The sequence below is a fragment of the Ambystoma mexicanum genome, chromosome 8 (assembly GCF_040938575.1).
Source record: "Ambystoma mexicanum isolate Mex_15411 chromosome 8, UKY_AmexF1_1, whole genome shotgun sequence".
In the NCBI taxonomy this organism is placed as follows: Eukaryota; Metazoa; Chordata; class Amphibia; order Caudata; family Ambystomatidae; genus Ambystoma; species Ambystoma mexicanum.
In genome coordinates this window covers 1709315202-1709459380 of record NC_090929.1, presented here as the reverse complement: position 1 = coordinate 1709459380, position 144179 = coordinate 1709315202, and positions in this window count along the sequence as shown.

Genomic DNA, 144179 nt, shown 5'->3' with positions numbered 1-144179 from the left:
TTACAAAGCCAACTCACTGGGCATGTACTGTGAGCCCCCTGCCATGTTGCAAGGCCATCTCATTGTGTAAGTACTGTGACCCCCTGCCACGTTACAAGGCCAACTCATTGTGCAAGTACTGTGACCCCCCTGCCATGTCACAAGGCCAACTCACTGGGAAAGTACTGTGAGCCGACTGCCATGTTGCAAGGCCATCTCATTGTGGAAGTACGGTGATCCCCCTGTCATGTTACAAGGCCAACACACTGGGCAAGTACTGTGAGCCCCCTGCCATGATACAAGGCAACTCACTGGGCAAGTACTGTGAGCCCCCTGCCATGTTACAAGGCCATCTCATTGTGGAAGTACTGTGAACCCCTGCCATGTTACAAGTCCAACTCACTTGGCACGTACTGTGAGCCCCTGCCATGTTACAAGGCCATCTAATTGTGGAAGTACTGTGACCCCCCTGCCATGTTACAAGGTCAACTCATTGTGGAAGTACTGTGAGCCCCCCATCATGTTACAAGGCCACCTCATTGTGGAGGTACTGTGAGCCCCCATCATGTTACAAGGCCACCTCATTGTGGAGGTACTGTTAGCCCCTCCCCCATGTTACAATGCCATATCATTGTGGAAGTACTGTGAGCCCCCCGTCATGTTGCAAGGCCAACTCACTGGGCAAGTACTGTGAGCCCCCTGCCATTTTACAAGGCCATCTCATTGTGGAAGTACTGTGACCCCCTGCCATGTTAAAAGGCCAACTCATTGTGAAAGTTCTGTGACCCCCTGTCATGTTACAAGGCCAATTCACTGGGCATGTACTGTGAGCCCCCTGCCATGTTACAAGGCCATCTCATTGTGGAAGTACTGTGACCCCCCCTGCTATGTTACAAGGCCACCTCATTGTGCAAGTACTGTGACCCCCTGCCATGTTACAAGGCCAACTCACTGGGCAAGTACTGTGGGCCCCCTGCCATTTTACAAGGCCATCTCATTGTGGACGTACTGTGACCCCCTGCCATGTTACAAGGCCAATTCATTGTGCAAGTACTGTGACCCCCTGCCATGTTACAAGTCCAACTCACTGGGCAAGTACAGTGAGCCACCTGCCATGTTACAAGGCCATCTCATTTTGTAAGTACTGTGACCCCCCCTGCCATGTTACAAGGCCAACTCATTGTGCAAGTACTGTGACCTCCCTGACATGTTACAAGGCCACCTCACTGTGCAAGTACTGTGAGCCCCCTGCCATGTTACAAGGCCATCTCATTGTGGAAGTACTGTGACCCCCCTGCCATGTTACAAGGCCAACTCATTGTGCAAGTACTGTGACCCCCTGCCATGTTACAAGGCCAACTCACTGGGCAAGTACTGTGTGCCCCCTGCCATGCTACAAGGCCAACTCATTGTGCAAGTACTGTGACCCCCCTGCCATGTTACAAGGCCAACTCACTGGGCAAGTACTGTGAGCCCCCTGTCATGTTACAAGGCCATCTCATTGTGGAAGTACTGTGACCCCCCCTGTCATGTTACAAGGCCAGCTCATTGTGCAAGTACTGTGACCCCCATGCCATGTTACAAAGCCAACTCACTGGGCATGTACTGTGAGCCCCCTGCCATGTTGCAAGGCCATCTCATTGTGTAAGTACTGTGACCCCCTGCCACGTTACAAGGCCAACTCATTGTGCAAGTACTGTGACCCCCCTGCCATGTTACAAGGCCAACTCACTGGGAAAGTACTGTGAGCCGACTGCCATGTTGCAAGGCCATCTCATTGTGGAAGTATGGTGATCCCCCTGTCATGTTACAAGGCCAACACACTGGGCAAGTACTGTGAGCCCCCTGCCATGATACAAGGCAACTCACTGGGCAAGTACTGTGAGCCGCCTGCCATGTTACAAGGCCATCTCATTGTGGAAGTACTGTGAACCCCTGCCATGTTACAAGTCCAACTCACTTGGCACGTACTGTGAGCCCCTGCCATGTTACAAGGCCATCTAATTGTGGAAGTACTGTGACCCCCCTGCCATGTTACAAGGTCAACTCATTGTGGAAGTACTGTGAGCCCCCCATCATGTTACAAGGCCACCTCATTGTGGAGGTACTGTGAGCCCCATCATGTTACAAGGCCACCTCATTGTGGAGGTACTGTTAGCCCCTCCCCCATGTTACAATGCCATATCATTGTGGAAGTACTGTGAGCCCCCCGTCATGTTGCAAGGCCAACTCATTGTGCAAGTACTGTGAGCCCCCCGTCATGTTAGAAGGCCAACTCATTGTGGAAGTACTGTGAGCCCCCTGTCATGTTACAAGGCCAACTCATTGTGGAAGTACTATGAGCCCTCCATCATGTTACAAGGCCAACTCATTGTGGAAGTACTGTGAGCCCTCCGTCATGTTACAAGGCCAACTCATTGTGGAAATACTGTGAGCCCCGCCATGTTAAAAGGCCAACTCACTGTGGAAGTACTGTGAGCCCCCTGCCATGTTACAAGTCCAACTCACTGGGCAAGTACTGTGAGCCCCCTGCCATGTTACAAGGCCATCTCATTGTGGAAGTACGGTGACCCCCCTGCCATGTTACAAGGCCAACTCATTGTGCAAGTACTGTGACCCCCCTGCCATGTTACAAGGCCAACTCACCGGGCAAGTACTGTGAGCCCCCTGCCATGTTACAAGGCCATCTCATTTTGTAAGTACTGTGACCCCCCTGCCATGTTGCAAGGCCAACTCATTGTGCAAGTACTGTGACCTCCCTGCCATGTTACAAGGCCAACTCACTGGGCAAGTACTGTGAACCCCCTGCCATGTTACAAGGCCATCTCATTGTGGAAGTACTGTGACCCCCCTGCCATGTTACAAGGTCAACTCATTGTGCAAGTACTGTGACCCCCTGCCATGTTACAAGGCCAACTCACTCGGCACGTACTGTGGGCCCCCTGCCATGTTACAAGGCTATCTCATTGTGGAAGTACTGTGACCACCCTGCCATGTTACAAGGCCAACACATTGTGGAAGTACTGTGAGCACCCCATCCTGTTACAAGGCCACCTCATTGTGGAGGTACTGTGAGCCCCCCATCATGTTACAAGGCCACCTCATTGTGGAGGTACTGTGAGCCCCTCCGCCATGTTACAAGGCCATCTCATTGTGGAAGTACTGTGAGCCCCCCATCATGTTACAAGGCCAACTCATTGTGGAAGTATTGTGAGCCCCCGTCATGTTACAAGGCCAACTCATTGTGTAAGTACTGTGAGCCCCCGCCATGTTACAAGGCCAACTGACTGGGCAAATACTGTGAGACCCCTGCCATGTTACAAGGCCCTATCATTGTGGAAGTACGGTGAGCCCCCTGACATGTTACGTGGCCAACTCATTGTGCAAGTACTGTGACCCCGCTGCCATGTTACATGGCCAACTCATTGTGCAAGTACTGTGACCCCCCTTCCATGTTACAAGGCCAACTCATTGTGCAAGTACTGTGACCCCCTGCCATGTTACAAGGCCAAGTCACTCGGCACGTACTCTGAGCCACCTGCCATGTTACAAGGCCATCTCATTGTGGAAGTATGGTGAGCCCCCCATCATGTTACAAGGCCAACTCATTGTGGAAGTACTGTGAGCACCCCTCCATGTTACAAGGCCAACTCATTGTGGAAGTACTGTGAGCCCCCCGTCATGTTACAAGGCCAACTCATTGTGCAATTACTATGAGCCCCCGTCATGTTACAAGGCCAACATATTGTGGAAGTACTGTGAGACCTCCGTCATGTTACAAGGCCAACTCATTGTGGAAGTACTGTGGCCCCCGCCATGTTACAAGACCAACTCACTGTGGAAGTAATGTGAGCCCCCGCCATGTTACAAGACCAACTCACTGTGGAAGTACTGTGAGCCCCAAGTCATGTTACAAGGCCAACTCATTTTGAAGCACTGTGAGCCACCGTCATGTTACAAGACCAACTCATTGTGGAAGTACTGTGAGCCCCCGTCATGTTACAAGACCAACTCACTGTGGAAGTACTGTGAGCCCCCGTCATGTTACAAGGCATACTCATTGTGGAAGCACTGTGAGCCCCCTGTCATGTTACAAGGCCAACCCACTGGGCAAGTACTGTGAGCTCCCTGTCATGTTACAAGGTCAGCTCATTGGGGAAGTACTGTGAGCCCCCCGTCATGTTACAAGGCCAACTCATTGTGCAAGTACTTTTAGCCCCTGTCATGTTACAAGGCCAACTCATTGTACAAGTACTGTGACACCCTGCCATGTTACAAGGCCAACTCACTGGGCAAGTACTGTGAGCCCCCTGCCATGTTACAAGGCCATCTCATTGTGGAAGTTCTGTGACCCCCCTGCCATGTTACAAGGCCAACTCGTTGTGCAAGTACTGCGACCCCCCCCTGCCATGTTACAAGGCCAACTCACTGGGCAGGTACTGAGAGCCCGCTGCCATGTTTCAAGGCCATCTCATTGTGGAAGTACTGTGACCCCCTGCCATGTTACAATGCCAACTCATTGTGCAAGTACTGTGACCCCTCTGCCATGTTACAAGGTCAATTCACTGGGAAAGTACTGTGAGCCCCCTGCCATGTTACAAGGCCAAATCACTGAGCATGTACTGTGAGCCCCCTGCCATGTTACAAGGCCAACCCATTGTGCAAGTACTGTGACCCCGCTGCCATGTTACAAGGCCAACTCACTGGGCAAGTACTGTGAGCCCCCTGCCATGTTACAAGGCCAACTCATTGTGCAAGTACTGTGACCCCCCTGCCATGTTACAAGGCCAACTCACTGGGCAAGTACTTTTAATGTTAATGTTAATGTTAAAGGACATTTTTACTGTGCACTATCACCACCGAAGTGGTCCCCTGGCACTCTGGCGGCTCTGAAAAGGGGGAAGAGGGGGGTAGGTTAGTAGGAATAAGCTGGAAAAGTGCAAGAGAGCAGTGATGTGCTGTTGGCAGCCTTAGCCCGGTGGGTCCGTTGGCGGGGCTTGGGGTGTTTTATGGTCCGTAGTCGTCGTGTGCTGTTGTGCAGGTCTATGTGTGGTTTGTTTTGTTGTTGCATTGTTGTGAAGTTTGTGCGGATTGCAGCGTTTTAGGCTGTGGTTGTTTTGGTTATAGTTTGAGAGGTGTAAGCAGAGGGATAGAATTATTAGTTGGTTGGTTAGTTGGCATTGCTGTCCTTGCAATTGTGGGATTCCATCTAGGTGCGGTACATGCTAACAGTCACATTTCTAACTAGATGCGGCGCGAGCTAAAGTTCAGAATTTCATACTAATGGTGCCAATGCTAACAGTCACAATGCTACTGTGAGCCCCCTGCCATGCTACAAGGCCATCTCATTGTGGAAGTACTGTGACCCCCTCTGACATGTTACTAGGCCAACCCATTGTGCAAGTACTGTGACCCCCGTGCCATGTTACAAGGCCAACTCACTGGGCAAGTACTGTGAGCCCCCTGCCATTTTACAAGGCCATCTCAATGTGGAAGTACTGTGACCCCCTGCCATGTTACAAGGCCAACTCATTGTGTAAGTTCTGTGACCCCCTGCCATGTTACAAGGCCAACTCACTGGGCATGTACTGTGAGCCCCCTGCCATGTTACAAGGCCGTCTCATTGTGGAAGTACTGTGATCCCCCTGCCATGTTACAAGGCCAACTCACTGGGCAAGTACTGTGAGCCCCCTGCCATTTTACAAGGCCATCTCATTGTGGAAGTACTGTGACCCCCTGCCATGTTAAAAGGCCAACTCATTGTGAAAGTTCTGTGACCCCCTGTCATGTTACAAGGCCAACTCACTGGGCATGTACTGTGAGCCCCCTGTCATGTTACAAGGCCAACTCATTGTCAAAGTACTGTGACCCCCTGCCATGTTACAAGGCCAAGTCACTCGGCACGTACTGTGAGCCACCTGCCATGTTACAAGGCCATCTCATTGTGGAAGTATGGTGAGCCCCCCATCATGTTACAAGGCCAACTCATTGTGGAAGTACTGTGAGCACCCCTCCATGTTACAAGGCCAACTCATTGTGGAAGTACTGTGAGCCCCCCGTCATGTTACAAGGCCAACTCATTGTGCAATTACTATGAGCCCCCGTCATGTTACAAGGCCAACATATTGTGGAAGTACTGTGAGACCTCCGTCATGTTACAAGGCCAACTCATTGTGGAAGTACTGTGGCCCCGCCATGTTACAAGACCAACTCACTGTGGAAGTAATGTGAGCCCCCGCCATGTTACAAGACCAACTCACTGTGGAAGTACTGTGAGCCCCAAGTCATGTTACAAGGCCAACTCATTTTGAAGCACTGTGAGCCACCGTCATGTTACAAGACCAACTCATTGTGGAAGTACTGTGAGCCCCCGTCATGTTACAAGACCAACTCACTGTGGAAGTACTGTGAGCCCCCGTCATGTTACAAGGCCAACTCATTGTGGAAGTACTGTGAGCCCCCTGTCTTGTTACAAGGCCAACCCACTGGGCAAGTGCTGTGAGCTCCCTGTCATGTTACAAGGTCAGCTCATTGGGGAAGTACTGTGAGCCCCCCGTCATGTTACAAGGCCAACTCATTGTGCAAGTACTTTTAGCCGCTGTCATGTTACAAGGCCAACTCATTGTACAAGTACTGTGACACCCTGCCATGTTACAAGGCCAACTCACTGGGCAAGTACTGTGAGCCCCCTGCCATGTTACAAGGCCATCTCATTGTGGAAGTTCTGTGACCCCCCTGCCATGTTACAAGGCCAACTCGTTGTGCAAGTACTGCGACCCCCCCCTGCCATGTTACAAGGCCAACTCACTGGGCAGGTACTGCGAGCCCGCTGCCATGTTACAAGGCCATCTCATTGTGGAAGTACTGTGACCCCCTGCCATGTTACAATGCCAACTCATTGTGCAAGTACTGTGACCCCTCTGCCATGTTACAAGGTCAATTCACTGGGAAAGTACTGTGAGCCCCCTGCCATGTTACAAGGCCAAATCACTGAGCATGTACTGTGAGCCCCCTGCCATGTTACAAGGCCATCTCATTGTGGAAGTACTGTGAACCCCTGCCATGTTACAAGGCCAACCCATTGTGCAAGTACTGTGACCCCGCTGCCATGTTACAAGGCCAACTCATTGTGCAAGTACTGTGACCCCCCTGCCATGTTACAAGGCCAACTCACTGGGCAAGTACTGTTAATGTTAATGTTAATGTTAAAGGACATTTTTACTGTGCACTATCACCACCGAAGTGGTCCCCTGGCACTCTGGCGGCTCTGAAAAGGGGGAAGAGGGGGGTGGGTTAGTAGGAATAAGCTGGAAAAGTGCAAGAGAGCAGTGATGTGCTGTTGGCAGCCTTAGCCCGGTGGGTCCGTTGGCGGGGCTTGGGGTGTTTTATGGTCCGTAGTCGTCGTGTGCTGTTGTGCAGGTCTATGTGTGGTTTGTTTTGTTGTTGCATTGTTGTGAGGTTTGTGCGGATTGCAGCGTTTTAGGCTGTGGTTGTTTTGGTTATAGTTTGAGAGGTGTAAGCAGAGGGATAGAATTATTAGTTGGTTGGTTAGTTGGCATTGCTGTCCTTGCAATTGTGGGATTCCATCTAGGTGCGGTACATGCTAACAGTCACATTTCTAACTAGATGCGGCGCGAGCGAAAGTTCAGAATTTCATACTAATGGTGCAAATGCTAACAGTCACAATGCTACTGTGAGCCCCCTGCCATGCTACAAGGCCATCTGATTGTGGAAGTACTGTGACCCCCTCTGACATGTTACTAGGCCAACCCATTGTGCAAGTACTGTGACCCCCGTGCCATGTTACAAGGCCAACTCACTGGGCGTGTACTGTGAGCCCCCTGCCATGTTACAAGGCCATCTCATTGTGGAAGTACTGTGATCCCCCTGCCATGTTACAAGGCCAACTCACTGGGCAAGTACTGTGAGCCCCCTGCCATTTTACAAGGCCATCTCATTGTGGAAGTACTGTGACCCCCTGCCATGTTAAAAGGCCAACTCATTGTGAAAGTTCTGTGACCCCCTGTCATGTTACAAGGCCAACTCACTGGGCATGTACTGTGAGCCACCTGCCATGTTACAAGGCCATCTCATTGTGGAAGTACTGTGACCCCCCTGCTATGTTACAAGGCCAACTCATTGTGCAAGTACTGTGACCCCCTGCCATGTTACAAGGCCAACTCACTGGGCAAGTACTGTGGGCCCCCTGCCATTTTACAAGGCCATCTCATTGTGGACGTACTGTGACCCCCTGCCATGTTACAAGGCCAATTCATTGTGCAAGTACTGTGACCCCGTGTCATGTTACAAGTCCAACTCACTGGGCAAGTACAGTGAGCCCCCTGCCATGTTACAAGGCCATCTCATTTTGTAAGTACTGTGACCCCCCTGCCATGTTACAAGGCCAACTCATTGTGCAAGTACTGTGACCTCCCTGAGATGTTACAAGGCCACCTCACTGTGCAAGTACTGTGAGCCCCCTGCCATGTTACAAGGCCATCTCATTGTGGAAGTACTGTGACCCCCCCTGCCATGTTACAAGGCCAACTCATTGTGCAAGTACTGTGACCCCCTGCCATGTTACAAGGCCAACTCACTGGGCAAGTACTGTGTGCCCCCTGCCATGCTACAAGGCCAACTCATTGTGCAAGTACTGTGGCCCCCTGCCATGTTACAAGGCCAACTCACTGGGCAAGTACTGTGAGCCCCCTGTCATGTTACAAGGCCATCTCATTGTGGAAGTACTGTGACCCCCCCTGTCATGTTACAAGGCCAGCTCATTGTGCAAGTACTGTGACCCCCATGCCATGTTACAAAGCCAACTCACTGGGCATGTACTGTGAGCCCCCTGCCATGTTACAAGGCCATCTCATTGTGTAAGTACTGTGACCCCCTGCCACGTTACAAGGCCAACTCATTGTGCAAGTACTGTGACCCCCCTGCCGTGTTACAAGGCCAACTCACTGGGAAAGTACTGTGAGCCGACTGCCATGTTGCAAGGCCATCTCATTGTGGAATTACTGTGACCCCGCTGCCATGTTACAAGGTCAATTCATTGTGCAAGTACTGTGACCCCCCTGCCATGTTACAAGGCCAACTCACTGGGCAACTACTATGAGCCCCCTGCCATATCACAAGGCCATCTCATTGTGGAAGTACGGTGATCCCCCTGCCATGTTACAAGGCCATCTAATTGTGGAAGTACTGTGATCCCCCTGCCATGTTACAAGGCCAACTCATTGTGCAAGTACTTTGAGCCCCCTGCCATGTTACAAGGCCAACTCACTGGGCAAGTACTGTGAGCCCTCTGTCATTTTACAAGGCCATCTCATTGTGGAAGTACTGTGACCCCCCTGTCATGTTACAAGGCCAGCTCATTGTGCATGTACTGTGAGCCCCCTGCCATGTTACAAGGCCATCTCATTGTGTAAGTACTGTGACCCCCTGCCACGTTACAAGGCGAACTCATTGTGCAAGTACTGTGACCCCCCTGCCATGTTATAAGGCCAACTCAGTGGGAAAGTACTGTGAGCCCACTGCCATGTTGCAAGGCCATCTCATTGTGGAAGTACTGTGACCCCCCTGCCATGTTACAAGGTCAATTCATTGTGCAAGTACTGTGACCCCCCTGCCATGTTACAAGGCCAACTCACTGGGCAAGTACTATGAGCCCCCTGCCATATCACAAGGCCATCTCATTGTGGAAGTACTGTGACCCCCATGCCATGTTACAAGGCCAACTCACTGGGCATGTACTGTGAGCCCCCTGCCATGTTACAAGGCCATCTCATTGTGTAAGTACTGTGACCCCCTGCCACGTTACAAGGCCAACTCATTGTGCAAGTACTGTGACCCCCCTGCCATGTTACAAGGCCAACTCACTGGGAAAGTACTGTGAGCCCACTGCCATGTTGCAAGGCCATCTCATTGTGGAAGTACTGTGACCCCCCTGCCATGTTACAAGGTCAATTCATTGTGCAAGTACTGTGACCCCCCTGCCATGTTACAAGGCCAACTCACTGGGCAAGTACTATGAGCCCCCTGCCATATCACAAGGCCATCTCATTGTGGAAGTACGGTGATCCCCCTGTCATGTTACAAGGCCAACACACTGGGCAAGTACTGTGAGCCCCCTGCCATGATACAAGGCAACTCACTGGGCAAGTACTGTGAGCCCCCTGCCATGTTACAAGGCCATCTCATTGTGGAAGTACTGTGAACCCCTGCCATGTTACAAGGCCATCTAATTGTGGAAGTACTGTGACCCCCCTGCCATGTTACAAGGTCAACTCATTGTGGAGGTACTGTGAGCCCACCATAATGTTACAAGGCCACCTCATTGTGGAGGTACTGTGAGCCCCTCCGCCATGTTACAAGGCCATCTCATTGTGGAAGTACTGTGACCCCTTGCCATGTTACAAGGTCAACTCATTGTGGAGGTACTGTGAGCCCACCATCATGTTACAAGGCCACCTCATTGTGGAGGTACTGTGAGCCCCTCCGCCATGTTACAAGGCCATCTCATTGTGGAAGTACTGTGACCCCCTGCCATGTTACAAGGCCAACTCATTGTGCAATTTCTGTGACCCCCTGCCATGTTACAAGGCCAACTCATTGGGCATGTACTGTGAGCCCCCTGACATGTTACAAGGCCATCTCATTGTGGAAGTACTGTGATCCCCCCTGCTATGTTACAAGGCCAGCTCATTGTGCAAGTACTGTGACCCCCCTGCCATGTTACAAGGCCAACTCACTGGGCAAGTACTGTGGGCCCCCTGCCATTTTACAAGGACATCTCATTGTGGACGTACTGTGACCCCCTGCCATGTTACAAGGCCAATTCATTGTGCAAGTACTGTGACCCCCTGCCATGTTACAAGTCCAACTCACTGGGCAAGTACTAAGTACTGTGAGCCCCCTGCCATGTTACAAGTCCATCTCATTTTGTAAGTACTGTGACCCCCCTGCCATGTTACAAGGCCAACTCATTGTGCAAGTACTGTGACCTCCCTGCCATGTTACAAGGCCACCTCACTGGGCAAGTACTGTGAGCCCCCTGCCATGTTACAAGGCCATCTCATTGTGGAAGTACTGTGACCCCCCCTGCCATGTTACAAGGCCAACTCATTGTGCAAGTACTGTGACCCCCTGCCATGTTACAATGCCAACTCACTGGGCAAGTACTGTGAGCCCCCTGCCATGCTACAACGCCAACTCATTGTGCAAGTACTGTGACCCCCCTGCCATGTTACAAGGCCAACTCACTGGGCAAGTACTGTGAGCCCCCTGCCATGTTACAAGGGCATCTCATTGTGGAAGTACTGTGACCCCCCCCTGCCATGTTACAAGGCCAACTCATTGTGCAAGTACTGTGACCCCCTGCCATGTTACAAGGCCAGCTCACTGGGCATGTACTGTGAGCCCCCTGCCATGTTACAAGGCCATCTCATTGTGGAAATACTGTGACCCCCCCTGTCATGTTACAAGGCCAACTCATTGTGCAAGTACTGTGAACCCCCTGCCATGTTACAAGGCCAACTCACTGGGAAAGTACTGTGAGCCCCCTGCCATGTTACAAGGCCATCTCATTGTGGAAGTGCTGTGACACCCTGCCATGTTACAAGGCCAATTAATTGTGCAAGTACTGTGACCCCCCTGCCATATTACAAGGCCAACTCACTGGGCAAGAACTGTGAGCCCCCTGCCATGTTACAAGACCATCTGATTGTGGAAGTACAGTGACCCCCCTGTCATGTTACAAGGCCAACTCACTGGGCAAGTACTGTGAGCCCCCTGCCATGTTACAAGGCCATCTCATTGTGGAAGTACTGTGATCCCCCCTGCTATGTTACAAGGCCAACTCATTGTGCAAGTACTGTGACCCCCCTGCCATGTTACAAGGCCAACTCACTGGGCAAGTACTGTGGCCCCCCTGCCATTTTAAAAGGCCATCTCATTGTGGACGTACTGTGACCCCCTGACATGTTACAAGGCCAATTAATTGTTCAAGTACTGTGACCCCCTGCCATGTTACAAGTCCAACTCACTGGGCAAGTACAGTGAGCCCCCTGCCATGTTACAAGGCCATCTCATTTCGTAAGTACTGTGACCCCCATGCCATGTTACAAGGCCAACTGATTGTGCAAGTACTGTGACCTCCCTGACATGTTACAAGGCCACCTCACTGTGCAAGTACTGTGATCCCCCTGCCATGTTACAAGGCCAACTCACTGGGCAAGTACTGTGAGCCCCCTGCCATGTTACAAGGCCATCTAATTGTGGAAGTACTGTGATCCCCATGCCATGTTACAAGGCCAACTCATTGTGCAAGTACTGTGAGCCCCCTGCCATGTTACAAGGCCAACTCACTGGGCAAGTACTGTGAGCCCTCTGTCATTTTATAAGGCCATCTCATTGTGGAAGTACTGTGACCCCCCTGTCATGTTACAAGGCCAGCTCATTGTGCAAGTACTGTGACCCCCCTGCCATGTTACAAGGCCAACTCACTGGGAAAGTACTGTGAGCCCACTGCCATGTTGCAAGGCCATCTCATTGTGGAAGTACTGTGACCCCCCTGCCATGTTACAAGGTCAATTCATTGTGCAAGTACTGTGACCCCCCTGCCATGTTACAAGGCCAACTCACTGGGCAAGTACTATGAGCCCCCTGCCATATCACAAGGCCATCTCATTGTGGAAGTACGGTGATCCCCCTGTCATGTTACAAGGCCAACACACTGGGCAAGTACTGTGAGCCCACTGCCATGTTACAAGGCAACTCACTGGGCAAGTACTGTGAGCCCCCTGCCATGTTACAAGGCCATCTCATTGTGGAAGTACTGTGAACCCCTGCCATGTTACAAGTCCAACTCACTTGGCACGTACTGTGAGCCCCTGCCATGTTACAAGGCCATCTAATTGTGGAAGTACTGTGACCCCCCTGCCATGTTACAAGGTCAACTCATTGTGGAGGTACTGTGAGCCCACCATCATGTTACAAGGCCACCTCATTGTGGAGGTACTGTGAGCCCCTCCGCCATGTTACAAGGCCATCTCATTGTGGAAGTACTGTGACCCCCTGCCATGTTACAAGGCCAACTCATTGTGCAATTTCTGTGACCCTCTGCCATGTTACAAGGCCAACTCATTGTGGAAGTACTGTGATCCCCCTGCTATGTTACAAGGCCAACTCATTGTGCAAGTACTGTGACCCCCCTGCCATGTTACAAGGCCAACTCACTGGGCAAGTACTGTGGGCCCCCTGCCATTTTACAAGGACATCTCATTGTGGACGTACTGTGACCCCCTGCCATGTTACAAGGCCAATTCATTGTGCAAGTACTGTGACCCCCTGCCATGTTACAAGTCCAACTCACTGGGCAAGTACTAAGTACTGTGAGCCCCCTGCCATGTTACAAGTCCATCTCATTTTGTAAGTACTGTGACCCCCCTGCCATGTTACAAGGCCAACTCATTGTGCAAGTACTGTGACCTCCCTGCCATGTTACAAGGCCACCTCACTGGGCAAGTACTGTGAGCCCCCTGCCATGTTACAAGGCCATCTCATTGTGGAAGTACTGTGACCCCCCTGTCATGTTACAAGGCCAACTCATTGTGCAAGTACTGTGACCCCCTGCCATGTTACAATGCCAACTCACTGGGCAAGTACTGTGAGCCCCCTGCCATGCTACAAGGCCAACTCCTTGTGCAAGTACTGTGACCCCCCTGACATGTTACAAGGCCAACTCACTGGGCAAGTACTGTGAGCCCCCTGCCATGTTACAAGGCCATCTCATTGTGGAAGTACTGTGACCCCGCCTGCCATGTTACAAGGCCAACTCATTGTGCAAGTACTGTGGCCCCCTGACATGTTACAAGGCCAACTCACTGGGCAAGTACTGTGAGCCCCCTGCCATGTTACAAGGCCATCTCATTGTGGAAGTACTGTGACCCGCTGCCATGTTACAAGGCCAATCAATTGTGCAAGTACTGTGACCCCCCTGCCATGTTACAAGGCCAACTCACTGGGCAAGTACGGTGAGCCCCCTGCCATGTTACAAGGCCATCTCATTGTGGAAGTACGGTGACCCCCCTGTCATGTTACAAGGCCAACTCACTGGGCAAGTACTGTGAGCCCCCTGCCATGTTACAAGGCCATCTCATTTTGGAAGTACTGTGACCCCCCTGCCATGTTACAAGGCCAGCTCATTGTGCAAGTACTGTGACCCCCTGCCATGTTACAAGGCCAACTCACTCGGCACGTACTGTGAGCCCCTGCCATGTTACAAGGTCAACTCATTGTGGAAGTACTGTGAGCCCCCCATCATGTTACAAGGCCACCTCATTGTGGAGGTACTGTGAGCCCCCCATCATGTTACAAGGCCACCTCATTGTGGAGGTACTGTGAGCCCCTCCCCCATGTTACAAGGCCATCTCATTGCGGAAGTACTGTGAGCCCCCCGTCATGTTGCAAGGCCAACTCATTGTGCAAGTACTGTGAGCCCCCATCATGTTACAAGGCCAACTCATTGTGGAAGTACTGTGAGCCCCCCGTCATGTTACAAGGCCAACTCATTGTGGAAGTACTGTGAGCCCCGCCATGTTACAAGGCCAACTCATTGTGGAAGTACTGTGAGCCCTCCGTCATGTTACAAGGCCAACTCATTGTGGAAGTACTGTGAGCCCCCCGTCATGTTACAAGGCCAACTCACTGTGGAAGTACTGTGAGCCCCCTGCCATGTTACAAGGCCATCTCATTTTGTAAGTACTGTGACCCCCCTGCCATGTTGCAAGGCCAACTCATTGTGTAAGTACTGTGACCTCCCTGCCATGTTACAAGGCCAACTCACTGGGCAAGTACTGTGAGCCCCCTGCCATGTTACAAGGCCATATCATTGTGGAAGTACTGTGACCCCCCTGCCATGTTACAAGGTCAACTCATTGTGCAAGTACTGTGACCCCCTGCCATGTTACAAGGCCAACTCACTCAGCACGTACTGTGGGCCCCCTGCCATGTTACAAGGCTATCTCATTGTGGAAGTACTGTGACCACCCTGCCATGTTACAAGGCCAACTCATTGTGGAAGTACTGTGAGCCCGCATCATGTTACAAGGCCACCTCATTGTGGAGGTACTGTGAGCCCCCCATCATGTTACAAGGCCACCTCATTGTGGAGGTACTGTGAGCCCCTCTGCCATGTTACAAGGCCATCTCATTGTGGATGTACTGTGAGCCCCCCATCATGTTACAAGGCCAACTTATTGTGGAAGTATTGTGAGCCCCCCGTCATGTTACAAGGCCAACTCATTGTGTAAGTACTGTGAGCCCCCGCCATGTTTCCAGGCCAACTCACTGTGGAAGTAATGTGAACCCCCCGCCATGTTACAAGACCAACTCACTGTGGAAGTACTGTGAGCCCCCTGTCAAGTTACAAGGCCAACTCACTGGGCAAGAACTGGGAGCCCCCTGCCATGTTACAAGGCCCTCTCATTGTGGAAGTACGGTGAGCCCCGTCATGTTACAAGGCCAACCCACTGGGCAAGTACTGTGAGCCCCCTGTCATGTTACAAGGTCAGCTTATTGGGGAAGTACTGTGAGCCCCCCCGTCAATTTTACAAGGCCAACTCATTGTGCAAGTACTTTTAGCCCCTGTCATGTTACAAGGCCAACTCATTGTACAAGTACTGTGACCACCTGCCATGTTACAAGGCCAACTCACTGGGCAAGTACTGTGAGCCCCCTGCCATGTTACAAGGCCATCTCATTGTGGAAGTACTGTGACCCCCCTGCCATGTTACAAGGCCAACTCGTTGTGCAAGTACTGCGACCCCCCCCTGCCATGTTACAAGGCCAACTCACTGGGCAGGTACTGTGAGCCCGCTGCCATGTTACAAGGCCATCTCATTGTGGAAGTACTGTGATCCCCCCTGCTATGTTACAAGGCCAGCTCATTGTGCAAGTACTGTGACCCCCCTGCCATGTTACAAGGCCAACTCACTGGGCAAGTACTGTGGGCCCCCTGCCATTTTACAAGGACATCTCATTGTGGACGTACTGTGACCCCCTGCCATGTTACAAGGCCAATTCATTGTGCAAGTACTGTGACCCCCTGCCATGTTACAAGTCCAACTCACTGGGCAAGTACTAAGTACTGTGAGCCCCCTGCCATGTTACAAGTCCATCTCATTTTGTAAGTACTGTGACCCCCCTGCCATGTTACAAGGCCAACTCATTGTGCAAGTACTGTGACCTCCCTGCCATGTTACAAGGCCACCTCACTGGGCAAGTACTGTGAGCCCCCTGCCATGTTACAAGGCCATCTCATTGTGGAAGTACTGTGACCCCCCCTGCCATGTTACAAGGCCAACTCATTGTGCAAGTACTGTGACCCCCTGCCATGTTACAATGCCAACTCACTGGGCAAGTACTGTGAACCCCCTGCCATGCTACAACGCCAACTCATTGTGCAAGTACTGTGACCCCCCTGCCATGTTACAAGGCCAACTCACTGGGCAAGTACTGTGAGCCCCCTGCCATGTTACAAGGGCATCTCATTGTGGAAGTACTGTGACCCCCCCCTGCCATGTTACAAGGCCAACTCATTGTGCAAGTACTGTGACCCCCTGCCATGTTACAAGGCCAGCTCACTGGGCATGTACTGTGAGCCCCCTGCCATGTTACAAGGCCATCTCATTGTGGAAATACTGTGACCCCCCCTGTCATGTTACAAGGCCAACTCATTGTGCAAGTACTGTGAACCCCCTGCCATGTTACAAGGCCAACTCACTGGGAAAGTACTGTGAGCCCCCTGCCATGTTACAAGGCCATCTCATTGTGGAAGTGCTGTGACACCCTGCCATGTTACAAGGCCAATTAATTGTGCAAGTACTGTGACCCCCCTGCCATATTACAAGGCCAACTCACTGGGCAAGAACTGTGAGCCCCCTGCCATGTTACAAGACCATCTGATTGTGGAAGTACAGTGACCCCCCTGTCATGTTACAAGGCCAACTCACTGGGCAAGTACTGTGAGCCCCCTGCCATGTTACAAGGCCATCTCATTGTGGAAGTACTGTGATCCCCCCTGCTATGTTACAAGGCCAACTCATTGTGCAAGTACTGTGACCCCCCTGCCATGTTACAAGGCCAACTCACTGGGCAAGTACTGTGGCCCCCCTGCCATTTTAAAAGGCCATCTCATTGTGGACGTACTGTGACCCCCTGACATGTTACAAGGCCAATTAATTGTTCAAGTACTGTGACCCCCTGCCATGTTACAAGTCCAACTCACTGGGCAAGTACAGTGAGCCCCCTGCCATGTTACAAGGCCATCTCATTTCGTAAGTACTGTGACCCCCATGCCATGTTACAAGGCCAACTGATTGTGCAAGTACTGTGACCTCCCTGACATGTTACAAGGCCACCTCACTGTGCAAGTACTGTGATCCCCCTGCCATGTTACAAGGCCATCTCATTGTGGAAGTACTGTGACCCCCCCTGCCATGTTACAAGGCCAACTCATTGTGCAAGTACTGTGACCCCCTGGCATGTTACAAGGCCAACTCACTGGGCAAGTACTGTGTGCCCCCTGCCATGCTACAAGGCCAACTCATTGTGCAAGTACTGTGACCCCCCTGCCATGTTACAAGGCCAACTCACTGGGCAAGTACTGTGAGCCCCCTGCCATGTTACAAGGCCATCTAATTGTGGAAGTACTGTGATCCCCATGCCATGTTACAAGGCCAACTCATTGTGCAAGTACTGTGAGCCCCCTGCCATGTTACAAGGCCAACTCACTGGGCAAGTACTGTGAGCCCTCTGTCATTTTATAAGGTCATCTCATTGTGGAAGTACTGTGACCCCCCTGTCATGTTACAAGGCCAGCTCATTGTGCAAGTACTGTGACCCCCATGCCATGTTACAAGGCCAAATCACTGGGCATGTACTGTGAGCCCCCTACCATGTTACAAGGCCATCTCATTGTGTAAGTACTGTGACCCCCTGCCACGTTACAAGGCCAACTCATTGTGCAAGTACTGTGACCCCCCTGCCATGTTACAAGGCCAACTCACTGGGAAAGTACTGTGAGCCCACTGCCATGTTGCAAGGCCATCTCATTGTGGAAGTACTGTGACCCCCCTGCCATGTTACAAGGTCAATTCATTGTGCAAGTACTGTGACCCCCCTGCCATGTTACAAGGCCAACTCACTGGGCAAGTACTATGAGCCCCCTGCCATATCACAAGGCCATCTCATTGTGGAAGTACGGTGATCCCCCTGTCATGTTACAAGGCCAACACACTGGGCAAGTACTGTGAGCCCACTGCCATGTTACAAGGCAACTCACTGGGCAAGTACTGTGAGCCCCCTGCCATGTTACAAGGCCATCTCATTGTGGAAGTACTGTGAACCCCTGCCATGTTACAAGTCCAACTCACTTGGCACGTACTGTGAGCCCCTGCCATGTTACAAGGCCATCTAATTGTGGAAGTACTGTGACCCCCCTGCCATGTTACAAGGTCAACTCATTGTGGAGGTACTGTGAGCCCACCATCATGTTACAAGGCCACCTCATTGTGGAGGTACTGTGAGCCCCTCCGCCATGTTACAAGGCCATCTCATTGTGGAAGTACTGTGACCCCCTGCCATGTTACAAGGCCAACTCATTGTGCAATTTCTGTGACCCCCTGCCATGTTACAAGGCCAACTCATTGTGGAAGTACTGTGATCCCCCTGCTATGTTACAAGGCCAACTCATTGTGCAAGTACTGTGACCCCCCTGCCATGTTACAAGGCCAACTCACTGGGCAAGTACTGTGGGCCCCCTGCCATTTTACAAGGACATCTCATTGTGGACGTACTGTGACCCCCTGCCATGTTACAAGGCCAATTCATTGTGCAAGTACTGTGACCCCCTGCCATGTTACAAGTCCAACTCACTGGGCAAGTACTAAGTACTGTGAGCCCCCTGCCATGTTACAAGTCCATCTCATTTTGTAAGTACTGTGACCCCCCTGCCATGTTACAAGGCCAACTCATTGTGCAAGTACTGTGACCTCCCTGCCATGTTACAAGGCCACCTCACTGGGCAAGTACTGTGAGCCCCCTGCCATGTTACAAGGCCATCTCATTGTGGAAGTACTGTGACCCCCCTGCCATGTTACAAGGCCAACTCATTGTGCAAGTACTGTGACCCCCTGCCATGTTACAATGCCAACTCACTGGGCAAGTACTGTGAGCCCCCTGCCATGCTACAAGGCCAACTCCTTGTGCAAGTACTGTGACCCCCCTGACATGTTACAAGGCCAACTCACTGGGCAAGTACTGTGAGCCCCCTGCCATGTTACAAGGCCATCTCATTGTGGAAGTACTGTGACCCCGCCTGCCATGTTACAAGGCCAACTCATTGTGCAAGTACTGTGGCCCCCTGACATGTTACAAGGCCAACTTACTGGGCAAGTACTGTGAGCCCCCTGCCATGTTACAAGGCCATCTCATTGTGGAAGTACTGTGACCCGCTGCCATGTTACAAGGCCAATCAATTGTGCAAGTACTGTGACCCCCCTGCCATGTTACAAGGCCAACTCACTGGGCAAGTACGGTGAGCCCCCTGCCATGTTACAAGGCCATCTCATTGTGGAAGTACGGTGACCCCCCTGTCATGTTACAAGGCCAACTCACTGGGCAAGTACTGTGAGCCCCCTGCCATGTTACAAGGCCATCTCATTTTGGAAGTACTGTGACCCCCCTGCCATGTTACAAGGCCAGCTCATTGTGCAAGTACTGTGACCCCCTGCCATGTTACAAGGCCAACTCACTCGGCACGTACTGTGAGCCCCTGCCATGTTACAAGGTCAACTCATTGTGGAAGTACTGTGAGCCCCCCATCATGTTACAAGGCCACCTCATTGTGGAGGTACTGTGAGCCCCCCATCATGTTACAAGGCCACCTCATTGTGGAGGTACTGTGAGCCCCTCCCCCATGTTACAAGGCCATCTCATTGCGGAAGTACTGTGAGCCCCCCGTCATGTTGCAAGGCCAACTCATTGTGCAAGTACTGTGAGCCCCCATCATGTTACAAGGCCAACTCATTGTGGAAGTACTGTGAGCCCCCCGTCATGTTACAAGGCCAACTCATTGTGGAAGTACTGTCAGCCCTCCATCATGTTACAAGGCCAACTCATTGTGGAAGTACTGTGAGCCCTCCGTCATGTTACAAGGCCAACTCATTGTGGAAGTACTGTGAGCCCAGCCATGTTACAAGGCCAACTCACTGTGGAAGTAATGTGAGCCCCCCGCCATGGTACAAGACCAACTCATTGTGGAAGTACTGTGAGCCCCCCGTCATGTTACAAGGCCAACTCACTGGGCAAGTACTGTGAGCCCCCTGCCATGTTACAAGGCCATCTCATTTTGTAAGTACTGTGACCCCCCTGCCATGTTGCAAGGCCAACTCATTGTGTAAGTACTGTGACCTCCCTGCCATGTTACAAGGCCAACTCACTGGGCAAGTACTGTGAGCCCCCTGCCATGTTACAAGGCCATATCATTGTGGAAGTACTGTGACCCCCCTGCCATGTTACAAGGTCAACTCATTGTGCAAGTACTGTCACCCCCTGCCATGTTACAAGGCCAACTCACTCGGCACGTACTGTGGGCCCCCTGCCATGTTACAAGGCTATCTCATTGTGGAAGTACTGTGACCACCCTGCCATGTTACAAGGCCAACTCATTGTGGAAGTACTGTGAGCCCGCATCATGCTACAAGGCCACCTCATTGTGGAGGTACTGTGAGCCCCCCATCATGTTACAAGGCCACCTCATTGTGGAGGTACTGTGAGCCCCTCTGCCATGTTACAAGGCCATCTCATTGTGGATGTACTGTGAGCCCCCCATCATGTTACAAGGCCAACTTATTGTGGAAGTATTGTGAGCCCCCCGTCATGTTACAAGGCCAACTCATTGTGTAAGTACTGTGAGCCCCCGCCATGTTACCAGGCCAACTCACTGTGGAAGTAATGTGAACCCCCCGCCATGTTACAAGACCAACTCACTGTGGAAGTACTGTGAGCCCCCTGTCAAGTTACAAGGCCAACTCACTGGGCAAGAACTGGGAGCCCCCTGCCATGTTACAAGGCCCTCTCATTGTGGAAGTACGGTGAGCCCCCGTCATGTTACAAGGCCAACCCACTGGGCAAGTACTGTGAGCCCCCTGTCATGTTACAAGGTCAGCTCATTGGGGAAGTACTGTGAGCCCCCCCGTCAATTTTACAAGGCCAACTCATTGTGCAAGTACTTTTAGCCCCTGTCATGTTACAAGGCCAACTCATTGTACAAGTACTGTGACCACCTGCCATGTTACAAGGCCAACTCACTGGGCAAGTACTGTGAGCCCCCTGCCATGTTACAAGGCCATCTCATTGTGGAAGTACTATGACCCCCCTGCCATGTTACAAGGCCAACTCGTTGTGCAAATACTGCGACCCCCCCCTGCCATGTTACAAGGCCAACTCACTGGGCAGGTACTGTGAGCCCGCTGCCATGTTACAAGGCCATCTCATTGTGGAAGTACTGTGACCCCCTGCCATGTTACAATGCCAACTCATTGTGCAAGTACTGTGACCCCTCTGCCATTTTACAAGGTCAACTCTCTGGGAAAGTACTGTGAGCCCCCTGCCATGTTACAAGGCCAAATCACTGAGCATGTACTGTGAGCTCCCTGCCATGTTACAAGGCCATCTCATTGTGGAAGTACTGTGAACCTCTGCCATGTTACAAAGCCAACCCATTGTGCAAGTACTGTGACCCCCCTGCCATGTTACAAGGCCAACTCACTGGGCAAGTACTGTTAATGTTAATGTTAATGTTAAAGGACATTTTTACCGCGCACTATCACCACCGAAGTGGTCACCTGGCGCTCTGGCGCCTCTGAAAAAGGGGAGGAGGGGGGGTGGGTTAGTGGGAATAAGCTGGAAAAGTGCAAGAGAGCAGTGATGTGCTGTTGGCAGCCTTAGCCCGGTGGGTCCGTTGGCTGGGCTTGGGGTGTTTTATGGTCCGTAGTCGTCATGTGCTGTTGTGCAAGTCTATGTGTGGTTTGTTTTGTTTTTGCATTGTTGTGAAGTTTGTGCGGATTGCTGAGTTTTAGGCTTGTGGTTGTTTTGATTATAGTTTGAGAGGTGTAAGCAGAGGGATAGAATTATTAGTTGGTTGGTTAGTTGGTATTGCTGTCCTTGCAATTGTGGGATTCCATCTAGGTGCGGTATCTGCTAACAGTCACATTTCTATCTAGATGCGGCGCAAGCTAAAGTTCAGAATTTCATACTAATGTGGCAAATGCTAACAGTCACAATGCTACTGTGAGCCCCCTGCCATGCTACAAGGCCATCTCATTGTGGAAGTACTGTGACCCCCTCTGCCATGTTACAAGGCCAACCCATTGTGCAAGTACTGGGACCCCCCTGCCATGTTACAAGGCCAACTCACTGGGCAAGTACTGTGAGCCCCCTGTCATTTTACAAGGCCATCCCATTGTGGAAGTACTGTGACCCCCTGCCATGTTACAAGGCCAACTCATTGTGTAAATTCTGTGACCCCCTGCCATGTTACAAGGCCAACTCACTGGGCATATACTGTGAGCCCCCTGCCATGTTACAAGGCCATCTCATTGTGGAAGTATTGTGATCTCCCCTGCCATGTTACAAGGCCAACTCATTGTGCAAGTACTGTGACCCCCCTGCCATGTTACAAGGCCAACTCACTGGGCAAGTACTGTGAGCCCCCTGCCATGTTACAAGGCCATCTCATTGTGGAAGTATGGTGACCCCCCTGTCATGTTACAAGGCCAACTCATTGTGCAAGTACTGTGACCCCCTGCCAGGTTACAAGGCCAATTCATTGTGCAAGTACTGTGACCCCCTGCCATGTTACAAGTCCAACTCACTGGGAAAGTACTGTGAGCCCCCTGCCATGTTACCGGGCCATCTCATTTTGTCAGTACTGTGACCCCCCTGCCATATTACAAGGCCAACTCATTGTGCAAGTACTGTGACCTCCCTGCCATGTTACAAGGCCAACTCACTGGGCAAGTACTGTGAGCCCCCTGCTTTGTTACAAGGCCATCTCATTGTGGAAGTACTGTGACCCCCCCTGCCATGTTACAAGGCCAACTCATTGTGCAAGTACTGTGACCCCCTGCCATGTTACAAGGCCAACTCACTGGGCAAGTACTGTGAGCCCCCTGCCATGCTACAAGGCCAACTCATTGTGGAAGTACTGTGACCCCCCTGCCATGTTAAAAGGCCAACTCATTGTGGAAGTACTGTGAGCCCCCGTCATGTTACAAGGCCAACTCATTGTGGAAGTACTGTGACACCCCTGCAATGTTACAAGGCCAACTCATAGTGCAAGTACTGTGACCCCCTGCCATGTTACAAGGCCAACTCCCTGGGCACGTACTGTGAGCCCCCTACCATGATACAAGGCCATCTCATTGTGGAAGTACTGAGAGCCCCCTAACATGTTACAAGGCCACCTCATTGTGGAGGTACTGTGAGCCCCCCTCCATGTTACAAGGCCAACTCATTGTGGAAGTACTGTGAGCCCCCCGTCATGTTACAAGGCCAACTCATTGTGCAAGTACTGTGAGCCCCCGTCATGTTACAAGGACAATTCATTGTGGAAGTACTGTGAGCCCCCCGTCATGTTACAAGGCCATCTCATTGTGCAAGTACTGTGACCCCCCTGCCATGTTACAAGGCCACCTCACTGGGCAAATACTGTGAGCCCCCTGCCATTTGACAAGGCCATCTCATTGGGCACGTACTGTGACCTGCTGCCATGTTACAAGGCCAACTCATTGGGCAAGTACTGTGAGTCCCCTGCCATGTTACAAGGCCATCTCATTGTGGAAGTACTGTGACCCCCCCCCACCATGTTACAAGGCCAACTCATTGTGCAAGCACTGTGACCCCCTGCCATGTTACAAGGCCAACTCACTGGGCAAGTACTGTGAGCCCCCTGTCATGTTACAAGGCCAACTCATTGTGCAAGTAATGTGAACCCCTGCCATGTAACAAGGCCAACTCACTGGGCAAGTACTGTGAGCCCCCTTCCATGCTACAAGGCCATCTCATTGTGGAAGTACTGTGACCCCCCTGCCATGTTACAAGGCCAACTCATTGTGCAGGTACTATGACCCCCCTGCCATGTTACAAGGCCAACTCACTGGGCAAGTACTGTGAGCCCTCTGCCATTTTACAAGGTCATCTCATTGTGGAAGTACTGTGACCCCCCTGCCATGTTACAAGGCCAACTCATTGTGCAAGTACTGTGACCCCCCCCCCCCTGCCATGTTACAAGGCCAACTCACTGGGCATGTACTGTCAGCCCCCTGCCATGTTACAAGGCCATCTCATTGTGGAAGTACTGTGATTCCCCTGCCACGTTACAAGGCCAACTCATTGTGCAAGTACTTTGACCCCCATGCCATGTTACAAGGCCAACTCACTGGGAAAGTACTGTGAGCCCACTGCCATGTTCCAAGGCCATCTCATTGTGGAAGTACTGTGAACCCCCTGCCATGTTACAAGGTCAATTCATTGTGCAAGTACTGTGACCACCCTGCCATGTTACAAGGCCAACTCACTGGGCAAGTACTGTGAGCCCCCTGCCATATCACAAGGCTATCTCATTGTGGAAGTACGTTGACCCCCTGTCATGTTACAATGCCAACTCAATGGGCAAGTACTGTGAGCCCCCTGCCATGTTACAAGGCCAACTCACTGGGCAAGTACTGTGAGCCCCCTGCCATGTTACAAGGCCATCTCATTGTGGAAGTACTGTGACCCCCCTGCCATGTTACAAGGCCAACTCATTGTGCAAGTACTGTGACCCCCTGCCATGTTACAAGGCCAACTCACTTGGCACGTACTGTAAGCCCCTGCCATGTTACAAGGCCATCTAATTGTGGAAGTACTGTGACCCCCCTGCCATGTTTCAAGGTCAACTCATTGTGGAGGTACTGTGAGCCCCCATCATGTTACAAGGCCAACTCATTGTGCAAGTACTGTGACCCCCCTGCCATGTTACAAGGCCAACTCACTGGGCAAGTACTGTGAGCCCCCTGTCATGTTACAAGGCCAACTCATTGTGCAAGTACTGTGACCCCCTGCCAGGTTACAAGGCCAATTCATTGTGCAAGTACTGTGACCCCCTGCCATGTTACAAGTCCAACTCACTGGGCAAGTACTGTGAGCCCCCTGCCATGTTACCGGGCCATCTCATTTTGTCAGTACTGTGACCCCCCTGCCATATTACAAGGCCAACTCATTGTGCAAGTACTGTGACCTCCCTGCCATGTTACAAGGCCAACTCACTGGGCAAGTACTGTTAGCCCCCTGCTTTGTTACAAGGCCATCTCATTGTGGAAGTACTGTGACCCCCCCTGCCATGTTACAAGGCCAACTCATTGTGCAAGTACTGTGACCCCCTGCCATGTTACAAGGCCAACTCACTGGGCAAGTACTGTGAGCCCCCTGCCATGCTACAAGGCCAACTCATTGTGGAAGTACTGTGACCCCCCTGCCATGTTACAAGGCCAACTCATTGTGGAAGTACTGTGAGCCCCCGTCATGTTACAAGGCCAACTCATTGTGGAAGTACTGTGACACCCCTGCAATGTTACAAGGCCAACTCACTGGGCACGTACTGTGAGCCCCCTACCATGATACAAGGCCATCTCATTGTGGAAGTACTGAGAGCCCCCCATCATGTTACAAGGCCACCTCATTGTGGAGGTACTGTGAGCCCCCCTCCATGTTACAAGGCCAACTCATTGTGGAAGTACTGTGAGCCCCCCGTCATGTTACAAGGCCAACTCATTGTGCAAGTACTGTGAGCCCCCGTCATGTTACAAGGACAATTCATTGTGGAAGTACTGTGAGCCCCCCGTCATGTTACAAGGCCATCTCATTGTGCAAGTACTGTGACCCCCCTGCCATGTTACAAGGCCACCTCACTGGGCAAATACTGTGAGCCCCCTGCCATTTGACAAGGCCATCTCATTGGGCACGTACTGTGACCTGCTGCCATGTTACAAGGCCAACTCATTGGGCAAGTACTGTGAGCCCCCTGCCATGTTACAAGGCCATCTCATTGTGGAAGTACTGTGACCCCCCCCACCATGTTACAAGGCCAACTCATTGTGCAAGCACTGTGACCCCCTGCCATGTTACAAGGCCAACTCACTGGGCAAGTACTGTGAGCCCCCTGTCATGTTACAAGGCCAACTCATTGTGCAAGTAATGTGAACCCCTGCCATGTAACAAGGCCAACTCACTGGGCAAGTACTGTGAGCCCCCTTCCATGCTACAAGGCCATCTCATTGTGGAAGTACTGTGACCCCCCTGCCATGTTACAAGGCCAACTCATTGTGCAGGTACTATGACCCCCCTGCCATGTTACAAGGCCAACTCACTGGGCAAGTACTGTGAGCCCTCTGCCATTTTACAAGGTCATCTCATTGTGGAAGTACTGTGACCCCCCTGCCATGTTACAAGGCCAACTCATTGTGCAAGTACTGTGACCCCCCCCTGCCATGTTACAAGGCCAACTCACTGGGAAAGTACTGTGAGCCCACTGCCATGTTCCAAGGCCATCTCATTGTGGAAGTACTGTGAACCCCCTGCCATGTTACAAGGTCAATTCATTGTGCAAGTACTGTGACCACCCTGCCATGTTACAAGGCCAACTCACTGGGCAAGTACTGTGAGCCCCCTGCCATATCACAAGGCCATCTCATTGTGGAAGTACGTTGACCCCCCTGTCATGTTACAATGCCAACTCAATGGGCAAGTACTGTGAGCCCCCTGCCATGTTACAAGGCCAACTCACTGGGCAAATACTGTGAGCCCCCTGCCATGTTACAAGGCCATCTCATTGTGGAAGTACTGTGACCCCCCTGCCATGTTACAAGGCCAACTCATTGTGCAAGTACTGTGACCCCCTGCCATGTTACAAGGCCAACTCACTTGGCACGTACTGTAAGCCCCTGCCATGTTACAAGGCCATCTAATTGTGGAAGTACTGTGACCCCCCTGCCATGTTTCAAGGTCAACTCATTGTGGAGGTACTGTGAGCCCCCATCATGTTACAAGGCCACCTCATTGTGGAGGTACTGTGAGCCCCTCCGCCATGTTACAAGGCCATCTCATTTTGTAAGTACTGTAACCCCCCTGCCATGTTACAAGGCCATCTCATTGTGCAAGCACTGTGACCCCCTGCCATGTTACAAGGCCAACTCACTGGGCAAGTACTGTGAGCCCCCTGTCATGTTACAAGGCCAACTCATTGTGCAAGTAATGTGAACCCCTGCCATGTAACAAGGCCAACTCACTGGGCAAGTACTGTGAGCCCCCTTCCATGCTACAAGGCCATCTCATTGTGGAAGTACTGTGACCCCCCTGCCATGTTACAAGGCCAACTCATTGTGCAGGTACTATGACCCCCCTGCCATGTTACAAGGCCAACTCACTGGGCAAGTACTGTGAGCCCTCTGCCATTTTACAAGGTCATCTCATTGTGGAAGTACTGTGACCCCCCTGCCATGTTACAAGGCCAACTCATTGTGCAAGTACTGTGACCCCCCCCTGCCATGTTACAAGGCCAACTCACTGGGCATGTACTGTCAGCCCCCTGCCATGTTACAAGGCCATCTCATTGTGGAAGTACTGTGATTCCCCTGCCACGTTACAAGGCCAACTCATTGTGCAAGTACTTTGACCCCCGTGCCATGTTACAAGGCCAACTCACTGGGAAAGTACTGTGAGCCCACTGCCATGTTCCAAGGCCATCTCATTGTGGAAGTACTGTGAACCCCCTGCCATGTTACAAGGTCAATTCATTGTGCAAGTACTGTGACCACCCTGCCATGTTACAAGGCCAACTCACTGGGCAAGTACTGTGAGCCCCCTGCCATATCACAAGGCCATCTCATTGTGGAAGTACGTTGACCCCCCTGTCATGTTACAATGCCAACTCAATGGGCAAGTACTGTGAGCCCCCTGCCATGTTACAAGGCCAACTCACTGGGCAAGTACTGTGAGCCCCCTGCCATGTTACAAGGCCATCTCATTGTGGAAGTACTGTGACCCCCCTGCCATGTTACAAGGCCAACTCATTGTGCAAGTACTGTGACCCCCTGCCATGTTACAAGGCCAACTCACTTGGCACGTACTGTAAGCCCCTGCCATGTTACAAGGCCATCTAATTGTGGAAGTACTGTGACCCCCCTGCCATGTTTCAAGGTCAACTCATTGTGGAGGTACTGTGAGCCCCCATCATGTTACAAGGCCAACTCATTGTGCAAGTACTGTGACCCCCCTGCCATGTTACAAGGCCAACTCACTGGACAAGTACAGTGAGCCCCCTGTCATGTTACAAGGCCAACTCATTGTGCAAGTACTGTGACCCCCTGCCAGGTTACAAGGCCAATTCATTGTGCAAGTACTGTGACCCCCTGCCATGTTACAAGTCCAACTCACTGGGCAAGTACTGTGAGCCCCCTGCCATGTTACCGGGCCATCTCATTTTGTCAGTACTGTGACCCCCCTGCCATATTACAAGGCCAACTCATTGTGCAAGTACTGTGACCTCCCTGCCATGTTACAAGGCCAACTCACTGGGCAAGTACTGTGAGCCCCCTGCTTTGTTACAAGGCCATCTCATTGTGGAAGTACTGTGACCCCCCCTGCCATGTTACAAGGCCAACTCATTGTGCAAGTACTGTGACCCCCTGCCATGTTACAAGGCCAACTCACTGGGCAAGTACTGTGAGCCCCCTGCCATGCTACAAGGCCAACTCATTGTGGAAGTACTGTGACCCCCCTGCCATGTTACAAGGCCAACTCATTGTGGAAGTACTGTGAGCCCCCGTCATGTTACAAGGCCAACTCATTGTGGAAGTACTGTGACACCCCTGCAATGTTACAAGGCCAACTCATAGTGCAAGTACTGTGACCCCCTGCCATGTTACAAGGCCAACTCACTGGGCACGTACTGTGAGCCCCCTACCATGATACAAGGCCATCTCATTGTGGAAGTACTGAGAGCCCCCCATCATGTTACAAGGCCACCTCATTGTGGAGGTACTGTGAGCCCCCCTCCATGTTACAAGGCCAACTCATTGTGGAAGTACTGTGAGCCCCCCGTCATGTTACAAGGCCAACTCATTGTGCAAGTACTGTGAGCCCCCGTCATGTTACAAGGACAATTCATTGTGGAAGTACTGTGAGCCCCCCGTCATGTTACAAGGCCATCTCATTGTGCAAGTACTGTGACCCCCCTGCCATGTTACAAGGCCACCTCACTGGGCAAATACTGTGAGCCCCCTGCCATTTGACAAGGCCATCTCATTGGGCACGTACTGTGACCTGCTGCCATGTTACAAGGCCAACTCATTGGGCAAGTACTGTGAGCCCCCTGCCACGTTACAAGGCCATCTAATTGTGGAAGTACTGTGACCCCCCCACCATGTTACAAGGCCAACTCATTGTGCAAGCACTGTGACCCCCTGCCATGTTACAAGGCCAACTCACTGGGCAAGTACTGTGAGCCCCCTGTCATGTTACAAGGCTAACTCATTGTGCAAGTAATGTGAACCCCTGCCATGTAACAAGGCCAACTCACTGGGCAAGTACTGTGAGCCCCCTTCCATGCTACAAGGCCATCTCATTGTGGAAGTACTGTGACCCCCCTGCCATGTTACAAGGCCAACTCATTGTGCAGGTACTATGACCCCCCTGCCATGTTACAAGGCCAACTCACTGGGCAAGTACTGTGAGCCCTCTGCCATTTTACAAGGTCATCTCATTGTGGAAGTACTGTGACCCCCCTGCCACGTTACAAGGCCAACTCATTGTGCAAGTACTTTGACCCCCGTGCCATGTTACAAGGCCAACTCACTGGGAAAGTACTGTGAGCCCACTGCCATGTTCCAAGGCCATCTCATTGTGGAAGTACTGTGAACCCCCTGCCATGTTACAAGGTCAATTCATTGTGCAAGTACTGTGACCACCCTGCCATGTTACAAGGCCAACTCACTGGGCAAGTACTGTGAGCCCCCTGCCATATCACAAGGCCATCTCATTGTGGAAGTACGTTGACCCCCCTGTCATGTTACAATGCCAACTCAATGGGCAAGTACTGTGAGCCCCCTGCCATGTTACAAGGCCAACTCACTGGGCAAATACTGTGAGCCCCCTGCCATGTTACAAGGCCATCTCATTGTGGAAGTACTGTGACCCCCCTGCCATGTTACAAGGCCAACTCATTGTGCAAGTACTGTGACCCCCTGCCATGTTACAAGGCCAACTCACTTGGCACGTACTGTAATCCCCTGCCATGTTACAAGGCCATCTAATTGTGGAAGTACTGTGACCCCCCTGCCATGTTTCAAGGTCAACTCATTGTGGAGGTACTGTGAGCCCCCATCATGTTACAAGGCCACCTCATTGTGGAGGTACTGTGAGCCCCTCCGCCATGTTACAAGGCCATCTCATTTTGTAAGTACTGTGACCCCCCTGCCATGTTACAAGGCCAACTCATTGTGAAAGTACTGTGACCTCCCTGCCATGTTACAAGGCCACTTCACTGGGCACGTACTGTGAGCCCCCTGCCATGTAACAAAGCCATCTCATTGTGGAAGTACTGTGACCCCCCTGCCATGTTACAAGGCCAACTCATTGTGCAAGTACTGTGACCCCCTGCCATGTTACAAGGCCAACTCACTTGGAACGTACTGTAAGCCCCTGCCATGTTACAAGGCCATCTAATTGTGGAAGTACTGTGACCCCCCTGCCATGTTTCAAGGTCAACTCATTGTGGAGGTACTGTGAGCCCCCATCATGTTACAAGGCCACCTCATTGTGGAGGTACTGTGAGCCCCTCCGCCATGTTACAAGGCCATCTCATTTTGTAAGTACTGTGACCCCCCTGCCATGTTACAAGGCCAACTCATTGTGAAAGTACTGTGACCCCCCTAACATGTTACAATGCCAACTCACTGGGAAAGTACCGTGAGCCCCCTGCCATGTTACAAGGCCAACTCATTGTACAAGTACCTTGACCCCCCTGCCATGTTACAAGGCCAACTCACTGGGCAAGTACTGTGAGCCCCCTGCCATGCTACAAGGCCATCTCATTGTGGAAGCATGTGACCCCCCTGCCATGTTACAATGCCAACTCATTGTGCAAGTACTGCGACCCCCTGCCATGTTACAAGGCCAACTCACTGGGAAAGTACTGTGAGCCCCCTGCCATGTTACAAGGCCATCTCATTGTGGAAGTACTGTGACCCCCCCTGCCATCTTACAAGGCCAACTCATTGTGCAAGTACCGTGACCCCCTGCCATGTTACAAGGCCAGCTCACTGGGCATGTACTGTGAGCCCCCTGCCATGTTACAAGGCCATCTCATTGTGGAAGTACTGTGACCCCCCTGTCATGTTACAAGGCCAACTCATTGTGCAAGTACTGTGACCCCCCTGCCATGTTACAAGGCCAACTCACTGGGAAAGTACTGTGAGCCCCTTGCCATGTTACAAGGCCATCTCATTGTGGAAGTACTGTGACCCCCCTGCCATGTTACAAGGCCAATTAATTGTGCAAGTACTGTGACCCCCCCTGCCATGTTACAAGGCCAACTCACTGGGCAAGTACTGTGAGCCCCCTGCCATGTTACAAGGCCATCTCATTGTGCAAGTACCGTGACCCCCTGCCATGTTACAAGGCCAGCTCACTGGGCATGTACTGTGAGCCCCCTGCCATGTTACAAGGCCATCTCATTGTGGAAGTACTGTGACCCCCCTGTCATGTTACAAGGCCAACTCATTGTGCAAGTACTGTGACCCCCCTGCCATGTTACAAGGCCAACTCACTGGGAAAGTACTGTGAGCCCCCTGCCATGTTACAAGGCCATCTCATTGTGGAAGTACTGTGACCCCCTGCCATGTTACAAGGCCAATTAATTGTGCAAGTACTGTGACCCCCCCTGCCATGTTACAAGGCCAACTCACTGGGCAAGTACTGTGAGCCCCCTGCCATGTTACAAGGCCATCTCATTGTGGAAGTATGGTGAACCCCCTGTCATGTTACAAGGCCAACTCACTGGGCAAGTACTGTGAGCCCCCTGCCGTGTTACAAGGCCATCTCATTGTGCAAGTACTGTGACCCCCTGCCATGTTACAAGGCCAACTCACTCGGCACGTACTGTGAGCCCCTGCCATGTTACAAGGCCATCTCATTGGGGAAGTACTGTGACCCCCCTGCCATGTTACAAGGTCAACTCATTGTGGAAGTACTGTGAGCCCCCCATCATGTTACAAGGCCACCTCATTGTGAAGGTACTGTGAGCCCCCCATCATGTTACAAGGCCACCTCCTTGTGGAGGTCTGTGAGCCCCTCCTCCATGTTACAAGGCCATCTCATTGTGGAAGTACTTTGAGCCCCCCGTCATGTTACAAGGCCAACTCATTGTGGAAGTACTGTGAGCCCTCCATCATGTTACAAGGCCAACTCATTGTGGAAGTACGGTGAACCCCCTGTCATGTTACAAGGCCAACTCACTGGGCAAGTACTGTGAGTCCCCTGCCATGTTACAAGGCCATCTCATTGTGGAAGTACTGTGACCCCCCTGCCATGTTACAAGGCCAGCTCATTGTGCAAGTACTGTGACCCCCTGCCATGTTACAAGGCCAACTCACTCGGCACGTACTGTGAGCCCCTGCCATGTTACAAGGCCATCTCATTGGGAAGTACTGTGACCCCCCTGCCATGTTACAAGGTCAACTCATTGTGGAAGTACTGTGAGCCCCCCATCATGTTACAAGGCCACCTCATTGTGGAGGTACTGTGAGCCCCCCATCACGTTACAAGGCCACCTCATTGTGGAGGTACTGTGAGCCCCTCCGCCATGTTACAAGGCCATCTCATTGTGGAAGTACTGTGAGCCCCCCGTCATGTTGCAAGGCCCTCTCATTGTGCAAGTACTGTGAGCCCCCGTCATGTTACAAGGCCAACTCATTGTGGAAGTAATGTGAGCCCCCCGTCATGTTACAAGGCCAATTCATTGTGGAAGTACTGTGAGCCCTCCATCATGTTACAAGGCCAACTCATTGTGGAAGTACTGTGAGCCCTCCGTCATGTTACAAGGCCAACTCATTGTGGAAGTACTGTGAGCCCCGCCATGTTAAAAGGCCAACTCACTGTGGAAGTAATGTGAGCCCCCCGCCATGTTACAAGACCAACCCATTGTGGAAGTACTGTGACACCCCTGCCATGTTACAAGGCCAACTCATAGTGCAAGTACTGTGACCCCCTGCCATGTTACAAGGCCAACTCACTGGGCAAGTACTGTGAGCCCCCTGCCATGATACAAGGCCATCTCATTGTGGAAGTACTGAGAGCCCCCCATCATGTTACAAGGCCACCTCATTGTGGAGGTACTGTGAGCCCCCCATCATGTTACAAGGCCACCTCATTGTGGAGGTACTGTGAGCCCCCCTCCATGTTACAAGGCCAACTCATTGTGGAAGTACTGTGAGCCCCCCGTCATGTTACAAGGCCAACTCATTGTGCAAGTACTGTGAGCCCCGTCATGTTACAAGGACAATTCATTGTGGAAGTACTGTGAGCCCCCCGTCATGTTACAAGGCCAACTCATTGTGCAAGTACTGTGACCCCCCTGCCATGTTACAAGGCCACCTCACTGGGCAAATACTGTGAGCCCCCTGCCATTTGACAAGGCCATCTCATTGGGCACGTACTGTGACCTGCTGCCATGTTACAAGGCCAACTCATTGGGCAAGTACTGTGAGCCCCCTGCCATGTTACAAGGCCATCTCATTGTGGAAGTACTGTGACCCCCCCCCTGCCATGTTACAAGGCCAACTCATTGTGCAAGCACTGTGACCCCCTGCCATGTTACAAGGCCAACTCACTGGGCAAGTACTGTGAGCCCCCTGTCATGTTACAAGGCCAACTCATTGTGCAAGTAATGTGAACCCCTGCCATGTAACAAGGCCAACTCACTGGGCAAGTACTGTGAGCCCCCTTCCATGCTACAAGGCCATCTCATTGTGGAAGTACTGTGACCCCCCTGCCATGTTACAAGGCCAACTCATTGTGCAAGTACTATGACCCCCCTGCCATGTTACAAGGCCAACTCACTGGGCAAGTACTGTGAGCCCTCTGCCATGTTACAAGGCCATCTCATTGTGGAAGTACTGTGACCCCCCTGCCACGTTACAAGGCCAACTCATTGTGCAAGTACTTTGACCCCCCTGCCATGTTACAAGGCCAACTCACTGGGAAAGTACTGTGAGCCCACTGCCATGTTGCAAGGCCATCTCATTGTGGAAGTACTGTGAATCCCCTGCCATGTTACAAGGTCAATTCATTGTGCAAGTACTGTGACCACCCTGCCATGTTACAAGGCCAACTCACTGGGCAAGTACTGTGAGCCCCCTGCCATATCACAAGGCCATCTCATTGTGGAAGTACGTTGACCCCCCTGTCATGTTACAATGCCAACTCAATGGGCAAGTACTGTGAGCCCCCTGCCATGTTACAAGGCCAACTCACTGGGCAAGTACTGTGAGCCCCCTGCCATGTTACAAGGCCATCTCATTGTGGAAGTACTGTGACCCCCCTGCCATGTTACAAGGCCAACTCATTGTGCAAGTACTGTGACCCCCTGCCATGTTACAAGGCCAACTCACTTGGCACGTACTGTAAGCCCCTGCCATGTTACAAGGCCATCTAATTGTGGAAGTACTGTGACCCCCCTGCCATGTTTCAAGGTCAACTCATTGTGGAGGTACTGTGAGCCCCCATCATGTTACAAGGCCACCTCATTGTGGAGGTACTGTGAGCCCCTCCGCCATGTTACAAGGCCATCTCATTTTGTAAGTACTGTGACCCCCCTGCCATGTTACAAGGCCAACTCATTGTGAAAGTACTGTGACCTCCCTGCCATGTTACAAGGCCACTTCACTGGGCACGTACTGTGAGCCCCCTGCCATGTAACAAAGCCATCTCATTGTGGAAGTACTGTGACCCCCCTGTCATGTTACAAGGCCAACTCATTGTGCAAGTACTGTGACCCCCCTGCCATGTTACAAGGCCAACTCACTGGGCAAGTACTGTGAGCCCCCTGCCATGTTACAAGGCCAACTCATTGTACAAGTACCTTGACCCCCCTGCCATGTTACAAGGCCAACTCACTGGGCAAGTACTGTGAGCCCCCTGCCATGCTACAAGGCCATCTCATTGTGGAAGCACTGTGACCCCCCTGCCATGTTACAAGGCCAACTCATTGTGCAAGTACTGCGACCCCCCTGCCATGTTACAAGGCCAACTCACTGGGAAAGTACTGTGAGCCCCCTGCCATGTTACAAGGCCATCTCATTGTGGAAGTACTGTGACCCCCCCTGCCATGTTACAAGGCCAACTCATTGTGCAAGTCCCGTGACCCCCTGCCATGTTACAAGGCCAGCTCACTGGGCATGTACTGTGAGCCCCCTGCCATGTTACAAGGCCATCTCATTGTGGAAGTACTGTGACCCCCCTGTCATGTTACAAGGCCAACTCATTGTGCAAGTACTGTGACCCCCCTGCCATGTTACAAGGCCAACTCACTGGGAAAGTACTGTGAGCCCCCTGCCATGTTACAAGGCCATCTCATTGTGGAAGTACTGTGACCCCCTGCCATGTTACAAGGCCAATTAATTGTGCAAGTACTGTGACCCCCCCTGCCATGTTACAAGGCCAATTCACTGGGCAAGTACTGTGAGCCCCCTGCCATGTTACAAGGCCATCTCATTGTGGAAGTATGGTGAACCCCCTGTCATGTTACAAGGCCAACTCACTGGGCAAGTACTGTGAGCCCCCTGCCGTGTTACAAGGCCATCTCATTGTGCAAGTACTGTGACCCCCTGCCATGTTACAAGGCCAACTCACTCGGCACGTACTGTGAGCCCCTGCCATGTTACAAGGCCATCTCATTGGGGAAGTACTGTGACCCCCCTGCCATGTTACAAGGTCAACTCATTGTGGAAGTACTGTGAGCCCCCCATCATGTTACAAGGCCACCTCATTGTGGAGGTACTGTGAGCCCCCCATCATGTTACAAGGCCACCTCCTTGTGGAGGTACTGTGAGCCCCTCCCCCATGTTACAAGGCCATCTCATTGTGGAAGTACTTTGAGCCCCCCGTCATGTTACAAGGCCAACTCATGGTGGAAGTACTGTGAGCCCTCCATCATGTTACAAGGCCAACTCATTGTGGAAGTACGGTGACCCCCCTGTCATGTTACAAGGCCAACTCACTGGGCAAGTACTGTGAGTCCCCTGCCATGTTACAAGGCCATCTCATTGTGGAAGTACTGTGACCCCCCTGCCATGTTACAAGGCCAGCTCATTGTGCAAGTACTGTGACCCCCTGACTTGTTACAAGGCCAACTCACTCGGCACGTACTGTGAGCCCCTGCCATGTTACAAGGCCATCTCATTGGGAAGTACTGTGACCTCCCTGCCATGTTACAAGGTCAACTCATTGTGGAAGTACTGTGAGCCCCCCATAATGTTACAAGGCCACCTTATTGTGTAGGTACTGTGAGCACCCCCATCACGTTACAAGGCCACCTCATTGTGGAGGTACTGTGAGCCCCTCCGCCATGTTACAAGGCCATCTCATTGTGGAAGTACTGTGAGCCCCCCGTCATGTTGCAAGGCCCTCTCATTGTGCAAGTACTGTGAGCCCCCGTCATGTTACAAGGCCAACTCATTGTGGAAGTACTGTGAGCCCCCCGTCATGTTACAAGGCCAATTCATTGTGGAAGTACTGTGAGCCCTCCATCATGTTACAAGGCCAACTCATTGTGGAAGTACTGTGAGCCCTCCGTCATGTTACAAGGCCAACTCATTGTGGAAGTACTGTGAGCCCCGCCATGTTAAAAGGCCAACTCACTGTGGAAGTAATGTGAGCCCCCCGCCATGTTACAAGACCAACCCATTGTGGAAGTACTGTGAGCCCCGTCATGTTACAAGGCCAATTCATTGTGGAAGTACTGTGAGCCCCCTGCCATGTTACAAGGCCAACTCACTGGGCAAGTACTGTGAGCCCCCTGCCATGTTACAAGGCCATCTCATTGTGGAAGTACTGTGACCCCCCTGCCATGTTACAAGGCCAACTCATTGTGCAGGTACTATGACCCCCCTGCCATGTTACAAGGCCAACTCACTGGGCAAGTACTGTGAGCCCTCTGCCATTTTACAAGGTCATCTCATTGTGGAAGTACTGTGACCCCCCTGCCATGTTACAAGGCCAACTCATTGTGCAAGTACTGTGACCCCCCCCTGCCATGTTACAAGGCCAACTCACTGGGAAAGTACTGTGAGCCCACTGCCATGTTCCAAGGCCATCTCATTGTGGAAGTACTGTGAACCCCCTGCCATGTTACAAGGTCAATTCATTGTGCAAGTACTGTGACCACCCTGCCATGTTACAAGGCCAACTCACTGGGCAAGTACTGTGAGCCCCCTGCCATATCACAAGGCCATCTCATTGTGGAAGTACGTTGACCCCCCTGTCATGTTACAATGCCAACTCAATGGGCAAGTACTGTGAGCCCCCTGCCATGTTACAAGGCCAACTCACTGGGCAAATACTGTGAGCCCCCTGCCATGTTACAAGGCCATCTCATTGTGGAAGTACTGTGACCCCCCTGCCATGTTACAAGGCCAACTCATTGTGCAAGTACTGTGACCCCCTGCCATGTTACAAGGCCAACTCACTTGGCACGTACTGTAAGCCCCTGCCATGTTACAAGGCCATCTAATTGTGGAAGTACTGTGACCCCCCTGCCATGTTTCAAGGTCAACTCATTGTGGAGGTACTGTGAGCCCCCATCATGTTACAAGGCCACCTCATTGTGGAGGTACTGTGAGCCCCTCCGCCATGTTACAAGGCCATCTCATTTTGTAAGTACTGTGACCCCCCTGCCATGTTACAAGGCCATCTCATTGTGCAAGCACTGTGACCCCCTGCCATGTTACAAGGCCAACTCACTGGGCAAGTACTGTGAGCCCCCTGTCATGTTACAAGGCCAACTCATTGTGCAAGTAATGTGAACCCCTGCCATGTAACAAGGCCAACTCACTGGGCAAGTACTGTGAGCCCCCTTCCATGCTACAAGGCCATCTCATTGTGGAAGTACTGTGACCCCCCTGCCATGTTACAAGGCCAACTCATTGTGCAGGTACTATGACCCCCCTGCCATGTTACAAGGTCAATTCATTGTGCAAGTACTGTGACCACCCTGCCATGTTACAAGGCCAACTCACTGGGCAAGTACTGTGAGCCCCCTGCCATATCACAAGGCCATCTCATTGTGGAAGTACGTTGACCCCCCTGTCATGTTACAATGCCAACTCAATGGGCAAGTACTGTGAGCCCCCTGCCATGTTACAAGGCCAACTCACTGGGCAAATACTGTGAGCCCCCTGCCATGTTACAAGGCCATCTCATTGTGGAAGTACTGTGACCCCCCTGCCATGTTACAAGGCCAACTCATTGTGCAAGTACTGTGACCCCCTGCCATGTTACAAGGCCAACTCACTTGGCACGTACTGTAAGCCCCTGCCATGTTACAAGGCCATCTAATTGTGGAAGTACTGTGACCCCCCTGCCATGTTTCAAGGTCAACTCATTGTGGAGGTACTGTGAGCCCCCATCATGTTACAAGGCCACCTCATTGTGGAGGTACTGTGAGCCCCTCCGCCATGTTACAAGGCCATCTCATTTTGTAAGTACTGTAACCCCCCTGCCATGTTACAAGGCCATCTCATTGTGCAAGCACTGTGACCCCCTGCCATGTTACAAGGCCAACTCACTGGGCAAGTACTGTGAGCCCCCTGTCATGTTACAAGGCCAACTCATTGTGCAAGTAATGTGAACCCCTGCCATGTAACAAGGCCAACTCACTGGGCAAGTACTGTGAGCCCCCTTCCATGCTACAAGGCCATCTCATTGTGGAAGTACTGTGACCCCCCTGCCATGTTACAAGGCCAACTCATTGTGCAGGTACTATGACCCCCCTGCCATGTTACAAGGCCAACTCACTGGGCAAGTACTGTGAGCCCTCTGCCATTTTACAAGGTCATCTCATTGTGGAAGTACTGTGACCCCCCTGCCATGTTACAAGGCCAACTCATTGTGCAAGTACTGTGACCCCCCCCTGCCATGTTACAAGGCCAACTCACTGGGCATGTACTGTCAGCCCCCTGCCATGTTACAAGGCCATCTCATTGTGGAAGTACTGTGATTCCCCTGCCACGTTACAAGGCCAACTCATTGTGCAAGTACTTTGACCCCCGTGCCATGTTACAAGGCCAACTCACTGGGAAAGTACTGTGAGCCCACTGCCATGTTCCAAGGCCATCTCATTGTGGAAGTACTGTGAACCCCCTGCCATGTTACAAGGTCAATTCATTGTGCAAGTACTGTGACCACCCTGCCATGTTACAAGGCCAACTCACTGGGCAAGTACTGTGAGCCCCCTGCCATATCACAAGGCCATCTCATTGTGGAAGTACGTTGACCCCCCTGTCATGTTACAATGCCAACTCAATGGGCAAGTACTGTGAGCCCCCTGCCATGTTACAAGGCCAACTCACTGGGCAAGTACTGTGAGCCCCCTGCCATGTTACAAGGCCATCTCATTGTGGAAGTACTGTGACCCCCCTGCCATGTTACAAGGCCAACTCATTGTGCAAGTACTGTGACCCCCTGCCATGTTACAAGGCCAACTCACTTGGCACGTACTGTAAGCCCCTGCCATGTTACAAGGCCATCTAATTGTGGAAGTACTGTGACCCCCCTGCCATGTTTCAAGGTCAACTCATTGTGGAGGTACTGTGAGCCCCCATCATGTTACAAGGCCAACTCATTGTGCAAGTACTGTGACCCCCCTGCCATGTTACAAGGCCAACTCACTGGGCAAGTACTGTGAGCCCCCTGTCATGTTACAAGGCCAACTCATTGTGCAAGTACTGTGACCCCCTGCCAGGTTACAAGGCCAATTCATTGTGCAAGTACTGTGACCCCCTGCCATGTTACAAGTCCAACTCACTGGGCAAGTACTGTGAGCCCCCTGCCATGTTACCGGGCCATCTCATTTTGTCAGTACTGTGACCCCCCTGCCATATTACAAGGCCAACTCATTGTGCAAGTACTGTGACCTCCCTGCCATGTTACAAGGCCAACTCACTGGGCAAGTACTGTGAGCCCCCTGCTTTGTTACAAGGCCATCTCATTGTGGAAGTACTGTGACCCCCCCTGCCATGTTACAAGGCCAACTCATTGTGCAAGTACTGTGACCCCCTGCCATGTTACAAGGCCAACTCACTGGGCAAGTACTGTGAGCCCCCTGCCATGCTACAAGGCCAACTCATTGTGGAAGTACTGTGACCCCCCTGCCATGTTACAAGGCCAACTCATTGTGGAAGTACTGTGAGCCCCCGTCATGTTACAAGGCCAACTCATTGTGGAAGTACTGTGACACCCCTGCAATGTTACAAGGCCAACTCATAGTGCAAGTACTGTGACCCCCTGCCATGTTACAAGGCCAACTCACTGGGCACGTACTGTGAGCCCCCTACCATGATACAAGGCCATCTCATTGTGGAAGTACTGAGAGCCCCCCATCATGTTACAAGGCCACCTCATTGTGGAGGTACTGTGAGCCCCCCTCCATGTTACAAGGCCAACTCATTGTGGAAGTACTGTGAGCCCCCCGTCATGTTACAAGGCCAACTCATTGTGCAAGTACTGTGAGCCCCCGTCATGTTACAAGGACAATTCATTGTGGAAGTACTGTGAGCCCCCCGTCATGTTACAAGGCCATCTCATTGTGCAAGTACTGTGACCCCCCTGCCATGTTACAAGGCCACCTCACTGGGCAAATACTGTGAGCCCCCTGCCATTTGACAAGGCCATCTCATTGGGCACGTACTGTGACCTGCTGCCATGTTACAAGGCCAACTCATTGGGCAAGTACTGTGAGCCCCCTGCCATGTTACAAGGCCATCTAATTGTGGAAGTACTGTGACCCCCCCACCATGTTACAAGGCCAACTCATTGTGCAAGCACTGTGACCCCCTGCCATGTTACAAGGCCAACTCACTGGGCAAGTACTGTGAGCCCCCTGTCATGTTACAAGGCCAACTCATTGTGCAAGTAATGTGAACCCCTGCCATGTAACAAGGCCAACTCACTGGGCAAGTACTGTGAGCCCCCTTCCATGCTACAAGGCCATCTCATTGTGGAAGTACTGTGACCCCCCTGCCATGTTACAAGGCCAACTCATTGTGCAGGTACTATGACCCCCCTGCCATGTTACAAGGCCAACTCACTGGGCAAGTACTGTGAGCCCTCTGCCATTTTACAAGGTCATCTCATTGTGGAAGTACTGTGACCCCCCTGCCACGTTACAAGGCCAACTCATTGTGCAAGTACTTTGACCCCCGTGCCATGTTACAAGGCCAACTCACTGGGAAAGTACTGTGAGCCCACTGCCATGTTCCAAGGCCATCTCATTGTGGAAGTACTGTGAACCCCCTGCCATGTTACAAGGTCAATTCATTGTGCAAGTACTGTGACCACCCTGCCATGTTACAAGGCCAACTCACTGGGCAAGTACTGTGAGCCCCCTGCCATATCACAAGGCCATCTCATTGTGGAAGTACGTTGACCCCCCTGTCATGTTACAATGCCAACTCAATGGGCAAGTACTGTGAGCCCCCTGCCATGTTACAAGGCCAACTCACTGGGCAAATACTGTGAGCCCCCTGCCATGTTACAAGGCCATCTCATTGTGGAAGTACTGTGACCCCCCTGCCATGTTACAAGGCCAACTCATTGTGCAAGTACTGTGACCCCCTGCCATGTTACAAGGCCAACTCACTTGGCACGTACTGTAATCCCCTGCCATGTTACAAGGCCATCTAATTGTGGAAGTACTGTGACCCCCCTGCCATGTTTCAAGGTCAACTCATTGTGGAGGTACTGTGAGCCCCCATCATGTTACAAGGCCACCTCATTGTGGAGGTACTGTGAGCCCCTCCGCCATGTTACAAGGCCATCTCATTTTGTAAGTACTGTGACCCCCCTGCCATGTTACAAGGCCAACTCATTGTGAAAGTACTGTGACCTCCCTGCCATGTTACAAGGCCACTTCACTGGGCACGTACTGTGAGCCCCCTGCCATGTAACAAAGCCATCTCATTGTGGAAGTACTGTGACCCCCCTGCCATGTTACAAGGCCAACTCATTGTGCAAGTACTGTGACCCCCTGCCATGTTACAAGGCCAACTCACTTGGAACGTACTGTAAGCCCCTGCCATGTTACAAGGCCATCTAATTGTGGAAGTACTGTGACCCCCCTGCCATGTTTCAAGGTCAACTCATTGTGGAGGTACTGTGAGCCCCCATCATGTTACAAGGCCACCTCATTGTGGAGGTACTGTGAGCCCCTCCGCCATGTTACAAGGCCATCTCATTTTGTAAGTACTGTGACCCCCCTGCCATGTTACAAGGCCAACTCATTGTGAAAGTACTGTGACCTCCCTGCCATGTTACAAGGCCACTTCACTGGGCACGTACTGTGAGCCCCCTGCCATGTAACAAAGCCATCTCATTGTGGAAGTACTGTGACCCCCCTGCCATGTTACAAGGCCAACTCATTGTGCAAGTACTGTGACCCCCTGCCATGTTACAAGGCCAACTCACTTGGAACGTACTGTAAGCCCCTGCCATGTTACAAGGCCATCTAATTGTGGAAGTACTGTGACCCCCCTGCCATGTTTCAAGGTCAACTCATTGTGGAGGTACTGTGAGCCCCCATCATGTTACAAGGCCACCTCATTGTGGAGGTACTGTGAGCCCCTCCGCCATGTTACAAGGCCATCTCATTTTGTAAGTACTGTGACCCCCCTGCCATGTTACAAGGCCAACTCATTGTGAAAGTACTGTGACCCCCCTAACATGTTACAATGCCAACTCACTGGGAAAGTACTGTGAGCCCCCTGCCATGTTACAAGGCCAACTCATTGTACAAGTACCTTGACCCCCCTGCCATGTTACAAGGCCAACTCACTGGGCAAGTACTGTGAGCCCCCTGCCATGCTACAAGGCCATCTCATTGTGGAAGCATGTGACCCCCCTGCCATGTTACAAGGCCAACTCATTGTGCAAGTACTGCGACCCCCTGCCATGTTACAAGGCCAACTCACTGGGAAAGTACTGTGAGCCCCCTGCCATGTTACAAGGCCATCTCATTGTGGAAGTACTGTGACCCCCCCTGCCATCTTACAAGGCCAACTCATTGTGCAAGTACCGTGACCCCCTGCCATGTTACAAGGCCAGCTCACTGGGCATGTACTGTGAGCCCCCTGCCATGTTACAAGGCCATCTCATTGTGGAAGTACTGTGACCCCCCTGTCATGTTACAAGGCCAACTCATTGTGCAAGTACTGTGACCCCCCTGCCATGTTACAAGGCCAACTCACTGGGAAAGTACTGTGAGCCCCTTGCCATGTTACAAGGCCATCTCATTGTGGAAGTACTGTGACCCCCCTGCCATGTTACAAGGCCAATTAATTGTGCAAGTACTGTGACCCCCCCTGCCATGTTACAAGGCCAACTCACTGGGCAAGTACTGTGAGCCCCCTGCCATGTTACAAGGCCATCTCATTGTGCAAGTACCGTGACCCCCTGCCATGTTACAAGGCCAGCTCACTGGGCATGTACTGTGAGCCCCCTGCCATGTTACAAGGCCATCTCATTGTGGAAGTACTGTGACCCCCCTGTCATGTTACAAGGCCAACTCATTGTGCAAGTACTGTGACCCCCCTGCCATGTTACAAGGCCAACTCACTGGGAAAGTACTGTGAGCCCCCTGCCATGTTACAAGGCCATCTCATTGTGGAAGTACTGTGACCCCCTGCCATGTTACAAGGCCAATTAATTGTGCAAGTACTGTGACCCCCCCTGCCATGTTACAAGGCCAACTCACTGGGCAAGTACTGTGAGCCCCCTGCCATGTTACAAGGCCATCTCATTGTGGAAGTATGGTGAACCCCCTGTCATGTTACAAGGCCAACTCACTGGGCAAGTACTGTGAGCCCCCTGCCGTGTTACAAGGCCATCTCATTGTGCAAGTACTGTGACCCCCTGCCATGTTACAAGGCCAACTCACTCGGCACGTACTGTGAGCCCCTGCCATGTTACAAGGCCATCTCATTGGGGAAGTACTGTGACCCCCCTGCCATGTTACAAGGTCAACTCATTGTGGAAGTACTGTGAGCCCCCCATCATGTTACAAGGCCACCTCATTGTGAAGGTACTGTGAGCCCCCCATCATGTTACAAGGCCACCTCCTTGTGGAGGTCTGTGAGCCCCTCCTCCATGTTACAAGGCCATCTCATTGTGGAAGTACTTTGAGCCCCCCGTCATGTTACAAGGCCAACTCATTGTGGAAGTACTGTGAGCCCTCCATCATGTTACAAGGCCAACTCATTGTGGAAGTACGGTGAACCCCCTGTCATGTTACAAGGCCAACTCACTGGGCAAGTACTGTGAGTCCCCTGCCATGTTACAAGGCCATCTCATTGTGGAAGTACTGTGACCCCCCTGCCATGTTACAAGGCCAGCTCATTGTGCAAGTACTGTGACCCCCTGCCATGTTACAAGGCCAACTCACTCGGCACGTACTGTGAGCCCCTGCCATGTTACAAGGCCATCTCATTGGGAAGTACTGTGACCCCCCTGCCATGTTACAAGGTCAACTCATTGTGGAAGTACTGTGAGCCCCCCATCATGTTACAAGGCCACCTCATTGTGGAGGTACTGTGAGCCCCCCATCACGTTACAAGGCCACCTCATTGTGGAGGTACTGTGAGCCCCTCCGCCATGTTACAAGGCCATCTCATTGTGGAAGTACTGTGAGCCCCCCGTCATGTTGCAAGGCCCTCTCATTGTGCAAGTACTGTGAGCCCCCGTCATGTTACAAGGCCAACTCATTGTGGAAGTACTGTGAGCCCCCCGTCATGTTACAAGGCCAATTCATTGTGGAAGTACTGTGAGCCCTCCATCATGTTACAAGGCCAACTCATTGTGGAAGTACTGTGAGCCCTCCGTCATGTTACAAGGCCAACTCATTGTGGAAGTACTGTGAGCCCCGCCATGTTAAAAGGCCAACTCACTGTGGAAGTAATGTGAGCCCCCCGCCATGTTACAAGACCAACCCATTGTGGAAGTACTGTGACACCCCTGCCATGTTACAAGGCCAACTCATAGTGCAAGTACTGTGACCCCCTGCCATGTTACAAGGCCAACTCACTGGGCAAGTACTGTGAGCCCCCTGCCATGATACAAGGCCATCTCATTGTGGAAGTACTGAGAGCCCCCCATCATGTTACAAGGCCACCTCATTGTGGAGGTACTGTGAGCCCCCCATCATGTTACAAGGCCACCTCATTGTGGAGGTACTGTGAGCCCCCCTCCATGTTACAAGGCCAACTCATTGTGGAAGTACTGTGAGCCCCCCGTCATGTTACAAGGCCAACTCATTGTGCAAGTACTGTGAGCCCCGTCATGTTACAAGGACAATTCATTGTGGAAGTACTGTGAGCCCCCCGTCATGTTACAAGGCCAACTCATTGTGCAAGTACTGTGACCCCCCTGCCATGTTACAAGGCCACCTCACTGGGCAAATACTGTGAGCCCCCTGCCATTTGACAAGGCCATCTCATTGGGCACGTACTGTGACCTGCTGCCATGTTACAAGGCCAACTCATTGGGCAAGTACTGTGAGCCCCCTGCCATGTTACAAGGCCATCTCATTGTGGAAGTACTGTGACCCCCCCCTGCCATGTTACAAGGCCAACTCATTGTGCAAGCACTGTGACCCCCTGCCATGTTACAAGGCCAACTCACTGGGCAAGTACTGTGAGCCCCCTGTCATGTTACAAGGCCAACTCATTGTGCAAGTAATGTGAACCCCTGCCATGTAACAAGGCCAACTCACTGGGCAAGTACTGTGAGCCCCCTTCCATGCTACAAGGCCATCTCATTGTGGAAGTACTGTGACCCCCCTGCCATGTTACAAGGCCAACTCATTGTGCAAGTACTATGACCCCCCTGCCATGTTACAAGGCCAACTCACTGGGCAAGTACTGTGAGCCCTCTGCCATGTTACAAGGCCATCTCATTGTGGAAGTACTGTGACCCCCCTGCCACGTTACAAGGCCAACTCATTGTGCAAGTACTTTGACCCCCCTGCCATGTTACAAGGCCAACTCACTGGGAAAGTACTGTGAGCCCACTGCCATGTTGCAAGGCCATCTCATTGTGGAAGTACTGTGAATCCCCTGCCATGTTACAAGGTCAATTCATTGTGCAAGTACTGTGACCACCCTGCCATGTTACAAGGCCAACTCACTGGGCAAGTACTGTGAGCCCCCTGCCATATCACAAGGCCATCTCATTGTGGAAGTACGTTGACCCCCCTGTCATGTTACAATGCCAACTCAATGGGCAAGTACTGTGAGCCCCCTGCCATGTTACAAGGCCAACTCACTGGGCAAGTACTGTGAGCCCCCTGCCATGTTACAAGGCCATCTCATTGTGGAAGTACTGTGACCCCCCTGCCATGTTACAAGGCCAACTCATTGTGCAAGTACTGTGACCCCCTGCCATGTTACAAGGCCAACTCACTTGGCACGTACTGTAAGCCCCTGCCATGTTACAAGGCCATCTAATTGTGGAAGTACTGTGACCCCCCTGCCATGTTTCAAGGTCAACTCATTGTGGAGGTACTGTGAGCCCCCATCATGTTACAAGGCCACCTCATTGTGGAGGTACTGTGAGCCCCCCTCCATGTTACAAGGCCAACTCATTGTGGAAGTACTGTGAGCCCCCCGTCATGTTACAAGGCCAACTCATTGTGCAAGTACTGTGAGCCCCCGTCATGTTACAAGGACAATTCATTGTGGAAGTACTGTGAGCCCCCCGTCATGTTACAAGGCCAACTCATTGTGCAAGTACTGTGACCCCCCTGCCATGTTACAAGGCCACCTCACTGGGCAAATACTGTGAGCCCCCTGCCATTTGACAAGGCCATCTCATTGGGCACGTACTGTGACCTGCTGCCATGTTACAAGGCCAACTCATTGGGCAAGTACTGTGAGCCCCCTGCCATGTTACAAGGCCATCTCATTGTGGAAGTACTGTGACCCCCCCCTGCCATGTTACAAGGCCAACTCATTGTGCAAGCACTGTGACCCCCTGCCATGTTACAAGGCCAACTCACTGGGCAAGTACTGTGAGCCCCCTGTCATGTTACAAGGCCAACTCATTGTGCAAGTAATGTGAACCCCTGCCATGTAACAAGGCCAACTCACTGGGCAAGTACTGTGAGCCCCCTTCCATGCTACAAGGCCATCTCATTGTGGAAGTACTGTGACCCCCCTGCCATGTTACAAGGCCAACTCATTGTGCAAGTACTATGACCCCCCTGCCATGTTACAAGGCCAACTCACTGGGCAAGTACTGTGAGCCCTCTGCCATGTTACAAGGCCATCTCATTGTGGAAGTACTGTGACCCCCCTGCCACGTTACAAGGCCAACTCATTGTGCAAGTACTTTGACCCCCCTGCCATGTTACAAGGCCAACTCACTGGGAAAGTACTGTGAGCCCACTGCCATGTTGCAAGGCCATCTCATTGTGGAAGTACTGTGAATCCCCTGCCATGTTACAAGGTCAATTCATTGTGCAAGTACTGTGACCACCCTGCCATGTTACAAGGCCAACTCACTGGGCAAGTACTGTGAGCCCCCTGCCATATCACAAGGCCATCTCATTGTGGAAGTACGTTGACCCCCCTGTCATGTTACAATGCCAACTCAATGGGCAAGTACTGTGAGCCCCCTGCCATGTTACAAGGCCAACTCACTGGGCAAGTACTGTGAGCCCCCTGCCATGTTACAAGGCCATCTCATTGTGGAAGTACTGTGACCCCCCTGCCATGTTACAAGGCCAACTCATTGTGCAAGTACTGTGACCCCCTGCCATGTTACAAGGCCAACTCACTTGGCACGTACTGTAAGCCCCTGCCATGTTACAAGGCCATCTAATTGTGGAAGTACTGTGACCCCCCTGCCATGTTTCAAGGTCAACTCATTGTGGAGGTACTGTGAGCCCCCATCATGTTACAAGGCCACCTCATTGTGGAGGTACTGTGAGCCCCTCCGCCATGTTACAAGGCCATCTCATTTTGTAAGTACTGTGACCCCCCTGCCATGTTACAAGGCCAACTCATTGTGAAAGTACTGTGACCTCCCTGCCATGTTACAAGGCCACTTCACTGGGCACGTACTGTGAGCCCCCTGCCATGTAACAAAGCCATCTCATTGTGGAAGTACTGTGACCCCCCTGTCATGTTACAAGGCCAACTCATTGTGCAAGTACTGTGACCCCCCTGCCATGTTACAAGGCCAACTCACTGGGCAAGTACTGTGAGCCCCCTGCCATGTTACAAGGCCAACTCATTGTACAAGTACCTTGACCCCCCTGCCATGTTACAAGGCCAACTCACTGGGCAAGTACTGTGAGCCCCCTGCCATGCTACAAGGCCATCTCATTGTGGAAGCACTGTGACCCCCCTGCCATGTTACAAGGCCAACTCATTGTGCAAGTACTGCGACCCCCCTGCCATGTTACAAGGCCAACTCACTGGGAAAGTACTGTGAGCCCCCTGCCATGTTACAAGGCCATCTCATTGTGGAAGTACTGTGACCCCCCTGCCATGTTACAAGGCCAACTCATTGTGCAAGTCCCGTGACCCCCTGCCATGTTACAAGGCCAGCTCACTGGGCATGTACTGTGAGCCCCCTGCCATGTTACAAGGCCATCTCATTGTGGAAGTACTGTGACCCCCCTGTCATGTTACAAGGCCAACTCATTGTGCAAGTACTGTGACCCCCCTGCCATGTTACAAGGCCAACTCACTGGGAAAGTACTGTGAGCCCCCTGCCATGTTACAAGGCCATCTCATTGTGGAAGTACTGTGACCCCCTGCCATGTTACAAGGCCAATTAATTGTGCAAGTACTGTGACCCCCCCTGCCATGTTACAAGGCCAACTCACTGGGCAAGTACTGTGAGCCCCCTGCCATGTTACAAGGCCATCTCATTGTGGAAGTATGGTGAACCCCCTGTCATGTTACAAGGCCAACTCACTGGGCAAGTACTGTGAGCCCCCTGCCGTGTTACAAGGCCATCTCATTGTGCAAGTACTGTGACCCCCTGCCATGTTACAAGGCCAACTCACTCGGCACGTACTGTGAGCCCCCTGCCATGTTACAAGGCCATCTCATTGTGGAAGTACTGTGACCCCCCCCTGCCATGTTACAAGGCCAACTCATTGTGCAAGCACTGTGACCCCCTGCCATGTTACAAGGCCAACTCACTGGGCAAGTACTGTGAGCCCCCTGTCATGTTACAAGGCCAACTCATTGTGCAAGTAATGTGAACCCCTGCCATGTAACAAGGCCAACTCACTGGGCAAGTACTGTGAGCCCCCTTCCATGCTACAAGGCCATCTCATTGTGGAAGTACTGTGACCCCCCTGCCATGTTACAAGGCCAACTCATTGTGCAAGTACTATGACCCCCCTGCCATGTTACAAGGCCAACTCACTGGGCAAGTACTGTGAGCCCTCTGCCATGTTACAAGGCCATCTCATTGTGGAAGTACTGTGACCCCCCTGCCACGTTACAAGGCCAACTCATTGTGCAAGTACTTTGACCCCCCTGCCATGTTACAAGGCCAACTCACTGGGAAAGTACTGTGAGCCCACTGCCATGTTGCAAGGCCATCTCATTGTGGAAGTACTGTGAATCCCCTGCCATGTTACAAGGTCAATTCATTGTGCAAGTACTGTGACCACCCTGCCATGTTACAAGGCCAACTCACTGGGCAAGTACTGTGAGCCCCCTGCCATATCACAAGGCCATCTCATTGTGGAAGTACGTTGACCCCCCTGTCATGTTACAATGCCAACTCAATGGGCAAGTACTGTGAGCCCCCTGCCATGTTACAAGGCCAACTCACTGGGCAAGTACTGTGAGCCCCCTGCCATGTTACAAGGCCATCTCATTGTGGAAGTACTGTGACCCCCCTGCCATGTTACAAGGCCAACTCATTGTGCAAGTACTGTGACCCCCTGCCATGTTACAAGGCCAACTCACTTGGCACGTACTGTAAGCCCCTGCCATGTTACAAGGCCATCTAATTGTGGAAGTACTGTGACCCCCCTGCCATGTTTCAAGGTCAACTCATTGTGGAGGTACTGTGAGCCCCCATCATGTTACAAGGCCACCTCATTGTGGAGGTACTGTGAGCCCCCCTCCATGTTACAAGGCCAACTCATTGTGGAAGTACTGTGAGCCCCCCGTCATGTTACAAGGCCAACTCATTGTGCAAGTACTGTGAGCCCCCGTCATGTTACAAGGACAATTCATTGTGGAAGTACTGTGAGCCCCCCGTCATGTTACAAGGCCAACTCATTGTGCAAGTACTGTGACCCCCCTGCCATGTTACAAGGCCACCTCACTGGGCAAATACTGTGAGCCCCCTGCCATTTGACAAGGCCATCTCATTGGGCACGTACTGTGACCTGCTGCCATGTTACAAGGCCAACTCATTGGGCAAGTACTGTGAGCCCCCTGCCATGTTACAAGGCCATCTCATTGTGGAAGTACTGTGACCCCCCCCTGCCATGTTACAAGGCCAACTCATTGTGCAAGCACTGTGACCCCCTGCCATGTTACAAGGCCAACTCACTGGGCAAGTACTGTGAGCCCCCTGTCATGTTACAAGGCCAACTCATTGTGCAAGTAATGTGAACCCCTGCCATGTAACAAGGCCAACTCACTGGGCAAGTACTGTGAGCCCCCTTCCATGCTACAAGGCCATCTCATTGTGGAAGTACTGTGACCCCCCTGCCATGTTACAAGGCCAACTCATTGTGCAAGTACTATGACCCCCCTGCCATGTTACAAGGCCAACTCACTGGGCAAGTACTGTGAGCCCTCTGCCATGTTACAAGGCCATCTCATTGTGGAAGTACTGTGACCCCCCTGCCACGTTACAAGGCCAACTCATTGTGCAAGTACTTTGACCCCCCTGCCATGTTACAAGGCCAACTCACTGGGAAAGTACTGTGAGCCCACTGCCATGTTGCAAGGCCATCTCATTGTGGAAGTACTGTGAATCCCCTGCCATGTTACAAGGTCAATTCATTGTGCAAGTACTGTGACCACCCTGCCATGTTACAAGGCCAACTCACTGGGCAAGTACTGTGAGCCCCCTGCCATATCACAAGGCCATCTCATTGTGGAAGTACGTTGACCCCCCTGTCATGTTACAATGCCAACTCAATGGGCAAGTACTGTGAGCCCCCTGCCATGTTACAAGGCCAACTCACTGGGCAAGTACTGTGAGCCCCCTGCCATGTTACAAGGCCATCTCATTGTGGAAGTACTGTGACCCCCCTGCCATGTTACAAGGCCAACTCATTGTGCAAGTACTGTGACCCCCTGCCATGTTACAAGGCCAACTCACTTGGCACGTACTGTAAGCCCCTGCCATGTTACAAGGCCATCTAATTGTGGAAGTACTGTGACCCCCCTGCCATGTTTCAAGGTCAACTCATTGTGGAGGTACTGTGAGCCCCCATCATGTTACAAGGCCACCTCATTGTGGAGGTACTGTGAGCCCCTCCGCCATGTTACAAGGCCATCTCATTTTGTAAGTACTGTGACCCCCCTGCCATGTTACAAGGCCAACTCATTGTGAAAGTACTGTGACCTCCCTGCCATGTTACAAGGCCACTTCACTGGGCACGTACTGTGAGCCCCCTGCCATGTAACAAAGCCATCTCATTGTGGAAGTACTGTGACCCCCCTGTCATGTTACAAGGCCAACTCATTGTGCAAGTACTGTGACCCCCCTGCCATGTTACAAGGCCAACTCACTGGGCAAGTACTGTGAGCCCCCTGCCATGTTACAAGGCCAACTCATTGTACAAGTACCTTGACCCCCCTGCCATGTTACAAGGCCAACTCACTGGGCAAGTACTGTGAGCCCCCTGCCATGCTACAAGGCCATCTCATTGTGGAAGCACTGTGACCCCCCTGCCATGTTACAAGGCCAACTCATTGTGCAAGTACTGCGACCCCCCTGCCATGTTACAAGGCCAACTCACTGGGAAAGTACTGTGAGCCCCCTGCCATGTTACAAGGCCATCTCATTGTGGAAGTACTGTGACCCCCCCTGCCATGTTACAAGGCCAACTCATTGTGCAAGTCCCGTGACCCCCTGCCATGTTACAAGGCCAGCTCACTGGGCATGTACTGTGAGCCCCCTGCCATGTTACAAGGCCATCTCATTGTGGAAGTACTGTGACCCCCCTGTCATGTTACAAGGCCAACTCATTGTGCAAGTACTGTGACCCCCCTGCCATGTTACAAGGCCAACTCACTGGGAAAGTACTGTGAGCCCCCTGCCATGTTACAAGGCCATCTCATTGTGGAAGTACTGTGACCCCCTGCCATGTTACAAGGCCAATTAATTGTGCAAGTACTGTGACCCCCCCTGCCATGTTACAAGGCCAACTCACTGGGCAAGTACTGTGAGCCCCCTGCCATGTTACAAGGCCATCTCATTGTGGAAGTATGGTGAACCCCCTGTCATGTTACAAGGCCAACTCACTGGGCAAGTACTGTGAGCCCCCTGCCGTGTTACAAGGCCATCTCATTGTGCAAGTACTGTGACCCCCTGCCATGTTACAAGGCCAACTCACTCGGCACGTACTGTGAGCCCCTGCCATGTTACAAGGCCATCTCATTGGGGAAGTACTGTGACCCCCCTGCCATGTTACAAGGTCAACTCATTGTGGAAGTACTGTGAGCCCCCCATCATGTTACAAGGCCACCTCATTGTGGAGGTACTGTGAGCCCCCCATCATGTTACAAGGCCACCTCCTTGTGGAGGTACTGTGAGCCCCTCCCCCATGTTACAAGGCCATCTCATTGTGGAAGTACTTTGAGCCCCCCGTCATGTTACAAGGCCAACTCATGGTGGAAGTACTGTGAGCCCTCCATCATGTTACAAGGCCAACTCATTGTGGAAGTACGGTGACCCCCCTGTCATGTTACAAGGCCAACTCACTGGGCAAGTACTGTGAGTCCCCTGCCATGTTACAAGGCCATCTCATTGTGGAAGTACTGTGACCCCCCTGCCATGTTACAAGGCCAGCTCATTGTGCAAGTACTGTGACCCCCTGACTTGTTACAAGGCCAACTCACTCGGCACGTACTGTGAGCCCCTGCCATGTTACAAGGCCATCTCATTGGGAAGTACTGTGACCTCCCTGCCATGTTACAAGGTCAACTCATTGTGGAAGTACTGTGAGCCCCCCATAATGTTACAAGGCCACCTTATTGTGTAGGTACTGTGAGCACCCCCATCACGTTACAAGGCCACCTCATTGTGGAGGTACTGTGAGCCCCTCCGCCATGTTACAAGGCCATCTCATTGTGGAAGTACTGTGAGCCCCCCGTCATGTTGCAAGGCCCTCTCATTGTGCAAGTACTGTGAGCCCCCGTCATGTTACAAGGCCAACTCATTGTGGAAGTACTGTGAGCCCCCCGTCATGTTACAAGGCCAATTCATTGTGGAAGTACTGTGAGCCCTCCATCATGTTACAAGGCCAACTCATTGTGGAAGTACTGTGAGCCCTCCGTCATGTTACAAGGCCAACTCATTGTGGAAGTACTGTGAGCCCCGCCATGTTAAAAGGCCAACTCACTGTGGAAGTAATGTGAGCCCCCCGCCATGTTACAAGACCAACCCATTGTGGAAGTACTGTGAGCCCCGTCATGTTACAAGGCCAATTCATTGTGGAAGTACTGTGAGCCCCCTGCCATGTTACAAGGCCAACTCACTGGGCAAGTACTGTGAGCCCCCTGCCATGTTACAAGGCCATCTCATTGTGGAAGTACTGTGACCCCCCTGCCATGTTACAAGGCCAACTCATTGTGCAGGTACTATGACCCCCCTGCCATGTTACAAGGCCAACTCACTGGGCAAGTACTGTGAGCCCTCTGCCATTTTACAAGGTCATCTCATTGTGGAAGTACTGTGACCCCCCTGCCATGTTACAAGGCCAACTCATTGTGCAAGTACTGTGACCCCCCCCTGCCATGTTACAAGGCCAACTCACTGGGAAAGTACTGTGAGCCCACTGCCATGTTCCAAGGCCATCTCATTGTGGAAGTACTGGGAACCCCCTGCCATGTTACAAGGTCAATTCATTGTGCAAGTACTGTGACCACCCTGCCATGTTACAAGGCCAACTCACTGGGCAAGTACTGTGAGCCCCCTGCCATATCACAAGGCCATCTCATTGTGGAAGTACGTTGACCCCCCTGTCATGTTACAATGCCAACTCAATGGGCAAGTACTGTGAGCCCCCTGCCATGTTACAAGGCCAACTCACTGGGCAAATACTGTGAGCCCCCTGCCATGTTACAAGGCCATCTCATTGTGGAAGTACTGTGACCCCCCTGCCATGTTACAAGGCCAACTCATTGTGCAAGTACTGTGACCCCCTGCCATGTTACAAGGCCAACTCACTTGGCACGTACTGTAAGCCCCTGCCATGTTACAAGGCCATCTAATTGTGGAAGTACTGTGACCCCCCTGCCATGTTTCAAGGTCAACTCATTGTGGAGGTACTGTGAGCCCCCATCATGTTACAAGGCCACCTCATTGTGGAGGTACTGTGAGCCCCTCTGCCATGTTACAAGGCCATCTCATTTTGTAAGTACTGTGACCCCCCTGCCATGTTACAAGGCCATCTCATTGTGCAAGCACTGTGACCCCCTGCCATGTTACAAGGCCAACTCACTGGGCAAGTACTGTGAGCCCCCTGTCATGTTACAAGGCCAACTCATTGTGCAAGTAATGTGAACCCCTGCCATGTAACAAGGCCAACTCACTGGGCAAGTACTGTGAGCCCCCTTCCATGCTACAAGGCCATCTCATTGTGGAAGTACTGTGACCCCCCTGCCATGTTACAAGGCCAACTCATTGTGCAGGTACTATGACCCCTCTGCCATGTTACAAGGCCAACTCACTGGGCAAGTACTGTGAGCCCTCTGCCATTTTACAAGGTCATCTCATTGTGGAAGTACTGTGACCCCCCTGCCATGTTACAAGGCCAACTCATTGTGCAAGTACTGTGACCCCCCCTGCCATGTTACAAGGCCAACTCACTGGGCATGTACTGTCAGCCCCCTGCCATGTTACAAGGCCATCTCATTGTGGAAGTACTGTGATTCCCCTGCCACGTTACAAGGCCAACTCATTGTGCAAGTACTTTGACCCCCGTGCCATGTTACAAGGCCAACTCACTGGGAAAGTACTGTGAGCCCACTGCCATGTTCCAAGGCCATCTCATTGTGGAAGTACTGTGAACCCCCTGCCATGTTACAAGGTCAATTCATTGTGCAAGTACTGTGACCACCCTGCCATGTTACAAGGCCAACTCACTGGGCAAGTACTGTGAGCCCCCTGCCATATCACAAGGCCATCTCATTGTGGAAGTACGTTGACCCCCCTGTCATGTTACAATGCCAACTCAATGGGCAAGTACTGTGAGCCCCCTGCCATGTTACAAGGCCAACTCACTGGGCAAGTACTGTGAGCCCCCTGCCATGTTACAAGGCCATCTCATTGTGGAAGTACTGTGACCCCCCTGCCATGTTACAAGGCCAACTCATTGTGCAAGTACTGTGACCCCCTGCCATGTTACAAGGCCAACTCACTTGGCACGTACTGTAAGCCCCTGCCATGTTACAAGGCCATCTAATTGTGGAAGTACTGTGACCCCCCTGCCATGTTTCAAGGTCAACTCATTGTGGAGGTACTGTGAGCCCCCATCATGTTACAAGGCCAACTCATTGTGCAAGTACTGTGACCCCCCTGCCATGTTACAAGGCCAACTCACTGGGCAAGTACTGTGAGCCCCCTGTCATGTTACAAGGCCAACTCATTGTGCAAGTACTGTGACCCCCTGCCAGGTTACAAGGCCAATTCATTGTGCAAGTACTGTGACCCCCTGCCATGTTACAAGTCCAACTCACTGGGCAAGTACTGTGAGCCCCCTGCCATGTTACCGGGCCATCTCATTTTGTCAGTACTGTGACCCCCCTGCCATATTACAAGGCCAACTCATTGTGCAAGTACTGTGACCTCCCTGCCATGTTACAAGGCCAACTCACTGGGCAAGTACTGTGAGCCCCCTGCTTTGTTACAAGGCCATCTCATTGTGGAAGTACTGTGACCCCCCCTGCCATGTTACAAGGCCAACTCATTGTGCAAGTACTGTGACCCCCTGCCATGTTACAAGGCCAACTCACTGGGCAAGTACTGTGAGCCCCCTGCCATGCTACAAGGCCAACTCATTGTGGAAGTACTGTGACCCCCCTGCCATGTTACAAGGCCAACTCATTGTGGAAGTACTGTGAGCCCCCGTCATGTTACAAGGCCAACTCATTGTGGAAGTACTGTGACACCCCTGCAATGTTACAAGGCCAACTCATAGTGCAAGTACTGTGACCCCCTGCCATGTTACAAGGCCAACTCACTGGGCACGTACTGTGAGCCCCCTACCATGATACAAGGCCATCTCATTGTGGAAGTACTGAGAGCCCCCCATCATGTTACAAGGCCACCTCATTGTGGAGGTACTGTGAGCCCCCCTCCATGTTACAAGGCCAACTCATTGTGGAAGTACTGTGAGCCCCCCGTCATGTTACAAGGCCAACTCATTGTGCAAGTACTGTGAGCCCCCGTCATGTTACAAGGACAATTCATTGTGGAAGTACTGTGAGCCCCCCGTCATGTTACAAGGCCATCTCATTGTGCAAGTACTGTGACCCCCCTGCCATGTTACAAGGCCACCTCACTGGGCAAATACTGTGAGCCCCCTGCCATTTGACAAGGCCATCTCATTGGGCACGTACTGTGACCTGCTGCCATGTTACAAGGCCAACTCATTGGGCAAGTACTGTGAGCCCCCTGCCACGTTACAAGGCCATCTAATTGTGGAAGTACTGTGACCCCCCCCACCATGTTACAAGGCCAACTCATTGTGCAAGCACTGTGACCCCCTGCCATGTTACAAGGCCAACTCACTGGGCAAGTACTGTGAGCCCCCTGTCATGTTACAAGGCCAACTCATTGTGCAAGTAATGTGAACCCCTGCCATGTAACAAGGCCAACTCACTGGGCAAGTACTGTGAGCCCCCTTCCATGCTACAAGGCCATCTCATTGTGGAAGTACTGTGACCCCCCTGCCATGTTACAAGGCCAACTCATTGTGCAGGTACTATGACCCCCCTGCCATGTTACAAGGCCAACTCACTGGGCAAGTACTGTGAGCCCTCTGCCATTTTACAAGGTCATCTCATTGTAGAAGTACTGTGACCCCCCTGCCACGTTACAAGGCCAACTCATTGTGCAAGTACTTTGACCCCCGTGCCATGTTACAAGGCCAACTCACTGGGAAAGTACTGTGAGCCCACTGCCATGTTCCAAGGCCATCTCATTGTGGAAGTACTGTGAACCCCCTGCCATGTTACAAGGTCAATTCATTGTGCAAGTACTGTGACCACCCTGCCATGTTACAAGGCCAACTCACTGGGCAAGTACTGTGAGCCCCCTGCCATATCACAAGGCCATCTCATTGTGGAAGTACGTTGACCCCCCTGTCATGTTACAATGCCAACTCAATGGGCAAGTACTGTGAGCCCCCTGCCATGTTACAAGGCCAACTCACTGGGCAAATACTGTGAGCCCCCTGCCATGTTACAAGGCCATCTCATTGTGGAAGTACTGTGACCCCCCTGCCATGTTACAAGGCCAACTCATTGTGCAAGTACTGTGACCCCCTGCCATGTTACAAGGCCAACTCACTTGGCACGTACTGTAATCCCCTGCCATGTTACAAGGCCATCTAATTGTGGAAGTACTGTGACCCCCCTGCCATGTTTCAAGGTCAACTCATTGTGGAGGTACTGTGAGCCCCCATCATGTTACAAGGCCACCTCATTGTGGAGGTACTGTGAGCCCCTCCGCCATGTTACAAGGCCATCTCATTTTGTAAGTACTGTGACCCCCCTGCCATGTTACAAGGCCAACTCATTGTGAAAGTACTGTGACCTCCCTGCCATGTTACAAGGCCACTTCACTGGGCACGTACTGTGAGCCCCCTGCCATGTAACAAAGCCATCTCATTGTGGAAGTACTGTGACCCCCCTGCCATGTTACAAGGCCAACTCATTGTGCAAGTACTGTGACCCCCTGCCATGTTACAAGGCCAACTCACTTGGAACGTACTGTAAGCCCCTGCCATGTTACAAGGCCATCTAATTGTGGAAGTACTGTGACCCCCCTGCCATGTTTCAAGGTCAACTCATTGTGGAGGTACTGTGAGCCCCCATCATGTTACAAGGCCACCTCATTGTGGAGGTACTGTGAGCCCCTCCGCCATGTTACAAGGCCATCTCATTTTGTAAGTACTGTGACCCCCCTGCCATGTTACAAGGCCAACTCATTGTGAAAGTACTGTGACCCCCCTAACATGTTACAATGCCAACTCACTGGGAAAGTACTGTGAGCCCCCTGCCATGTTACAAGGCCAACTCATTGTACAAGTACCTTGACCCCCCTGCCATGTTACAAGGCCAACTCACTGGGCAAGTACTGTGAGCCCCCTGCCATGCTACAAGGCCATCTCATTGTGGAAGCATGTGACCCCCCTGCCATGTTACAAGGCCAACTCATTGTGCAAGTACTGCGACCCCCTGCCATGGTACAAGGCCAACTCACTGGGAAAGTACTGTGAGCCCCCTGCCATGTTACAAGGCCATCTCATTGTGGAAGTACTGTGACCCCCCCTGCCATCTTACAAGGCCAACTCATTGTGCAAGTACCGTGACCCCCTGCCATGTTACAAGGCCAGCTCACTGGGCATGTACTGTGAGCCCCCTGCCATGTTACAAGGCCATCTCATTGTGGAAGTACTGTGACCCCCCTGTCATGTTACAAGGCCAACTCATTGTGCAAGTACTGTGACCCCCCTGCCATGTTACAAGGCCAACTCACTGGGAAAGTACTGTGAGCCCCTTGCCATGTTACAAGGCCATCTCATTGTGGAAGTACTGTGACCCCCCTGCCATGTTACAAGGCCAATTAATTGTGCAAGTACTGTGACCCCCCCTGCCATGTTACAAGGCCAACTCACTGGGCAAGTACTGTGAGCCCCCTGCCATGTTACAAGGCCATCTCATTGTGCAAGTACCGTGACCCCCTGCCATGTTACAAGGCCAGCTCACTGGGCATGTACTGTGAGCCCCCTGCCATGTTACAAGGCCATCTCATTGTGGAAGTACTGTGACCCCCCTGTCATGTTACAAGGCCAACTCATTGTGCAAGTACTGTGACCCCCCTGCCATGTTACAAGGCCAACTCACTGGGAAAGTACTGTGAGCCCCCTGCCATGTTACAAGGCCATCTCATTGTGGAAGTACTGTGACCCCCTGCCATGTTACAAGGCCAATTAATTGTGCAAGTACTGTGACCCCCCCTGCCATGTTACAAGGCCAACTCACTGGGCAAGTACTGTGAGCCCCCTGCCATGTTACAAGGCCATCTCATTGTGCAAGTACCGTGACCCCCTGCCATGTTACAAGGCCAGCTCACTGGGCATGTACTGTGAGCCCCCTGCCATGTTACAAGGCCATCTCATTGTGGAAGTACTGTGACCCCCCTGTCATGTTACAAGGCCAACTCATTGTGCAAGTACTGTGACCCCCCTGCCATGTTACAAGGCCAACTCACTGGGCAAGTACTGTGAGCCCCCTGCCATGTTACAAGGCCATCTCATTGTGGAAGTATGGTGAACCCCCTGTCATGTTACAAGGCCAACTCACTGGGCAAGTACTGTGAGCCCCCTGCCGTGTTACAAGGCCATCTCATTGTGCAAGTACTGTGACCCCCTGTCATGTTACAAGGCCAACTCACTCGGCACGTACTGTGATCCCCTGCCATGTTACAAGGCCATCTCATTGGGGAAGTACTGTGACCCCCCTGCCATGTTACAAGGTCAACTCATTGTGGAAGTACTGTGAGCCCCCAATCATGTTACAAGGCCACCTCATTGTGAAGGTACTGTGAGCCCCCCATCATGTTACAAGGCCACCTCCTTGTGGAGGTCTGTGAGCCCCTCCTCCATGTTACAAGGCCATCTCATTGTGGAAGTACTTTGAGCCCCCCGTCATGTTACAAGGCCAACTCATTGTGGAAGTACTGTGAGCCCTCCATCATGTTACAAGGCCAACTCATTGTGGAAGTACGGTGAACCCCCTGTCATGTTACAAGGCCAACTCACTGGGCAAGTACTGTGAGTCCCCTGCCATGTTACAAGGCCATCTCATTGTGGAAGTACTGTGACCCCCCTGCCATGTTACAAGGCCAGCTCATTGTGCAAGTACTGTGACCCCCTGCCATGTTACAAGGCCAACTCACTCGGCACGTACTGTGAGCCCCTGCCATGTTACAAGGCCATCTCATTGGGAAGTACTGTGACCCCCCTGCCATGTTACAAGGTCAACTCATTGTGGAAGTACTGTGAGCCCCCCATCATGTTACAAGGCCACCTCATTGTGGAGGTACTGTGAGCCCCCCATCACGTTACAAGGCCACCTCATTGTGGAGGTACTGTGAGCCCCTCCGCCATGTTACAAGGCCATCTCATTGTGGAAGTACTGTGAGCCCCCCGTCATGTTGCAAGGCCCTCTCATTGTGCAAGTACTGTGAGCCCCCGTCATGTTACAAGGCCAACTCATTGTGGAAGTACTGTGAGCCCCCCGTCATGTTACAAGGCCAATTCATTGTGGAAGTACTGTGAGCCCTCCATCATGTTACAAGGCCAACTCATTGTGGAAGTACTGTGAGCCCTCCGTCATGTTACAAGGCCAACTCATTGTGGAAGTACTGTGAGCCCCGCCATGTTAAAAGGCCAACTCACTGTGGAAGTAATGTGAGCCCCCCGCCATGTTACAAGACCAACCCATTGTGGAAGTACTGTGACACCCCTGCCATGTTACAAGGCCAACTCATAGTGCAAGTACTGTGACCCCCTGCCATGTTACAAGGCCAACTCACTGGGCAAGTACTGTGAGCCCCCTGCCATGATACAAGGCCATCTCATTGTGGAAGTACTGAGAGCCCCCCATCATGTTACAAGGCCACCTCATTGTGGAGGTACTGTGAGCCCCCCATCATGTTACAAGGCCACCTCATTGTGGAGGTACTGTGAGCCCCCCTCCATGTTACAAGGCCAACTCATTGTGGAAGTACTGTGAGCCCCCCGTCATGTTACAAGGCCAACTCATTGTGCAAGTACTGTGAGCCCCGTCATGTTACAAGGACAATTCATTGTGGAAGTACTGTGAGCCCCCCGTCATGTTACAAGGCCAACTCATTGTGCAAGTACTGTGACCCCCCTGCCATGTTACAAGGCCACCTCACTGGGCAAATACTGTGAGCCCCCTGCCATTTGACAAGGCCATCTCATTGGGCACGTACTGTGACCTGCTGCCATGTTACAAGGCCAACTCATTGGGCAAGTACTGTGAGCCCCCTGCCATGTTACAAGGCCATCTCATTGTGGAAGTACTGTGACCCCCCCCTGCCATGTTACAAGGCCAACTCATTGTGCAAGCACTGTGACCCCCTGCCATGTTACAAGGCCAACTCACTGGGCAAGTACTGTGAGCCCCCTGTCATGTTACAAGGCCAACTCATTGTGCAAGTAATGTGAACCCCTGCCATGTAACAAGGCCAACTCACTGGGCAAGTACTGTGAGCCCCCTTCCATGCTACAAGGCCATCTCATTGTGGAAGTACTGTGACCCCCCTGCCATGTTACAAGGCCAACTCATTGTGCAAGTACTATGACCCCCCTGCCATGTTACAAGGCCAACTCACTGGGCAAGTACTGTGAGCCCTCTGCCATGTTACAAGGCCATCTCATTGTGGAAGTACTGTGACCCCCCTGCCACGTTACAAGGCCAACTCATTGTGCAAGTACTTTGACCCCCCTGCCATGTTACAAGGCCAACTCACTGGGAAAGTACTGTGAGCCCCCTGCCATGTTACAAGGCCATCTCATTGTGGAAGTACTGTGACCCCCTGCCATGTTACAAGGCCAACTCACTCGGCACGTACTGTGAGCCCCTGCCATGTTACAAGGCCATCTCATTGGGGAAGTACTGTGACCCCCCTGCCATGTTACAAGGTCAACTCATTGTGGAAGTACTGTGAGCACCCCATCATGTTACAAGGCCACCTCATTGTGAAGGTACTGTGAGCCCCCCATCATGTTACAAGGCCACCTCCTTGTGGAGGTCTGTGAGCCCCTCCTCCATGTTACAAGGCCATCTCATTGTGGAAGTACTTTGAGCCCCCCGTCATGTTACAAGGCCAACTCATTGTGGAAGTACTGTGAGCCCTCCATCATGTTACAAGGCCAACTCATTGTGGAAGTACGGTGAACCCCCTGTCATGTTACAAGGCCAACTCACTGGGCAAGTACTGTGAGTCCCCTGCCATGTTACAAGGCCATCTCATTGTGGAAGTACTGTGACCCCCCTGCCATGTTACAAGGCCAGCTCATTGTGCAAGTACTGTGACCCCCTGCCATGTTACAAGGCCAACTCACTCGGCACGTACTGTGAGCCCCTGCCATGTTACAAGGCCATCTCATTGGGAAGTACTGTGACCCCCCTGCCATGTTACAAGGTCAACTCATTGTGGAAGTACTGTGAGCCCCCCATCATGTTACAAGGCCACCTCATTGTGGAGGTACTGTGAGCCCCCCATCACGTTACAAGGCCACCTCATTGTGGAGGTACTGTGAGCCCCTCCGCCATGTTACAAGGCCATCTCATTGTGGAAGTACTGTGAGCCCCCCGTCATGTTGCAAGGCCCTCTCATTGTGCAAGTACTGTGAGCCCCCGTCATGTTACAAGGCCAACTCATTGTGGAAGTACTGTGAGCCCCCCGTCATGTTACAAGGCCAATTCATTGTGGAAGTACTGTGAGCCCTCCATCATGTTACAAGGCCAACTCATTGTGGAAGTACTTTGAGCCCTCCGTCATGTTACAAGGCCAACTCATTGTGGAAGTACTGTGAGCCCCGCCATGTTAAAAGGCCAACTCACTGTGGAAGTAATGTGAGCCCCCCGCCATGTTACAAGACCAACCCATTGTGGAAGTACTGTGACACCCCTGCCATGTTACAAGGCCAACTCATAGTGCAAGTACTGTGACCCCCTGCCATGTTACAAGGCCAACTCACTGGGCAAGTACTGTGAGCCCCCTGCCATGATACAAGGCCATCTCATTGTGGAAGTACTGAGAGCCCCCCATCATGTTACAAGGCCACCTCATTGTGGAGGTACTGTGAGCCCCCCATCATGTTACAAGGCAACCTCATTGTGGAGGTACTGTGAGCCCCCCTCCATGTTACAAGGCCAACTCATTGTGGAAGTACTGTGAGCCCCCCGTCATGTTACAAGGACAATTCATTGTGGAAGTACTGTGAGCCCCCCGTCATGTTACAAGGCCAACTCATTGTGCAAGTACTGTGACCCCCCTGCCATGTTACAAGGCCACCTCACTGGGCAAATACTGTGAGCCCCCTGCCATTTGACAAGGCCATCTCATTGGGCACGTACTGTGACCTGCTGCCATGTTACAAGGCCAACTCATTGGGCAAGTACTGTGAGCCCCCTGCCATGTTACAAGGCCATCTCATTGTGGAAGTACTGTGACCCCCCCCTGCCATGTTACAAGGCCAACTCATTGTGCAAGCACTGTGACCCCCTGCCATGTTACAAGGCCAACTCACTGGGCAAGTACTGTGAGCCCCCTGTCATGTTACAAGGCCAACTCATTGTGCAAGTAATGTGAACCCCTGCCATGTAACAAGGCCAATTCACTGGGCAAGTACTGTGAGCCCCCTTCCATGCTACAAGGCCATCTCATTGTGGAAGTACTGTGACCCCCCTGCCATGTTACAAGGCCAACTCATTGTGCAAGTACTATGACCCCCCTGCCATGTTACAAGGCCAACTCACTGGGCAAGTACTGTGAGCCCTCTGCCATGTTACAAGGCCATCTCATTGTGGAAGTACTGTGACCCCCCTGCCACGTTACAAGGCCAACTCATTGTGCAAGTACTTTGACCCCCCTGCCATGTTACAAGGCCAACTCACTGGGAAAGTACTGTGAGCCCACTGCCATGTTGCAAGGCCATCTCATTGTGGAAGTACTGTGAATCCCCTGCCATGTTACAAGGTCAATTCATTGTGCAAGTACTGTGACCACCCTGCCATGTTACAAGGCCAACTCACTGGGCAAGTACTGTGAGCCCCCTGCCATATCACAAGGCCATCTCATTGTGGAAGTACGTTGACCCCCCTGTCATGTTACAATGCCAACTCAATGGGCAAGTACTGTGAGCCCCCTGCCATGTTACAAGGCCAACTCACTGGGCAAGTACTGTGAGCCCCCTGCCATGTTACAAGGCCATCTCATTGTGGAAGTACTGTGACCCCCCTGCCATGTTACAAGGCCAACTCATTGTGCAAGTACTGTGACCCCCTGCCATGTTACAAGGCCAACTCACTTGGCACGTACTGTAAGCCCCTGCCATGTTACAAGGCCATCTAATTGTGGAAGTACTGTGACCCCCCTGCCATGTTTCAAGGTCAACTCATTGTGGAGGTACTGTGAGCCCCCATCATGTTACAAGGCCACCTCATTGTGGAGGTACTGTGAGCCCCTCCGCCATGTTACAAGGCCATCTCATTTTGTAAGTACTGTGACCCCCCTGCCATGTTACAAGGCCAACTCATTGTGAAAGTACTGTGACCTCCCTGCCATGTTACAAGGCCACTTCACTGGGCACGTACTGTGAGCCCCCTGCCATGTAACAAAGCCATCTCATTGTGGAAGTACTGTGACCCCCCTGTCATGTTACAAGGCCAACTCATTGTGCAAGTACTGTGACCCCCCTGCCATGTTACAAGGCCAACTCACTGGGAAAGTACTGTGAGCCCCCTGCCATGTTACAAGGCCAACTCATTGTACAAGTACCTTGACCCCCCTGCCATGTTACAAGGCCAACTCACTGGCAAGTACTGTGAGCCCCCTGCCATGCTACAAGGCCATCTCATTGTGGAAGCACTGTGACCCCCCTGCCATGTTACAAGGCCAACTCATTGTGCAAGTACTGCGACCCCCCTGCCATGTTACAAGGCCAACTCACTGGGAAAGTACTGTGAGCCCCCTGCCATGTTACAAGGCCATCTCATTGTGGAAGTACTGTGACCCCCCCTGCCATGTTACAAGGCCAACTCATTGTGCAAGTCCCGTGACCCCCTGCCATGTTACAAGGCCAGCTCACTGGGCATGTACTGTGAGCCCCCTGCCATGTTACAAGGCCATCTCATTGTGGAAGTACTGTGACCCCCCTGTCATGATACAAGGCCAACTCATTGTGCAAGTACTGTGACCCCCCTGCCATGTTACAAGGCCAACTCACTGGGAAAGTACTGTGAGCCCCCTGCCATGTTACAAGGCCATCTCATTGTGGAAGTACTGTGACCCCCTGCCATGTTACAAGGCCAATTAATTGTGCAAGTACTGTGACCCCCCCTGCCATGTTACAAGGCCAACTCACTGGGCAAGTACTGTGAGCCCCCTGCCATGTTACAAGGCCATCTCATTGTGGAAGTATGGTGAACCCCCTGTCATGTTACAAGGCCAACTCACTGGGCAAGTACTGTGAGCCCCCTGCCGTGTTACAAGGCCATCTCATTGTGCAAGTACTGTGACCCCCTGCCATGTTACAAGGCCAACTCACTCGGCACGTACTGTGAGCCCCTGCCATGTTACAAGGCCATCTCATTGGGGAAGTACTGTGACCCCCCTGCCATGTTACAAGGTCAACTCATTGTGGAAGTACTGTGAGCCCCCCATCATGTTACAAGGCCACCTCATTGTGGAGGTACTGTGAGCCCCCCATCATGTTACAAGGCCACCTCCTTGTGGAGGTACTGTGAGCCCCTCCCCCATGTTACAAGGCCATCTCATTGTGGAAGTACTTTGAGCCCCCCGTCATGTTACAAGGCCAACTCATGGTGGAAGTACTGTGAGCCCTCCATCATGTTACAAGGCCAACTCATTGTGGAAGTACGGTGACCCCCCTGTCATGTTACAAGGCCAACTCACTGGGCAAGTACTGTGAGTCCCCTGCCATGTTACAAGGCCATCTCATTGTGGAAGTACTGTGACCCCCCTGCCATGTTACAAGGCCAGCTCATTGTGCAAGTACTGTGACCCCCTGACTTGTTACAAGGCCAACTCACTCGGCACGTACTGTGAGCCCCTGCCATGTTACAAGGCCATCTCATTGGGAAGTACTGTGACCTCCCTGCCATGTTACAAGGTCAACTCATTGTGGAAGTACTGTGAGCCCCCCATAATGTTACAAGGCCACCTTATTGTGTAGGTACTGTGAGCACCCCCATCACGTTACAAGGCCACCTCATTGTGGAGGTACTGTGAGCCCCTCCGCCATGTTACAAGGCCATCTCATTGTGGAAGTACTGTGAGCCCCCCGTCATGTTGCAAGGCCCTCTCATTGTGCAAGTACTGTGAGCCCCCGTCATGTTACAAGGCCAACTCATTGTGGAAGTACTGTGAGCCCCCCGTCATGTTACAAGGCCAATTCATTGTGGAAGTACTGTGAGCCCTCCATCATGTTACAAGGCCAACTCATTGTGGAAGTACTGTGAGCCCTCCGTCATTTTACAAGGCCAACTCATTGTGGAAGTACTGTGAGCCCCGCCATGTTAAAAGGCCAACTCACTGTGGAAGTAATGTGAGCCCCCCGCCATGTTACAAGACCAACCCATTGTGGAAGTACTGTGAGCCCCGTCATGTTACAAGGCCAATTCATTGTGGAAGTACTGTGAGCCCCCTGCCATGTTACAAGGCCAACTCACTGGGCAAGTACTGTGAGCCCCCTGCCATGTTACAAGGCCATCTCATTGTGGAAGTACGGTGACCCCCCTGCCATGTTACAAGGCCAACTCATTGTGCCAGTACTGTGACCCCCCTGCCATGTTACAAGGCCAACTCACTGGGAAAGTACTGTGAGCCCCCTGCCATGTTACAAGGCCATCTCATTTTGTAAGTACTGTGAGCCCCCATCATGTTACAAGGCCAACTCATTGTGGAAGTACTGTGAGCCGCCCGTCATGTTACAAGGCCAACTCATTGTGGAAGTAGCGCGAGCCCTCCATCATGTTACAAGGCCAACTCATTGTGGAAGTACTGTGACCCCCCTGCCATGTTACAAGGCCAGCTCATTGTGGAAGTACTGTGACCCCCCTGCCATGTTACAAGGCCAGCTCATTGTGCAAGTACTGTGACCCCCTGCCATGTTACAAGGCCAACCCACTCGGCACGTACTGTGAGCCCCTGCCATGTTACAAGGCTATCTCATTGGGAAGTACTGTGACCCCCCTGCCATGTTACAAGGCCAACTCATTGTGGAAGTACTGTGAGCCCCCTGCCATGTTACAAGGCCAACTCACTGGGCAAGTACTGTGAGCCCCCTGCCATGTTACAAGGCCATCTCATTGTGGAAGTACGGTGACCCCCCTGCCATGTTACTAGGCCAACTCACTGGGAAAGTACTGTGAGCCCCCTGCCATGTTACAAGGCCATCTAATTTTGTAAGTACTGTGACCACCCTGCCATGATGCAAGGCCAACTCATTGTGCAAGTACTGTGACCTCCCTGCCATGTTACAAGGCCAACTCATTGTGCAAGTACTGTGAGCCCCCCGTCATGTTACAAGGCTAACTCATTGTGGAAGTACTGTGAGCCCCCCGCCATGTTACAAGGCCAACTCACTGGGCAAGTACTGTGAGCCCCCTGCCATGTTACAAGGACATCTCATTGTGGAAGTACGGTGACCCCCCTGCCATGTTACAAGGCCAACTCATTGTGCAAGTACTGTGACTCCCCTGCCATGTTACAAGGCCAACTCACTGGGAAAGTACTGTGAGCGCCCTGCCATGTTACAAGGCCATCTCATTTTGTAAGTACTGTGACCCCCCTGCCATGTTGCAAGGCCAACTCATTGTGCAAGTACTGTGACCTCCCTGCCATGTTACACGGCCAACTCACTGGGCAAGTACTGTGAACCCCCTGCCATGTTACAAGGCCATCTCATTGTGGAAGTACTGTGACCCCCCTGCCATGTTACAAGGTCAACTCATTGTGCAAGTACTGTGACCCCCTGCCATGTTACAAGGCCAACTCATTGTGGAAGTACTGTGAGCCCCCCATCATGTTACAAGGCCACCTCATTGTGGAGGTTCTGTGAGCCCCCCATCATGTTACAAGGCCACCTCATTGTGGAGGTACTGTGAGCCCCCCATCATGTTACAAGGCCACCTCATTGTGGAGGTACTGTGAGCCCCTCCGCCATGTTACAAGGCCATCTCATTGTGGAAGTACTGTGAGCCCCCCATCATGTTACAAGGCCAACTCATTGTGTAAGTACTGTGAGCCCCCGCCATGTTACAAGGCCAACTCACTGTGGAAGTAATGTGAGCCCCCCGCCATGCTACATGACCAACTCACTGTAGAAGTACTGTGAGCCCCCTGTCAAGTTACAAGGCCAACTCACTGGGCAAGTACTGTGAGCCCCCTGCCATGTTACAAGGCCCTATCATTGTGGAAGTACGGTGAGCCCCCTGACATGGTACATGGCCAACTCATTAAGCAAGTACTGTGACCCCCCTGCCATGTTACATGGCCAACTCATTGTGCAAGTACTGTGACCCCCCTGCCATGTTACAAGGCCAACTCATTGTGCAAGTACTGTGACCCCCTGCCATGTTACAAGGCCAACTCACTCGGCACCTACTGTGAGCCCCCTGCCATGTTACAAGGCCATCTCATTGTGGAAGTATGGTGAGCCCCCCATCATGTTACAAGGCCAACTCATTGTGGAAGTACTGTGAGCCCCCCATCATGTTACAAGGCCACCTCATTGTGGAGGTACTGTGAGCCCCCCATCATGTTACAAGGCCACCTCATTGTGGAGGTACTGTGAGCCCCTCCGCCATGTTACAAGGCCATCTCATTGTGGAAGTACTGTGAGCCCCCCATCATGTTACAAGGCCAACTCATTGTGTAAGTACTGTGAGCCCCCGCCATGTCACAAGGCCAACTCACTGTGGAAGTAATGTGAGCCCCCCGCCATTCTACACGACCAACTCACTGTAGAAGTACTGTGAGCCCCCTGTCAAGTTACAAGGCCAACTCACTGGGCAAGTACTGTGAGCCCCCTGCCATGTTACAAGGCCCTATCATTGTGGAAGTATGGTGAGCCCCCTGACATGGTACATGGCCAACTCATTGTGCAAGTACTGTGACCCCCCTGCCATGTTACATGGCCAACTCATTGTGCAAGTACTGTGACCCCCCTGCCATGTTACAAGGCCAACTCATTGTGCAAGTACTGTGACCCCCTGCCATGTTACAAGGCCAACTCACTCGGCACCTACTGTGAGCCCCCTGCCATGTTACAAGGCCATCTCATTGTGGAAGTATGGTGAGCCCCCCATCATGTTACAAGGCCAACTCATTGTGGAAGTACTGTGAGCCCCCCGTCATGTTACAAGGCCAACTCATTGTGGAAGTACTGTGAGCCCCCGCATGTTACAAGGCCACCTCATTGTGGAGGTACTGTGAGCCCCTCCACCATGTTACAAGGCCATCTCATTGTGGAAGTACTGTGAGCCCCCCATCATGTTACAAGGCCAACTCATTGTGGAAGTACTGTGAGCCACCCGTCATGTTACAAGGCCAACTCATTGTGGAATGTACTGTGAGCCCCCTGCCATGTTACAAGACCATCTCATTTTTTAAGTACTGTGACCCCCCTGCCATGTTACAAGGCCAACTCATTGTGCAAGTATTGTGACCTCCCTGCCATGTTACAAGGCCAACTCACTGGGCAAGTACTGTGAGCCCCCGCCATGTTACAAGGTCACCTGATTGTGGAGATACTGTGATCCCCTCCGCCATGTTACAAGGCCATCTCATTGTGGAAGTACTGTGAGCCCCCCATCATGTTACAAGGCCAACTCATTGTGGAAGTACTGTGAGCCCCCTGCCATGTTACAAGGCCATCTCATTGTGGAAGTACGGTGACCCCCCTGCCATGTTACAAGGCCAACTCATTGTGCAAGTACTGTGACCCCCCTGCCATTTTACAAGGCCAACTCACTGGGAAAGTACTGTGAGCTCCCTGCCATGTTACAAGGCCATCTCATTTTGTAAGTACTGTGACCCCCCTGCCATGTTGCAAGACCAACTCATTGTGCAAGTACTGTGACCTCCCTGCCATGTTACAAGGCCAACTCACTGGGCAAGTACTGTGAACCCCCTGCCATGTTACAAGGCCATCTCATTGTGGAAGTACTGTGACCCCCCTGCCATGTTACAAGGTCAACTCATTGTGGAAGTACTGTGACCACCCTGCCATGTTACAAGGCCAACTCATTGTGGAAGTACTGTGAGCCCCCCATCATGTTACAAGGCCACCTCATTGTGGAGGTACTGTGAGCCCCCCATCATGTTACAAGGCCACCTCATTGTGGAGGTACTGTGAGCCCCTACGCCATGTTACAAGGCCATCTCATTGTGGAAGTACTGTGAGCCCCCCATCATGTTACAAGGCCAACTCATTGTGTAAGTACTGTGAGCTCCCGCCATGTTACAAGGCCAACTCACTGTGGAAGTAATGTGAGCCCCTGCCATGCTACATGACCAACTCACTGTAGAAGTACTGTGAGCCCCCTGTCAAGTTACAAGGCCAACTCACTGGGCAAGTACTGTTACAAGGCCCTATCTTTGTGGAAGTATGGTAAGCCCCCTGACATGGTACATGGCCAACTCATTGTGCAAGTACTGTGACCCCCCTGCCATGTTACAAGGCCAACTCACCGGGCAAGTACTGTGAGCCCCCTGCCATGTTACAAGGCCATCTCATTTTGTAAGTACTGTGTCCCCCCTGCCATGTTGCAAGGCCAACTCATTGTGCAAGTACTGTGACCCCTCTGCCATTTTACAAGGTCAACTCTCTGGGAAAGTACTGTGAGCCCCCTGCCATGTTACAAGGCCAAATCACTGAGCATGTACTGTGAGCTCCCTGCCATGTTACAAGGCCATCTCATTGTGGAAGTACTGTGAACCCCTGCCATGTTACAAGGCCAAATCACTGAGCATGTACTGTGAGCTCCCTGCCATCTTACAAGGCCATCTCATTGTGGAAGTACTGTGAACCCCTGCCATGTTACAAAGCCAACCCATTGTGCAAGTACTGTGACCCCCCTGCCATGTTACAAGGCCAACTCACTGGGCAAGTACTGTTAATGTTAATGTTAATGTTAATGTTAATGTTAATGTTAATGTTAAAGGACATTTTTACCGCGCACTATCACCACCGAAGTGGTCCCCTGGCGCTCTGGCGCCTCTGAAAAAGGGGAGGAGGGGGGGTGGGTTAGTGGGAATAAGCTGGAAAAGTGCAAGAGAGCAGTGATGTGCTGTTGGCAGCCTTAGCCCGGTGGGTCCGTTGGCTGGGCTTGGGGTGTTTTATGGTCCGTAGTCGTCATGTGCTGTTGTGCAAGTCTATGTGTGGTTTGTTTTGTTGTTGCATTGTTGTGAAGTTTGTGCGGATTGCTGAGTTTTAGGCTTGTGGTTGTTTTGGTTATAGTTTGAGAGGTGTAAGGAGAGGGATAGAATTATTAGTTGGTTGGTTAGTTGGCATTGCTGTCCTTGCAATTGTGGGATTCCATCTAGGTGCGGTATCTGCTAACAGTCACATTTCTATCTAGATGCGGCGCAAGCTAAAGTTCAGAATTTCATACTAATGTGGCAAATGCTAACAGTCACAGTGCTACTGTGAGCCCCCTGCCATGCTACAAGGCCATCTCATTGTGGAAGAACTGTGACCCCCCTGCATGTTACAAGGCCAACTCATTGTGCAAGTACTGTGACCCCCCTGCCATGTTACAAGGCCAACTCACTGGGCAAGTACTGTGAGCCCCCTGCCATGTTACAAGGCCATCTCATTGTGGAAGTACTGTGACCCCCTGCCATGTTACAAGGCCAACTCATTGTGCAAGTACTGGGACCCCCACCCTGCCATGTTACAAGGCCAACTCGCTGGGCAAGTACTGTGAGCCCCCTGCTATGTTACAAGGCCATCTCATTGTGGAAGAACTGTGACCCCCCTGCCATGTTACAAGGCCAACTCCTTGTGCAAATACTGTGACCCCCCTGCCATGTTACAAGGCCAACTCACTGGGCAAGTACTGTGGGCCCCCTGCCATGCTACAAGGCCATCTCATTGTGGAAGTACTGTGACCCCCTCTGCCATGTTACAAGGCCAACCCATTGTGCAAGTACTGGGACCCCCCTGCCATGTTACAAGGCCAACTCACTGGGCAAGTACTGTGAGCCCCCTGTCATTTTACAAGGCCATCTCATTGTGGAAGTACTGTGACCCCCTGCCATGTTACAAGGCCAACTCATTGTGTAAGTTCTGTGACCCCCTGCCATGTTACAAGGCCAACTCACTGGGCATGTACTGTGAGCCCCCTGCCATGTTACAAGGCCATCTCATTGTGGAAGTATTGTGATCCCCCCTGCCATGTTACAAGGCCAACTCATTGTGCAAGTACTGTGACCCCCCTGCCATGTTACAAGGCCAACTCACTGGGCAAGTACTGTGAGCCCCCTGCCATGTTACAAGGCCATCTCATTGTGGAAGTATGGTGACCCCCCTGTCATGTTACAAGGCCAACTCATTGTGCAAGTACTGTGACCCCCTGCCAGGTTACAAGGCCAATTCATTGTGCAAGTACTGTGACCCCCTGCCATGTTACAAGTCCAACTCACTGGGCAAGTACTGTGAGCCCCCTGCCATGTTACCGGGCCATCTCATTTTGTCAGTACTGTGACCCCCCTGCCATATTACAAGGCCAACTCATTGTGCAAGTACTGTGACCTCCCTGCCATGTTACAAGGCCAACTCACTGGGCAAGTACTGTGAGCCCCCTGCCATGCTACAAGGCCAACTCATTGTGGAAGTACTGTGACCCCCCTGCCATGTTACAAGGCCAACTCATTGTGGAAGTACTGTGAGCCCCCCGTCATGTTACAAGGCCAACTCATTGTGGAAGTACTGTGACCCCCTGCCATGTTACAAGGCCAACTCACTGGGCACGTACTGTGAGCCCCCTACCATGATACAAGGCCATCTCATTGTGGAAGTACTGAGAGCCCCCCATCATGTTACAAGGCCACCTCATTATGGAGGTACTGTGAGCCCCCCATCATGTTACAAGGCCACCTCATTGTGGAGGTACTGTGAGCCCCCCTCCATGTTACAAGGCCAACTCATTGTGGAAGTACTGTGAGCCCCCCGTCATGTTACAAGGCCAACTCATTGTGCAAGTACTGTGAGCCCCCGTCATGTTACAAGGACAATTCATTGTGGAAGTACTGTGAGCCCCCCGTCATGTTACAAGGCCAACTCATTGTGCAAGTACTGTGACCCCCCTGCCATGTTACAAGGCCACCTCACTGGGCAAATACTGTGAGCCCCCTGCCATTTGACAAGGCCATCTCATTGGGCACGTACTGTGACCTGCTGCCATGTTACAAGGCCAACTCATTGGGCAAGTACTGTGAGCCCCCTGCCATGTTACAAGGCCATCTCATTGTGGAAGTACTGTGACCCCCCCTGCCATGTTACAAGGCCAACTCATTGTGCAAGCACTGTGACCCCCTGCCATGTTACAAGGCCAACTCACTGGGCAAGTACTGTGAGCCCCCTGTCATGTTACAAGGCCAACTCAATGTGCAAGTAATGTGAACCCCTGCCATGTAACAAGGCCAACTCACTGGGCAAGTACTGTGAGCCCCCTTCCATGCTACAAGGCCATCTCATTGTGGAAGTACTGTGACCACCCTGCCATGTTACAAGGCCAACTCATTGTGCAAGTACTATGACCCCCCTGCCATGTTACAAGGCCAACTCACTGGGCAAGTACTGTGAGCCCTCTGCCATTTTACAAGGTCATCTCATTGTGGAAGTACTGTGACCCCCCTGCCATGTTACAAGGCCAACTCATTGTGCAAGTACTGTGACCCCCCCCTGCCATGTTACAAGGCCAACTCACTGGGCATGTACTGTCAGCCCCCTGCCATGTTACAAGGCCATCTCATTGTGGAAGTACTGTGACCCCCCTGCCACGTTACAAGGCCAACTCATTGTGCAAGTACTTTGACCCCCCTGCCATGTTACAAGGCCAACTCACTGGGAAAGTACTGTGAGCCCACTGCCATGTTGCAAGGCCATCTCATTGTGGAAGTACTGTGAACCCCCTGCCATGTTACAAGGTCAATTCATTGTGCAAGTACTGTGACCACCCTGCCATGTTACAAGGCCTACTCACTGGGCAAGTACTGTGAGCCCCCTGCCATATCACAAGGCCATCTCATTGTGGAAGTACGGTGACCCCCCTGTCATGTTACAATGCCAACTCAATGGGCAAGTACTGTGAGCCCCCTGCCATGTTACAAGGCCAACTCACTGGGCAAGTACTGTAAGCCCCCTGCCATGTTACAAGGCCATCTCATTGTGGAAGTACTGTGACCCCCCTGCCATGTTACAAGGCCAACTCATTGTGCAAGTAAAGTGACCCCCTGCCATGTTACAAGGCCAACTCACTTGGCACGTACTGTAAGCCCCTGCCATGTTACAAGGCCATCTAATTGTGGAAGTACTGTGACCCCCCTGCCATGTTTCAAGGTCAACTCATTGTGGAGGTACTGTGAGCCCCCATCATGTTACAAGGCCACCTCATTGTGGAGGTACTGTGAGCCCCTCCGCCATGTTACAAGGCCATCTCATTTTGTAAGTACTGTGACCCCCCTGCCATGTTACAAGGCCAACTCATTGTGAAAGTACTGTGACCTCCCTGCCATGTTACAAGGCCACTTCACTGGGCACGTACTGTGAGCCCCCTGCCATGTAACAAAGCCATCTCATTGTGGAAGTACTGTGACCCCCCTGTCATGTTACAAGGCCAACTCATTGTGCAAGTACTGTGACCCCCCTGCCATGTTACAAGGCCAACTCACTGGGCAAGTACTGTGAGCCCCCTGCCATGTTACAAGGCCAACTCATTGTACAAGTACCTTGACCCCCCTGCCATGTTACAAGGCCAACTCACTGGGCAAGTACTGTGAGCCCCCTGCCATGCTACAAGGCCATCTCATTGTGGAAGCACTGTGACCCCCCTGCCATGTTACAAGGCCAACTCATTGTGCAAGTACTGCGACCCCCCTGCCATGTTACAAGGCCAACTCACTGGGAAAGTACTGTGAGCCCCCTGCCATGTTACAAGGCCATCTCATTGTGGAAGTACTGTGACCCCCCTGCCATGTTACAAGGCCAACTCATTGTGCAAGTACCGTGACCCCCTGCCATGTTACAAGGCCAGCTCACTGGGCATGTACTGTGAGCCCCCTGCCATGTTACAAGGCCATCTCATTGTGGAAGTACTGTGACCCCCCTGTCATGTTACAAGGCCAACTCACTGGGAAAGTACTGTGAGCCCCCTGCCATGTTACAAGGCCAACTCATTGTGGAAGTACTGTGACCCCCTGCCATGTTACAAGGCCAATTAATTGTGCAAGTACTGTGACCCCCCCTGCCATGTTACAAGGCCAACTCACTGGGCAAGTACTGTGAGCCCCCTGCCATGTTACAAGGCCATCTCATTGTGGAAGTATGGTAAACCCCCTGTCATGTTACAAGGCCAACTCACTGGGCAAGTACTGTGAGCCCCCTGCCGTGTTACAAGGCCATCTCATTGTGCAAGTACTGTGACCCCCTGCCATGTTACAAGGCCAACTCACTCGGCACGTACTGTGAGCCCCTGCCATGTTACAAGGCCATCTCATTGGGGAAGTACTGTGACCCCCCTGCCATGTTACAAGGTCAACTCATTGCGGAAGTACTGTGAGCCCCCCATCATGTTACAAGGCCACCTCATTGTGGAGGTACTGTGAGATCCCCATCATGTTACAAGGCCACCTCCTTGTGGAGGTACTGTGACCCCTCCCCCATGTTACAAGGCCATCTCATTGTGGAAGTACTTTGACACCCCTGCCATGTTACAAGGCCAACTCACTGGGAAAGTACTGTGAGCCCACTGCCATGTTGCAAGGCCATCTCATTGTGGAAGTACTGTGAACCCCCTGCCATGTTACAAGGTCAATTCATTGTGCAAGTACTGTGACCACCCTGCCATGTTACAAGGCCTACTCACTGGGCAAGTACTGTGAGCCCCCTGCCATATCACAAGGCCATCTCATTGTGGAAGTACGGTGACCCCCCTGTCATGTTACAATGCCAACTCAATGGGCAAGTACTGTGAGCCCCCTGCCATGTTACAAGGCCAACTCACTGGGCAAGTACTGTGAGCCCCCTGCCATGTTACAAGGCCATCTCATTGTGGAAGTACTGTGACCCCCCTGCCATGTTACAAGGCCAACTCATTGTGCAAGTACTGTGACCCCCTGCCATGTTACAAGGCCAACTCACTTGGCACGTACTGTAAGCCCCTGCCATGTTACAAGGCCATCTAATTGTGGAAGTACTGTGACCCCCCTGCCATGTTTCAAGGTCAACTCATTGTGGAGGTACTGTGAGCCCCCATCATGTTACAAGGCCACCTCATTGTGGAGGTACTGTGAGCCCCTCCGCCATGTTACAAGGCCATCTCATTTTGTAAGTACTGTGACCCCCCTGCCATGTTACAAGGCCAACTCATTGTGAAAGTACTGTGACCTCCCTGCCATGTTACAAGGCCACTTCACTGGGCACGTACTGTGAGCCCCCTGCCATGTAACAAAGCCATCTCATTGTGGAAGTACTGTGACCCCCCTGTCATGTTACAAGGCCAACTCATTGTGCAAGTACTGTGACCCCCCTGCCATGTTACAAGGCCAACTCACTGGGAAAGTACTGTGAGCCCCCTGCCATGTTACAAGGCCAACTCATTGTACAAGTACCTTGACCCCCCTGCCATGTTACAAGGCCAACTCACTGGGCAAGTACTGTGAGCCCCCTGCCATGCTACAAGGCCATCTCATTGTGGAAGCACTGTGACCCCCCTGCCATGTTACAAGGCCAACTCATTGTGCAAGTACTGCGACCCCCCTGCCATGTTACAAGGCCAACTCACTGGGAAAGTACTGTGAGCCCCCTGCCATGTTACAAGGCCATCTCATTGTGGAAGTACTGTGACCCCCCTGCCATGTTACAAGGCCAACTCATTGTGCAAGTACCGTGACCCCCTGCCATGTTACAAGGCCAGCTCACTGGGCATGTACTGTGAGCCCCCTGCCATGTTACAAGGCCATCTCATTGTGGAAGTACTGTGACCCCCCTGTCATGTTACAAGGCCAACTCATTGTGCAAGTACTGTGACCCCCCTGCCATGTTACAAGGCCAACTCACTGGGAAAGTACTGTGAGCCCCCTGCCATGTTACAAGGCCATCTCATTGTGGAAGTACTGTGACCCCCTGCCATGTTACAAGGCCAATTAATTGTGCAAGTACTGTGACCCCCCCTGCCATGTTACAAGGCCAACTCACTGGGCAAGTACTGTGAGCCCCCTGCCATGTTACAAGGCCATCTCATTGTGGAAGTATGGTGAACCCCCTGTCATGTTACAAGGCCAACTCACTGGGCAAGTACTGTGAGCCCCCTGCCGTGTTACAAGGCCATCTCATTGTGCAAGTACTGTGACCCCCTGCCATGTTACAAGGCCAACTCACTCGGCACGTACTGTGAGCCCCTGCCATGTTACAAGGCCATCTCATTGGGGAAGTACTGTGACCCCCCTACCATGTTACAAGGTCAACTCATTGTGGAAGTACTGTGAGCCCCCCATCATGTTACAAGGCCACCTCATTGTGGAGGTACTGTGAGACCCCCATCATGTTACAAGGCCACCTCCTTGTGGAGGTACTGTGAGCCCCTCCCCCATGTTACAAGGCCATCTCATTGTGGAAGTACTTTGAGCCCCCCGTCATGTTACAAGGCCAACTCATTGTGGAAGTACTGTGAGCCCTCCATCATGTTACAAGGCCAACTCATTGTGGAAGTAAGGTGACCCCCCTGTCATGTTACAAGGCCAACTCACTGGGCAAGTACTGTGAGTCCCCTGCCATGTTACAAGGCCATCTCATTGTGGAAGTACTGTGACCCCCCTGCCATGTTACAAGGCCAGCTCACTGGGCAAGTACTGTGAGTCCCCTGCCATGTTACAAGGCCATCTCATTGTGGAAGTACTGTGACCCCCTGCCATGTTACAAGGCCAACTCACTCGGCACGTACTGTGAGCCCCTGCCATGTTACAAGGCCATCTCATTGGGAAGTACTGTGACCCCCCTGCCATGTTACAAGGTCAACTCATTGTGGAAGTACTGTGAGCCCCCCATCATGTTACAAGGCCACCTCATTGTGGAGGTACTGTGAGCCCCCCATCACGTTACAAGGCCACCTCATTGTGGAGGTACTGTGAGCCCCTCCGCCATGTTACAAGGCCATCTCATTGTGGAAGTACTGTGAGCCCCCCGTCATGTTGCAAGGCCCTCTCATTGTGCAAGTACTGTGAGCCCCCGTCATGTTACAAGGCCAACTCATTGTGGAAGTACTGTGAGCCCCCCGTCATGTTACAAGGCCAATTCATTGTGGAAGTACTGTGAGCCCTCCATCATGTTACAAGGCCAGCTCATTGTGCAAGTACTGTGACCCCCTGCCATGTTACAAGGCCAACTCCTTTGGCACGTACTGTAAGCCCCTGCCATGTTACAAGGCCATCTAATTGTGGAAGTACTGTGACCCCCCTGCCATGTTTCAAGGTCAACTCATTGTGGAGGTACTGTGAGCCCCCATCATGTTACAAGGCCACCTCATTGTGGAGGTACTGTGAGCCCCTCCGCCATGTTACAAGGCCATCTCATTTTGTAAGTACTGTGACCCCCCTGCCATGTTACAAGGCCAACTCATTGTGAAAGTACTGTGACCTCCCTGCCATGTTACAAGGCCACTTCACTGGGCACGTACTGTGAGCCCCCTGCCATGTAACAAAGCCATCTCATTGTGGAAGTACTGTGACCCCCCTGTCATGTTACAAGGCCAACTCATTGTGCAAGTACTGTGACCCCCCTGCCATGTTACAAGGCCAACTCACTGGGCAAGTACTGTGAGCCCCCTGCCATGTTACAAGGCCAACTCATTGTACAAGTACCTTGACCCCCCTGCCATGTTACAAGGCCAACTCACTGGGCAAGTACTGTGAGCCCCCTGCCATGCTACAAGGCCATCTCATTGTGGAAGCACTGTGACCCCCCTGCCATGTTACAAGGCCAACTCATTGTGCAAGTACTGCGACCCCCCTGCCATGTTACAAGGCCAACTCACTGGGAAAGTACTGTGAGCCCCCTGCCATGTTACAAGGCCATCTCATTGTGGAAGTACTGTGACCCCCCTGCCATGTTACAAGGCCAACTCATTGTGCAAGTACCGTGACCCCCTGCCATGTTACAAGGCCAGCTCATTGTGGAAGTACTGTGACCCCCCCGTCATGTTACAAGGCCAACTCATTGTGCAAGTACTGTGACCCCCCTGCCATGTTACAAGGCCAACTCACTGGGAAAGTACTGTGAGCCCCCTGCCATGTTACAAGGCTATCTCATTGTGGAAGTACTGTGACCCCCTGCCATGTTACAAGGCCAATTAATTGTGCAAGTACTGTGACCCCCCCTGCCATGTTACAAGGCCAACTCACTGGGCAAGTACTGTGAGCCCCCTGCCATGTTACAAGGCCATCTCATTGTGGAAGTATGGTGAACCCCCTGTCATGTTACAAGGCCAACTCACTGGGCAAGTACTGTGAGCCCCCTGCCGTGTTACAAGGCCATCTCATTGTGCAAGTACTGTGACCCCCTGCCATGTTACAAGGCCAACTCACTCGGCACATACTGTGAGCCCCTGCCATGTTACAAGGCCATCTCATTGGGGAAGTACTGTGACCCCCCTACCATGTTACAAGGTCAACTCATTGTGGAAGTACTGTGAGCCCCCCATCATGTTACAAGGCCACCTCATTGTGGAGGTACTGTGAGACCCCCATCATGTTACAAGGCCACCTCCTTGTGGAGGTACTGTGAGACCCCCATCATGTTACAAGGCCATCTCATTGTGGAAGTACTTTGAGCCCCCCGTCATGTTACAAGGCCAACTCATTGTGGAAGTACTGTGAGCCCTCCATCATGTTACAAGGCCAACTCATTGTGGAAGTAAGGTGACCCCCCTGTCATGTTACAAGGCCAACTCACTGGGCAAGTACTGTGAGTCCCCTGCCATGTTACAAGGCCATCTCATTGTGGAAGTACTGTGACCCCCCTGCCATGTTACAAGGCCAGCACATTGTGCAAGTACTGTGACCCCCTGCCATGTTACAAGGCCAACTCACTCGGCACGTACTGTGAGCCCCTGCCATGTTACAAGGCCATCTCATTGGGAAGTACTGTGACCCCCCTGCCATGTTACAAGGTCAACTCATTGTGGAAGTACTGTGAGCCCCCCATCATGTTACAAGGCCACCTCATTGTGGAGGTACTGTGAGCCCCCCATCACGTTACAAGGCCACCTCATTGTGGAGGTACTGTGAGCCCCTCCGCCATGTTACAAGGCCATCTCATTGTGGAAGTACTGTGAGCCCCCCGTCATGTTGCAAGGCCCTCTCATTGTGCAAGTACTGTGAGCCCCCGTCATGTTACAAGGCCAACTCATTGTGGAAGTACTGTGAGCCCCCCGTCATGTTACAAGGCCAATTCATTGTGGAAGTACTGTGAGCCCTCCATCATGTTACAAGGCCAACTCATTGTGGAAGTACTGTGAGCCCTCCGTCATGTTACAAGGCCAACTCATTGTGGAAGTACTGTGAGCCCCCTGCCATGTTACAAGGCCAACTCACTGGGCAAGTACTGTGAGCCCCCTGCCATGTTACAAGGCCATCTCATTGTGGAAGTACGGTGACCCCCCTGCCATGTTACAAGGCCAACTCATTGTGCAAGTACTGTGACTCCCCTGCCATTTTACAAGGCCAACTCACTGGGAAAGTACTGTGAGCGCCCTGCCATGTTACAAGGCCATCTCATTTTGTAAGTACTGTGACCCCCCTGCCATGTTGCAAGGCCAACTCATTGTGCAAGTACTGTGACCTCCCTGCCATGTTACACGGCCAACTCACTGGGCAAGTACTGTGAACCCCCTGCCATGTTACAAGGCCATCTCATTGTGGAAGTACTGTGACCCCCCTGCCATGTTACAAGGTCAACTCATTGTGCAAGTACTGTGACCCCCTGCCATGTTACAAGGCCAACTCACTCGGCACGTACTGTGGGCCCCTGCCATGTTACAAGGCTATCTCATTGTGGAAGTACTGTGACCACCCTGCCATGTTACAAGGCCAACTCATTGTGGAAGTACTGTGAGCCCCCATCATGTTACAAGGCCACCTCATTGTGGAGGTACTGTGAGCCCCCCATCATGTTACAAGGCCACCTCATTGTGGAGGTACTGTGAGCCCCTCCGCCATGTTACAAGGCCATCTCATTGTGGAAGTACTGTGAGCCCCCCATCATGTTACAAGGCCAACTCATTGTGTAAGTACTGTGAGCCCCCGCCATGTTACAAGGCCAACTCACTGTGGAAGTAATGTGAGCCCCCCGTCATGCTACACGACCAACTCACTGTAGAAGTACTGTGAGCCCCCTGTCAAGTTACAAGGCCAGCTCACTGGGCAAGTACTGTGAGCCCCCTGCCATGTTACAAGGCCCTATCATTGTGGAAGTACGGTGAGCCCCCTGACATGGTACATGGCCAACTCATTGTGCAAGTACTGTGACCCCCCTGCCATGTTACATGGCCAACTCATTGTGCAAGTACTGTGACCCCCCTGCCATGTTACAAGGCCAACTCATTGTGCAAGTACTGTGACCCCCTGCCATGTTACAAGGCCAACTCACTCGGCACCTACTGTGAGCCCCCTGCCATGTTACAAGGCCATCTCATTGTGGAGGTACTTTGAGCCCCCCGTCATGTTACAAGGCCAACTCATTGTGGAAGTACTGTGAGCCCTCCATCATGTTACAAGGCCAACTCATTGTGGAAGTAAGGTGACCCCCCTGTCATGTTACAAGGCCAACTCACTGGGCAAGTACTGTGAGTCCCCTGCCATGTTACAAGGCCATCTCATTGTGGAAGTACTGTGACCCCCCTGCCATGTTACAAGGCAAGCTCATTGTGCAAGTACTGTGACCCCCTGCCATGTTACAAGGCCAACTCACTCGGCACGTACTGTGAGCCCCTGCCATGTTACAAGGCCATCTCATTGGGAAGTACTGTGACCCCCCTGCCATGTTACAAGGTCAACTCATTGTGGAAGTACTGTGAGCCCCCCATCATGTTACAAGGCCACCTCATTGTGGAGGTACTGTGAGCCCCCCATCACGTTACAAGGCCTCCTCATTGTGGAGGTACTGTGAGCCCCTCCGCCATGTTACAAGGCCATCTCATTGTGGAAGTACTGTGAGCCCCCCGTCATGTTGCAAGGCCCTCTCATTGTGCAAGTACTGTGAGCCCCCGTCATGTTACAAGGCCAACTCATTGTGGAAGTACTGTGAGCCCCCCGTCATGTTACAAGGCCAATTCATTGTGGAAGTACTGTGAGCCCTCCATCATGTTACAAGGCCAACTCATTGTGGAAGTACTGTGAGCCCTCCGTCATGTTACAAGGCCAACTCATTGTGGAAGTACTGTGAGCCCCGCCATGTTAAAAGGCCAACTCACTGTGGAAGTAATGTGAGCCCCCCGCCATGTTACAAGACCAACCCATTGTGGAAGTACTGTGAGCCCCCCGTCATGTTACAAGGCCAACTCATTGTGGAAGTACTGTGAGCCCCCTGCCATGTTACAAGGCCAACTCACTGGGCAAGTACTGTGAGCCCCCTGCCATGTTACAAGGCCAACTCATTGTGCAAGTACTGTGACCCCCCTGCCATGTTACAAGGCCAACTCACTGGGAAAGTACTGTGAGTCCCCTGCCATGTTACAAGGCCATCTCATTTTGTAAGTACTGTGAGCCCCCATCATGTTACAAGGCCAACTCACTGTGTAAGTACTGTGAGCCGCCCGTCATTTACAAGGCCAACTCATTGTGGAAGTACTGCGAGCCCTCCATCATGTTACAAGGCCAACTCATTGTGGAAGTACGGTGACCCCCCTGTCATGTTACAAGGCCAACTCACTGGGCAAGTACTGTGAGTCCCCTGCCATGTTACAAGGCCATCTCATTGTGGAAGTACTGTGACCCCCCTGCCATGTTACAAGGCCAGCTCATTGTGCAAGTACTGTGACCCCCTGCCATGTTACAAGGCCAACCCACTCGGCACGTACTGTGAGCCCCTGCCATGTTACAAGGCCATCTCATTGGGAAGTACTGTGACCCCCCTGCCATGTTACAAGGTCAACTCATTGTGGAAGTACTGTGAGCCCCCCATAATGTTACAAGGCCACCTCATTGTGGAGGTACTGTGAGCCCCCCATCACGTTACAAGGCCACCTCATTGTGGAGGTACTGTGAGCCCTTCCGCCATGTTACAAGGCCATCTCATTGTGGAAGTACTGTGAGCCCCCCGTCATGTTGCAAGGCCAACTTATTGTGCAAGTACTGTGAGCCCCCGTCATGTTACAAGGCCAACTCATTGTGGAAGTACTGTGAGCCCTCCGTCATGTTACAAGGCCAACTCATTGTGGAAGTACTGTGAGCCCCGCCATGTTAAAAGGCCAACTCACTGTGGAAGTAATGTGAGCCCCCCGCCATGTTACAAGACCAACTCATTGTGGAAGTACTGTGAACCCCCCGTCATGTTACAAGGCCAACTCATTGTGGAAGTACTGTGAGCCCCCTGCCATGTTACAAGGCCAACTCACTGGGCAAGTACTGTGAGCCCCCTGCCATGTTACAAGGCCATCTCATTGTGGAAGTACGGTGACCCCCCTGCCATGTTACAAGGCCAACTCACTGGGAAAGTACTGTGAGCCCCCTGCCATGTTACAAGGCCATCTCATTTTGTAAGTACTGTGACCCCCCTGCCATGTTGCAAGGCCAACTCATTGTGCAAGTACTGTGACCTCCCTGCCATGTTACAAGGCCAACTCATTGTGCAAGTACTGTGAGCCCCCCGTCATGTTACAAGGCCAACTCATTGTGGAAGTACTGTGAGCCCCCTGCCATGTTACAAGGCCAACTCACTGGGCAAGTACTGTGAGCCCCCTGCCATGTTACAAGGCCATCTCATTGTGGAAGTACGGTGACCCCCCTGCCATGTTACAAGGCCAACTCATTGTGCAAGTACTGTGACTCCCCTGCCATGTTACAAGGCCAACTCACTGGGAAAGTACTGTGAGCGCCCTGCCATGTTACAAGGCCATCTCATTTTGTAAGTACTGTGACCCCCCTGCCATGTTGCAAGGCCAACTCATTGTGCAAGTACTGTGACCTCCCTGCCATGTTACACGGCCAACTCACTGGGCAAGTACTGTGAACCCCCTGCCATGTTACAAGGCCATCTCATTGTGGAAGTACTGTGACCCCCCTGCCATGTTACAAGGTCAACTCATTGTGCAAGTACTGTGACCCCCTGCCATGTTACAAGGCCAACTCACTCGGCACGTACTGTGGGCCCCTGCCATGTTACAAGGCTATCTCATTGTGGAAGTACTGTGACCACCCTGCCATGTTACAAGGCCAACTCATTGTGGAAGTACTGTGAGCCCCCATCATGTTACAAGGCCACCTCATTGTGGAGGTACTGTGAGCCCCCCATCATGTTACAAGGCCACCTCATTGTGGAGGTACTGTGAGCCCCTCCGCCATGTTACAAGGCCATCTCATTGTGGAAGTACTGTGAGCCCCCCATCATGTTACAAGGCCAACTCATTGTGTAAGTACTGTGAGCCCCCGCCATGTTACAAGGCCAACTCACTGTGGAAGTAATGTGAGCCCCCCGTCATGCTACACGACCAACTCACTGTAGAAGTACTGTGAGCCCCCTGTCAAGTTACAAGGCCAACTCACTGGGCAAGTACTGTGAGCCCCCTGCCATGTTACAAGGCCCTATCATTGTGGAAGTACGGTGAGCCCCCTGACATGGTACATGGCCAACTCATTGTGCAAGTACTGTGACCCCCCTGCCATGTTACATGGCCAACTCATTGTGCAAGTACTGTGACCCCCCTGCCATGTTACAAGGCCAACTCATTGTGCAAGTACTGTGACCCCCTGCCATGTTACAAGGCCAACTCACTCGGCACCTACTGTGAGCCCCCTGCCATGTTACAAGGCCATCTCATTGTGGAAGTATGGTGAGCCCCCCATCATGTTACAAGGCCAACTCATTGTGGAAGTACTGTGAGCCCCCCGTCATGTTACAAGGCCAACTCATTGTGGAAGTACTGTGAGACCCCGCATGTTACAAGGCCACCTCATTGTGGAGGTACTGTGAGCCCCTCCACCATGTTACAAGGCCATCTCATTGTGGAAGTACTGTGAGCCCCCCATCATGTTACAAGGCCAACTCATTGTGGAAGTACTGTGAGCCACCCGTCATGTTACAAGGCCAACTCATTGTGGAAGTACTGTGAGCCCCCTGCCATGTTACAAGGCCATCTCATTTTTTAAGTACTGTGACCCCCCTGCCATGTTACAAGGCCAACTCATTGTGCAAGTATTGTGACCTCCCTGCCATGTTACAAGGCCAACTCACTGGGCAAGTACTGTGAGCCCCCGCCATGTTAAAAGGTCACCTCATTGTGGAGGTACTGTGATCCCCTCCGCCATGTTACAAGGCCATCTCATTGTGGAAGTACTGTGAGCCCCCCATCCTGTTACAAGGCCAACTCATTGTGGAAGTACTGTGAGCCCCCCGTCATGTTACAAGGCCAACTCATTGTGGAAGTACTGTGAGCCCCCGCATGTTACAAGGCCACCTCATTGTGGAGGTACTGTGAGCCCTTCGCCATGTTACAAGGCCATCTCATTGTGGAAGTACTGTGAGCCCCCCATCATGTTACAAGGCCAACTCATTGTGGAAGTACTGTGAGCCACCCGTCATGTTATAAGGCCAACTCATTGTGGAAGTACTGTGAGCCCCCTGCCATGTTACAAGGCCATCTCATTTTTTAAGTACTGTGACCCCCCTGCCATGTTACAAGGCCAACTCATTGTGCAAGTATTGTGACCTCCCTGCCATGTTACAAGGCCAACTCACTGGGCAAGTACTGTGAGCCCCCGCCATGTTACAAGGTCACCTCATTGTGGAGGTACTGTGAGCCCCTCCGCCATGTTACAAGGCCATCTCATTGTGGAAGTACTGTGAGCCCCCCATCATGTTACAAGGCCAACTCATTGTGGAAGTACTGTGAGCCCCCCGTCATGTTACAAGGCCAACTCATTGTGGAAGTACTGTGAACCCCCTCGTCATGTTACAAGGCCAACTCACTGTGGAAGTACTGTAGCCCCCCGTCATGTTACAAGGCCAACTCACTGTGGAAGTACTGTAGCCCCCCGTCATGTTACAAGGCCAACTCACTGTGGAAGTACTGTGACCCCTCCCCCCCTGCCCCCATGTCACTGTGGTAGTAAGCACAGCTGAACCTGGACTGCCTGAAGGAGCCTTCGGCTCAGCTTTAAGGGAGACTAATGAAATCCTTATTATTGTCTAATGGGTCAGTGTAATAGTGTAAAGTCTTCCGTCATGTTACAAGGCCAACTCATCGTGAAAGTACTGTGAGCCCCCTGCCATGTTACAAGGCCAACTCACTGGGCAAGTACTGTGAGCCCCCTGCCATGTTACAAGGCCATCTCATTGTGGAAGTACGGTGACCCCCCTGCCATGTTACAAGGCCAACTCATTGTGCAAGTACTGTGACCCCCCTGCCATGTTACAAGGCCAACTCACTGGGAAAGTACTGTGAGCTCCCTGCCATGTTACAAGGCCATCTCATTTTGTAAGTACTGTGACCCCCCTGCCATGTTGCAAGACCAACTCATTGTGCAAGTACTGTGACCTCCTTGCCATGTTACAAGGCTAACTCACTGGGCAAGTACTGTGAACCCCCTGCCATGTTACAAGGCCATCTCATTGAGGAAGTACTGTGACCCCACTGCCATGTTACAAGGTCAACTCATTGTGCAAGTACTGTGACCCCCTGCCATGTTACAAGGCCAACTCACTCGGCACGTACTGTGGGCCCCTGCCATGTTACAAGGCTATCTCATTGTGGAAGTACTGTGACCACCCTGCCATGTTACAAGGCCAACTCATTGTGGAAGTACTGTGAGCCCCCCATCATGTTACAAGGCCACCTCATTGTGGAGGTACTGTGAGCCCCCCATCATGTTACAAGGCCACCTCATTGTGGAGGTACTGTGAGCCCCTACGCCATGTTACAAGGCCATCTCATTGTGGAAGTACTGTGAGCCCCCCATCATGTTACAAGGCCAACTCATTGTGTAAGTACTGTGAGCTCCCGCCATGTTACAAGGCCAACTCACTGTAGAAGTAATGTGAGCCCCCGCCATGCTACATGACCAACTCACTGTAGAAGTACTGTGAGCCCCCTGTCAAGTTACAAGGCCAACTCACTGGGCAAGTACTGTGAGCCCCCTGCCATGTTACAAGGCCCTATCATTGTGGAAGTACGGTGAGCCCCCTGACATGGTACATGGCCAACTCATTGTGCAAGTACTGTGACCCCCCTGCCATGTTACATGGCCAACTCATTGTGCAAGTACTGTGGCCCCTCTGCCATGTTACAAGGCCAACTCATTGTGGAAGTACTGTGACCCCCTGCCATGTTACAAGGCCAACTCACTCGGCACCTACTGTGAGCCCCCTGACATGTTACAAGGCCATCTCATTGTGGAAGTTTGGTGAGCCCCCCATCATGTTACAAGGCCAACTCATTCTGGAAGTACTGTGAGCCCCCCGTCATGTTACAAGGCCAACTCATTGTGGAAGTACTGTGAGCCCCCGCATGTTACAAGGCCACCTCATTGTGGAGGTACTGTGAGCCCCTCCGCCATGTTACAAGGCCAACTCATTGTGGAAGTACTGTGAGCCCCCGCATGTTACAAGGCCAACTCATTGTGGAAGTACTGTGAGCCCCCTGCCATGTTACAAGGCCATCTCATTTTTTAAGTACTGTGACCCCCCTGCCATGTTACAAGGCCAACTCATTGTGCAAGTATTGTGACCTCCCCGCCATGTTACAAGACCAACTCACTGGGCAAGTACTGTGAGCCCCCGCCATGTTACAAGGTCACCTCATTGTGGAGGTACTGTGTGCCCCTCCGCCATGTTACAAGGCCATCTCATTGTGGAAGTACTGTGAGCCCCCCATCATGTTACAAGGCCAACTCATTGTGGAAGTACTGTGAGCCCCCCGTCATTTTACAAGGCCAAATCATTGTGGAAGTACTGTGAACCCCCCCCACCATGTTACAAGGCCTTCTCGTTGTGGAAGTACTGTAGCCCCCCCGTCATGTTACAAGGCCAACTCACTGTGGAAGTACTGTAGCCCCCCCGTCATGTTACAAGGCCAACTCACTGTGGAAGTACTGTAGCCCCCCCGTCATGTTACAAGGCCAACTCACTGTGGAAGTACTGTGACCCCACCCCCCCTGCCCCCATGTCACTGTGGTAGTAAGCACAGCTGAACCTGGACTGCCTGAAGGAGCCTTCGGCTCAGCTTTAAGGGAGACTAATGAAATCCTTATTATTGTCTAAGGGGCTCAGTGTAATAGTGTAAAGGCTTCCGTCAGCTTCTCAGTGTGCATGTCTTTAATAAACCATAATCTTGTCCAGTAAAATGGATGTGATGCTTTTTTTAGGAAATAGGTTTTTTTTCTTTTTACAATTCCCTGATACAATGATAGTCGTGTATTTATGTTGCATGCATGTAGTATGCAATTCGACCCCACCCATACGCCTCCAAAAGACTCCAGCCTGAATGTTCAGCCTCGCTATGCGATGGTCAGCTAGGTGTTGTTGCAAATTCCTTGTTTGAAGTTAGATTATGATTTCCTGGGGGCACCAGTGAGAGAATTTACGTTGAACTACCCTTGGCAAGCACAGGTTGGCTGGAAGATGGTCTGCAAGCCCGGGCCCAGGGAGACTTGATATGATATACATGCCATATCATATCATATCCTATCAAGTCTCCCTGATCTTCTTCCAGTGTCACACAAGGGCATGGGCTGTGCAGGATATGGACGCCCATTGCACCTGGGAGGAGTGTAGGCGCCTGGTCACATGCCCTGGTCACGTGCTGCGCTGCAAGCGAGTGTAGGACCCTGCACACATGTTGCGCTGCACATGAGAGTAAGGTCGGTGTCCAGTCAACTGGTCGACTGCAATTTGGTCGACTGCAATTTGGTCGACACCATTTGGTCGAATGCCAAATGGTCGATATATATATGTGTTTTGTGGGTTTTCGTGTGGGGAAAAAAAATAAAAAAGAAAAAAAAGGGGGTTGGGGGGGGGGGCACCCAGGACCCCCCCAAAAAAACCCAAAAAATGGGTAAAAAAAAATAAATAAATAAATTCGACCATTTGGCATTCGACCAAATGGTGTCGACCAAATTGTCTGTCGACCAAATGTTTTCGACCATTTGACTGGTAACCGAGTAGGTCTATGGGTGAGGACTGTCCTGGTCAGGAGTGGAGGTCCCTGCGACCATGCGGCCCTGGTGTGAGCCAGATTCTGGCACCTGTGCTCTGCTGGCCACGACTGAAGGTCCCTTGGTCGTGCCGTTTCCTAAATCCATGCTGTGCTGGGAGAGCGCAGGTTCCAGAATCCTGCTGTGCTAGATGTGAGTGCCGTTTCCGGGATCTCTACAGCGCCCCAACCCCCGCACCTCCCCGGGATCAGTTCTTGCCGTGCTATATGATCCCCCCGCCCCCCAGCTGGGCGTCTCTCAATCTCTTGTAAGAGGCCTGAAAATAGCAGGCAAGTCACGTGGCTCTGTAGCAGCCCCCGCTCACTGCTGCTCCGGGCTTAAAATATCCCGCAACACCAGAGGGAGTGGCAATTATCGCTTCTCTGCGGCTGCCCTCCCGTCTCCTCGGCACCTTTCACCCCCTGCGAGGAAGTGCAGCCTAGGGCAGAATAGCGCCCCCAAAGGGGAGCTGGAGGGAGCCTGGGTTTGGCCCCAGCCCTGCAGTTTATCAGCCCTTATGTAGCACACACTGGCCTGATTCATGGAAGTGTTTTATAATGGCAATCCCATAGGAAAATTTTCCATGAATCAGGCCCCACTCCTCTGTACCCTGTGGCCAGGGGTCCCGGAGAGGTGTTGGGAGTGGGTGTTTGGGGGTCATCCGCATGCAACAGCCGCACTGGAGTTTGTTGGTTTGGTGCAGAAACACCACCACCCCTGCTTTTCTCTCCTTCCTCCTGCTGGTCCCTTGGTCCAGCCGCACCTAACCTCACCCCAACCACCCACACTTCCTGCTTCCTGTCTCCTGCTTACACCCTCCGCCCATTCTAGGGAAGGGTCGTCTTGGCCAATCCTGATCGAAAAGCAAAGATGTTCCCTGCACCTGCGTTACATTTGACAATCCCAAGATCATGATTAAGAGCGTCAAAGGTCGTGGAAAGTTCTAGAAAGATGATGATATATTAGTGTTCTGTTTGGGGCATTGTTTAGTCTGTATGGTGAGATTGTGCGGGAGATGTATACTTTAGGTGAGGTATTTGCGGCAGAGCGATAGTGGTACTGCAGTGTGAGTGTGGTGAGTGTGTAGGCAGGCTGGCTTCAGGAATGAGTGGGAAGTGTGTGGCTACAGAGTGAACAGAGGATGACCGAGTAGAAGATGGAGTAGAGTGGTGATAGCAGGAGTAGTGGGTGGAGGGTGGAGTCGTGGTTGGAGGTCAGAGGAGGGGTTGGGATGGGAGGTAGTAGTTGGAGGGCCTAGTAGTGGGGAGCACGAGGAGGGGAGTAGTAGCGGATTGAAAGGAGACGAGAGGTGCCATCACAGGGTGGGGGTGAGACTAAGGGCACAGAGTACTGGTGGGAGGACCAGGAGTAGGGCTGAGAGTAGAGCGAGAGAGGTATGCGTGAATGTGAGAGTACTAGCTTAAGTCCAGCAGAGCAAGTGGAAGGCGCAGTCGTAACACCCTTACACATGATCCTGCGGTTGGAGTAGGGATAGTTAGGGAGTCCCGGACACAGTCCAGGTGGCCAGTATCAGAGATAAGACCTTAGGAGTGGGTGCACTGATCTGGGAGTTAGGGATGTGCGCAATAAAATGGCATCCCACGGGAGACGAGGAAGAGGGACGGCCCAAGCGCCCAGACATATTTCCCAAAAACCCTTGGACCGTTCTTGAGTCCCAGGAGTGATTTGTGTGCCATTTGTGACATGTGGTTTCAAAACTGGGATTTGTAGACTCCAACACAGAGGTGAACATACAGCAAAGGAACAGGGATGAGTGCAGCAGAATGTCCCCTTCCCTGGGGGCCTCCAACAGCGAGCATTGGGGGAAGGTGGGCTGGGAAATGGAAGTCGAGTTAGGATCTCCAAGTTTGGAGCCACAACTGCAACCATTGCCGGGACCTGAAGAGAAGTCTGAACTCCCTAAGGGAAGAGAAGCCATATTGGATCAGGTGGAGCATAGAGGCGCACAGATGAGATGCCTTGGACAGAACCGCTGAGTGCAGACATGTTGGATCAGGTGGAGCATAGAGGCGCACAGACGAGTTGCCTTGGACAGAGCCGGTGAGTGCAACCATGTTGGAACAGGTGGAGCATAGAGGTGCACATACGAGATGCCTTGGACAGAGCCGGTGAGTGCAGCCATGTTGGATCAGGTGGAGCATTGATATGAGATGCCTTGGACAGTGCTGTTGCGTGCAGCCATGTTGGATCAGGTGGAGCCTAGAGGCGCAAAGACGAGATGCCTTGGACAGAGTCGGTGAGTGCAGCCATGTTGGATCAGGTGGAGCATTGATACGAGATGCCTTGGACAGAGCCGGTGGTGCAGCCATGTTGGATCAGGTGGAGTGCAGAGGCGCTCAGAGGAGATGCCTTGGACAGAGCCGGTGAGTGCAGCCATGTTGGATCAGGTGGAGCGTAGAGGCGCACAGACGAGATGCCTTGGACAGAGCCGTTGAGTGCAGCCATGTTGGATCAGGTGGAGTGTAGAGACGAACAGACGAGATGCCTTGGACAGAGCCGGTGAGTGCAACCATGTTGGATCAGGTGGAGCATAGAGGCACACAGACGAGATGCCCTGGATAGAGCTGGTGAGTGCAGCCATGTTGGGTCAGGTGGAGCATAGAGGCGCACAGACGAGACGCCCTGGACAGAGCCGGTGAGTGCAGCCATGTTGGATCAGATGGAGCATAGAGGCGCACATACGAGATGCCTTGGACAGAGCCGGTGAGTGCAGCCATGTTGGATCAGGTGGAGCATAGAGGCGCACAGACGAGATGCCTTGGACAGAGCCGGTGAGTGCAGCCATGTTGGATCAGGTGGGGCATAGAGGTGCACAGATGAGATGCCTTGGACAGAGCCAGTGAGTGCAGCCATGATGGATCAGGTGGAGTATAGATACGAGATGCCTTGGACAGAGCCGGTGCGTGCAGCCATGTTGGATCAGAAGGAGCGTAGAGGCGCACAGATGGGAGCATAGAGGCGCACATACGAGATGCCCTGGATAGAGCCGGTGAGTGCAGCCATGTTGGATCAGGTGGAGCATAGAGGCACACATACGAGATGCCTTGGACAGAGCCGGTAAGTGCAGCCATGTTGGATCAGGTGGAGCATAGAGGCGCACGGACGAGATGCCTTGGACAGAGCCGGTGAGTGCAGCCATGATGGATCAGGTGGAGCATAGATACGAGATGCCTTGGACAGAGCTGTTGCGTGCAGCCATGTTGGATCAGGTGGAGCATAGAGGCGCACAGGCGAGATGCCTTAGACAGAGCCGGTGAGTGCAGCCATGTTGGATCAGGTGGAGCATAGAGGCACACATACGAGATGCCTTGGACAGAGCCGGTAAGTGCAGCCATGTTGGATCAGGTGGAGCGTAGAGGCGCTCAGAGGAGATGCCTTGGACAGAGCCGGTGAGTGCAGCCATGTTGGATCAGGTGGAGCGTAGAGGCGCACAGACGAGATGCCTTGGACAGAGCCGTTGAGTGCAGCCATGTTGGATCAGGTGGAGTGTAGAGACGAACAGACGAGATGCCTTGGACAGAGCCGGTGAGTGCAACCATGTTGGATCAGGTGGAGCATAGAGGCACACAGACGAGATGCCCTGGATAGAGCTGGTGAGTGCAGCCATGTTGGGTCAGGTGGAGCATAGAGGCGCACAGACGAGACGCCCTGGACAGAGCCGGTGAGTGCAGCCATGTTGGATCAGATGGAGCATAGAGGCGCACATGCGAGATGCCTTGGACAGAGCCGGTGAGTGCAGCCATGTTGGATCAGGTGGAGCATAGAGGCGCACAGACGAGATGCCTTGGACAGAGCCGGTGAGTGCAGCCATGTTGGATCAGGTGGAGCATAGAGGTGCACAGATGAGATGCCTTGGACAGAGCCAGTGAGTGCAGCCATGATGGATCAGGTGGAGTATAGATACGAGATGCCTTGGACAGAGCCGGTGCGTGCAGCCATGTTGGATCAGAAGGAGCGTAGAGGCGCACAGATGGGAGCATAGAGGCGCACATACGAGATGCCCTGGATAGAGCCGGTGAGTGCAGCCATGTTGGATCAGGTGGAGCATAGAGGCACACATACGAGATGCCTTGGACAGAGCCGGTAAGTGCAGCCATGTTGGATCAGGTGGAGCATAGAGGCGCACGGACGAGATGCCTTGGACAGAGCTGTTGCGTGCAGCCATGTTGGATCAGGTGGAGCATAGAGGCGCACAGGCGAGATGCCTTAGACAGAGCCGGTGAGTGCAGCCATGTTGGATCAGGTGGAGCATAGAGGCACACATACGAGATGCCTTGGACAGAGCCGGTAAGTGCAGCCATGTTGGATCAGGTGGAGCATAGAGGCGCACGGACGAGATGCCTTGGACAGAGCCGGTGAGTGCAGCCATGATGGATCAGGTGGAGCATAGATACGAGATGCCTTGGACAGAGCTGTTGCGTGCAGCCATGTTGGATCAGGTGGAGCATAGAGGCGCACAGGCGAGATGCCTTAGACAGAGCCGGTGAGTGCAGCCATGTTGGATCAGGTGGAGCGTAGGGGCACGCAGAGGAGATGCCTTGGACAGAGCCGGTGAGTGCAGCCATGTTGGATCAGGTGGAGCGTAGAGACGCACAGACGTGATGCCTTGGACAGAGCGGTGAGTGCAGCCATGTTGGATCTGGTGGAGCATAGAGGCGCACAGATGAGATGCCCTGGATAGAGCCAGTGAGTGCAGCCATGTTGGATCAGGTGGAGCATAGAGGCGCACAGACGAGACGCCCTGGACAGAGCCGGTGAGTGCAGCCATGTTGGATCAGGTGGAGCATAGAGGTGCACATACGAGACGCCTTGGACAGAGCCGGTAAGTGCAGCCATGTTGGATCAGTTGGAGCATAGAGGCACGCATACGAGATGCCTTGGACAGAGCCGGTGAGTGCAGCCATGTTGGATCAGGTGGAGTGTAGAGGCGCACATACGAGATGCCTTGGACAGAGCCAGTGAGTGCAGCCATGTTGGATCAGGTGGAGCGTAGAGGCGCACAGACGAGATGCCTTGGACAGAGCCGGTGAGTGCAGCCATGTTGGATCAGGTGGAGCGTAGAGGCGCACAGATGAGATGCCCTGGACACAGCCGGTGAGTGCAGCCATGTTGGATCAGGTGGAGCATAGATACGAGATGCCTTGGACAGAGCTGTTGCGTGCAGCCATGTTGGATCAGGTGGAACATAGAGGCGCACAGACGAAATGCCTTAGACAGAGCCGGTGAGTGCAGCCATGTTGGATCAAGTGGAGCGTAGAGGCGCTCAGAGGAGATGCCTTGGACAGAGCCGGTGAGTGCAGCCATGTTGGATCAGGTGGAGCGTAGAGGCGCACAGACGAGCTGCCTTGGACAGAGCTGGTGAGTGCAGCCATGTTGGATCAGGTGGAGCGTAGAGACGCACAGACGAGATGCCTTGGACAGAGCGGTGAGTGCAGCCATGTTGGATCCGGTGGAGCATAGAGGCGCACAGACGAGATGCCCTGGACAGAGCGGTGAGTGCAGCCATGTTGGATCAGGTGGAGCATAGAGGCGCACATATGAGATGCCTTGGACAGAGCCGGTGAGTGCAGCCATGTTGGATCAGGTGGAGCGTAGAGGCGCACATACGAGATGCCTTGGACAGAGCCGGTGAGTGCAGCCATGTTGGATCAGGTGGAGCGTAGAGGCGCACAGACGAGATGCCTTGGACAGAGCCGGTGAGTGCAGCCATGTTGGATCAGGTGGAGCATATAGGCGCACAGATGAGATGCCCTGGACATAGCCGGCGAGTGCAGCCATGTTGGATCAGGTGGAGCATATAGGCGCACAGACGAGAAACCCTGGACAAAGCCGGTGAGTGCAAACATGTTGGATCAGGTGGAGCGTAGAGGCGCACAGACGAGATGCCTTGGATAGAGCCGGTGAGTGCAGCCATGTTGGATCGGGTGGAGCGTAGAGGCGCACAGACGAGATGCCTTGGATAGAGCCGGTGAGTGCAGCCATGTTGGATCAGGTGGAGCGTAGAGGCGCACAGACGAGATGCCTTGGACAGAGCCGGTGAGTGCAGCCATGTTGGATCAGGTGGAGCATATAGGCGCACAGATGAGATGCCCTGGACATAGCCGGCGAGTGCAGCCATGTTGGATCAGGTGGAGCATATAGGCGCACAGACGAGAAACCCTGGACAAAGCCGGTGAGTGCAAACATGTTGGATCAGGTGGAGCGTAGAGGCGCACAGACGAGATGCCTTGGATAGAGCCGGTGAGTGCAGCCATGTTGGATCGGGTGGAGCGTAGAGGCGCACAGACGAGATGCCTTGGATAGAGCCGGTGAGTGCAGCCATGTTGGATCGGGTGGAGCGTAGAGGCGCACAGACGAGATGCCTTGGACAGAGCCGGTGAGTGCAGCCATGTTGGATCAGGTGGAGCATATAGGCGCACAGATGAGATGCCCTGGACATAGCCGGCGAGTGCAGCCATGTTGGATCAGGTGGAGCATATAGGCGCACAGACGAGAAACCCTGGACAAAGCCGGTGAGTGCAAACATGTTGGATCAGGTGGAGCGTAGAGGCGCACAGACGAGATGCCTTGGATAGAGCCGGTGAGTGCAGCCATGTTGGATCGGGTGGAGCGTAGAGGCGCACAGACGAGATGCCTTGGATAGAGCCGGTGAGTGCAGCCATGTTGGATCGGGTGGAGCGTAGAGGCGCACAGATGAGATGCCTTGGACAGAGACGGTGAGTGCAGCAGGGACACTCATATCGAACCTAGCCTTGACTTTCATGTCAGTTTTCAGAAGATGTAAATTGCCTACATACACAAACTGTACAACCCTTATACACATCCAATATGAATAACAACTCTCTTCAAAGTGAATCCTCGCTTCACTGTGAGTTTCCAAACACCTAGAGACATATAGGACATGCAAATTTCATGCCTTTGCACCAAACACTGACATGTAACACTCAATTACAACCATCATATGTTACTTACAAGTCATACACTCACGTGTGAGACACGTACCAAACATTCATATGCCTTACACCACACACTCCTAAGACACACACAGCTATGACACCCACACCTATGCCACAGGTTCTTATATCACACGCTCTTAGAGCAGACTATTATGAGATACGCACACTTACCACACTCACATTTATAACACACACTCTCACGGCACTCACACTTATGACATATACTCTTATGTTGCATGCTTGTATGCCCCACACAGCTAGAGCACATGCTCTTCCAACACTCACCACTACTGTACTCAGTGGATAGTATTTCACCTCAGCTCTCCAGCACCATGCTCTGTGGATAGTTATTTCCCTCCATTGTATGAATCACGGCAGTACTGTGCTATGTGGACAGTGTTTCTTCTCAGCAATCCAGTACTGTGCTCTGTGGACAGTGTTTTTTCTCAGCACTCCAGTACTGTGCTTTTTTCTCAGTGCTCCAGTACTGTACTCTGTGGACAGTGTTTTTTTCTCAGCACTCCAGTACTGTGCTGTGTGCATAGTGTTTTTTCTCAGCGCTGCAGCACTGTGCTCTGCGGACAGTGTTTTTTTGCAGTGCTCCAGTGCTGTGTTCTGTGGACAGTGTGTTTATTAGCGCGCCAGTACTGTGCTCTGTGGACAGTGATTTTTTCTCAGCGCTGCAGCACTGTGCTCTGTGGACAGTGTTTTGTCTCAGCGCTCCAGTACTGTGTTCTGTGGAAAGTGTTTTTTCTCAGCGTTCCAGTAGTGTGCTCTGTGGACAGTGTTATTTCTCAGCTCTCCTGTACTGTGCTCTGTGGACAGTGTTTTTGCCCAGTGCTCCAGGCCTGTGCCTTTTTCTTGTTTTTTCCTCAGCTCTCCAGCACTGTGCTTTTTTCTTGTTTTTTCTCAGTGCTCCAGTACTGTGCTCTGTGGACAGTGTTTCTTCTCAGTGCTCCAGTACTGTGCTCTGTGGACAGTGTTTTTTCTCGGCGCTCCAGTGCTGTAATTTATCTCAGTGTTCCAGCACTGTGCTCTGTGGACAGTGTTTTTTCTTGGCGCTCCAGTACTGTGCTCTGTAGACAGTGTTTGTTCTCAGCGCTCCAGTACTGTGCTCTGTTGACAGCATTTTTTCTCAGTGCTCCAGTACTGTGATCAGTGGACAGTGTTATTTTGCAGCGCTCCAGTACTGTGCTCTGTGAACTGTGCTATTTTTCAGTGCTCCAGTACTGTGATCTGTGGACAGTGTTTTTTCTCAGCACTCCAGTACTGTGCTTTTTTTTGTTTTTCCTCAGTGCTCCAGTACTGTGCCCTGTGGACAGTGTTTCTTCTCAGTGCTCCAGTACTTTGCTCTGTGGGCAGTGTTCTTCTCAGTGCACCAGTACTGTGCTTTTTTTTCTTGTCCTTCCCTTCCCCTCCTTCCTTCCTTCCTTCCTTCCTTCCTTCCTTCCTTCCTTCCTTCCTTCCTTCCTTCCTTCCTTCCTTCCTTCCTTCCTTCCTTCCTTCCTTCCTTCCTTCCTTCCTTCCTTCCTTCCTTCCTTCCTTCCTTCCTTCCTTCCTTCCTTCCTTCCTTCCTTCCTTCCTTCCTTCCTTCCTTCCTTCCTTCCTTCCTTCCTTCCTCGACCCTCTAGGAGGTGAGGAGAACATGCACTGAAGGATTGCTTTGCCAGAGGCCACGCAAACTATTCAAGCAGCCCAGGCCTGCACACCTGAGCTGTGAGGCAGCCTGATATCTGCCTCACTTCCCCACTCAGCTCAACATCGCCATCTACTGATAATCAAGAGAGCTCTTGAAAATGGCAAACGTTTGCAGGCATTTAAGCATTTGTCAGGTGTAATCATTATGTTATAATATAGTGCTGCGTGGTGGATTCCTCCCGCTTCTAAACACTTTAATAAAAGGATTTATGAATATCGCAAATTAAGGAGACACAAAAACGCCAAACGATCATGCAAATGGCAAAAGCCACCTAAATCACACAGAAAAAAACAATATATATATATGTTTATATATATTACACGGCCTCCACGGTTATGGTTAAGTTGCAAAACCGATAGGAAGACCACTTTTTGGGTGGCTTGTAACTTCACTTTTCTGGAAGAATCCTCACCAGATGTAGCAAAAAAAGTATATGGCCTGCTCTGAGATTTTTTGGTAACTTTGGTGAGGTTTTATCAAGGATGGGAAAAGTTATAAGGGGATCCCCAAAAAATATTTTTTTCCATACACTGAATGGAAAAAAAAATTGCTCACACCACAGCCCAAACCACTGCATGGATTTTCACCAAATTAGTGGCAGGAGCAGTGGCTTTGTCCCAAAAGTGTGCTTTGTAAATTTGGTGAAAATCCATCCAGTAGTTTTTTTTAAAACCGCCAACATGTATGTGCCAAAAAATGAGTGATATCTAGCTCCGCTTCGCAGACCCATTTCCCGGTTCGCTCAACGGACAGGACACCGATTGGTCCATAGAACCGCGTCATGCCCGCGGACAGCCAACGCGCCTGTTGGTTGGCTGGAGGGAAGCGTGATGTGCATCTCATTTTCCCGAAACGCCTGCCATGTTGTATCTGCGGATAATCGCGGATAGCGCAGCAGCGTTCAGGGCTGGAAAACATGTTTTGGGGCATCTGGTGTTGGCAAGAGGGGCTGCAAAAGGGTGGGGGAGTGAAAGATGGTTCATATGATGTATTTGTTTAGGTGGAAGAAGACTGTGTTGTGTCTGCGGTGTCCGCGGCAGTTCCCGGATATGTCCTCAGGTGAGCAGCTTATCTGGTGACTGAAGGGAAGCTTCATTAAGTTAGAGGAGCGGAATGTAGATGATAGGAGGATGTTTGTATAGGCTGTATTATGCTGTGGTGTTTGTGTCCAGCTACTAGACTCCTGGGTATATGGCCGGAGGCCATGCACCCAAGAGTCTGCCCACTGGTTGCAAGTACTGCAATAGTATGTGTACAGAAGTGTACAGGGCCTCTGGTGGCTGGCTTATCTGTGTGGGTTGTGGCCAGTGAACAGATTGTTGGGTGTATGTCTGTATTATGCTTTGGTGATTGTGGCTAGCCATGCACCCAAGAGTATACCCACTGGCTGCAAGTAGTGTAATAGTAGGTGTACAGAAGTGGATAGGGCCTCAGGCGGCTGCCTTACATGTGTGGGTTGTGGTCAGTGGGCAGATGTTTGGGAGCATGGCCGTATTATGCTGCAGTGGTTGTGGCCAGGCCCTAGACTCTTGGGTGCATGGCTGTAGGCCATACACCCAAGAGTCTAGGGCCTGGCTAGAACCATCGCAGCATAATACTGCCATGCACTGAAGAATGTGACACTGGTATATGGATTTCACAAATATGTGTATAGAAATGCAATTGGCTGATTACAAAGAAGCATGACACCAATAATCATATACTCACTGTATATATTGTTGAGGCACTGTGCACCTTTTTTTAACTCAGTGTAGAATACTGTTGAAGTGGCAATAGCAGACTTGAATATTGTGGCATGTGGAAATGCAGGAGAAATCTTTGTTTCATTGTCTTTGATAAAATAAAATATAACATGCTAGGGAAGGTTTTTCATAATGTCGTATTGCATTCCATTTCAGACATGTATGTACTTTGTGGACCCTCATAATTAGTACATTACAAGTACAATGCTTTAAACAAGTGCACTGTACAAAGTGTTCAGTTCCTGTGTTTGTTTGCATAATCATTGGGTCTGTGGGAAAATAAATCCATGCAGGATTAAAAAAAACCTTCTACAATCATTTGTTGTTATGTGGCACACTCTGTTTCATTGACGTGTGCAGTACTTACAGGAATGTTTAAGGTGCATATCTATGTAGTCTTGTAGTTATAAGCACTGTTGCAGTCGGAGGAATTGGAATGGTGTATGATTTTCCTTTTGGAAGTGGTGGTACTATGGTTGCAGTTAGAAACCATTTGGCATATTCTAACTGTTTAGAGTTTCACAGTTTTGCAGGGTATGTCTTCAAGCACCTTCTTTCTTGTTGGCGGAGTTCCATTTTCCACTATTGTGGAACCCATAATACCTTTGCAGTATTATGGGTGTAGTTACATGCAGTTGTGTATTTATTGCAGTGGTATGGGTATAGTTAGACAGCTGTTACTTATTATAACAGTTGGTAATTTCACAGGTCATTGAGGACAATTTGTAGACCCTCATGCTCAGTACTTTTCTTTTTAAGTACTATGGGTGAAACAATATTAGTGTGTTCTTTCCACAGTTGTAGTTTCTGTGACTATAATCATTCGGTCATTGGAGGAAAAACGGTATAGCAGCGTAACTGATGTCCACATGGGCCAGTTGGTGTATGCTAAGTTGTTCTAGTTTCACAGGGCAAAAGGTTACTTTTCATTTGAAGTTACATATTTGTTGGTGATCTCGTGCAGTAGGACATGCTACTTTTGTAGATCACTGAGTACATTTTAGTTTCAAGAATATTAAGTAGGCATTTGCAAGATTTGCTGTTAATCTCTGCTTTAGAGTAACGGAAGTATCATTGCATTCAAACCACCCACATTTCTTTTTAATGTATGCAGTATAGTGACCTGAACTGGTTGGGGCACCTGTGTGGTAGATTATGCCTAATGTTGTGAAGGTTTTCTTGCCAAGTGATACTTGCCCATGTGTGAAGCTGGTAAGCTTGCAGTTGTTTTTGGTACCATCTGCATTGTATCGTAAAAGCATTACTATTACGTATTGGCTATGTGATTGTATCTCTAAGGTGGAGCGATTGTCTGAATTGCAGGTGGTACATAATCTGCCATGGTTTGCATTTAGTACCAGCTGTTGAAATGGAATGGATTCACAATTAGGTATAGATACGTACACAAAGCACTTGTTAGGGACTTGTTCCTGCCCCACATGTCTGCAGAGAGTGCACGTATGTTTCTACATGTATGAAATCTGGAAGAGTTCATTTATATGTATGTTTTTGCTTTCCAGTACTTGCAGTAAGTACATTAGAAATTCTTGCAGATCAACTTGTGTGTTTATAGTGAATCGCACCGTTCCCGCACAGTAGTCCAATTCCTGCCTTATTCCTGAGACACTTTAAGTGTTGTCAGGATTGTTTGTTGCATTTCTATGAAGGATGAGCATTTGCAAACAAAACTGGTCTGCAACGTTTAAGAAAATGTTTTCAGAAATTGATAGCAATTCAAATAGAACATTGATTGCTACATTTGCATAGCAATTTACACCAGTTGTGTTGGAACATATGAATGAACCAGACAGATCTGTATCTGGCTCATTTGATGGAAGTATACTTGCTTATTTTGAAGAGGTACTTCTCTTTGTTTGTGCAGTTGGGTATACATTTGAATTATCAGTACATCCTTCTGTGGCTGTGGTCATTGATGGAGTACCAGCTGCTTTCAATTTCTTTGGGGGTACTGTTGGGAGATCACATATAAGTTGTGTTTGCACTACTTTTCTTTTATCAAGTTTGCCTTTATGAGGAACAGGGTACATTTTGAGATGGGGTGTGTAGAGTGCACGTAATCTGTTGTACTCTATGATGCAAGGAATGTCAACCTTGACTTTGCTTGCATCAAATTTGACTAGAAATAGTCCTTCAAGTGTAAGTAGGTGTGACAGTGCTATGTAACTCATGCCTTCTTTAATGACTGTGCTGCCAATGCCAATCAATGCTTGATCTAGGATTAGACCTTGCGATTTCTGAATAGTGACTGCGTATGCTAGAGACAGAGAAAATGGTTCTCTGAGTACATACATGTCTTTGAAAAGAAGGAATCGGGCTGTTGAGCATCCTATCCGGTTAACTTCTGAAATTTTGTCAAAGTGGATATTGGCAAACTGAATGCTGTCTGGATGCCAACAACACTGTTTTTTGTCTTTTCTATCTGATCACACTCAGGTGGTGTCTCTTCTACCTTCACCTCTTGAAGGTTGTCTCTCAGCTGTTCGTCAGTGGATGACTGAAAATTGGCTTAAAATAAAAGGGGAGAAGACTGAGGTATTGGTGATTGGCCAGGCTCCTAATAGCTGGACCCTTGATTATTGGCCTGATTGTCTGGGACACTGCCCAAAACCTTCCACTGTAGTGAAGAGTCTTAGCATTAAAGTTATGAGCTCGGGCTCCAGGGAAGCGCAAATCTCTGCAGTCTGCCAGAGTGGTTTTGCTAAAATGAAGGTTTTGAAGAAGGTGCTTCCGTTTCTTCCTACTGAGGCTAGGATCAAAATGGTTACTGCCTCCATTATGGGGTCAATTGATTATTGCAATGGCATTTATCTTGACAGCCAGAGGTGTTACTCCAATGCCTCCAGATCCTCCAAAATGAGGCAGCCAGGCTTGCCTTGAATGCCCCTAGACTGTCTCAATCTTGGGACCTTCTTCACAGTCTCCACTGGTTGCCTGTAAGAACCCGGGTAAGATTCATGATCTTATGCACGGTCCATTGTGCTATCCATTCTGCTGGTGCTGAGTTTTTGTAGACAAAGCTCTCTCTTTACTAGCCAAAGAGACTCCTTTGCTCGTCCAATCAGTTTCTGGTGGCTGCCCCCCGTTTTTGACCTGTTAGTGTGGGGGGAAGATCCTTTTCTGTTCTGTTCTGGCCCATCTTTGTGGAATGCTCTCCCGTTTCATATCAGGAGCAACCATGTCCTATTTATCTTTCGCAAGCAGCTAAAAACCTATCTGCTTTAAACTTGTGTTACTCCCCTCCCTCTCTGGTGACTTTTCTTCACCTTTAGTGCCTTGATGCTGCCAGGTATTTGCTGCGGTCTATAAATTCCATTGCATACATACATATTGTACCAAGTGCTCCATTACCTTGCTCCACGTCAAGGTCACGGTTTAGCATTACTCTACAGTTTAAAGACAATGTTAACATTTTCTCCAAACCAGCTGTGTTGGAGATAGAGTTTTCTAAGCTATTTAGTCGTGCTGTGGCTTGTTGACACATAGGTACTGTCATACCATGCACACCCAGTTTGTCTGTGGAGTAAATTTGCCTTATTGGTTGCATTTATTTTTTCAACATTGTTTAATTGAATTGTGTACAGCTTGATCGGGTTGGCATTAAGCACATACATTTAACATGTTTGTGTGCTAATTGTTCCATGACATCAGTAGCAGATTTGTTATGCCAGTATAGCTATGGATCAATAAATTCATACAATCACATGTTAATACAAGATATAAAAGAAAGAAGCTTAATTAATATACAGAATCTAAAATAAAATCATAAATAACCAACATAACAAGATACAATTACTCCCCAAAATCAGTTTACATTTCATATGAGTCAGTGTTACTTTTGCTCCAACAATACAATAATACTTAGGACCACCCATAACCTTAATCATACTCCACTGCAGTATACATTACTACAAGGCATTAGTTCAGTGTTCTTGATTCTAGCAGCATGGGACCATACTCTGTAGAGGGACAAGTGGAGACTAGGGTTAAGAGTGTTTAGGCATAGATGGTAGAACTTAATATTGTTGATGTGGTCTAAATTGGTTACATATTTACCGCAGTGTTTAATATAAACAGAACCTATCACTGGACATTGTGTTAATATATGTTTGGCCGTTTCAGGCGTCATGCAATTATTGCAAATTCGACAGAACCGTTCTGTTTTAGGTAATGGTCACTCTGAACCTGTCACCTCCCGCAATGGTAAATGATTAATACATAGTAACAATATAAACCACCTTACGATATCTGAAGGGCATATATTTAAATACTGTTGTGCCTTTTTGAATGTATACAGTACATATGCAACAAACTTATAACTTTTTAAGTTCTCCAAGTGTGCATAATTATTATGCCAGTCCCACAGGTTCAGTCACTTACCTAGATGGTATTTCAATGTTCATAATCTTCTCCCCATGTAGAAGTCCAGCATATTGCTTCAAACAGTAAATCCATGTTAGCTGTTAGCTTAGATTGCTTTTTACCACATATGTCATCCTCTATGCATACCAGCAATGGGTTGGCGGGATTATTACGGATTTTGATAAATAATTCTGTCCTCTTTTTCAAAACAATTGATTTCAATGAAGATATCCATAGTTCCAGCCTGAGGATAGCCAAGGGGATGCATTGGGGAAGGCCAAAAAGCTTCCTCCAAAATGTAACCTCGATGATCTGGAGCCATCCGAGATTCATATTGGTCAGTGCCTCGAGTCCATCAGTTAACATTGGCACCAGGCACTGGATGTATAATTGGCATGCTCCCGATATTGAGTATCCGCTTTGATTGCACGTGAATTGACATAACATGGCCGTTAATTGAGCAGCCTTAATTTTACGGACTTGAATGCAGGAATCATAGTTCACCTTGCTTTTGAACTCTACTCCTAGATATTTGTAGGAGTGAGTATATTGAATTTCAATTGTCCTTACATGCATCCTCGCACAGTCTTGACAACTCTGTACAAAATTAGTTTGGTCTTGTTGTGATTGATTACCAGCTCATTTAACTCAGCATATTGCCACAGCCGCTCTGCCGAACCAAGTAGCTCACTGAATGTGTGATCGAAGATCACAAGATCGTCTGCATACGCCATTATCACGCAATGCCTAGTGCCAATTGTCAGAGGACAGTTATGAGCTCCCTGAATAAATTCAGGGATGTCCAAAACAAAGAGGTTGTATAGCAGGGGCAGTGACGCATCCCTGCTTAACAGCCCTGTTTTGTTTGAATGGCCTGGTCATGCTGGTCATGGTGCCTCTGCTATCCAATTTAAGCTGGATGGTGGTATTGCAGTGGACAAGCTGTAGGTAATGTAGTAAGCCTTCGGGGCATGCCGTGTCATTTAATTTGAGCCATAGATTCTCTCTATTCACTACATCAAATGCTGCCTTGAAATCAATGTATAAAACATATAAAGGGGGACTATTAGGTTACACTGCCTTATTCCGTAAGATATCCATTACAAATATATTGTGAGAAGTGGGGTACCCGGCTCTAAAACCACTTTGAAAACGGTCTAATAACCCTGCTTGTAGTAGTTAATATTATTATTATTATTGTAGTCCTTGCAATAATAAGGAGGCAAACATCTTGCCAGTACAATCGAGCATAGACAACAATCTATAATTTCCGTGGTCCGTTTTGTTTCCTTTTTTTAAACACGACAACTAATATCGCAGTCTGCCATGAATCAGGGATTCAGGTATAGGTTTATAGTTTTGACAGGTACAAGTTTTAGTTTTGTGCTGCACACCATGTTCAATTTATTTAGTTACTTCTGGGAAAATGCTCTGCTGTTCATCATTCAGTTGTGATTTCAGTAGAGTGAAGTTTTCTTCAGATACTGACACATGGTGTTTTCTACTTGAGTCATGGCTGATTCTGCCTCATTTACTATGAGTGGCTCTCCAAGTGGTTCTTTGCTTCCAGTAAGAGAAGGTTGACTGCTCTCAGGAGTGTCCACTTTAAGTTGTGCTTGAAGTTCTTCTTCTTGTTGCCATTCATTGTCCAACATGTTTTTGAACTGTTGAAGGTTTATAAGTGTATATCTGTTATGGTGCTTTCACTTGCATTGAAAGCATCTTCATAGGAGGCGTGGGTGTCCAATAAATAATCTTTTCTCCATGGTTTAAAAAGTTGCAGGAGGGACATGTAGTAACAGTCTCTATGTTGAAAAGTTTTTAATGACAGCTTCATATGATTAATGAGGCTGCATTTGGTAAGTTTCACCAGGCTGCCCTCAGAACCTTCGGCTATGGATTTACCTTTTTTTCTCATCTAGTTTAATATGATTTGAGAGCTCTTTTTCTGGATGCAGCAGGACCAAGGCTTAGCCAGACTATGTTTTCAGTTTTCCCATACAAGGCTGTGATGGTTAAACAGTCTGCGTCTTTGTAGCATCCACATTCTCCATGGGTGAGCATGTTTATGCCAAAGCTGTATCATTTTTGTGACAGGATTTTGTCAGATGATATGTCACCCCAGAGGTCTTTTAGCTCTGTTTTCTCAGCTTTGGTTAAGTAGGCTGTGACATATTGTTCCACTTTAGTGGAATTGTCTGTAATGTACTGCACATCTATGTTTGCATTCCACAGGAGGGCAATGAATGCATTGTAATCATTGATGTATTTTGATGCTTCAGTTCTTTTTATGCAGTATGTGTTCTTAGGTGATTTGCCTTTCACACTGTGTCTAACAGAAGACATGAAGCTGTTTACTTGCCCTTTTGCTGGAAATGGTCCAGGGAAACCAAAGCAGCAGTTGGTATAGTATTTGCCTTTGTTTTTATATATCTGCGCTGACAATACTTGCCAGATTTGTGTCTTTGAAACCGCACAAGTTGTACATCTAGGTCACTGTGTGTGCTTTCTGAAGGGATTTTGTAAGTGACATATTTGTGAATGAATTTCAAAACAGTGGCTTCACTGTACTGACCAAATTTAGGAGCATTTTAAATCCACAAATCCATGTGGATGTGTGGTGCTCCTCTGGCTTGATATTATTTTCTCCAAAAGGAGTGTTGCAGTTCTCCGAGGGGAGGAATTGTTTTATTAAAGATGAAGTGCAGAATGGCAAAAAAGCGGAGATGGAATGCATACTCTGCACAACTTAAAGTGACACACCATGTAGGTGGGCCAAGCTTGCATAGCATAAACCATGCATCTGCGTGATGTCAGAACCAGTATTCTTTCATACCACACATGTTTGTCAAGAGATTTTTAATACTTGAGGGGTTAGTAATTGTGTATTTGTTTTTTGCTATAAGATAGAGAGGTTGGCATCTGCAAGCTTGTCGCTACTCTCTTCTAAAGTTTCTGGATTTTGTAAGTGTTCTTCTAAAACTAGTGTGTATTAAAATACTGGTAATCTGATGACAATGGAAACAGTGGACCTGGCAAGGTGCAATGAGTAAGGGTGAAGCGAGTGCTGTGGAGTTGGATAAAATTGTCTAGGCTACAATACGACACTGCACTGTCACAAGTCCCGCCAATTTACAGACTACAGCACCACATCTCCGGTCTGCTCAGCCTTTTCCGGACTCCTCATCCTACGAACTCTAGCATCACAGGGTTTTTTCCCTCTCCAGGGTTTCCCTGGAGCTTTCTCACAATGCAAGTATATACAGGCATGGTGAGGGAGAACTAGGTGAGCCTTTTCTATCATCCATTCCCACGTGGAAGATCAGGTTAGTGACTAATTGTTTATGTATGCATATAAATTGTCACTGTGAAGGTTTATCATAATGTTTATCAATATTCAAAACTGATGAGTATATTGAAGAGCCCGTTAACAGTCGGACTGCTTACCAGTAGTCAATGAGAGAGTGCTGCAAAGTATGAAGTGGAAAGGGAAGAAGGGACGCCCCTTTGTTACGGGATCCGCGAACACTTCAGTAGTTTCCGGATTACATGTGCTACATCCGGGGCTTCTCAGCATGCCTGGCATGGAAATGGGACTGTGGGGATTAGCTAATCAGGAATTAAGGGTGCGCATTACAGGAAGGGAGCGTAACACTTCTTTTCATTGCTGCGTTGGTTGTGTAGTGAAGATGGCAGGAGTTATTATATGGATAGTGGGAGATTCCTTTGTATGTGATCTAGAGAGGTATGCAAAGGCAAGAGGTGTTTCTGCAGATCTTGGTTTTCCAGGCCTGGTTCAGTGTGCCTGGCCACAATTTGCAGGTACTATTTGTTCTGCGCAGAAACATGGCTACTTTTGGTATTCCTGATGTTTTGGTGGTGAACTGTGGAGGAGAGCATTTGGGCTACATCAGTGCTCCAAGTTTGGTTCCTGTATTGAAGTTGTTGGTGGAAGAACTACAGCTGGCTGCTTTTCCCTACTGCAAAGGTTTTGTCTTTCTGAAATACTACCAAGAGCACAATGGAACAACCTCAATGTCTTTAATCCCCAGCAAAATGTTGGAAGGTGCCTTGTTAATAGAGGCATGGGTATAGTTTTGTGACATGCTGCGATGTCTATTTTCCCCAATGACAACACTGACTCCCTTAGTGCACACTATTTTTCCCGAGATGATGTTTCGTTGTCCATTCTTGTAAATGGTTGTTTTTTTTCCCCGCAAGCTAGGGGATGCTTTGCCGAGGTTGATGTAAGGCAGTAAGGAGGAAAAGAAGAGAACCCCCCACAAAAAATAGAAAATAAAAGGTGTTTGTTCAGTAGCAAATAAAAAGTCAAACAAAAAAAGGCTACTTTCAGAGCCACCACAATCGAGGAAATCTATACCCTGGGTTAAATGTCTCTCCCCAACTCCTTGAATTGGCCGATTTATCCACAAACCTCATGGTAGTTTGCAGATCATACGTGCCACATCTGGGGCTTTTGAGGATGGCAAGCATGGAAATGGGACAATAGGGACTAGGGGAGTGGTCAATAAGGTTACCTGCGTGTGGTGTGCAAGGAGAGAGCATGGGAGAGGCTCTGATTGCTGAGAGGAGTGCAGATGGCTATGGCTATGGCTGTGTGTTTTAGGTGACAGAAAGTCTGGATTTTGGGGGACTCGTGGATACATTGGTTGCAGGTGTTTGCAGAGCACTGTGGAGTGGCTGCACATCTTGGTTTCCCTCATGTTGATGTGCACTGGTATGGAATGCGTGACATGAAGTGGCTGGATTTCCTTCCCCTTTGTGCCACTTTGGTGACACGCCATCATCCAGCCATTATTATTGTTCATTGTGGAGGGAACAGTTTAGGCCATGTTACTGGAATCTCTCTGAAGTTTGCGATGAAGGAGGCACTTGGGAAAGTCATGGACATCTTTCCAAACTCTTGTGTAATATTTTTGCGCATTGCTCAGAGACAGATGTGGCTGCACTCTTCATTATTTGGTCCGCAAATGGAGAAAGCCAGGCGCAATGTCAACAAGGCTGTTTGCGCATTTTTGCGAGATGTTGGTTTGTCTTCCTTTCACAATAAAAACATTACATTTCGTAGCACCAACATTTTCCACAGAGATGCCATCCATCTTACTGATGCTGGCAATCACCTTCTTTGCGCAATGTCCAAAATGCTTTGCAGTCGTTCTTCAAGCATAGCAAGCATATGTGCAGTAGGTGGTGGCCACTTCAAAACTTCCAAGAACAACAACAACAAAAAAGGCTCTTTTCAGAGCTACCACTTTCTCCCGGAAAAGAATTCAATTGTTTACATGCTGCCACACCTGCATGCTTTGGGAGTCCGCAGAATACCGCGCTTTTTTCAGACTTTGAGTACTGCTTAGGGGCCTGCACCATTTCATTGGCACTTCTATTTTTAAACTGTGAAAGGTGGCTCTGAAAAGAGCCCTGTTTTGATTTTTGTGTTTTGTGAATTTGTTGGGATTTTTTAAACATGACATATAAGGGAGGGTAGGGTAAAGGGCATAGGGAAGGGGCAGCAACTACAGGGATAAGAAAGGGCAGATGGAGAGAGAAAGATGTTGGATGCGCCTCATTGAGGTAGGAGGCACTTTCCTTCGTGGCCCCAGACTGCAGCCTCAATACCACTCTGGAACTGCTCACCCCTGCAGAGTACACACACAAAACAGTGACCTTTGAAAGCTAAGGATCTACTTTGGTCGGTATGGCCTGCCAAGCTGTTTGAGGGATCCGCTGCCCCACAGGAGTGTCCCTTGTAGTGACATAAGCAGATGTCGGGGATGCTTCAGTGGAACTCAACCTAGCACCCTGTTCAAAGGGGACAACCCTCCGAACTGCTGCTTTGTGCCTGGATCTCAGGTGTCGCCGCATGGAGGTAGTCCCATAACTGTAGAGCCCAGGTTTGCCACGACTGGCACTCATTGCAGCGAACCTTGGCCGCACTAGCATTGGGCTTACCACCAACGTTTGCAAAAAGCATACACACCCAAGACTCACATCAGCTGGTATTTGGGACTTCCACTACCCAATTCTCTTCTTCCTCTTCTTCCTCTTCTTCCTCTTCTTCCTCCTCTGCATCATCACATCTGTTCCCCTCGCCAGGCTCTTGGGAAGGTGGTGGTGGAGTTGGTGGGGATGGGGGTGGTGCTGAGGCAGAGGCAGCAGATGCAACAGCAGTGGATGCCATTATGCAGGTAATACAGGAATGCAGGAACAAGCAGCAATCTGGAGCAACCAGCAATCTGGTGCAAGCAGCAATCTGGTACAACCAGCAATCTGGTGCAAGCAGCAATTGGGTGCAAACAGCAATCTGGTGCAAGCAGCAATTGGGTGCAAACAGCAATCTGGTGCAAGCAGCAATTGGGTGCAAACAGCAATCTGGTGCAAGCAGCAATCTGGAGCAACCAGCAATCTGGTGCAAGCAGCAATCTGGTGAAACAGCAATCTGGTGAAACAGCTATCTGGTGAAACAGCTATCTGGCAATCTGGTAAAGTGCTCTTCACACCCAAGCTGAGTTCAAAAAGTTCAAAAAAGTGTCCAGATCGCCAGGGGCATGGTCTGGGAACTCTGCAAGGGTGAAGTTTCACAGTAAAACACATTGGATTGGCCCAAAAAGCACTTTTCTGGTTTTCGGTGGCCCGGACCCTGTTCGCAAATAAGGACCGACGCTCAGCGTGGGTGCAGTCACATGGTGATGTCACAAACCTTTGCGAATGGGATGGCTGTCTGCAGGACACCTATTGCATGGGATACATTGTGCGCATGCGCCTAGGTGTCCTACGGACAAGGTTGGGGCCCCTGAACTAATTAAAACTGCTACACACGTGCGTCAGACAGTTCTTTCAGGTGCAGTGTTCATGGGACCCAAACGGTGCAATACGCATGTGCAGAGGTGTCCGCCTGACATGAGTAGGCTCCCCAAACTAATAAAAGTATGTCACTGCTTTGCGGACATGCCAGACACACTCGTTGTTCGTAGTACCCAGGGGACGATATGCGCATGTGCCATGTGTCCGCCGGACATGGATGGGCTCCCTCAACTAATTAAAGTATGTCACTGCTTTGCAGACATGTTGGGCAGGCCAGTTGTTCGGTGGAACTAGGGGACGAGATGCGCATGTCCCCAGGTGTCTGCCGGACAGGTCTTGGCTCCCCGAACAAATTAAAAGTATGCCACAACTTTGCGGACATGCCGGACAGGCGCGTTTTCCGTAGGAGGCATGGAATGTGATGTACGTGCACCCTGGTGTCCGCAGGACAGGGGTGGGGTCCCAAACTAATTAAAGGTAGGTCACAGCTTTACGGAGATGCAGACAAGTGTGGAGTCCTACAGGCACCTCCGTTTTCAATGCAGACTTCCAGGACAGGTGCAGTGTCTGTAGGACACCGCCAGTTTGATTAATTGCAGACATCCCGGACAGTCTCGCACTCCACGGACTCCTAGCGGGGCTCCCAAAAAAGAAAACATACAGACATGACAACAGTATACACATAGAACTTTACACACACAAATACACACAATTAGGAAAGGGAAGTGGTAGCAGAATTGGAAACATGTACAGGGAATTGGGGTTTGCCACAGTTTGGACATCAGGGGAGGAAGGGATTGAGGTCTCATTATAACGTCTTTGCCTATTGGGCATTTGTGGTGATGTTTGGCTGGGACAGGGAGAAGGGGCATATTAAACAATAGACAGACCGAATAGGGCTAATTATAGACCGCTAGGTTGAGCCCTAGGCCTGCCTACGGACAATCCAAAACTAAAGAACCACACAGTCTGCCTAACTCTTCCTCTTCAGTCCATAATATACCTGACTAGGGCCATGTACCAAATAGGTCCTGAGTCATGAAATTTCTTTAAACCATGTTTCGTTTATTTTGTCAAAGAGGACACACATATATTGCGAAAATTAATGTATACAAATATTACAAACATACCACTTTCAGAGGCACAATTCTACAATATTAGCATCTTGCAAATTCTAAAATTCATCCTAAAAATAATTCGATGTAAAAAAACATACATAAAATGTTCATAAAACCATACCCTTCCTATACAAAACTAAAACCAATAGTGTAGTATTATCACCATTTCATTTCACAGTGCAATAATAATGTGCAAATAGAGCTAATAAAGGGCAATACAATGTTGGTTGGGCAGCAACAGACACATACTTTTTTTTGAGGATGCCTTACCAGAAGAATCTGTTCTTAATAGTCTCCCTTGATCTGCCTATAGGGGACATCAATTTCAATCTAATAACAATTCTCACCACTGTTTATTTTTCAGTGTGTATAACCCAACATGTTTCGTCTATCTCACAAAAACAAATTCTATCAATTGTCTGTAGACTTCTTCAGGGGAACCAACAACACAAAACTGTATAAAAACCAAAAAAACAGCCTCAAACATTAACTTTAGCCTGTTCCAGACTAGGCTGATATTCTTATTCTTAACTCGGTGTGAAGTGTGGCAATTTGGAGTCCCAACTAATGACCTTTGGGGGGGGCAACCGGAAATGATGAACCAGAAGAAAAAGAAGAGAGGAGGAGAAAAACAAAGAAACAGGCCATTAATATTGATACTAAGATCAATACTACCTGCTACCCAAGGAGTATGTCATTTTCCTCACAATGGGCTTCTAAATAGACAACACCTACTCTACAATTAGAGAAAGAGAGAAAGACAAATGGAAATAGAGAGACAGAGACAAAGACATACAAACATCAGTCAGGTCTATTGAGCCGTCTTCTACCGTCCCTGTAAAATGAGTCACGGAACGGGCTCATGTCACTTATTTATCTGGTGCTAAGTGTTATCGCGGCTATACTGTAGTCTAGCATAAACTTATTCCTTCATCCAAAGTTTATTTCGTACTGTCTTATTATTAAAATATAAATATATATATATATATACTCTAGTTCTTTACAAATGTATATATGGTGGCTGGATGGAACCCTACTCGTATTTGTGGTGCAAGATCTAGCAATCATGTTGCCCTGCTTCCAGAAATGTCCTAAGGGTTTTTAGCTTCCTATTTCATAGATATAAACAGGTAATAAGTTCCATGTGCAAAATGTCCCTGTGTGGCACTCTGATAAGGATATCCTAGTATTGAAGAATGTGCTGACTCAGGTCTGTATTGCCATCTGCTACAAAAGATCTGCAAGCATCTTCCACTGTAGAAGAGAAGGAGGAGTATAAAATGAGTCAGGGAGCAACATGCCCTTATGGCTTCTGCGTCTCTCTGGACTCAGGACTTAATGCATACAACAGGGAGAAGGGGTACAGGTGCAAGTTGGGCAGTGGTATCTAATATTGTCCATTATATGTCTCTGTACAAATTCTTTTAAGTCGCCACAATTGTTCATCAATTGGTCAATGTTTGCCTTCAGGCTCACTAGTTTATTTTGCACACTGTTCATTTGGTTTTGTATAGGTTCATGCACTTGTGGAGGAGCTGCTGCTTCGCGGCCATTCCCTTCATTACCTGTATGTACTGTTAAACAAAAAAACATGCCTCAGCTACATGTTAAGCAATGTGTATTAATTCTCTTACTTTTCAAACTGCACTGTGTACCATTGGAGTTACTGTTTTCACTCATTTGATCAAGAGGGAAATTCTCTTCAAGCCACTACAAGGTGCTTGCATTTCTGTGTAAAAAAAGAGAAATCATTTTTACTAGTATTGTACACAGAACCAACTGCACAGTTACAAAGAAAAATATAGTGTACTTACCACTTTGTAGTGCGGTTCTGCAGTCACTGCTTTGCAATTGTCCCGCTGACAGTTGCTTCTCAGTTTGTATGTAAAGCAGCACTGAGGTAATACTGTTGGAAGCACAGGTTATTTTTGCTGATTGGTCCATTCCATTATGTTGCACACTCTATGCAATTGCATTGCTGCTTTTGTAAGTACAGAGTGTGTAGACCTATTTCATTTTTCCTTACAATTCACTTATGTATTGGACTTTAAAGATGTTCAGTTTCTGTGCTGTATGCTACCATAATGTGAAACAACCCCAGTGCTATTGGGCTGTGTGGATGCTACCCGATATCCACAAACAGTTGCATAGTTCCCAGACCGTGAGGTTATCACCATGGGGCCAGGGGGTTCAGTATGTTGTATGGTACATCTATACAAATTAAGGCTATCCTTATAAAAACCTATGAAATTCAGTGAAAAAAAATTGTTAAAGGCAGGTTATGGTTAAGTTGCGCTAATAAAAACCTATCAAATTCAGTGAAAAAACATTGTTAAAGGGACGTTATGGTTATATTGTGCTAATAAATACCTATAAAATTGAGTGAAAAAAACTTTACTAAAGGGACGTTATGGTTCAGTTTCTCTATTAAAAACCTATTAAATACAGTGCAAAAACTTTTTTAAAGGGACGTTATAGTTAATTTGCACAAATAACAACCTATCCATATTATGGTTACAAGTAAAACCGAAAACCCCGAGAAATTTGCCAGTTATGGTAAGCTAAGCATCCATAACTCGCTCCACCACCGTGCACCTCTAACACTAGCACCCATGACATCAAAGATGACATCACAAATGTAATTGATGCTTGCTCCCATCTTAGGTTTCGGTTAGGCATTTTTGCACCCTGCATTTATAGTTCAATAAACCCCCTTGAACTGTGATCACTTGTGTCTGTCTTTACTGTTGCCACCATGAGTTCCTTACATATGGTGTCGGGAGTGGGATGTGATTAGACTGATAAAAATTGAAACCCATGCTTATAATTGTGGTACCATTGGAAGGGGAAAATAAAATTGTAGATCTCCTAGATTCTGACTGTGTATACACCTTAAAAGAGGTGCTGTCCTCTAAGTTACATATTCCCTCTAGTGAACAGGATCTGTTCTTTAAGACTCAAGTCTTACTAGATACCCTCCAAATCTCTCATTATAACATCCAACCGTGGGACAAAATAAATCTAAAAATCTGGCTGGTCTAGTCTTTCATCAGACCCAGTGCTCTAAATCCTCCTCCCTCCAAGACTTTTTTTTATCCATGGTATTCAGTCTCCATCTGCAGCGGGACCACCAGTGTTAAAACCTAATCCCTCCCAGTCCACTCCTTCGACAGACTCAGATTCAGACAACTCAGAGGATTTTGAAACTTTATCCAGGGGGTCGAGATTTGGTTTTTTGGTGATTCAGACAACACATTGGGAATCCTTACACCCTGGAAGAAATGGCCAATCGTGATTTCCAAAATTCTCCAGTAGGGGATTGGAGAAACTTAGAACCCATGAAACCCAAGACAGCCTTCGACCGTCATTTTTAGGTTATTATAGAGAGGCAGATAAGATCCCTTCACCTCCACCTATTCAAATCGATCAGTGGAATATGCAATAGTGCATGGACATCTCTCACCCCTGTTCTTTGGCCAGCCTTAACAGGGAATCTAACCAAAAACCAGGTATATCCACCTCGGATAGGGGAATGATAAGCGAGAAACCTGAAGGTGTCTCCCTGGTTAGCCCCAGGGAATCTGTCATCCAGGTGGCCAGGACACGGCTATCGCTATTGCATCCAGTTCTTGGGGGTGGACTAGTGAGGGGGGATCACCTGAATGAGGGGTGCTTGGGGAGTAGGACAACGGCGGGCGAGACATGGTTACCCAATTCTTCTTTCAACACCTTTTACCCATTCTACCACATAGGACATTCCCGAACACTGCCCACCCTTCCTCCTATGAACACTTTTGCACAACATGAAAGACAACGGCCTAACACCAGCACCATTTACCTGATGCATCCCAACACCAGGGTCAGGCAAAGTCAGGCAATAGACCAGAATCACGAACACCGGACAGCCATTTCTCTTCCGCACAGGGATAAAAGGTGGAGCACAAGAGCATGATACGAGCAAGTCAGACCACACGACATAAGAGCCAACTCAGCACAGAAGTTTAAGAGGAGGAGAAAGACAGCGCAGACCGAGGTGGTGACAAGGCGAGAAGTGACCTTGCCCTTTCCACGCCAGGCCCATGAAACCTCTGTAAATGGAAACATAAGACCACAAATAAAGGTCAGCATGGGTTGCAGCAGATGTCTATGGTATGTAAGATCCTCCTCTGCTGATAACAAAGCCAGGGAAGGAGGTTGATCACGGTGGTACAGACCTTGACTCCAAGGTTAAGGAAAGGTAAGCGGTTCATCACAGCCGGTGAGTCGAGGGGAGAATCAATAAGAAACCGAACTGTGTTGAACGAAAAGTAGCCAATGGCTAATTTGATGTTTGAAAGAATTAAAGATACGATTGGGGAAAGAGGGGGACAACCAGAAACAGAGGAGGCCGCACCATGTGGGTGCTCACGCAGGAACCTCTGGTTGATTACCTGATGGTAGAAAACCGGAACCCGACGCCCTTGGGAAGAGGTGGAAAGAGTTCAAAGTGGTCATTCAGGGGTCTTGTAAAATCCTCTGTACCGTCAAAAGTCTTTGACCTACAGATGATTGCGAAGCTAAGGGAAAGGAATCCCGCTTGGTGAAATGAGCGTATGAACAGTGTTTTAAAGTTGGCAAGAATTGAACCAGGTGGAGGGATGCTAATGAGACGGGATAAAGTAAAAAGTTCCATATTGAACTGTTTAGTAAAAGGTTGGCAAGAGTGAATCCGGCAGACGGATGCTAATAAAAAGGGGTGAAGTCCAAAGTCACAAAGTACACGGAACTGTTTGAAGAAGTTGGCAAACTTGAACCCAGAAGAGGGAAGCCGGCAGTCAGAGATGAAGCCTGAGGTACTGTTTAAAAGGACATTATGATTAAAAGGACATTAAGACTTGTGAAAGCAAGAGGTATTGGGAGACCAGGGGAAGTGAATTGTGCCCCTTGTCAAGTGGGTCTGAGCCCGGTCGAGGGAGATCCAGGGGTGAAAGTCATCACCTAAAGTTCATTGAGAAAGGAATTGTTCAATTAATTGGTTAAATACAATACATGAGGGGTTGACGCTTGAAAGAGGGGGACCCAGGGGTGAAGCCATCATCCAATGTGAAATGTGGAAAATAACTTTTTGTTTGTGTTTGCGTGTTGGATACATCAGGCCTCAAAGTCAAGAGACTTTTTGATGCAAAGAGACTTCACCATTGAAGAACCCGATAGCGGGAATGGGACTGTCGGCTCGGGCTGAGAAAACTAGAGCTTGTACTGTGCTAGATAGAACAGACCTGTCAGCTCGTGCTGAGAAAGCTCGAGCGTGTATTGTGCTAGATGGAACAGACCTGTCGGCTCGTGCTGAGAAAACTCGAGCGTGTACTGTGCTAGCTGGAACAGACCTGTCGGCTCGTGCTGAGAAAACTCAAGCATGTAATGTGCTAGATGGAACAGACCTGTCGGCTCGTGCTGAGAAAACTCGAGCGTGTACTGTGCTAGATGGAACAGACCTGTTGGCTTGTGCTGAGAAAGTTTGAGCGCGTTCTGTGCTCCAAGGTCTCACCTTGTCCCATGCTGAAAACATGGGGAAGGAAGGCCCCTGGCATTCACATCCTGACTTATTATTTGAACACTGTTTCCTTTAGTTTTATACACTATCCCACACTCTTTTGGTAATTAGTTGTAAGGAATTGGCAATAGGTTTTTACTTAGTATAGGCCCTTTTATTTTGACACAACGCCACTCTGACTGCCCTATTTTTCATTTGATGGTCGACGCTTGCTCCCATCTTAGATTTAGGTTTAGGTTAGGCGTTTTTCCAACCTGCATTTATAGTTAAAAAAACACCCTTGAACTGTGATCACTTGTGTGTGTCTTTACTGTTGCCACCATGAGTTCCTTACAAGCCCCTTAGATCTCCATGGGAATGGGGACACGGAAGCACTTGCACTGTTGCTAACTGTGCTTCTGTGAAAACTCTGCAGGCGGGGTGCCGGTACACCTGGCAGTTCAGACCTGTCCGGCGCAATGGCCCCCGCTTGCAAAGTTTTAGTGTGGTGATCCAGAAATGGGTGCTGGTATGGTGCGACCGCCACCCATGAATCCGGACTGCCACACTTGTAATAAGGCTCATTGGGCCTCATTCCCAGTAGGGCGCAAAGGGATACCGGGCATCGTTAAGGACATCGGTGCCGGTAAACCCTTTGCGCCCTACAACGAGGTCCCTTTGCGGCCCCGTCCTTAACACCTGCTTTTACCAGGCGTTATGGACGGGATCTGCAAAGGGACTTCAGAGCTAATAACGGTACCGTAATTTACTGTACCGTTATTAGCACCCTCCCCATTCCCATTGAGCCCTATGGGGGCTCAAATGGGAATGGGGATTGACATTTTCAATGGGGACTTACCGGTCCCGCAAATGTCGGACTAGACCGGTAAATCCCCATTGAACGAGGGCGGACACGGTACCGGTAATGGTGCTAGTCATGGCGCTAATAGCGCCAAGACTAGCACCAACCTCGGAATGAGGCCCATTCTCTGGTTAAAGCTTCATCCCGAAAAGCAGTACTAAAATCCTACCAAGAGATAGAAACAATAGCCACAAATGATCCCAACAACCAGGACATTTTAAAAAACAATTTAATTGACACAGAGGCCCTCATTCCGAGATAGGAGGTAAGTTCCGTTCATTACCGGCATGGCGCAAATAGCGTGTCCGAGCTGGCAATAGACTACTAAAAGCGCACTATTACGAGCTTTGCGCCATGCCGGTAAAGACCCTAGCGGAATGCCGCAAAAATGGCAGGAAAACCCTCTACCGGCATGACCCGCACCGTAACGAACACTACCACCTAATAGCAATGCAGCATTAGCGGTGACTGTAAATAGCGGTGACCGTTATTTACGGTCACGTTAAAATGCGGAACCGGAAAAAGCGTCACTGCGCAGGAACTGGAAGGAGCACGGTGGCCATCTTTAAAAACACAATCCATTGCCAACCTCACCAGACAGGACCCCTGGCACACTTTCGACATACCGGGGAGATAACATCATCAAGGAGGAATGCCCAAAGCACACTGTTTTCAGCAATGACATGCGGAGGGTGGCGGTGATGAAAAAAAAGGAGATCTGGGCTCTAGTGGTGCAGAAGGTGAGCACCGTGGGCAACACCCCCCACACCACAAAGGATTGCAGAAAAAGGTGGGACGACCTGCGGCTGAGGGTTCGGAGCATCCTCTCGAATAATAGAAGCCAGGCCATGGAGACAGGAGGTGGGCCAGGTTCACCAATGAAATTAATGCCGTGGGAGGAGACATGTGCAGCCATGATATGCCCTGAAACCATCGAAGGGGTTGGAGATATGGAGTGGGGGGCAACATCATTCGCTGATGGAGGTGAGTGTCCAAAGTCAATACTGCCAACGCCAATGTTATGAAAGTCACTGCTAAGGCTGGCCAAGGTGTCACGGCATGGTCAGCCACACCCCCCCATTTAAATCATGCTGAACCAAATGAGACCCAGGCTGTGCCAGGTGCGAGGCCATAACCTATATGACACATACCACACAAAGTGGGCCATTCCGTGAGGCACACAGGGCAGTCAATGGAAACAGTGTGCATGTGAGCCAGAACAGTACCCGGCCAACATGAGTGACACAGACATATGCATGCATTTACCACCCAAGCATAGAATAATGTGCCGTTCTCCACCCAAATGCCGATAACCCACTAATATCTGATTGTGATATTGTAGCCATGTCCAAATACTGGCTCTCAAATCAACACTCATGCCGTCCCTCTCTTCCACCCCACAGGCAGCAAGCATGACAGCGAGGAGCAGACAAGCAACCGGCACAGCACCTCCAGGGGCCAAGGCAGGGGCCACCGTTTACCTGCGAGCAAGAAAACACCTGGAGGCACACCACCGGCTCCAGCAAGGCACGTGGAGGGTGCACCACCCCCACCCCTACCCCACCCTGCACTGGCGGCAGACACATGCCCTACGCCGCGCTCTAAGGAGTCGAGTGTGGCTGGGGAGATTGCAGCCACGGCCCCCCTCGAGGTTGCCGACAGCCCCATATCCATATGCGGAGCGACTGAAGAGGGCACATATGAAGTCCTCCACACCCCTGATGCCAAAACCAACCCCCAGGTCTCCTATAGTGACTCGGGTAAGAGTGACACACCTGAGCTTCCGGGGCAAGGAGCAACACAGGGACATGCCAGTCCTGTGGCCAGTTCCCTTGGTGAAGCGCCGGAAACACACGTGAGCCCGATCCCCAGCAGGGCCACAACATCAGCCATTGATGCAGAGCGGGCTCAGCAGCTCACAGGCCTCATTAATGACTTCATGCAAGACAATTGGCAGGCCAGAGAGGAGTGGCGGAATGAACTGAGGGCACTGGGCGAGGTCATTACAGACAGCACAAACCGGCTCTGTGAGGTCCTTGGCCGGATAGCAGATGCTCTGGAGGCTGCACATCCTGCACAACAGCCCCAGCAGGAGGACACACCTTCTGCATGCTCCTCCACCCAGATTAGTCCGGTCCGTCAGTCCCAACGTACGATGCACCGCCAGGACATGCCTCCCCCTGGCTCTGGGAGCACACAGTGACAATGCTGCCATCCACATGTGGCCTATGTGGTTCTTATGGGACTAGTGTGGGGTTGTTGTGGTGGGAGGGGGAGGGGGGTGAGGGTGTGTTTGGGAGTTGTGGTGGGAGGGGGAGTCGGGTGAGGGTGTATTTGGGAGTTGTGGTTGGAGGGGGAGGGGGTGAGGGTGTATTTGGGAGTTGTGGTGGGAGGGGGATTGGGGGAGGGTGGTGGAGGGTTTGTTTTTCACATTTAAACCTTCAATTCTAATACACCAGTTGTTCATCTAAAAAAAACAGAGTGGACATTCATCATTGCGCATGTGTCATTTTATATTGCACAGTGCATAGTGTACATGTATCCCCACACCCAGTTCCCGATGTCCTGACAACCTCACACTTTCTGCTGACTTGTGTGTTAGAAATATTGTCCAATCAATACTTGCCACACTGTACGTCCTTCCTGTGCATCGGCACCGTGATGCTATCCTGCCCCTTCTTCCTCATCCTCCCCTTCATCATCATCAGGTGGTAGCAGTTCCATGTCAGGGGGCAGGGGCACGTTCCGGCGGATGCACATATTATGCAGCATTACACATGCCATGGTGATCTTGGGCACCTTTTCATGGCTGTAGATGAGTGCCCCACCCGACCGGCTGAGGCAACGAAATCGTGCCTTGAACAGGCCAAAGGACTGCTCAATCACCACACGTGTATGGGTATGGAATGATTGTAGTCCTCCTCGTGCCTGTTCTGTGGATTTCAGACAGGGGTCATGAGCCACGGCTTCAAGGGATAGCCACCATCACTTGCATGAGAGGGGAATGAAGGTAAGTGTTTGTACATTCATGGTGGACAACTGAACTAGTCTTACATGGCAGCAGGTGATTTCTGCCCATGCACACATGTCCCTGGATGCATTGACCCCATTCCTGGCCCCGCAATGTGTCCTGTGCAATGGAATGATGGAGGGGGTAGCATCTTCAAGATGGTTTATGGTGTGCACTCACATCTTGTTGCACGTGCATCATATATGCATGCAGCAGTCTTGGGGTAAGATCCTTGAAGTGCTGTGTTCTGTGAGATTTGGTAGTAGGGAGTGTTGGCTGTAGTTAGTAGCATATTTGTCATTCTGCACTGATCAGTACCATGGTGACTTGCAGCACTCCTATGGGTGTGCGGAACCAGTGACACGCTGTGGTATCCCTGTTAGGCTCACTTCAATGCACTCCCAGGGATGACTGTCCTGTGTGGTGATATGCTGGAGGCAGCGACATAGTGTATATGCAGTGCATAGTGCAGGAAGCCCTTACGTTGTGTGAGGGCCGCTGAAGAGTGGTGCATGTGTTGTGGGATGTGGCCTGGTTACCTGTTAGTCCTGTAGTGTTAGGTGTCGGCCTTACTTCAGCACTGTGGGATTTGGTAGTCATGTTCCGTTTCACTTGCTTTGGGGCACAGTGTTTGGTAAGGTGCACATCGTGCACTGGCTTCAACATTTCCACCCAGGTTGAGTACGCATCTCCCCACCCTTCCCACCCAGGTGGAGTATGCGTCTCCCCCCCTTCCCACCCACGTTGAGTATGCATCTGCCCCCCTTTCCTACCCAGGTGGAGTATGCATCTCCCCCTCCTTCCCACCCAGGTGGAGTATGCAGCCACCCACCTCACAACCCCGATGCACTGCCATGGTCCAGTCAGGCAACTCACCAAGCAGCCAGGCACGTCGTCCAGCATGTCGCTCCATATAGCGTGGTAGCGTGGAGTTCCGCAGGACCAAAGAGTCATGAGTTGATCCTGGATATCGTGCACAGCAATGTGTGATGATCTTGCTGGCGTTACATACCATCTGCAAGTTGATGGAGTGGTATTGCGTGCGGTTGCGATACGCCACTTCCATGGCATGCGGGACCACTAACTCCACATGGGTGCAATCGAGTGCACCTATACAATTTGGCATGCCTGCCAGTGCATAGAAGGCAACTTTTGTATCGAATATCTCCTGGGGAGTCCGTGGTAGGGATATGTAGTCCCTTGAGTGCTTGAGGAGGGCATCCAGCACTTGGATCAGTATCCGGGAAAATAAGGGTTGTGATATGCCATGCAGGTGCCCCACTGTGTGCTGGTAGGTGCCTGTGGCAAGGAAGTGTTGCACAGACACTACCTTCAGTAGAGGGGGGATGGCGGTACGTATTTCTATGAGGCTCACTATGTCGTCATGTATCAGGTCCACTATGGTGGTGATGGTGTCACGGTCAAGCCGGTACAGGGTGTGGATCTGCTCTGGTGTGAAGTTGAAGGGGGTGGCTCTGATGCAGGGGATTGGGGGCTGCTGGCGTGGTAACGGTGGCTGCACTGGTGGGGCATGCTGCGCCTGTCTCACCCTCCTTCTCCTCCTGTGTATCCTCTGTGGTGGGGGCTGTGGTTGTTGTTGTTGCTGTTGTTGTTGCTGCCTTGCAAGCAGGGCCTCCAGCTCCAGTAGTGCTACTACTATTGGTATCATCTTGGTGTGGGAGGGGGTGTGGTGTGTGGGTGTGCTCCTTTTGTGCTGTGCCAGACTCCATTGCCTCCACCTGTGCTGATTGTGTGCACCTGTGGTTCTTGGAAATACTGCTCAGGGTTCTTAACACCTTCTCGGAGATGTCGGTATTTACTCCATGCCGGTAAGGTACTTTTTCGGCCTTCAGTAGGCTGTAATTTTTATGTCTGCATGGCTTGTGATCAGCTCTGGTTTACGGCATGCTGGTAATGCCAGCATGTTGTGTAGCGCGCGGGCGTCTGGACCGCTTTTTACAGCATCGTAATGTACGATGCCATAAATAGCGGTCTGGTTGGTCAGAATAGCCCATAGCTGTAAGCGATGCCAGTAACCGGCATCGTTTTTACCTTACCTCCAACCTCGGAATGACCCCCATACTGCCTAAACAGAAGCACTGCTTTGGAAAACATATGCCTATACGACATAGCCCAAAATTACTCCTACAAAGGCAATGTCACTCCAGATGAGATAACTGGCAAATATTCAGTCTCAATTTGTGAAGAAAGCCTAGTGAAACTTAACAAACCTAGCCTAATTAATCATTTAAAGTTATAATTTCAATCTCTGCAACATAGAGAACTTTATTACATGGCCCTTCTGCACCCTTTTAAACCTTGGAGAAAAGAAGAAGAATTATTAGGTGACTATGACTCATTTGAAGCTGTATTCAAAGCAAATGAAAGCAGTATAACAAATGCCAAGTATAAACAATGAAAAGAAATGTTGGACAATGAACGCCAACAAGAGGAAGAAATTGAAGCTCTACTAGATAAAGGCACTCCTGTGGGTAGTCAAACTTCCCTTACAGGAAGCCAAGACCCACTTGGAGAACCACTCATTTTAAATGAAGCAAGAATAGCCATGACTGAGGTACAAAATAACATGTGTCAATATACATAATCTGAAGAAGACTTGTCAGTGTTTAAATCACTGCTAAATGACAAACTCACCTTTTATCTAGAAGTCACTGAAGAAATTGAACATGGTTTTAAACATAAAACTAAAACTTGTAGCTGTACAAATTATAGACCTATGTTCCTGTATGTAAGTGGTGAAGCTGGCTCTGGCAAAACTTTCTTAATGACTAGCCCACGTCTGCAAAGTGGAGAAGTGCAATGCATAATGACGTGGGTTATGGGATTGGAAATGGGAATGACAAAAAGTTTCTTTTCTTTTACAATACTAAAATTCTATAAATAAATTAAAAAAACACTTTCTTAATTAAAATAATCAGCACATTTCTACAAGACTTAACAAACAACAATATTTTGGCTGTTCTAACAGCCCCCACAGCTTTAGCTGCCTACAACTTAGGAGGTGTAATTTTACACCGACTACTGCTGCTCCCAGTAGAACAACAAAACAATTAGAATACTACAGATTATCAGCAGAAGCTGCTACTGATAGATGAAGTAAGCATGGTTTCCAACGTCATGTTGGCTTTAATTCACCTCAGAATGCAAGAAGTCCTAAAAATCGACTACGTAGAACTGTTTAAAGATCTCCTACAGTTAACAGCAGTAAAATGTCAACCTCTTTTTAAAACATTAGTATGCAAACAATGCTATCACACACTCGGCAGAATTGGAAATGAACCTCTGGTAATATTTTTCCTACAGAGAACTAATTCAAAACATATGTCAGTCTGCAGACCTCACCTATGCTAACATTTTAAAAAGCATTACAACTCGTCTGCTTCCTAAAGATACAAAATCCATCTTAAATACAAGACTAATCCATGAACTATAGGTGCGAAACACATCTGCTCCTGATGTCATGGAACAATTAACTCAACAAAATATCAAATGCATGTCCTTAATGCCAACCCTTGCAAGCTCTAATCAATTTAACGGGACAATTAAAGATTTTAAACTATCCTGCTTAACAAATTGTACTGTTTTGTTTCATAGAAAAAGAACCAGACATTCCGGCTTTATTACTGTGTGCAACTAAGTAACCCTACCAAGTATAAACAAATATATATTCCATAAGCACTAGACACTGGCGGCTGTCTGCGGATCCAACATGGTGACCATTTAAAATAAGATGACGCACCTCACATTTGTCAGCATCCAATCAGCGGGCACGTACGATCTCTGTGAACAGCACATCATCCTCTGATTGGCCGAGATGTGTCCACAGACCCCAAATCGGGAAGTGGGTCCACGGACCGGAATCAGATATCACTAATTTATTTTGACCTACTTTTTGGCAATTTTTAAAAACACTGCTGGGCGGATTTACAGTAAATTTACAAACACACGCTTTCGGAACCAAACCGCCACTCCTAGGACAAATTTGTAGAAAATCCATCCAGCGGTTTGGGCTGTAGGCGCGGGCAAAGTTTTTTTCAAACTTATCTATGAGGATTTCCACAATTTTTGGGACCCCACAAATAACTTTGGGCCCCCTGATGAAACTGCACCAAACTTCACAGAATCATTCTGAGGGGGACATATACTCGTTTTGCAAAGTTTGGTGAGGATCGCGCCTGTGAGATGACACAAGCAGGTAAGACCAGAGGGAAATGGGGAGGGGAGGTTTTCATAACAGCAGAAAGAGCTATTCGAAAATTCACATTACGGGACATAATTGAACTCAGAAACGCATTTTGTTATTCGTTACAGAATGAAGGGAGGAAGTTGTTACTGGATACTGGGATTCGGCAAGCTCATTTATTGATTACACTATTCACCATTAGACAAGTAGGTAACTGCTTTTTAAACACGTTGGGCCTCATTACGAGCATGGAGGTAAGCAAAAAAGGAAGGCGGAATGGTAATACCGGCATCGAGTACGGTCCAGGCCATTATGAGCCGCAAACCCGGCATTACCGCCACGGCCTTTACCATGCCCCTTCTTACCGGCATGCGCGCGTACACGCGCCCTTCGTGGATGCCGCTAACAGGAGAACATCACAAGTCACGCGGGCTTGCACCTACTGGCATCCCGAAGGTGGTAAATAGGGCCTGCACAATGATGGTATTACCGGCATTGCAGATCACCCGTAAATAGCAACCTGCTGTGTACCCAACTGCCACAGGTGCACACAAACACCACAGGTGGAGGCAATGGAGCCTGTTCCGGCACAAAAGGAGCACACCCACACACCACACCCCTTCCTACATCAAAATGATCTCACTTGCTGTTGCAATCCTGGGACTGGAGGACATGCCTGTACTGCTACACCAGCAACAACAACAACAGGCAGCACAGAGGAGACGCAGGCGGAGAAGGAGAGTGAGACAGGCCCAGCAAGTCCCACCAGTGCAGGCACAGGTACCAAGTAGGCAGCCACCAATCCCTCGCATTAGAGCCAGTCCATTCAACCTAACCCCTGTACAGATAATAATAACAATAATAATAATAATTATTATTATTATTAGGCTTTTATATAGAGCTACAAACCCTCAGGTATCTGAGCGCTGCTTATTATTACCCACGGTGTGTGGTGCTCATTTATCAACCTTGGAAGGATGAATGGCTGAGTTTGGCCTTGTCGGGATTCGAACCTGCGTTAGCAAGCTCTGAACGGGTGTCAAAGCGAGCGCTCTACTCGCTGTGCCACTTGACCGGCTACACCCTGTACCTGTTGGACCGGGACACCATCACCACCATAGTGGACATGATACACAACGACATTGTCAGCCCGATTGAAATACGCCCTGCCATCCCCCCTCTACTGAAGGTAGTGTCTGTGCTCCACTTACTGGCCACAGGCACCTACCAGCACACAGTGGGCCAGCTGCATGGCATATCACAACCACTCTTTTCACGCATGCTGACCCAAGTGTTGGATGCCCACCTGAAGCACGCAAGCAACCACATATCCCTACCATGGACTGCCGAGGAGCTCGCTGACACTAAAGTTGGCTTCCATGCAGTGGCAGGCATGCCCAATGCATCAGTGCCCTCGACTGCACCCATGTTGAATTGGTGGTCCCTCATGCCATGGAGGTGGTTTACCGCAATCGTAAGCAATACCAGCAATGTGCAGATGGTATGCGACGCAAGCAAGATCATCACACATTGTTGTGCCCGATTCCCCGGATCCACATATGATGTCATGGTGCTGCACAACTCCACGCTACCCCGCTACATGGAGTGACATGTTGGTGCGCGTGCCTGGCTGCTCAGTAAGTTGCCTGACAGGCCCTTTGTGTGCAGTGGAGGGGATGCATACTCCACCTCGGTGAGATTGGGGGGATGCATATTCCATCTGGGTGAGATTGGGGGGGCGTGCATACTCCACCTGGGTAGGATTGGGTGGTGAGTGGACAATGTACATACAGGAAAACACTGTGGCCCTAAACATCCCAACCTGAACATGACACATCAATGCCATACATAAGACCAATGCTGCACACCAATGACAATATGCCAGACGTACAAGCAGGCCACATCCCTCAACGCGTCGACTGCACATCAACTTAGCATACCCTCTGCGACACAATCCAGCAACATGCAGTGAGTATACGTAACGGACATGACTGCAGCAAAGCACAACCCAGGACATGCAGCCATGAGTGGTAACAAAGAAATCCCACCGATGGAATACCTGATTGTCACTGGCCCACCACCACAGTCGTACTGCATGCCACCATGGGAATGGCAACTGATGGATGACAAATCATGATTACACCTGTGCCAGTGCTGCTAGTGGGAATACATACAGAGTATCTACACATCACCAATATGGGTGCAAAAACATTGTACCGCATCCACAGTACATCTGCATCAGCATGCAAGTGAACACCCTGCATCATCTGGACAACGCAATACACACCTGCAGACCATAATACAGCACACATTGCGACAAATGAACCTCTGTGCATACATACAGGGACATCTGCATGTCAACACCAAATAGCTGCAGCCATGACAGTGAATTCTGACGGTGACATGTCAGATACTGACTCACCCACACCTCATTGTGCTCCCATGCAGGTGATGGTGGCTATCCCTCGAAGCCGTGGCTTCTTACCCCTGTACGGAACCCACAAAACAGGCACAAAGTGGAGTACAATCGGATTCATACCCGTACCTGTGTTGTGATCATGGTTCTGCTGCCCCAGCATGTCTGGTGGAGCACTCCTTTACGGGCCTGAGAAGGTTGGAAAGATCACCATGGTCTGTGTCATGCTGCACAACATGTGCATCCGGAGAAACGAAATGAACAATGTCCAGTCATGATATGATTTTGCACACAACGGGTGTATTGAAATTTAAACATTATTGTGGTTGAACCCTTCACCTCACACACACCCTCCCCACAACACCCCCAACACCACCTCCCACCTCCCCCCAACACCGCTAACACCCCATACCCCCTCCCCCATTGACATCCCACACATGATGTGCCAATCATGGTTTTCCTCAAGATGCAGTTAGCACATGCAAGTTGGCCCTGCTAGTGGTGGCCTCTCTTTTATTCTGGGGGCTGCATGTCTGTCTGGCGTGCGCTGCGCCTGGTCTGGCGCACAGGGCTTGCTGGAGCTGGCAGGTGTGCTGGATGGGGTAGAGGTGGCTGCTTGTGCAACCGTCGGTGCAGGTCGTTGCTGCTGCAGTTGTTCAACAATCCTGCTCAGGACCTAGGTCACTGCTGCTAGACTGTCGCGGATCACCATAGTGTTATTGTTCATGGCTAGGGTCTTTACTGCATTGGCATCACATATTTCCTGGCGGCTCAGTTCCCCCTCTGCCACGTACTGCCGGACCAGCTCTATCATCCGATCCTGGCGGGCCTCAAACCTCGTCATGCGGGCCTCCATGTTAGTGGTGGCTGTGGAGGTGGACGGGGCAGTGGCACGGTGGGCCAATGCTGGACTGCCCTCTGATAGGGACCACAGATGTGGACTCCCCAGTACTCCGGCCTGTTGTTGCATGGGGCTGACTGGTGTGCCCTGTGTGGAGTGCAGGGGGGTGTGCTGGGGGGTGTCCTGGGGGGTGGTCTGGGGGCTCAAGGTATATGGATATTCCACATGGAGGTTGCCGTCCATGTCAGATTGTTCTTCGACGTGGCCCTCTACATCGCTGAGGGGGGCTGAGGCTGCAAACTCCCCAATTGAACTGGTGGCAGCAGACTGTGTGCCATCAACTTAAGCCTCTACAACAGTGGACAACTCTGGTGTGGCTGTGTCGTCGGGTGGTGTCTCACTTGTTTTTTCCTTCTCCGGTTGCCTGCCCTGTACTGCTGGTGCTGGCCTGTGTGGCAGTCTGGGTGTTGGTGTCGCCCTGGAGGTAGATGGTCTTGTGCCTTCTTGGCTGGACCTGGATGCCTTGGAGGATGTTCTGGCCTGTGCGGCAGACTCCTGGCCTTCACTGTCAGTATCTGTGCCTATGGGGGGACCAAGGGATGCAGGGCATCAGTGATGGTGGTACGTGCAAGATGCATGATTTGGTGCTGTTCAGTAGTTCACGTTTCATGCATTGCATTCTTGTAGGTGTGACGCAGAGGGTACTTGCAATGGGGGGGGCCATATTGGCATACGTCGTGGACTCTCCTTTCTGGACTGATGTGTACTATGTGGCATATCGTTGTATTGCGGTTTGCGTGCTGTGTGACATGTGAGGTTTTGCTGTGTGTTGGTTGTCTGTTGGTAATGGGATTGGCACACAGCATGCATTTCATTGTGCCGGGGTTTGGGCCTCCATCTGGACATGGATCTGTATATGTGTGTATGATATGATACCTTCACCTTGCTCTCACTGCAGGCTATGCTGGCGGAGCACCACCCTGCAGCTGCACTATTATTTTGTGCCCATCCCGTGCATCGAGTGCACATGAATATAAATTCAGCCTTTTCCTGCTAATTATTGATTGAAATATCGCCATCCACGCTCCTTATGGAGCAAGCTGCCACAAGAAGGAAAAGCACTTCATTTGGCATCGCCACCATTGGAATCCACGAGGAATCTATCTCGTCAAAGATGGCCGTCGCCATCATCCACCCGGGAATCCTGCCTCTTGCAGGCTTGCAGCCCGCCCCATCAGCTGATTGGGCCACCGAGGCTTGAATAGCCTATCGTGAATCGCTGGAAGGTGAAGCCGGCTCGAGCAACTAAGGCACGAGAAGGAAGGCACTTCGCCTGTCCCAGCCTGTCCAGCTCTTCCAGTCGCCCTCGCCCACAAACTCTGCCCGACAACACTCATAGCTTTCACTCCTTTGCCGTGTACTGTCCCTTGTCATCTGCGTGATTTCTCAACTCTGCATGAGGTTCTGAAGTGCGGCCAAATCGCATCGGTGCCCTCAAGAGCAGCCGAGGTCCTGCGCACCCTTCTTCAACTGGTAAGATTGGCTGTTGTTGCATGAGCAAAGCATGTGCCCCTCACTACCAGACGCATCATTCGTTGTTGATACTGCTAGAATATCCCTGCATTCGCTGCTTCCGGATGTTGATATCAGCAACTTCAGAAAATTAGCATAATTTGACACCAAGTGGCTCCTACCATACCCACCACTGTCCAACCACTTAGGCTTTTTACCCCCATTAACTAACCAGATCCAATAGTCCATACTGGGCACTGCTAGGCCGCTGAGACACTGCCCTCAATACATCAGACAATCAGACATAGTCTGCTTTAACTGTGCTGTGCCTTTTGGTCGATATCGGACCACTTTAACTTTGTTGTGCCTTATGATCGCCACTCTATTGTGCTGTGCCCATGGTCGCCATCAGACCACTTTAACTGTATTGTGCCTTATGGTCGCCTTCGGACCACTATAATTGTGTTGTGCCTTATGGTCGCCATCAGACCACCTTAACTGTATTGTGCCTTATGGTCGCCATCAGACCACCTTAACTGTATTGTGCCTTATGGTCGCCATCTGACCACCTTAACTGTATTTTGCCTTATGGTCGCCTTCGGACCATTATAATTGTGTTGTGCCTTATGGTCGCCATCAGACCACCTTAACTGTATTGTGCCTTATGGTCGCCATCTGACCACCTTAACTGTATTGTGCCTTATGGTCGCCTTCGGACCATTATAATTGTGTTGTGCCTTATGGTCGCCATCAGACCACCTTAACTGTATTGGGCCTTATGGTCGCCATCAGACCACCTTAACTGTATTGTGCCTTATGGTCGCCTTCGGACTATTATAATTGTGTTGTGTCTTATGGTCGTTATCTGACCACTCTAATTGTCTTTACCTAAGGTCACTAATAGACCACTTTTAACTGCGTTGTGCCTTATGCTCGCTATAGTCCACATTGTTTATGCTGATCTGAGCCTGCACTCCTGGTCACTATAAACCTCACTGATCTGAGCTGGTCACCAACAGTTCACATTGATTGTACTGTGGCTCATAGCTACTTGCCAGCTACTTCCCGAACCACCATCTGAACTATGCCACCCTGGCTAGCTCTCATCATGTTCCCTTTCTGTATCATGCCCGACTGCACACCCTGCAGCAGAAATGGCTTTGTCCCATTCAAAAATGGTTTAGCAAAGCTTGCCTGCCCTAGACACCACCCCATTCCCTGCCCCACTTCCTTCCTACCCTCCCTACCTCCTTTCTCACTCTGTGCATCATCGGACCATAGCACTAAAGCTAGTGCCACCTCAGGTTACACTCCACCTAACCGTACCACCGGTGATCACACAGACAACATCAACACCAACGATCCCTCGCCACTATGCTCACCTAGTGTCCTATCCCCAAGCCAACGGAGCAAACCTTGTCCCACCACAGTCAGGAATCTAAGACTTGCAACCAGATGTCACCATTGGTCCTACCACCGGAACACAGTCATTAGGTTCAACCCCATCAACTCTACCCAGACCATAGATGTCCCATCAGAGGCAGAGGCCCCTCCAGCCAACATTCCCAAGCCCCTAGCTAATCTCAAAGGGGCGCTCATTAACGCCCGCTCAGTCCCTGCTCATGCGCTAGACATCGCTGACTTAATTGTGACTGAAAACCTGGACTTTCTGGCTATCACAGAAACCTGGTTACATGCAGCGTCTGGCCCCGCCCTATCCCTTGCCATACCAGATAACTACTCTATCATTAGATGCGATAGGGACAACAATCAAACCAAAGGAGGTGATTTAGCATTTATATTTAAGAGCTCTCTCAATCTAAGAGTTGCTAACAATCACCAGCTGCCATCTGCTGAACTACTCTCAATTAAACTCCCAATCTCACCCAATCATACCGCCCTTGTGCACCTCATCTATCGGCCACCTGGTCCCACGTCCACATTCATAGAAGACATCTCTTCCATCCTAGCCTCTAGCACCAAGTCTAAATCCCAAATGATCCTACTTGGAGACCTTAACCTAGGATATCTGGACACAAACGACACTAAAGCTTGTGACCTTGCCAACGTTCTATCCGACTTTGGCCTAACCCAGCATGTCAATGTACCCACCCATATCAAAGGCTGCACATTAGATTGGGTCTCAGACATGAATTGCGCACTAAACATAACCTCAGTGCTACCATGTGCATGGTCTGACCATCATAAAATAACATTCTCCCTCAATTCTTGCCCACCTGTGCACAAACCTTGTACTGTGCCACCCACACTTATTCGCAACAAGAAGGATATTACAACTGAGAAACTACTCCCACTCATCCTCCCACTATTAAACTCTGTCTCCACAACTTGTGCGGACCTTACCGTCCTTGTGGACACCTACAATCGTGCTATGTTAAAAGCACTGGACACCATTGCACCTCTTAAACAGCGCAAAGAAAAACCACGCAACCACCTCAACTCCTGGTTCACCCCACACCTACGTGAACTTAGGAAAGACAAGCGTAAAGCCGAGACCCTCTGGAGAAATTCACCCACACCAGCAAATAAAATCAACCTTCTAACCATCACCCCCTCGTATAAAGAAGCCATACTAGCAGCAAAAAAGAAGTTTACAATAATAGAATCATGCAAGCTCATTCCAATACCAAGGAACTCTTTAAAATTCTTAAGGAATTAGAGTCCCCAGCTGCTCCCCTTGACACTTGCACCCCGGACACCGAATGGTGCGCCAACATTCAAAAAGCTTTACTCAACAAAATCACCACTCTCCAAACCAAAATCAACACAAAAAAAAACTATCTCCTTGACTCAGTAGGTAACTCCCAACCCGCCAATCTCTCCTCCCACAATCACCACCACAAACCTTTCAGTTTCTCTCCCCTAACCATTAAGGAAGTGGAAATTATCATCAAGAAGTTAAAGCCATCTAATTGTCAAGGCGATGCCTGCCCAGCTCCGATCGTACAGGAAGCAGCGCTTGAGCTCGCCCCCTTTATAACCACCCTTATCAATTCCTCCTTTAAATCTGGCATAGTACCAGATAACCTCAAGGATGCTTGGGTAATCCCCCTAATCAAAAAACCTAACCTAGACCCTAACATCCCTACCAACTATAGGCCCATCACCACGGTACCATACCTTCTAAAAATCTTGGACCGGGCGGCATAGATCCAAATTCAAAGCTATCTTGACAAGAACAACCTACTAGGACTTAGGCAATCCGGTTTCCGGCCGAGACACGGCGCAGAGACCGCTCTAATAGACCTAAAAACACAAATTGAGGACCTGAAAGACAAGGGCAAACAAGCGCTCCTACTCCTCCTAGATTTATCAGCCGCTTTTGATCTGGTAGATCACCAAATCCTTTGCCAGCACCTTATAACGGCTGCCCATTTCTCTGATGCAGCTACCTCCTGGATAAGTTAATTCCTTGCAAACAGATCCATGAGAGTCTTCTCATCTCATGCCGCAGCTGACCCAGCACTTGTCCTTTGCGGAGTCCCACAAGGCTCATGCGTATCACCCACGCTCTATAACGTCTTTACGAAACCACTCTTTGATATTCTTGACCATCTGGGTGTCACCTATACAAATTATGCGGATGACACCCAGATACTCATCCCTATCACGGGTGACTATGCAACTGACGTCAAAGCTCTCAATGCAGTTTACACCGTCATCCAGGCGTGGATGGTCCACCACGGTCTCTGCCTCAACGACGAGAAGATTGAGCTACTCATCTTAGGCTCCCAATCTAAACTTGCAAAACTTGGCAGCAAATATGATGCATTCAACATTGATGGCAACATTATTAAGGTCTCCAACGTTACTAAAACACTTGGAATCTACTTAGACTCCACCCTCTCGCTCACCAGACAAACTAACTCAGTAGCTTCAGCATCGGCTTACACGTGCAAACTAATCACTGCCTGCCGTCCTTTCCTAACTCTGGACAACTGCCTGATCCTTGCCAGAACCCTTATTTTATCCAGAATTGATTACTGTAATGCCCTGTACCTCGGAACTAATCAAAAAAACATCGACAAACTTCAGGTAACCCAGAATAACGCCATTAGGGCTGCTCTCAACATTCCTAGGCGCACCCACATCTCATCCACGAGACGGAACTTGCGATGGCTCTCTATCCCACAGCGTATTGCCTTCAAAACTCTCATCTTAAGCTACAAAGCACAGAACAACGCAGCACCAGCCTACTTGTCAGAGCGCTTTACACAACACACAGCCCACAGACCACTAAGAGCTGCGCAAGCACATACACTCATTATTCCCTGCTTTAAACTACAGACTGCCAGAGGCTCAAGCTTCCCGGTATTGGCAGCTAAGCTCTGGAACTCACTACCCAATGACCTCAGGAACGTCCCCTCCCTCCAATCCTTCAAACACAGAACAAAACAATGGCTCTATGAGCAAGACGAAGAGCTGACCACCATGTGGTAATCATCCACTGCATGCTCTTCAACCCCATCCACTGTTGTATTTATTGTGACGACTTTCTATGTATGCTTATTTACTATGGAATTTGTAATCTATCTTTCTGTAAACTTATGTAACCCTTCTAAACATGCGCCCTGATGCCTTTGGGCAGGCTGCGCAATATAAATAAATAAATACAAATACAAATACAAATACAAATGATGGGCCATGCATTGGCTTGGCTCACTTTCACATCAGTTGTGCTACGTCATGCTTTGGTTCTCTGTGGTTTTTGGGGACACTCACCTCCATCTGCCGATGATGGCACACCCGCCTCCATGTCTCCGAATCCCTCTATCGACTACATGCTGATGGTGGTGCTACAAGTCTCCTCCCACCTTGTCAGTTTGGTGGGAGAGTGGTCCCACCGCCTGTTGTCATGGCCTCCCTGCGGTTGGTAGACAGGATGTTGCGTACACGGAGACATAGATTGTCCCACCTTTTTTTTACATCCTTCACTGTGTGCGTGGTGGTGCCAACCACAGTGACTTTCCTCGCCACCTCCTCCCAGATTTCTTTTTTCCACAGTTGTGCTGGGCGCTTCAGATCTGTTGCAAAGACTTTGTCTGCATGTGCAACCAGCGTGCCAGCTAACATATTTAGCTCTTTGTCCAAGAACCTCTTCTTGCGAAGGCTGGGGGTGGATTTCCTAGTTGCCTTGGACATTTTCTGGTGATTTGGCCTACTCCCAACTCAGTACCAGTGCTGTGTTTGGAGGATTGTGATGGATTGTGTTTTTTAAGATGGCCGCCGCCGCATTTCCCGTTCCAGCGCGATGACGTTACTTCCGGGTCCGGTCCTATGAACCCGGTATTTGCATGATGGTATTGCTGGGTCCGTTATTAAGGGGTTGTTCCTGGGCGGAGGCGGTATCAGCGGGTTCCATGATGCCGCTTTTGGGGGGTTGGGGGCCCTTTAGCGGCATGGCGGTGCAACCATTGCCGGCATAGGGGTTCGTGCGTGCTTGCGCTCTCGTAAACTGCCACTATTTGCAGCATCGTGGGTACACGGACACACTACTACCACCATGCCGGTAATGACTGTGTTTTTACCACGATTCCCATAATGAGGCCCTTTGTGTTTCAGTATTTCTTGTTTGCATATATTATAGTACAGGTGAAATTATATGTTGAAAGAGATATTTCATATCTTCTACAGATTCTTGAGTGATGATCACCAAATATCCCAAATGGAAGGTTGGAACTAAGGGTTGGTCCATTTAAAAAAAAAAAAAAACAACATGAAGTGTTGATATGAATTTGACAGGACATCTGACTGATGGGGCCTTTTTGTCTTTTTGACAGCCCAGGACTAATTGTAGCAGTTTCACCTGAAGAAGGGGCATCAGGCCCCGAAACACATAGTGGTGTTGATGTGAACACTGCATTCTTTAAAACAAACTAAAGGTTTGCTGGTGTGGTTCAACTAGTACATTGACCCAACACTGTGATGTATGTAGAATCCATCATAGTGGGAAGAGCACCATTGAAAATATGAGAATAAATCTTCTGTGAATCATTTTAAGAAGGTTAATACGGATCCCTTAGGACAACATTAAATAATGTATCTGTTTTCTTGCTTTTTTAAAAATGTTCTAGCGAAATGTAAATTTTGAAGAGGAGTGTGAATCCTCATGTGACCTTAAGATATCAAGCATTTTCGATTAAAATAAAGAATATATATATATATATATATATATATATATATATATATATATATATATATATATATATATATATATATTATTTATTTATTTTTTTGACACAAAAGAAACAAGTTATTGTGATTCCTCGGGAGGAGTGACCAGGTATTTCATCAGAGGTACTGATGAATTCTAGTGAAGATTATTCTAGACATGACCTTGAATGGTTCTACAAAGTTCGGTGTTGTTTTGCCAAGAGCGAACACAATTAGAGGGGGTTCCCAAAATATTTGAAAGGCTTATAAATTTGGTGCCATTTCACATATCTGCACAAACATTTGCAAAAAGATTTAAGACCCAAATTTGAATGGTTTTGCAAAGTTTGGTGGGATTTCATGAAGAGGGCGTAAAATTAGAGGGAGGGTTTCAACAATTTTAGATGGGTTATAACTTTGTTGCTGTTTGACGAATGTGCACAAATGATTTTAGAATGTTTGTAGACCGGACCTTGAATGTTTGTGCAAAGTGTGAATAGATTCTGTCAAGTGGGAGCTAGGTAATATGACTATTACATACATTTTGACACTTTTCAAAAAATAAAACATGGATGGATTTGCCGCAAAGTCGTACAAGGAGCATTGGCAAGGACTCAAAAGCATGGTTTTGCAAATGTGTCAGTGTTTTATTTTCTGAAAAGTGTCAAAAAATAGTGATATAGCATTGGTGACTGAGGTATAGCTGGTTGCCATCGGCAGTGGCCAGACTGTCAGAGTCATGACCTGTGTCCATGGGCAGTGGTCAGATTGTCTGAGTCATGGCCAAACGCAATGACATGGATAATGTGGCTACTGGCCATGACCACTAGGGACCAACAATGGGGTTAAAGTGGGCATGGCCACCAGGGACTGGCTATGTGGTGACGTTTTTCAAAATCGGGAAAGGTTTGAATGGGCAAATAAATTCTGCCTGTCACAAAAATTCTGTCTGTGTCTACAGCCCGAAGTGCTGCACAGGATTGCATGAACAGATTGCCGTGACTCTCACTGCATACATTCCGAGACAATGTTCATCAGCAGATAATTACTGAGCGTGCCGAACCAGGTGCCCACGTGGTCACCAGGCCACCCCTTGAAATCATTAAGTACCTTTATTTGCAACCATAGAGTGACAAGATATTGGGATTGGACGGCAGACTCATTTCCACAACCTTGCAGCAATGATTGGCCCACAATCCGCTTGCCTGGAGGAAGACTCTAGAGAGTCGAATTACATGATGGCTGAGTTCTAACTGTAAATATAGCATCACACATGGTTTTGAAGACTGCTGCTTTATTACAACAGTTACTAAATAACCCAGTGCTGAGGTGGACAGGGCTCACTCTCCTGTTCGAAACCTAACGCTTGAAGAAGGAAGGGCACCTTCACAGAAGAACCCCATCACCAGCAACAGGGTCATCTGTTTAAAGTACTAGATGAAGGGCAGTGATCTGCCCATTCTACCACCCTGCAATTACTTGATAATTGTGTACTCTGATTTGATTATTGGGGAATGCAGCATGGCCGAACCCTAGGTTTGAATGGGAAGAAATATTTTGTTTGCAGCTACAGCCTGAAGTTCTTACTGAATGACAACAAACCTGCATGAGGAGCATCAGCAAGGACCTCAAAGCACGGTTTTGCAAATCTGTTTTGTGTTTTATTTTACTTAAGTGTCCAAATGTAAGCACAAAAAATAGTGCTATAAGTTTGGTGCATGGACAATGGACCTGGCTATCATCAAGGACGAATGCCTACTCTGAGTTGCTTATTGGGGTATGTGGCATGGCCGAAGCTCTAGGTTGATATGCAAAAGAAAATTCTGCTTGCGGCTGCAGTTCAGAGTGCTGGACGGGATTGCAGCAAACTTGCGCAAGGAGCGTCAGCAAGGACCTGAAAGGATGCTTTTGCAAATCTGTCCTGTTTTATTTTTTTGAAAGTGTGGAAATGCAAGTTCAAAATATAGTGATATAACTTTTCTGCCCTGGGCAGTGGAATAAAGAACAGTGATATAAGTTTGGTGCATGGACAATGGGCCTGGCCCTCGGCAAGGACGAATGCCTATGTTGATTTACTTATTGGGAGTAAGTGGCATGGCCAAGCTCTAGGTTTAAATGGGGAAACAAATCTGCTTGCGGCTGCAGCCAAGAGGGCTGGATGGGATTGCAGCAAAGTTGTGCAAGGAGCTTCAGCAGGGACCTGAACGGATGCTTTTGGAAATCTGTCCTTTGTTTTAGTTTTTTGAAATTGGTGAAACGTAAGTACAGAAAATAGTGATATAACTTTTCTGCCTTGGGCACAGGGCTGACCTTTGGCATGGACAAATGTCTACTCTGATTTGCCTATTGGGATATGCGCTGTTGATAACGACTCACATAAGTATGCGTTGTAAAAAATATATTTGTTAAAGGAGTTTTATAGTTATTTCATACATGTTAATAGAGGAATTGTTAATAACTTATATACAGTGATGTAACATTATGAAACACTTTCACTTATGAAAATGTATTCAATTGACAGAAAAATCTTTGTTAAAGGGATGTTACGTTTAAGATGTACTCCACCCCTGGAACTCCTCTGCCCCAGCAGTTAGCCAGTGGCCTCCCCTCTTGGGATCCATTGGCACTTTCCTCCTGGGCTCCCAGGAACACTTGTACATCCATACAGCCCCTTTTATTTATGCACTTCCGTCGCTGCACAATGCATATGTGCATTTAGAGGAGCACTGTGATAAAGGAAATGCATTGGAGGGACAGGGCCTCCCTGTCCTTGTCCTGTCATCCTTTTTCATGTGTGTTCTGTGTTATTATCTGCCCAGGAGTACATGTGGGACTCCTGGCAGTGCAGCTCTTCCTGTTTTTAGTTTGATGTACAGACCCTTGGGATACCCTTATGGCACCAATGGGTGGGGGTACAACCCTGTGCTCCTAGTATATGTGTTTGGGCACCTGTGTGTGGCCCACCGAGCAGGGTATGGGCTGGTGGCAGCTCCATGCTGAATTTGACAGGTGCTCTGAGTATCCTTAATTTTGGGATACCAAGGCCTGCCATTGGAATCAGTTGATTCCTGATAGGAAACAAGAAGGCCCCTGTGGTCTCTTGCTTTCTATTGCCTTTTACCTTATTTTCCCAAAGACCTGCGAAGCCCTGACTCTGTCCCTTCCCCCTGACTGGCTGTTGGGTGGAAGTTCCATACATGGTATTGTGGGGAAGTCCAGGCCAGACTGGCTGGAGCCTTCCCAGTGACTGTAGGTACGCTCTTAGGGGTGAGGCCTGGGTGAATGGAGTGTGTGACCAATATGCACTTCTTGTTTTGGGTATCTGGTTTCTGGTATGTGACACAAAGACTGAGACAGCCCTGCCCGAAACTAGGATGAATGCAGTTTGGAGTGCTTAATTACTGGGCACTTGTCCAAATACACATTCCTTTTTGTGAGTGTCTAAGAGGGTGGAGAATGGCCTGAATGCACTGTAAGCCTGACTGACTGCTGAATGCCCTTCTGAGTGATTGGTTGTCTGAGTGTGACCCAGCAGAATGAATGAGAGACAGAACAGTCAGTATATCTGGGGACCTCTCACTGCTAGAAATTGTTCAGAAGCTGAAATTGATACTTGCTGCTTATCCTTGAAGCCCAGCTGGAAGAAGACTTGCTGCTGCATTTGCTTCGACCCGATCCGAAAGCTGTCGAGTTTGTCGAGGACTGATCCGAGAGAGGACCTGGCTAGGAGACCTCTTTCCGAGCTACGAGGGAACATCGTGCAGACCGCTAACCTTCACCAAAGCGCCACAGAAGTCAGTCCTCGAAATGCTGCCAACCGGATATGGGGACCGCCACGGTATCACAAACCGAAGTGCCCGTACTTTGAAGTCCATCACAGTCGACGACCATCATCGTCGACCGGAGCCACAACGCTCCATTGTCTAAGAACACTTTGAATGAAGGACTCCCTCGCTCATCCCCGAAAACCGCTTTGTCCCGCCCGAGAAAGTGAAGGCCGCTGACACGCCGAGGAGAATCTGCCAGTGGGTTTCTCGCCACCCGAAGACCACAAAGACGCTGACGACCCGATGCCCTTCCTGGGCCAAGGTTTTTCAGTAACTCTTTGCGGCAACAAACTATCATCGTCAAGGTGCACTGCACACCTCATCTTCACACGACTTCCATGACCGATTGTCAATGAGCACCGCCAGGACCGAAGCTGCTGCCCCAACGCCGTTGTTCACCTTTTCTTCGTGGGATCTCACAATCCGTGACTCCTGCCTTAAATGGGGTCACTCAAGAAGGATCATTCAACGGCCCGACGTCGAACTCTGCTAAACCATGTACTTTGGGGCAGTAGAATTTTTATAGAAGGAGATAAGACTTTGTTAGACACTATATGGACTGGGCTTGTTTATTAACTTATTTACAGGTTGCCCAGGTGCTGGGATACTCACAAAGAACTGTGTCTAGTTAACGAGGCCAGTATTCTGCCTATTGTTTTAACCAACTGCTTTCCTCCTATGTCTATTGTTATTAATTGATGTGTGTGACATTTGACCAGAGTACAGTTAATGCACTTTAATGAAATATGATAATAATTGTGGTACCACTTAGAACTGTATATATTTGCCATCGTAGATTTACTTAGCACAGAGTGAGTTATTGTGATTGTGTATATAACCATCAACCTTAATTATATAAAGACTGTGTTTTAACTAATACAGTGTGTGGACATTCCTTTGTGGGTGCTTGGGGACTACACTGTACTTAGGAACCAGCCTGCATCACCTCCTGAGAAGCTAGGCCTTGATTGCTCATCCATAGCTACCGAATAGAGAATCTTGGCTGAAGTGCCCTGTGCTTCCACTCTGCCATAGAGAGAGCAGGAGTACAGACACCCCCCTCCAGTCTTAACAAGCACCTATGTATAATGTATTGGTATGGGAAAGGTCGATGCAGAGGATTTGTAGAACATTGTTAAGTGGCAGTTGGAGGTGGAAGTTTAATTTGTTGATAGACTATATGTAGAGGGTTTTAAGTGATTGGTGGATATATGTGTGAATGGTTTAAAGCAGGTAATGAGGGAGTGTTATAAACATAACAGTAAAAAGAGTAGAAAGGCTGTCTTGTGTGATGGCGTGCATGTGCAATCCAGGTTTTCAAATACGCATGGGCTAGACATGGGAATGCGGAGACTGTGGACAGTTATAAAGAGCAATGGATTATGGTGTTTATTGTATACTAGAGAGAAGAATTTGAGACAGAAATTTGTTTCTGTGCTTTTTTCTTTTTCTCTAGTATACAATTGTCAATTATTTCCATCAGCATCGTAGAAAATGCTAATGGGAATGTTGGAGAACCTTCTAACTACTGAAAAATGTAAAGTAGATGGAGTCTATAAGCTTCTTTTTTAGTTCTGTTTTTTAACTGTGAAAGGTGGTTCCTAAAGGAACCTTTTTTAATTCATTTTTTCTTTTTCATTTATTTATTGCAGGAGAGACCATAAAGTAAGGTGGGAGGGAACTGAGGCAATGGACACCAACCAGACATATTGAGGGATAGGTGAACAGGGGAAGATGTTTCACTTGTGTTACATCTAAGGTAGTGGGCAGTGTTACTCATGCTCCTTGATTACAGCATGAAAAGCACTTTGAAATTGCTCCCCCCTGCAAAGTGGTGTGTTGGAGTATTTACAGAGCACTGTTGTCTTCAAAAGATATGGATCAACAGCCTTGCTTGCAAGGTAGCTGGTGGGGTTTTGGGCCCCACAGAAGTAGACTGTGTGGTTACATTATTGGTTGAGGAAGGTGGCGTAGAGGAAGACAGGCTACTACTTCCTAAGAAAGGAACAGCCTTTCTGAGAGCATTGCAGTGGTTGGATTTAGTGTGGCGACACACAGCGATGGGCCTGTAGGAGTATGGCCCAGGTTGTCCGTGACTGAGTAGAATGTTGCCCAGAGACAGGGGAAACCATGGATTCTCACTATTAGTGCCCAGAGACAGCAGACACCATGGATTCTCACTATTAGTGCCCAGAGACAGAGGACACCATGGGCCTCATTATGAGTCCAGCGTAAACATGGCAGTGCTATTGGTGGGCTGCAGTTGGACTCGTCAAATTTTACCAGCGCCTGACTTTACAGTGCCACCAGGAGATTACATGTCTAGCGGCCCGGGAAGTCAGGCACCGGTAATATGTAAGTCCCCATTCCCATAGGGTCCCATGGGACTCTTTGGGAGTGGGGACTCAGAAGCGCCTAACATGAGATTGGCATTGGGCAAAATTACATCCTCGAAATGCTTAAGAACTACTGGCATTGGGCAGGCATTGGAAAATCTCATGTTCTGTCTTTGCCTCACTAAGAAGGAATTACATCCTCAAAATTCTAAGAACTACTGGTATTGGGCAGGCATGGGCACATCTCATGTTCTGCCATTGCCGTACTTGCCAGTCTAGCCATTTCTTAATGTTGTATGACATTTTATATTGGGCAGCTTTGATAATGCAAACATTATCAGTGGTGTTATTATTTTTGTGGCATTTAATTTTGTATTGGGCATCTTTGATAAAGCAATCATGATAAGTGTTAATGTGTAGCTAGAGTGGCATTTCAATGCAACCCATCTATCTAGCCATTTCTTATTGTGGTATGACATTTGGGGGGGGGGA